This window comes from Corvus brachyrhynchos, unplaced genomic scaffold, assembly GCF_000691975.1.
Source record: "Corvus brachyrhynchos isolate BGI_N302 unplaced genomic scaffold, ASM69197v1 scaffold48, whole genome shotgun sequence".
Lineage (NCBI taxonomy): Eukaryota > Metazoa > Chordata > Aves > Passeriformes > Corvidae > Corvus > Corvus brachyrhynchos.
In genome coordinates, this window is record NW_008240027.1 from 6,554,268 (window position 1) to 6,663,411 (window position 109,144).

General features: G+C 38.8%; 1 protein-coding gene across 1 annotated transcript; it reads right to left on the bottom strand.

The window, feature by feature from the left end:
- Positions 1 to 12,313: 12,313 nt before the first annotated feature.
- ADGRL4 (adhesion G protein-coupled receptor L4) lies at positions 12,314 to 86,159 on the bottom strand. Its single transcript, XM_008640838.2, has 16 exons — positions 85,650 to 86,159; positions 84,080 to 84,229; positions 48,210 to 48,362; positions 42,087 to 42,242; positions 41,511 to 41,581; positions 39,683 to 39,850; positions 39,410 to 39,593; positions 37,046 to 37,162; positions 35,758 to 35,951; positions 34,329 to 34,496; positions 32,611 to 32,814; positions 31,389 to 31,609; positions 31,228 to 31,294; positions 16,212 to 16,303; positions 14,473 to 14,641; positions 12,314 to 14,029 (listed from the first exon to the last, which is right to left on the bottom strand). Exons 1-16 carry the CDS (start codon positions 85,768 to 85,770, stop codon positions 13,967 to 13,969), a joined length of 2,298 nt encoding a protein of 765 aa, XP_008639060.2. The 5' UTR covers positions 85,771 to 86,159; the 3' UTR covers positions 12,314 to 13,966.
- Positions 86,160 to 109,144: the final 22,985 nt, after the last annotated feature.

Below are 109,144 nucleotides of genomic sequence, written 5' to 3' on the forward strand. Positions count from 1 at the left end.
GGGCGGGGTGGGGGGGAGTGTACGCCACGCTGCCGGGGACAGCCCGAGGCGGGTGCGCCCTTCCCGGAGGGAGCGGAGGCTCACGGCTGAGCATATGCGGCATCACTGCAAACCCTCACGGAAGGGGAATTTAAAGCACGGTTATTATCCCCAGGAGGAAATGCCTGCATCGAGAGGGGAATATATATATGCATACTGTAACTCCTACTCGTGTTAATGGGAATTATGTGTGTAAATCCCCAAATTCCAGCATACAAAGATGAGAGCGTCCCCGTAAGGGTCTGAATTATGCATTTGAATTAAATCTGACTGTTGGGAAACTCATAGTGCTGTGGCTCTTACTATAAATTTATACTTAGTAGGACTGAGTTTCACCTGAAACAACAGAGCCTGAAGTGTTATTTGTTCCAGCACATTATTTTGTTAGATGTGATAATCAGCTCACAGCAGGACTGTGAGAGGCTACTCAGCTTGTTGACGATTCTGGGTGCCATCCAGCTTCAAGCAGCTTCTGAAGGCTTCAGAGGGGGATCCCAAACCTGGCTATTCAGGAAGATGTGGCCAGGGCATTGCTGACTGTCCACAGTCACTTCCCAGGACATCCCTTTTCCTGGGGGCAGAGTTATCTGTTCTGTTTGGGGTGCACTCCCACCCCAAAGCAAAGACTACAGGCGAGACTCGTCAGAGGTGCTGCTGTTCCCAGCCCCCTGAATGTTGCCAGGTGGATGAAATTTTTTTCTTATGAGTTAAGTGCCTAAAAAAGCAGTCTGAGGTGGAGGAGAAGCTTCAAATCAGTTCTCCTTGACTTACTGGGCTACTTTGTAGATTATTTCAGGAATTATGTGACCTAAGGGTATGACTTCCATTAGCATTACCTTCGAATTAGGAAGGTGCCTTTCACAGGAGCTTTTGTCCCACATTTATCATCTCGACCTCAGATCTGTTTTAATCCCAAGGTATCCCTTCTCTCAAGGCTGCACATTTTCCCTCAGGTCTGAAAGGAAGGAAATCCTGTCCTGACCCTCATGTGTCAGCAGCTGTATGTGGTGAGTAGCCATGGTGCCATAGGAGGGATGCCATGGAGTTGGGGGAGATCCTAACGGGGAAACATGTCTAAAGAAGCCATGTCCATGGCTTCAGCCTGCCCTATCTTACCTTCACCACCTTATTATATGACCCAGCACCTACAGGGAGGAGAACAGAGAAACACAGAGGACAGCTGTGGAGGGCCTGAGGCAGCAGTGCATGCATGGCAGGGAAGGGTCCCCTTTCCAGGGGTGTCCAGCTTACACACCTCAGGGATGCGATGGTGCTGGGTGACAGCATGAGCTCCAGGGCCACTGTGTACAGGCATGGCCACAACCGTGGTGTGAAACAACTGCCAAACAGCCCCTCAGCCCCTCTCATTCAGTCACATTTTCTCCTCTTTCCTTTCTCATTTTGTTCAGTGCTCAGACACTTCATTCCTCTCAGCTACCCCATGCGAGAGCAGCCATGCGTGCCCTCTAATCCTGTGCAGTCCCAAGGTTAGGCTGAAGCAGACCAGCACTTAATGCCATCCCAGATTTAAATACCAATCATAGAGACAGGGAATTGCTTTATTGTGAACGAATCCTTAATCTATCAAGTTATTTGGAACAGCAGAGTTAATTATTTTTAAACCTCATGCTCATACCTTAAGCCTGGGTGTGTCTCCAACAAATTCACTTTCAAATCTTGTAATGAAATAGAAGTATTGCCAGTCCTCATTAAAAACACCACAAAAGCCACAGCAGCAGTACTGTGTTCCTTGTAATGATTTGTTTTACTGATAGATCAAACAGCCTGTTGACAATGGTTGACTGCAACTGACAGCCTCTTCGAAAAAGATAAAGAAGTTGTACATTTTATTGATTATAAAGCAAATTGGGTTTTTGTCCCTTTAAATTTTTTATTGACTAAAATTGGAGAACTTAGGCCTTTGAAACTGCATCTTGCCATGACATTACAATGAATTATAATCCTATCCTATTCATGCTTCCTCAAAGGCCTGACCCGTTTGCCTGCCTTGCAAGCATGTTGTAAAATGCCCTGCATTTACATACATATCTTCAGGAGCTTTTTATTCAAGAACTGCGGCAGACTGGAGAAAGAGAAAGAGGCTGAACGGGCAAGAGTTCTTGAGATCCTGGAATTTTAAGAGTCTTGCAATATCTTGTCACAAGCTGCAAGCTCGAGGCAGACATTTTTGGATAAGGTTCTTAGTTTTTCATTACACAGGAGTTGAAATTTTTAATCCTTTCTGGCTCTGAAGATCTATGTTCCTGAACATCCTGGGGATGGAGCCCATATTGCTGAAATAAATCTGACACTTTCTAGATCAATTTTTAGGATCAGATCTTACAGAAGCTTTAGGCAAATCAAGATTTTTAAAGACCAACTGCCAATATGGGCAGTAAGACCACCAAATCTGCTCTCAACATTCTTCTTGCAACCCCAGGTATCTCCCTGCCTGAATCCAAGCTGTGCAGGCATGCATTTGCACAGAGAGGAGCAGGTAGATGGGGATGTGTGACTGAGTGACACTCAAGTCCCCTGCCTGGCACTGTTTGAGGGGGCAGGCCAGTGAACACCTCTGACCATGAGCACAGAGTGCCTCAAAAACATCATAGTGTCAACTTTACCCTTCTAGCAGAAAGAGAAAGGGAAGCAGAAGAATTGCTTGTCCCTTCCCTGACACATCTTTGTGGGTAAGAAAGCCAGAGCACCTTACTGTCAGTAAAGCTGCACAGATGAGAAAGCAGCAAGAAGGAGCCCTGACTCCTGGTCTCCAGTCTCAGGGCTATTTTTGTTCGGTTGCTCTTCCTGCTCTTTTCCTGCTCACTCGTAGCAGTGATAAATGAGGAGGTGGGGGTGGGGTGGGGGAAGTTTTGGAAGGAGCTGTCAGAGCACTGGCTTCCACCTACTGTCTCAGGCACTTCCAAAGGGAGAGACATTCGGGCCCCTCTTGGGCCCACGATTTCTTGCTTCAGCAGCTGACATTTGTCAGGAAAACATACCCCTACTGTGCTGAGTAGCAGCTCATGGGCAGGTTTCTGGCAAACACTCCCAAAAAGTCAGAGATGTAGATTTGAACCCTAACAGGAGCTGGAGCATATACTACCCGGACCCACTGCTCCCAGTTGCTAGGCACTTCAGGATAAGTGGATCAGTGTCACCATTGCAGCTGGCTATGAATATAAAAACAACCCTTTCTCTGTTATTATGCAACTGGATGTAGGTTACATCTCCCAGAAATGCTGGATCTAGCACACAATGCCAGCAATTGCCTTCCTGGTATTCACATTTGTGTTAAAAAGACAGACTAACCCTGTGCTCCTCTTTTTCTAAACTAGTTGGTATATATGAGAAAAAAATACAATGTATCAGATACCACACCACCCTGAAAAACATCACTCTGGACTGAGCATTTTATCCACATGACCCTTTCCATGTTCTCAGCCTCAACGTCTTTCAGTAAGGAGGAAAGAAAACACGCACACACAGAGTCCACAGCAAGTGACAAGGGGAAAGGGAAACTCAGTTTCTGGTTGCTTTAGGGTGGGCAACTTGTGAGCTGCTGCCCTCAAAGGGATGAGGCACCTCAAACCAATGCTAGAGGTCTGCAACCACCGTGGGACTTTGGCCTCTGATGGACATCTGCTCCTGTGTGAGGACCAGCTCCTAGATCTGCACGTCTGGTCTGTCAGCCTGGAAACCGGACCTGAAACCCAGCTTTCAAACTGACAGTATTTCCACCAATGGTGACCTGCTAATTACACCCACAGTTTGGTGCTTATGTACCTTATTTTACTTAAAAATTATTATCTGAAGTGGTTTAGTAGCTCCACCACAGATTTCAGTGGGGTGCTTGAGCTTAGGAGACTGGTTTGAAAATTTTGACCCAAATATATGGGTTATTACCAGGTAACATCCATTCACTCACAAAGAGGATCGGTTAAAAGCAGCTTGCAGTGCAACAGTTCATGCTATCTCTGTCCTACAGGGATGGAAAGTCCTTTGGTTTCCTGTTTGTTGATCGGGTGCTTTCTCCAGTGCTCAAGTCAGTCAAAGGAAGAAAAAAAAAATTAACAGAGCTTCATAGGAATATTGCATTCTTTCCCAGAGTGGAGGCAAAACAAACAGGAGTTTAAAGTAAACAATCTCTAGCAGCAGATCTTTTCCCCTTTTATTGCATGAATTACAATGCCCTTCAGCCAGCAGAAGGCAGAGAAAGTTCTGCCAGGAAAAAGAGTTATTTGAAAAAGTTTACTTTAAGCTTTTGTTTGCTTTGCTGCACACACACACACACACACAAAAAAAAAAAAAAAAGGAAAAAAGAAGAGAGAACCTTTCTTTCTTCTCTCACTTTAGTGCTAGGTAGAAAGAAAATGGATTTCTCTTTATCGACTGGTATGTGATTGGCAGAAGTAAAGGCAAGTTTCCTCGTGGTCATGCCTCTGTGCTCAACCATGACCTGGAAGAACATTGTGAGAGATAAAGCAGGACTGTCCTGTTCACCAAGGACATGCAGAGCAGTGGAAAAAACAAAATATGAGTGTCTCTGATCATTCACACACACACACACAACAAAAAAAAAAAAAAAAAAGGAAAAAAGAAGAGAGAACCTTTCTTTCTTCTCTCACTTTAGTGCTAGGTAGAAAGAAAATGGATTTCTCTTTATCGACTGGTATGTGATTGGCAGAAGTAAAGGCAAGTTTCCTCGTGGTCATGCCTCTGTGCTCAACCATGACCTGGAAGAACATTGTGAGAGATAAAGCAGGACTGTCCTGTTCACCAAGGACATGCAGAGCAGTGGAAAAAACAAAATATGAGTGTCTCTGATCATTGCACTGATATAAACAAGCACAAAGCTACCAAAGCCAAACAGCACAATTTTATTTTAATATAACTGCTCAATGAATCTTTTTCTTCTAAATCTCTGTTCCTTTTGTAATGAGGACTAAAATTGCAGTCTGTTTTCATTCTCACTCTTGTAAATCTGGAGTAACTGGAAAAGAGATAAAAAAGCTCTTTGTTGGCTAGGACAAAAATTCTGACTAAAAAGTAAAGTGTTCTCAAAACAAAAACCATCATATTTTGTGAAAAATGTTCCCATTTCTGATCAGTTCTAATGTTTTCGTTTGAAACAGACTTTTTGATCAGAAGTTAATAAAAGTGTGTTGTGAAATACTCAGAGCATTTTGTAAAATGTATAAGAAAAATAGGTGGTTTTGTTAAGACTTTATAATAGAATAAGAAAAAGAGGCAAAGATAAAAAGAGATTTCTAGCAATGTATAAGCAGAGGGGGATAAAGCTGAATAGCAGTCGGATTAGTGCAGCATGAGTTTGTTTTTAAAGTACATCCCTTTTCTACACTTCCACCCTCTCCTGTTTGCCCCACAACCCTGACCTTGTTCCTCCCCATTTCAAAAGAGCCGTCCCTTCTTATTTCCCTTCTGACCTGCATTCCTCACTGCTGGCTGTAATGTGGCGATAAAGCACCAGTAAACCCAGCCAGCTTGCCTAAGATCAGAAGATATGGAGGGTGATGTTAGCAAATTAACTGATTGGTATAAAACAAAGGCAGAAAAAAAAGCTGTCAGGAAGCTGAGAACTTTTGAACCCGTTTAAACAAATACGTGGCTGAGTAGCAGGCTTGTCTGTTACAGGAATAGCGTCTGCAAGAGTCCAGCCAGAACTTGGAAACTACAATCAGTTGCACCCTCAGAGAGCATCCCCTGGTAGGGGAACAAAGCTGTTTAAGAAAGGGGAGTTCCTGCCTGGCAAAAGACAGGACACAATGGGATGCTCCTTGCTGCCGTTTCTGGCCCTGGCAGACCTGTGCTCCAGACCCTCCACTCTGCAGCAGCTGCAAAGAGACAGCGAAGCCTCTTTGTGCACTCTCCTTGTGACTGTGTGTTCAAGGGCCCTGGGCTGGTAAAGAAAGCATGCTGTACTGAAAATAATTGCAGTTAAGACTTTGAGACACACAGAGACTCATTTATTTAGTACCATTACCTGGCTTTCCTGCTTCTCCACCAGCACTAAGAGGGTTAATACCTTCCTCCTCGGCTGGCCTCCAGAGATACTGCTCTCTGTGGCTCCAGCTGGCTTTCAGAAATCTCCAAAGTTTTGGTGTCCTCATTAGTGACAGATGTGGGAGTTACAATTTGAAATGTAGGGTCCCTGAAGTAAAGAATTATGAAATCCTAGGAACCCACAGAAGCACTCTTAACCGTGCCAGGGTACAGATCACAGAAAACACGCCCTCATGTAATGCTGAACACGAGGCTTTATTACCAACACTACTTTCCTTTCCCCCCTCCACTTTGTCACAGAGTTCCAGCGCAGCTTTTCCTGGGAGCCTCCCTCTTGGCTTTTGCAGCTCCCCCAGAGCCCCACAGCATGGTGCCTCACTGCTCGCTGGGAACAGGCCTGGCAGCACTGTCCCCTGAGCTGCATCCCACAGCTTCCCTCTGTCCTGATGGCACAGCCCCAGCCAGAGCCAGGCACTGATTCTTTCCTGGAATCAGCCCTCCTATTCCAGTACAATTATTACAACAGGCATCTAAAGTAACCTGAACCAGAACACATCTTAGCCACTGCTTTTGTCTTGAAAGTGGACAGAATTTTTCATCCTCTCCATGCAGCACACTTGAGAACCACCTCTGAAGCATGCCTTTGTTACAAACTCCCTTCTTCTTTTTCTGATATAGAAAGGGGAGACCTGAAACGTGGCTGCACTCCTGGATAGGACATTTGCTTTGTCAACCAGCCCATACCACTTGTATGCAGAACCTGACAGGTAAAGCCTCTGAGGTCAGCCTGCACTGGCACTATACAGGGCTTGGAGAAGAGATTATTGCTTCATTGTCATCACACACAGCTCTTCACCAGCATCTTTTGTGCATAGAAGAGACTTGTCACTTGTACCATCCTCCATTAGTATTGTGGCTACTTCAGGCCTCCTCTCAGACCAAAACCAATGCAAAACATAGGAATGTTTGTGAATAGGCTTGAAGTAGAGGGTATATAGTAAAGAGAATCTAACTTTTTGGTCATTCAAGTAGTTAAGATAACACTGACCACTTGAAAGGATAGCTTACTTTAAAACATGGTTTTATGTAACTATTGTACCCTGTGCATGACCAGAGAGCATGTTTCTGTCCATCCTTTCTGCACAGACATACAACGATCCAATGATGGATGCAGCCTAAGGTTGCCAGATCCAGAGGGATGCTACTCATTTGTAGCTCACAGAACACGTATTCCATGCACACAATGTCTTTCTGAAGAAAACAGTAGTTTTAAAGGAGAAAAAACAACTAAACAAGACCATTCACGCCGTGCAACAGTATAAGCAGATCTCACAGGCTCACATGGTCTCATGAAAGCCATGCAGAACCACAGGGTCTTTCCCTTTTTCTCTCTTACTGTAAACGTCTTCGTGATGTTCCTGCAAGATTATGCTGTCTGATTCAGTAATGTGTAATATTTTTAGTCTAGAAATGTTGCACACAAGTCATTCATTAAAAAGATTACATATAGGATATAGTTCAAAGTTTCTCCAAGAATCAGTTTTTTTTTTCACATTTTTAGCTTCAGAGAAGACATCCTTGCAAAATTACCATTTGATACTACTCTCATTTTCCCAATAATACACAACCTGTGTTGCCCCCAGACCCTGAGCCTCCTTTGAGTGCTAACACCTCCTCTCCCCCAGCACTATTCCCCTTTCCTTTTGGCAAATACAATTATTCATGGAGGGAACCGTGATGTTCTCTAAATGATAGCTCTCAACTATCAATTTTGCCCCAGAAATTATTCTTTCATCTTTTTTTCCTGGCTTTGAAAACCTTATATATTAGGGTTAGGATGCATTCATGCCTTTGTTTTGCTACTCACCAAATATCACTGTTTTTACCCTTGTTTTCCTATTGCAGCACTGATATCCCTTGCTCACTCCAAAACCAAATATCACACTCCAGCCTTCTCAGCTGTGCTGGTAGCTTAGACTGGAAGGCAACTGAAGGTCAGCTGTGGGTGCTGGGTGCATTCCAGAGGGAAGGTCTCTGGGTAGGCGTGTCCTCATCAGTACCTGCCAGGGGAGGATGGACACCTGGTCCTGCCCCATTCATTTGGACAGAGAGTGTATGCACCACTGCTTCTGAGAACAAGGCATCAAACCCCAGAGTCTTTAGGAGTTGTATTATAGGTATTAAGTGTCAATTGTGATGAAGACAAAGCAGAGCTGAGCATCAGAAGAGAGATTATCCTTCAGTAGGACAGGCCTTGTAATTTCAGTGAGGATATACTTGTCTTTTTTCTGCTTCAATGCGACCCACCTGCCAGAGAGGAGTACAAGCTGCCTCTCCCTTAGCTGGCATCTATATTAAATGTGTTACAGCTGCTACTCAACTCATTTAGGGCCTAACCCCTTGACAACAGAAGCCATGACTTGTGCACAGGATTTTGATGAGTCCTACCTGGGCATTTGCAATTGGTATTTCTGCAGCTCTCTTACACAGTGAGGAGCATATTTTCAGCTTAAGGAATGTGACCCAATCTTTCATCTTGAGCATAAATGAGCTCATACTAACACACCTAAGGTGGGTATTTGTAAGTGGAGGGAAAAAGCCCACATATATTAAGTGACAGACAAAATTAAAAATGGCTGAGGAGTGGTAAGAAAAACAACTTGAAGTTCACTAAAAAAAAAAAAAAAAGAAAAGGCTCATAAACATCATGGAATGAAAAACAGCTAAATAAATTCCACTACTGATAATGAGCAGGAAGCCCACTGCTTGGGATCGTGAGTTTATGCAAATCTGTTATTACTGCAAATTGGCATCCTAAGACCCTGATCATACAACACTTGCACATATGCTTAACTTTATGCACATGAGCAGCCTCATTAACGCCAAAGACTTAGTCGTGCATAAAACTGAGCAAATACATGAGTGTTTGTAAGACTGGGATTTAAACACAAGGGAGAGAAAACAAATTTACTGTATCATCAACAATTATTTCTGAAACCCAACAGAAGCCAAGGTGATGCCAGAAGTCTGCATAGTGCAGAAACATTCAAAGAGAGAGAGGAAAGGGATTTTGAAGATTGTTGCCTTTAACTCAATCCATTAGACTAAATAATGGTGGGCCAGGCATAGGAGGAAAATGTCCCTGCCCAGATTAAAATAGAACTGATTTTAACAAAGTAAACTGGATTGTCTCTTAAAAACATGGTTTTCAAACTTAGTTATTATAAAGAAGAACAGTTTATAATCAACTTGGATTCAGCAAAATTATTCAGCAGTGTCTCACAAAAGTCTTACAAAATTAATTTAAATGGCATTAGGTTTATGGGGATTCAGAGCTGACTGCAGCATTTATATAAATAGTTACAATAAATACAAAGGCTTACATTGGAGGGAGGTGCCTATTGCACTGCACTGAAGAATGATGGTCAGTCTTGGAGCTAGTTTTAATTAGAATATTTGGCAATGCTTCGGGAAACAGAGGAGCTCCCCTATGTTATGAAATTTGATGAAAATACAATTTTTCCTTGGGAATCCAGAAGAGTAAATACAATAAAATTTAAGTACTTACCAGCAAGACAAGAAAAAACCAAAAAGCTGTAAAACAACATCTGTAGAAGTAAAGCTTCTTCCAATTTTAAAGGGATAGTTCTGGAAAAGGAATTCTGGGAAAAGTGCAACCCTGCATTGGGAAGATGTAAAATAAGGCCTCTACAAAACGTAATTGTTATCATAAATAGAATCAGTCATAATTTATGTTTATGTTTCATCTTAATTTCAGTGTGCTTTTTAAGCATTTTTTTTTTGTTCCACTTGGAAAAAAAGAGTTCATTCTCAACAGTCAGTTTTACTGTTACTTTTTGTTGGGTATGGATTTTTTTTCATACTTTCTGTTCTTCTGACCCCGTAGGATTGCTGCTGTCAATATTGCTGTGTAGCAGTAAAGCTGATGGAATTATTGTACTTCATATGAGTCACATCTTGCAGCTTGTTTTGAAACAGCAGTTCCAGGGCCTCCAGGTTCCATGTGTGGCCATAGATCTGACTTCTGGCAACGTCTGGATATGTCAAGGGCTCTTGCCTCTCCTTAAGGTTGTTCAGGCAGGTTGTCATGGAAATACAGGGTTTAAAAACAGCAGTCCTGTCCTTCTGTGACTGCATCTCCGTGGACAGGCTGCCCACAGCAATGGCCGTGAGGGCTGAGCTGGCAGGGAGCCAGGCAACTTGTGAAAATGCTTCAGCACGTTTGCACTTGACAATTTGGTTGTGTTTAAATGGACTATCAATGCATTGATGATCAGCTGTTTTCAAGTCTGCATCCATCTTAAAGGCTTAATTTTATATAAAAATTGCATGGGGGGTGACTTTGGTGAGGTGGCATTGTCACTCCTGTAATCTCACAGCACAGCACTGAATGTATGAGAACAAAGGGAAGAGAGTGACACAGGCTGGAGCAGGTTGTTGGCCGGGCCCTCCTCCTACCACCTCTTTTCCCAGAGGAAAGAAAGTTTTAATTTTCTTCATGGGTTTTGACTTTTTTATCTCATCTCCACAGATTTCAAAGAAGGAGGTAGGGCTTCTCCTGGGATTAACTGGCACATTGCAAGAGTGTGATTATGAACTGGGCTTTAAGGAACTATTATGATAAAGATATAAAAAGTGATATTATTGATGAGAAAAGTGATGCTGTAGGTGTAGCAGCTGGAGGAATCAGCCCTGAAAATATTTGTTCTGCTTCACATAATCATGTGCAGAGTTGTTTTATATGTGTGGTCAACAAGGTGCACAAGTCTCCAAATTCCTGGCTTCAGAGCATCACCATGTTCTGAGTTGAAGGTCTGTGACAACGGGAGGCTAGAGAAAAGTCTGAGATAAATTTGCACTGTATTTATCTTGTTTTAAATGACTACCTGCTTCATTCCATAGGTAAACAGATGATCTGTTTATTAGCACAGCTTCAGCAGACTGAACCTCCCAAAGGCTATGGTGATAATATTGCAGTTTCTTTGAAATACAACTCTAATTCTTTGAGGGAATATTTATTTCAGAATAGATGAGTCTTTACCTTATTTGTTGTATTCTGAAGTACACCTTGAAATGCAACACTGAACACGTATTTCTGTTTGGTTTAATGGAAAAAATTTCTTCATCAGGCATTTACTTTCAGAGTGAAACCATAACATTTTGCTTTTTATCTCGCTGGTCAATCCCTGATGTTTTTACTTTTTTATTTTTCCTGTTGGCCCCACTGGACATGTCATATGCCTCCAAAAAGTGTGTAATCTTAAAAAGTGTTGAACAGAATTCTTAGTTTTCAAACCAGTCAGCTAGTTTATCTGATAATTAGATTACATTAATTTACTTTTGGAAAAACAGTTTGCATAGCACTTGAGTGCAAGTTTGCATAACAAAATTGTAACTAATGCCTGATTATTATTTTTCTGATTTGATACCATAGAGTCCTAGAACAATCAAGGATGGAAGGGATCTCAGAGGGTCATCTCATCCACCTTCCTGCTCAAGGCAGGGTCAGGTATGAGATCAGGTTGCTGAGAACTTTATCCAGTCTTAAAAACCTCCAAAGATTTTGACACAACCACACAAGATCTCTGGGCAACCTTTTCCAATACTTGACTGTCCTCATAGTGAAAAGGTTTTTCCTCACATCTTGCTGAAACCTCTCTTTTTCAATTTAAGTCCAATGTCTCTCCTCACTCTGCTGGGTTGGGGCTTGTGTAACTAAGGGCTGTGACAAATAAACGCTTTAATTTCTTGTCAGTACATCTGCATGCACTAGGAAGGACAATTGCAATATCCTTCAGGGTCTGAGGCAGGGAATCTAAAAAAAAATTTCTGCTCTTTATGTGCTGTTTTAAAAGATGAAAACTCATCCTTGCATGTAAGGAAAACAGAGTTTCAATGAAGATCTGACCCAGAGACAGTAGAGCAGTATTCCTATAAAAGATGTTCTTTCATTACAAAGACTATTGTAAGCTAAACATTTATGATATATTTTCTTTCCAAGGAAATTTTTTCAATCTCCCTGAGCATGCTGAAGTCATTATATAGTTACTAGAGATGCTTTGTCCAGATCAGCTTACTATAGGTTACAGTTCTGCAGGAGATTAAAAATGATGGGCTGGTAGATATCCTTCTAAAAATACTCTTTTAAGTAATATGTATCTGCATGTCCCAACCTTAGAACAAAATATACAACAGCAAAGGAAATACAGCAAATAATTGAGGGCAAATGATATGTAACAATGAGAACTTTTACCACTGTATTTATTTAAATGAATGGAAATGTCAAAATGTGGAAGCAAAGCACTCCAGTTTATTCACATATTTTACATTCAAAAGATCAGGAGATTTCTTTAGTATTTTTTTGAAAAATAGACTCCTCTTTTTTCAAAAAACTTGACAGAGCCATGGAATATACTTAATGAAGCCTGTCATTGCAGTGCATACAATGAAAACCTTGTGTACATGGAAAAAAGATAAAAACCAAAGTTGACCATTACTAAAACCAGATTTCCTGTAATATAAATAAAATTCAGAATAGTGCTTTATTTTAACAGACAACACAACAGTGGGATTTATTAACAACTACATATTTACAGTGTCTCACTGGTAAAAATACTGGGCTTCATCTGAGATCCTAGACACTTCCTGAGAAAGCAACATGGACAGGAGATTGCTCAGCACTTCACACAATTTAGGTGCTAAAAGGGTGAAATTAAAGCATACTTTTCAAATAAGTCAGATGCCATAGGTGGAATGGTTGATGCAATGTGTTTATGCTCTGCCAAACTTGCACCTCGATCCTCCCTTTGATTTCAGTAGTTCTGTACATACTCCTAAGGTTAAGTGCAGGATTATTTAAAACCCAGGAGCCTCAGAGGAAGACAACTGCTTGACTCAGTAGAGTCAAGAGTAGAGAAAACTGTTGTAATTGCAATTTTACACAATGTAGAGGCAAATTACCTTGAATTTAAATCTGTATCGTTCTGTGTGGGTGATTCCTATCATTTTAATTTGGTTTTACAAGGCCTGGATTCCAAGTATCTCTATGAAGTGACAAACCTGTGAAAGCATCTTCTTCCCACAGCCTCCAAAATCATAGTGCCAGTTAAGCAGATCTCAGTCTTTTTGGCAATTAAATAAAACAAGAACCAGATCTGTTTCAAAGTATTCACAAAATAATCTTTCAGTAATAAAATGACTGTCCCACCATTCTTGTATCAGATCTGACCTCAGCTCTTTAGATCTAAACAATTCTTTAGAAGTTATAAAAATAAAGGATTGATTAATATACAAATATATATTTCAGAGTGATAAGAGAATAATATTAAACAAATCCCTTTTTTAATCTACTTTAAATTAAAAGAAATGTTTTCAAAAGACTAGGCTGAAGCAGATCTTTATCTATTGACTCTTTAATGGAACCCATTCCCTGCAGATGGTCACATACAACTTAATGTAAGAAGTTCATTACTACAAAAGGATGGTGAACATGTTTCCACTAGCAAAGCACTTCATAAAATCTGCTGTGCCAGTTGGTTCTTGGTATCTTGCTTTCAAGAACTGCAGATATTTTTAATATTAGAAACAAAACCTCAGTCACAAAGTCTTGAGGTTCTTTAGAAATTTGCTGCTTTCCCTTGTCTTTATTAATATTTGTTTTGCAATGATCCAGTTTGTTTTGTATACTGTTTTTATACAGAATAAAATAGATGTTCTGCACAAATGCACATGTATGTACAAAACCAGTAATTCAGCTAAGAGATATGCCTGCTCACTGGGTCATTTCATACTTTCACAATACCATATTTTGCAGTATTATCCATAACAATAGCATGTAGGTTGCTTCCTTCTTCTGCTGAGATGCTTTTGGGTGTTTTCGTTCCCTTTATCTCAAGCAGCCGAAACAGCAAGGAACATTTTTGAACAATCTGTAATACTCCTCCTGAATCTGAAATAAAAAGATTGAATGTATTTATGAATTAGATTTATTGATAGATCTATATGTATTTGAATTCATTTTGTACTGCTCCCATCACTAGATGTTTTAAGGTGGGGCTGAATTTTTCTTTAGGACAGAACACTGAAGAAAGTATCATCCAAGGGTAGTGTGGGTGAATCTTGCTGCTAATTGAAAAGACTGGAAGGAAATTTTATTACACACATTGTATTATTTCATCAGGTTAATGACACTATAACCAGTTTTACAGTTAAAAAGCCCCATTTTTCCATGTTTCATGCCTCAGTTTCAAAACTGGAGGTAATATGTGAGAACACAAAAGCTGGAAAGTGGTTCTGCCACCACTGAAGGCAAAATCTCAATTTCAGGGCTGGGCACCTGACTGTGTAGGGACATGAGACTGAGTCATTTCCCACAAGAAGTAGGACACTTACCTTCCTAGACAATACACAAAGAAATATGAAGATGAACATCCCCTGGAAGGCATTGAAGATTGTAAAAAGATAGGCAGTAACCACGGATCCCTGGACCACATGGAGGACCCCGAAAATCCAGGTAGCTCCAAGGAGAAACAGGAGAGCAAGGGCACCTCGGGCACAGGATCTAGACAGGAAGAAAACGTTGTGACCAACATGCAGGCACATGCTATTCCCCTTTCTTCTCCACTTTGGGTGGTGAATGCTGCCTTGGAAAGTTTTTCAGAGCTGCAAAGGCCTGAGAAGTGCAAATGCAAGGACTGCTCTTCAGGGTGTGCTGTAGCACTTTAGCATGAACAAACTCACATAATCACTATGGAAGAGCAAAGGAGTAAAACTGGAGGGCCTTAAAACACTGGCTTCTTTAATCTTCAAATATGTTTTCTCTAGTGTACTGCAGCACCATATGATTTGATTTAAATCTACTGTTAGTGTAATTCCCCAAGGAAAAACATATGTCTGTTATGAAGCATTCCCCCAATTTTCCTCCTCCCCCTTATCTTCCTCAAAAAAATAACCCAGAAAAATGTTCAGTATGCTCTTAGGTCAGTGCATGTGCATGACATCAAAGGATTCCCAGGCTGCCTCTCAGGTTCACTGCAGAGGATGGTGCCAGTTGTAAAATCAGATTCTGTTAAAATTCTTTCTCTTAAAAAAACCCCAAGAAATTGTTTTTAGAGCACAAGTACTCTCAAATAGTTCCTGGGTCAGCATATTGATGCACTAAAATTGTAGGAACTGATGGGCTAAAATTTTTTTTCCAAGATGCTGTAGAGCACTGTACACAGGCTTGAGCAAATTACAGCATGTTGTCTTGGAAATGAAGCCACTGATTACTTTCTTATTCATTCTCAGCTCAGTCATTGCAGGACTTCCTTTGTACAGCAGAAATTTTTAGTACTGTTCCCCTGAAAATGAATAATTTTCAACTTCATTAGAAACAGGTCACCACATGAAGCTATGAAAGGTGAGGAATAAGGGAAAGTAATCAATCAAACAATTGCTAAATCCTGACTATAAATCTAGTTCAATGCATTGAAACTGCAGGAGTGTTCCTAAGCAACACAAACAGTAAGTTGTTTTCAATGTTCCCTGTAGTACACTTCAGCTTTTCCTGCACAAACGGTTTTCAAGGTCCCTATAAATCAGATTTAAAGAGAGTGAGTTGATGGAAAAATCATAGCAGCATGCAAAGTGAAATCCTGGAGAGAATCCGCTCCATTCCCCCAGTGCCACAGAAACACAACGTCCTACTGCAGGCTTTTCCCAAGCAACACGAATGCCTCCATCTCTTATCACTGAATTACTTGTTACTTCAAGGCAAATATTTTGGTCCCATTTCAGGAGTAAGTTTTGAAATCTGTTTTGGCTTGCATAGAGGCTGTGGAAAATACTTAAGAAAAAAGGACAATCTCTTCTTTAACTTTGCCGTCAGCCTTCACCCTCTGGTTGATATGGCCCACTTGTTTTCCTTGTACACCCCTCACACACACCCCAGCATACAAGGTATTGCTCAATGGGAATAATGATTGCAAAATTTATGTCTAAATATAGGTAAGGGTAATAACAGAAAAAAAAAAATCTTTATTTTTATACAAATCTCAGGAGATTAAACAGTTATTTTTGAATAGTCACTATCATCTCTGTTGGTATTTAAACCTACAGAAGGTAGAATTTGTATTGAATGGCAAACTTACCTTATATTTTCATAACAACTGACTTCTGGCTTTAACATTGCAGTGTGTCGAAATACTTTATAAATAATCACTCCAAAAGCCAACAAATTAACCTGAGGGGAGCAAAGGAAGGAACTTTTAGTTCAAACCACGATACTCTTGAATGCCAATAACTGTTAAACTTTTAAATGAAACAAGTCAGATAGAGTTTCTGGGTATCTGAAACTTACGGAATCCCGTGCCAGGAGGGGAAAGAACCCACCCTGTTCTGATTCACTTCTATTAAAAAATATGAGCCCTGAAATAAACACTGATCAAACAGGGATGTAACCCTACCTTATCTCAACAGTATCACTACCAACAGTCTGCAAATATTTATTTATTTTATCGGTAAATCTCTTCGATTTCCTGCTGGGATTATTTTTCCTACGTAGAGATGGAGGAACGGAAAGGAAAGGAATGAAAAGGAAAAGGAAAGGGAAAGGGAAAGAATTAAAAAAATGGAAAGGGAAATGGAGAAACTGCTGAAAAACCCTGTACCCTATGGGTTTTCTGTTGTACTGTATCATGTTGATCTTGAAACGTGTGTCTTTTGTTGCTGAATAACATTAATAACATCATTCGTTATGAGGACTTTGGGGTGTGAAGACTTTCAAGTGACACAAAAATCTTAGAGGCTTACACAAATAATTAAAAAAATCTAGCTTCTGTTGAAAGGCTCCTTGCTGCATATTCTCTCTTATATTTTATGGTTTTTCGTCACAGATGAATAATTTTGGTATTTTTTTCCTTGATTTTTGTAAAATGGCATTGCTTTATTTGAGTTTGAAACGAAGAAAAGTGACTAAAAGAAGCAGTTTTGCAAATGATGCTCAATTGTGGTTCTGATCCTCTCTTTGCTTGGCTAGGCTTCACTGATCTTTCATTTAAATTTATACTGCATTCCTTTAAAAATGTGGATGGTTGCTCTCTTACTTTGTAGCATTTAACATCAGAATCTATTTAAAATGTCAGTGAATGTACTAAATTTTAGCTCTGTGTCATTCAGGTACTGTTTGTAAACTTTTGGTTGCGATCCCTTGGTCAGTTCCTGTGGGCTTCCAGCTGTAGAATGAATAGAATTAATGCCTTCCCCAAGCTGTTTCTCCAGAAAGACTGTATGGTTTTTCCCCTGCTTCTTTTTATTTAAAAAAACCAAACCAAACACAAAATCCAAACCAAACTAAAACAAAAATCTCTGAAATGAAAACCAAAAGCTGTTGGAGCACAGCATCACTTGAAAAGGAATAATTTTCATTTGTTAACACTCATTAGGTATGTCCTTAGAACATTTTTGTTGTGTCAAGGGGGGAGTATCTGATATTAAAGCAGACTCTGCTTTAATTAGCTACATGCTCATAGTTTAATGAAGCATAATATATTTACAATTTGATAAGGACAGGAGATAGAGTTGATTAGCAGTTTAGGGAATTAGTCCTTCATTGAATACCTTGTACTAGTGCTGATCGTGAGAGCTATTCTGAAGCTCCTTATATTTAAAATTGTAATCTATGATATCTCCTAAACCAGCAATTTTTCAAAGTTAATTATAAGTCAGTCACCAGTTGTGGATAATTATATGCAGACTTACTTTTTATCTTATATTTGTTGGTGAGTAATATATCAAATAAGTTTGTGCACACACTTTAATCTGCATAACCCAGCTAATGTACTTATTAATTTGAAAAAGGTAGCGGGAAATGTGATCAAAGTACCGTGAGCATGGAGTGCACACTGCTACTTCTTCAGAAACTGCATTGGAGATGGCAGCACAAACCATGCAGCCAACCTTCCTCTGTGCCAGCCCCTCAGTAGGATTACTAATGTCAGTGAGCACCTTCCTATTGCCAGAAATAGGTTCTGTGAGAAGCTCTATGGGCCAACCCCCCCTTACTCACAATAACAGCTGCAGAACTGGCAAGGCTTTGCTGAGCAAGGATGGCGCGGGCAGCAGGCTCCATTTCTCCTTGTCCCAGTGGAGCTCCTTTACACAAATACTATTTGCACTGTCCGTTGCACAGGATAATAGGATTTGGCCTTCTGCATTAAAGTAATACCCATTAACTATGATCTTTTCATTCAGCAGCCCATTCTAATGGGAATAATCTGTATGTATCAGGGGAACGGGAGAGGTTAACACTGGCTTCTCAGAGTCAGCTGCCAGAACACAATTACTGTACAATATGTCTCAGGTAGCCTCACAGGAGGTAGTGTTACAGGGTAATGAGGGTGAACTTAACTTCTGAAACACCTGCTCATTTCCAAGATTTATAAAATCTTAAGTCAGTCTTTGCCCCATTTTGAAGCACTCCATTAATAAAAAAATTTCTATAGCGAAGCAGAAGTGCATAGTCTGGCTTTACATAATGCTTCAACCAAAGCTGGAAGCCTCTGGAACAGCATTTTGTCCTTTGAGGGGGATGAAATGGATAAAACCAAAGTATTAGTAACTATCCTGAGACATGGAAGTGAAGCAAAACTTGCAGGAAAACAACAGCATGAATTCATGGGTAAATCCCGGAGAAAAAAACAGCTAATGTAAACAACGTGTCAAGTGTGGCCTTTGGAGAAAAATGGTAATCCAAAAGGAATCCCAAAAGGTATCCTAAAATTGATGCATTCTGCTTCAACCTGATACTCTGCATGTTCTTTGCTATGAACATACCAATGGCCTCAACTATTTCTGGGAAACGGAAAGTAAAAAGTTCATGTTGGATGGCAGGCCTGAGTTAGGAACACTAATAAGTTGGATTTATTAGGACTAAAGAGGAAATAGAACTGATATCCCCAAAGAGCCATATGTGTTCCAGCAAATGATATGGGAAGTCAAATCACTTAAAATGCCTGGCCAAAGATACAAACATTTAAGACATTTGAATTTTTATCCAAAACTGAGTTTCAAATGAGCAGAAATGGAGGTGGTAGGCTGTAAAAGTAATCTAAAATATAGATGTACACAAGAAATCCTGGATCAAACAGAGGGGCTTCTGGATGAGAGACACTGAAACATCTAAAAAGTTTCAACAGCTACTTACAGCCAAATATTGTTTTATTCTTGCTTTAGTTGTAATCGTGTGTTTTCATTTTTGTAATTAAACCACGGTCTTAAGATCTTGTTGAATAAACCTTCAATGATATTATAATTAAGACTGCCTTAAGGTGACAGGCAAGGTGAATGAGAATGAAATGGCAAACATAAGGCATGCTGTCTCCGGAGAGGGAGCAAGCTGGAGCAGAGCAGGATGTGCAGGCAGCTGTGAAGCCGAGCTCAGGACAGGCTCTGCACAGGGCTGGGAAGGGCCAGCCTGGGGACGAGTTACCTGAATAATGAGCAGAGTTACACTGCAGCTTGGGGCAAACCCAGAGCGTGAAATGCTGTGGCATGGCCACAGTTTTATCAAGTGAATAACGATGTTACAGTGTGACACAGCAAGTTCTGGTGCCTTTGTTTTCAGTGCTATTACATGGTTGAGCAGTCAGAGAAACTGCTGCATGTCCTGAGAGGGGCTTCTCGGCAAGTCTAATAGACTAGAGGGGAATTGCATTGATTCCAAGCCCTGAACTGAATAATTTTTTGTATTTTATTTATTTAACAAACCACCCCAAACTGCTATTGGGCAAACAGTGCACTCAGTCCTCACCATTTTACAAAGGAAACCTCTGACTTTCTCCCCACCAGCCCAATTCTCTGAAGTGCTGAGCATCCTCAACCCTGCCTCCTCTGCAATTCAGTGGGAATCATGTTTCACTCATCATTGCTCAGGTGCACTACAGGACTAATTTTAATAATTAATCTATTCCTTTTTTTTTTTTTTTTTAAGTGGTTAATCAAAGTCAAGGACTGATACAGAAAAAGCCTCAACTAACAACATCTTCAGGGAATCAAGTCTCCTGAATCCCCACCAGCCCAATTCTCTGAAGTGCTGAGCATCCTCAACCCTGCCTCCTCTGCAATTCAGTGGGAATCATGTTTCACTCATCATTGCTCAGGTGCACTACAGGACTAATTTTAATAATTAATCTATTCCTTTTTTTTTTTTTTTTTAAGTGGTTAATCAAAGTCAAGGACTGATACAGAAAAAGCCTCCACTCACAACATCTTCAGGGAATCAAGTCTCCTTAAAGATATTTGTAAAAGTATTTTTAGCCTTCTTAAATTCTTGAAATGTTGTGGTATATTTATGAACAAATGAAAAACTTAAAATATATTTCTGTGAAATGGACATTGAATAAGAGCAATTATTAGGATGCCATGAAATCAGGACTCTGTAGATATGGGCAACTACATTTATGTAGCTGTATAACTCTGGATAATCTCTGAGGAGACACAAATCTGCATGAGCTGGGTTTTATTGTACACCCGAGATGGAGTTTAGAGAAAGGATGGTAAGTGTTTGGTACATCTCTCTCTGGGAGATCACATATGAAAAGGGTCAGAAGGATTTAAGGTTTTGGAGTGGCTTCTGGCCCCATTAAGCCAATATGCAGAACTCCAGTTAAATAGTAAAACTCCCACTGTCACCAGGATTGTCAAAGCTTTATCACTACACACCACAGAGAATGGCAATCCCAAGGGATTCACAGGCAACAGTGGACACTGGTGCAGGTTTTGCTCTGCAGATTAGCACTTAAGTGTGTCATGGATGCACACTGTAGTATAGAGCAGGACAGTGAAATTGCCCTGCAGATGTTTTGGGGATCTCCATGATACAGTTCCCATGTTCAGAATTGTGATGTTGGTGGGTTAGGTCCAGCAGGCACACAAGGAAGAGTTCAGAGCTATCTGGAGTGGTACAAGTCCTAGGACCAGATCTGACCCACAGCATTGCTCTTGATAATTTCCTCTTGTAGGAGAGAAAAAGTAATTGAGAATTCAAAGAAATTTCCTGGTGCTCTCCTAATCATCTTGTCAACAATAAGGAGGCTTTGCCAAAGGAATTAGCCTGGGGAGGTCTGTTCAACCAATCATATGTGTCTTAGAATAAGATGGGAAAAGCAGTGTGTGGAGTTAACCTACCTTCACCTACATCTTGGATGGCTCTGGAAATCTGTTTGCAGATTTGCATCCCCCCTTCTCTGTCCCTACTGCCATGGTTACCTGAACAGGTGCTTCTGCAAGGAAGGAAAGCTGGGCATGGGCAGAGCAAGACACTGCTGCTCTGGCTTCTACTCCTCCCAGGTCTGGGACTGCCCCAGCAGAGAGCACTGAGGAACAATCTCATCTATTGTCTAAGCAAATTACAAACTTCTCTGCTGATTGTTAACTGTATTTTGGAAAGTTAGTAATAATATAAAAATGAGCATATAGGTCCTAAAATCCTAAGTGCTCCAGGCTGCTGGAGTTCTGCTAATGGCACAATGCCTAGCAATTGCTATATTTAAAATAGGTCCTTAGTTCCAGTCTTAAAGGTGCGCATTTGACATACTGGAAGAGTAACATAGTGTTCTGCCCTCAAGTAAATATCATGTTAGTGCTTCACACTGCATGGAACTCCCTCTGTGTAGATACAGAATGATAGTTATTGTTAGTTGAACACTGAATAGGATGAACTACACAAAATTTAATAAAACTTGCAAATAAAAATATTTGCACTCAAATTGAAGAGCTGTAATTTCTTTCATAATTAATTACAATTAAATTGTAAGACACTGAGTGAAGTGATCTATCATCATTTTGCCCCATCAAGATAGCTGACAGCTGTCAAATTTGACAACTAAGACGTCTTTTTTCCTTCTCCTCCCGCCCTGCTTCCTTTTTTAAAGCAAGACAAAGAGCACTTGAAAGCTCAGAGGGGAATGGTGTGTCTTTCATGGCGGTAGCTCAGTTAGCACCTGGACTTCTGGTGAAATGAAATGGATCAGGACAGGGCATTCAAAAAAATTTTGTCTAATACTTTTTTTCTTGAAAAATGTCAGTTCATTAGCACTAAAAGACATTTACTGTTTTAGACTATGTTTTCACCAGGAAACGCTTCCTGACTAGGATAGCTTTTCTGAATAAAACCAGAAAGGACACTCCTGAACAATGAAAATCCCCGTGGACTGTGCATTTGTATAGGATGTTGGAGACATGGGGCACAGTTTTCTGTTTTCCTTAATATTCAGACTAGGCTATGACCCTTGGTTTCTCCAGGCTCTGAATTCTCTCCATTCCCTGCTACTGATGGATCTATTCCATGCCATATAAATAATTAAATATTCACTGGAGCAGAGAGACCTGGATTTCCCTCACCCCCCAGTTCCTCATCCAGGAATTATCTAAAGACAGTTTTGTTTTTTAAACACTGCTGTAATTGTTTAATACGAGACTGAGGTTTTGAGGCTATTTCCAATACACATTATTTATAGAATGAAAAAGGAATTGGTAATTTCATGTAGGATATCTTTGCGCAAAAGATACACCCCAGCCTTTCAAAAGTTATTAAAACATTTCAAATACCAGCCTTTAAAGGCTCTCTAGTGTTACAAAGAAGAGAAGGTATAAGAAAGAGGTAGCTAATTCTAAAGACTCAGACATACTAGTTCTGATTCAGTCTGAGCACTTTACATTCAAACTTCAAAAATGAAACCCCCAAATCATTCCCTTTTCCTTTCTTAGTCTCTGGCTCAATAATTGATGAAACCATCTATATGCTGATGTCAGATCTCACAAAAAAGAATGAGAAAATTTCTCCTGCTGCTCTCTTAGGCATATACTTGAATTTTTTACATATATCATATTGAATTTGGCTCTTTCAAAAAATGTCTGAAGTTCAGAGCAGCTGTATCTGTATCAGTCTGTACAATGACCCTCATTATGAGCGTTTGAATTAATGAGCTTGTGATGGTCTGAGTTCTGCCACAGAGAGCAATACATTTCTGTCTTTCTGGCTGGATGGCTAATGGCTGGGTAAAATGACAACATTCAGTGGGTCATCATTATTTCAGTCAGGGGAGAACGGAATTAAGCTATTAACAATACAACAGTTTAAGCTTCAAAATGAAAATGTATGCTATATTAATTGCATAAAATTGGACACAAGCTGGCAGTCAAACAGTCAGGGTTTGTCTCCTGACTGATTTATCTCATTACCATGTCCCCAGTGAATATATCTTCTTGAATGCTTTAAGTATACAACAGCAGTCTTATCTGGGAGTAGGAAATGGAACAAAAACCTTAATGAACCCCCTTTAGGCTGTATTTTTGGGAAATATTTTCCATTATTCAGGGGTAGAATCTTATAGTTCTAAGACTTTAATGATTTCCCTTGTTTTAAAAGTTAAAACACAGCCAAATGGGTTTATTTCAAATCCTGACTCAGGAAATAAAAAATGTTCACATAGGATTGCTTTTTATTTATGAATACTTCAAAGATTTCCTTTGCATACTTCAAGCTATAGATTTAGACTCAATTAAGTGTTTCCTTTATGTCACTTTATATCACTTAAAAGAAGATGTAAATAAATAAATAAATAAATAAATAAATAAATGAGGTTTCTATGCTTTTCATCAGGGTAAACAGCTTTGCAGACTTACGGATTCAATGTTTCTTACTGGATTGCAAAACTAAACACATTATTCACCCTCAGTTCTGCAGCCAAGGGCAGGAAGAATGAACCAGTTGATCTGCACCTGACCTCAGCCAGAATTATTAGCCCAATTAGATCCAGTGGTAGGACTGGGGTCTATTCTGCTTGCAGTGTGAATAATTACTAGGTTTACTCTTCTCCTTTTCCAAGAAGCTTTTGGGAAGGTGTGTTAGGAGTGACGTAAATCAGGCTGTTTAATGAACTGATTCAAGGTGCATCAAAAAGTTCAGACTACACCTTGCTCCTGTCCTATGGTTTCTTTGCATAGATGGAAACCTTTCTTAGGGTGCATCTGGAGCCTTATACAGGAGCCCTGCAGAAGGAGTTTTGCATGGCAAAGAGGAGTGACATAGTTGAGTATTATCTTTTAGCACAACTAGCTTCAGTGAATGGATGAGCTACCTGGAAGGAGAAAGTATCAGGAGCATGACTGAGATGTCAAGTCTGAGAACAAGCTGTATTTGCCATTTTGGAGGCGTGAATACTTGGCAGAAAGATATCCATACATTCCACAATTTGCCAAATCCTCTTGAGGATTTGGCTTTTTGCTTTTTCAGAAATATCCACAATTCTGCTGTGGACATGATCGCAAAATCCCATGGTGTGATTTATTCAAAACCACAAAAGCTTCTTTCAGTGACCAAGTGAGATTTCCAAGCAAAGTATTCCTGTGCTATTACTACTGTGAATTTAAATTCACCTCTCTAAATGGCTGTCAGGGATGAATCAAAAGGGCAGTAGAATAGTGGAAGAAAATCTGATTTGAGTGAGAAAATATGTCATGTGGATGAAGTCACTACGTAATTGCTAAGAAAGTCCAAAAGACATCATCAGTCCATGTTTACTGCCTAAAGCAAACCTATGTTGTCCTTTCAATGAACAATTTAGGGTAAGCATATATGTTTATAGTAAATGTGCTTGTAACAAGGAAGTGTACATAATCACCAAGAAGATATTAAACAATTAAATAACCCTAAAAATAAAAAACAAAACCCCCAACCTATTTCAGTCAGTTGTGTGGCTTTCCTGAAAAAACCATCCATAGAAACTGATTATACATGGATCCGTTAAAAGAATGGGCACTGTTTATCTTCCTAGAATTGAAGGAGGATGTGTGAGACATTAATCTGCACTGAGCTGTGGAACACCTCAGGAAATCTGCACAGCCAGCTGGCACATGCAGGTGTTCTCCCTCTTTCCCCTGACATCCACCTGTACTCCCTCACCTGCTGTTTCTGCTTGGTTCACTCTGGGTGACAGAGGACATGCTTGAGTTTCAAGTCTAATGTCCTTTCAGTGACTGAAAGGGAGAACTTAATATACTTTTTATTACAGAACTACTAAGTTGGTTTTTTTTAAAAAAACCCCACTTTTATTTGGAACATCCTTCAAGGACCCTTCAGCCTTATGTGATGAATTTGTTACTCTGCAATAACATAGGATCTAGCAATTTTCACGTTGTAGACTAATGGCCACACCCTCTTTTTTCAAAGTATTTCCAGAGACCTTAGAATTGGAGCTTTAATGGCAGAGAAAAGGAAGATAAAACCTTAATTCATGTGAAAGCTCTGGTCTTGCTGAGAAATTACATCCATTGAGTATGGCAATATGGAAGCTGTGGCTTGGAGATTTAAGCTGATCCTGTCCACTGAACAGGGCAAGTATTTTGTGACTCAGTTATTATTTAGCACAGCAGGTATTGTTGTTGCTGAACAGCACTGTGCTTTGAACTAATCTGTTTCAAGCAAAGTTGCAGACTCAGTCTTTAATGCTGCTATATAATTAATTCTCTCCACTTTATCCACTATGGCATAAGAAATGCCATGGAGACATCTTCAACTGAAGCCACAGAGGGGCTAATGAAAAGGGGACTATTACTCTTTAATAAAGAATAATAAAGGCATTTCTAGTCCCTGTAGGAATTTATTTCCACTAAAAAGGCAGACTGAGGAATAACAGTAGATGTAAAAATTGTTTAAAACAGCTATTTTCTGAAAAACATACAGTAGATGGTAGAGTATATCTTTCACATCTATCTAAGAAGCATAACTAAGCATTTGCTTAGTTATAAAAAACCCACAGAGCTTTTCAAAGCATAAATATTCACAAAAAAAAAAAAAGTGAGGTGGTGTTATGTTTTGTTGTGGTAGAAGTCAGAGGTCAAGCAATTTTTTGATAAAAATTCTTAGAATATCAAGAAATGTCAGGAATACTGAACATGCATTGAACATTTCACTGAAGAGCAGGGATAATAAAGTGAGGAACCCAAATAGGCAGTGGACTTGACACCAGTGTGATGTGACTCACCTCAGAGGGACTGCTTGTTCCTTTTTCTTTCTTTTTTTTTTTAATTTTTATTTTTAAATGGTAACAATGATCTGTCAGACCATGTTCTTTATCTTAGATTCTTTGAATTTTTTTTCTATAAGATGTTCAGTTTGAATAGCCTAGATGAAGTACATGAAATTTGTGTGTATATGAGAAAACAACAGAGTAATGGATTTGCCAAGAAATTTTTCTGCATTGATTGCAGCAGTATTACTAATCCTGAATCAACCTAAATGTACAGAACTGAATAAGTATTAGAGCTGTCCATTAAGATTTGATAAATGCACTACTCCATTAATTTTACCTTTTTTTGTTGAATAAATTATTTGACAAATAATGGTAAAATCCATCAAATAAATTATCTGATGAATGTATTTTTTAAGTAATCGACTAGCTCTAATGAATATGCAGGCAGTTCCTTAATGAAAAGCATTACTCTACTGTTAGCCTGCTTTCATCACTCATATGTCACTTTTTTGTATTTTGCAACTGCAATCTGTATATTTTATTCATTTACCCATTCATTTACACAAGAAAGGTTCAAAACAGTATGGTTAATCAATCACTGAAGTTCTTAGAATATTTTTGCTTTACAGTTGATTATCCATTACATTTTTTAAAAAAGGCTTGGATTTTCTGGGGACACCGCTCCCAAGAATTATTCTTGGCTTGTATGTTCCAAGTCAAGTGCACAAGAATGCTCTGAAAATTGCAGGGTTTGTGTTTAAGCCATTTTTATAGTTGTAAACACTACAATTACCAATTGTTTCAAGAAACTGGAACTTGAAGCCAAGCCAGAAACCTTCGATGTCCCTAAAAACATTCATTAGAAGAGTAAAACAAGGAATAGCATACAGGAGCTACCTTCTCACTGCATGGCACTGGGATGTTTGTATAAAAGACACAGAGAGGATTATCTGGATGATGTTCAATTTTGGAAATGTTCCAACGTCAAAGAGCAAGTCTGTATTTTGTTATTATGGAGGTGATCTCAACAAATGATACTGATAGATTTATACTGTCAAATGGCAAATTGCACCTATTAAAGTTACAACACGTCACACTTCTGAGTCCTGGTTCCTCACAGAGGTGTGCCAATTTATTGTGGCAGTGGCAGTAGGTACAACAGTCAAGTTTGCATGACTCTGTCGATACTGTAAAGGTACAAATCATGTTTTCATGGGTGACTTTGAACTTGCTGCACAAAGCTCAGCTGAATAGATTTGATGGGAGAACATTGTGGGAGACAGGTATATTAGAGGGGTTGGCTATAGCTGCACTTGGAGTAGCAGTGATTATTTTCCAAATTTTCCTTTTAATGTCTCGTACATTTTTATAACTACAGTGTTAATAGCCTTTGGCTAACCCTTCCAGACATCATTTCTACTCCCACTTGGATAACTAATATACAGCTGGCCCTCAAAATAGGTACAAGTGGAAGGACTTGTGCTGTGTCCACAGAATTTAAAAGGCGAAGTTTCCAAAAACACCAGGGATGCAGAATAAAGCCCTTACATAGGTCAGCTCCCACTCAAAAAGCTATGATGCCAGAGGTGGGGAAAGCCATGCTGAGATCCTCCTCAATGGGAAGGAGTTTGTTATTGACTGACATTACATGCTAATCAAAACTGCAGCCACATCACCCCCGCGGCAAATAGTCATTTCCATTCTGCACACTTATTACAGGGAGATTATTATTTTAAGACTGTATTACAATAGAAAAGAAAGCCTTCTAGGGCTTCTTTTTATTCTCTTCTCTCTCCCCCCCCCTCCCTTTCATACTTTTATCTCTGGGGTTTATATTTGTCTTTGCCTCAATCAGGCTTGGGTTGCGGTGTGTGTTAATGTTTGTCCCTTAAAGCTTGAGATAAACTCACTTTTCTATTAAAAAGTTTAAATACTAGTTATAAATAATTTCTCCATACTTGTATGCTTTGATCTAATCTACTGCATAGTTTTAGTTAAAATGGTTGTGGTTCTAAAGATTACAAATATTAGGAGGAAGAAATAAGTTGTAGAAATTATCTTCAGTTTGCAGCCTGCTTTTTAAAGGTTTAAAATGCTCTTTCTTGGCTAAGTCCATCTAAAGAGCTTCTGACCCACTTCTTTTCATGTACAGTCACCAATATAATAATAATAATAATAATTTTTAGATGGGATCAATAAGGCCATTGCTTTGCACTTAAGACTTCTAATAGAACCTTAATTTTAATAAGCAAACACCTTCAGAAGCAGTGTTTCTGCTTAGGCAATCAGAGGAGAACTTAATTTGTACTCCTGATAAACACTTGAGCTCCCTATGCTTCATTATTACTGCAGATTTACAGCCCAAGAGCACGTTTGAAACAATGTGCCCTGAGACAGATAACCCACTGGTACAGGAATGGTTCTGTTCTCATCATTTACATGCTGTCTCAAAGGCAGATTACAGTATAATCCAAACCACAAATCTTCTGGGCCCCCACTCACAGAAATGGAAAACACCATTGGGTACATGGGCATTTGTCATGACAATAACTTTAATGATTTTGTGCAAGAATTTTGTGGTGAGTAGCCCTCCAGAGAATTGCTATCCACACTCTCCAGACTATCTTTGAAAACCTGCAAATTCAATGCTATTTGTAGATGAAGCTCAGGATTAAAGGTAAACTTGAAGCTGCCAGATTTTTCAGCTTTCAGTATGAGGGTTGTAGTGCCCTATCTGGTTATTCCAGAACAAAAGTGACATTTCCTCGTCAGAGTCCTTAATTAGCATTTTTTCCCCTCTTTCTCTTTAATTAGCTGTGGGCAGAATGGAAATATTGGGAAAAGATTGGCTCCTGCAATTAAAAGGACTTCCTGGGTGGCACTACTTTGGAAAGAGTTTAATCTTTGTCATGTTGGAGCCCATGCACTGCTCTCAAGAGGAAGGTTGGACAATGGAAACAGAATTACCACCACCAATGTGCCTTCCACGGTGAAGACATCTGACACCAACTTCATCTTCTAGTGTCAGTGCCTATTTTCATAGGCTTTCCGTATTTCCCTTTATTATCTAGATAGAGCATAAGCAAATTACTTAGCTCCCTCCACCCTTAGAAAACCCTCTTGCAGTTCATGCTTCAGTTTGCTATCACTTCATCAAAGCAAGCTGTCCAAACCCTCAAAAAAACCCTGGAGCAGCTGAAGCACCTTGCTGACAGTGGGTTGTCTTTGCCCCCCGGTCTAGTGGAGCATGATTATGAAGAGACACTAAATAAAGGTATGTGAATACTGTGAAAACAAGTTAGCACAAAATATTCCTATAACACACAAAAAGTAGCTGAACAACCACGGGGTTCTTTGCTGTCCAGCTACAGGTCTTTGGCATGGCTTCACTTAGGCAAATGAGTGAGAGGAAAAGAAACTCGCTGGCTGCTCTCCTCATCCGTAGGAGGGCTGCCCTGGCACGCAGGCCTGGATCAACTTCTAGCACCTCCCTTTTTCCTTTTAATTTGCAGGGAATGATGGAAGATCTGGAATGCTCAAAGAATGTCTACAGGCCTCAGAGCCCAGCTTGCAGGATTTGCTTCTGCAGCCAGCCAGATTTACAGCAAAGCCACTGCAGACCTGCTCTGCCTCCGCGCTGTGTACCTGAGATCCCCATTAGGTACAGCTCAGCTGGAGCTGAAAACAAGGTCACAGATACCTACACTTGGAGCATTTTGTATGTTTTGATAATGAGATTTTCATGTGCTAACAGTGTAGAGATACACCACTGTGCATAAGTCTTTACTTGAAGGCAGATGAGGAACAGGTATGAGAGAAACAACAACAAAACCCCAGCTGTGCTGCCTCCATGAAAGAAAGAGATAAGGTCCAAAGAGGAAATAGGAAATTGTAAACTTATACCTAAGAATTGTAAGAATTTCCTAGTAAAGGATGATGTCTCCCCATGATTTTGTTCCATCTTGGTAACCTGTCAGACACCAGGGCTATCTGACCCCAGAAGCACTGCGTGAAGGGAGGTCATGGTGCTTTGCTTCTCAAAATCTGCGGTGCTCACAAGAAGGGTGAGATGGGAGGCATCACCTATCTGGCAGGTTGTTTCCAGCTGTACCCAATATGCAGCGGGATTTTGGGGTGGAATTTGACCAGAATTATACCTGATAGTTTATTAAGTTTTGAAATGGATAATGCCTTGAAATAAAACTGTTCCACTACCAAGTTTTATGTGTTACGATCTTCCACTTCTTTTTTACAAATCCTCACATCATTACCAAACAGCTTAAAAAGCAACACAGTTGTAACTGACTTGACCATAGATGTTGTGAGGCCTCACTATTGCACCTTCTCCTTCTGTTAGCTCCAGCTATCACTGTCAACACAGTCATACACAATAAAGCCCCATTACAGCTAGAATGGTTCCTTAAACTTTATAGCACTTGGAAATGCTCTTGAGACACCAAAACCATTTCGATTCAGCATTGAACATATAATACCTGCCAAATTTGTGGTTTGAAACCACTTCCAATAAGAATTAAAAAGGCCCTCTTCACAGCTGAAATAGGGCTATCAATACTTGACTTGTCTGCCCATGTGAAATAGCGGGTTCTTTTCTCTGACGTCGCAATTTAGTTTAAAATGGCTTTGATGATGACAGGGTACATGCGAATGATAAAACCACAAAGATGACAGTCTAATCTTACAAAGATGACCGATCACTGATAAGAGATTAAGTCACACAACATTTGAAAAACCAGATTATCTGTCTGCTAGGATGGTGTCTGTGTACACCTCCTGCTGAGCCATGCTGAGATGCCAGTGACATACAGAGATGCTTTGTAAAAACCAGAAATGCTTCACAGAATTTCTCAAACCATTGGGATAAAAGAAGGAGAGTAAGAAAAAACCCCTCTGATAGTATATTGAACTTTTTTTGTCAAACATTCATTTTTCAGACTAGTAAAGTATTTAGATGTACAGCATATAAATAATTTAGAGGTACTATAAAAAGGTCTAAATTAGTCGATTCTGCCCTATAATTAGCACTCACAGCTATGCTGGCAGTGGGTGGGTGATTATTAAACACCTTTTATTATTGGCTTTATGTACTACAATAAAAAATTAAAATTATACTTACAAGAATTATTAGACATGCTGGTCCTATAAAACTCCATATAAAGTTATTCTTAGTGCTGAGCCAACATCTGAAAATTAAACAGCAGAAAATGCCTTGAAATGTGCTTTTTCAATTACTGTCTCCTTCTGTACTATGATTTGGACACAGAAATAGTGACTTACACTTCTGTGGTGCCATAGTACTTGTATCCCAGTGCAGCAGAGATTCCAACGACCACGGCTGGGCTGACATAGCCAAAGACATAGAAATTCTTGTGCAAGAAACCCTTGTTGTAGATGACTCCCACAACTATAAGGTAGAGGTGAATACCTTCAATGCACATCCATGCAAAAGCAGCTAGAAGGAAATAATGGAGTAGTCCAGCAGTAATTGAACAGAAGAGCTAGAAATTCAAGCAGAGAAAGCAGTAGTCATAATTCTATTAATAGGCCTTCGTCTATATATATTATAATATAACAGTACATGCACAGCAACTGAGTGACTCTCAAGTGGTGATTCAGCCTAGCTGTAATGTTAGTTAACAGCACCCATTTGCACATTCATTCATTAGTGTTTTCTGTAGCAAATGGTAAAATAGACTACATTCAACTTTTAAAATTGGTGTGTGTCTTCCCAGAAAAACTGTATAAATGGTTTGACAAAGTTGGTCCTATTGTTATAGCTGAGTAGTCTACATGCTTGATCTACATTTTTATGTTTTTGATAACATTGTAATTAGGCATCATGAGGAATCATTTTTGAAATAGCTTTTGTTATACAAAGTGTTTGAAAAATGATATTTTTCAATCTGTCAGTACTGGAGTGCTACCTCAGGGAGAGCAGCTCATACTTTTTCAAGTGATTTTAAATCCTATTCAGCTATTATAGTAGGCTATTTTGATAATTTATGCATAATTTTATTTCCTAAAACTAATCTGAGATGCAAAATTTGCAAGCTTAGCTTTCTGAAAAGCAAAAGGGACAGGTGAAGACCTCACATACAGGAAGCAATGTAGTCCTGCAGCTAGCAGCTCAGCGTCTCAGATGTCAGCTTGAGATAGCAGCTCTGGCCTGGATTTTAGGGAAAACTGTTACCCTGGGAGCCACCAATGTGGCTTTGTACAGCTTCCTAAGGGATTTGAGAAGTGAAAATGCTAAACACATTGGGATCACAGTCTTGATAAAGGTGACAAATTTTAAATGAAACCCATGGAGCAAAGTCAATACACACCAGCTCAGACGAAGGCCCTGCTTCTTTAAACCATTTTGTATTTCCTCTAACTGTACTGGGAAGTCAGGGTCACTATTGTAGGTAGGATATGTGGGGAGTAGAACGAAGATCATATCTTACACTGCATATTTACTTTGCAATACAAAATCAAGACACAAGTGAAAGCTACCCACCTTATTATTGTTCATATTAATTCCAATCAGAAAAATAAGTTCCGCCAGGAAAAGGCTGCAGCAGAGGTTTTTGTGAATTGTTGTTCTAGTGCTTTGAATTTCACTGAAGAACCAGAATGTGAAAATGCACATGGAGAGGCAAATCAACGAAATAATTATTCCTAGCTGAGTGATTCTTGTAAGAATGCTATAATTTGTAACACCCTGGGGGAAAATTATAATATAGTATTTAAAAGAACAGCTTTGTACCTTCTCAAGAAAAACCTCATTCTATAATTCAGCTCTTTTCTTCTTTTAGACAAAATATTAATCAAAAATGTTTGTAGAGTTTCACTAGAAATGTACACTTTGGATAATCTAAAAAGTATTGGGTTTTTGTGAGACAGATATAATTCTAGGGGAAATTAGTAATAAACTCTATATATTCCTGCTCCTGCATTTTCTGATATGTCTTAACAAAACTTTTTATTAACATCAGTATCTCCTAATGAGATTTTCATAATCAGATTATTTTAGTGAATGACAAATACACTGGCAGTAGGACATATATTAATATGACATGAACATTTTCTAATATAAAAGGACTTATCACAGCAGTGACTTAGATAAGCAAAACTGAATAACTGTCTTACTGAATTTGCAACATGATCAAAACAAGACTCTGAAATAACAATCACTTCAAGCAAATGCTATTCCAGATATGTAACATGAACTTTCTTCAAAGAAACACAAGATATTTCAATACCGGATGTGAATATTTTCTGTGTAAGAATACAATTTCTTTTGCTGTTTGCTATTTGAACAAAGTAACTCTGAAATAGATGACTGTACATCAGCAAAAGGATAGTATTCAGCTGACCATAAAATGTATCTAAGTATTTTTTTACTAAATAAAGGATAAGACATTATTCATCTCCCAGCCTTTCTTTTCAAAATAACTATATAAGTACCTGCAAAGGTTTTAAATTTGAACTGAAGACTTAGGATGCTATTTAGCAACCAGGAAACAGCCTCTATCAGCGTGAAATTCACAGTGTGAGAGAACTGTCTCAATACAGTATATTCATGCTAATATTCTGCTTGCTGTCAGTTCTGATACCTTATAAAGCTGCCTCCTGAGGCAGGACCTGAGCTCCTGCAGATTCCCACTGAGACCCTGGAAATCTATGGGACTTCTTAATATAAGAAGGACATAAATTGAATGTCCATTCTCCCAATTTTGTGCTGGTCGTGAGTGTCCATGTTTAATAGTCATAAACTTCAGATTGATTATGCTGCTTCAAACTCTCCAGAGAGAATTTAAAGCAGATTTTTAGATGCCAAGGTTAGACAAATGGGTGGCAAAGTATTGTGAGACAGAAATTCAGGGCCATATGTTTACTGACCACCAATGAATGGCAGATAAATCCCACAGCAGTCTTAAAGTGAGATTTAAAATGAAAAGCAATGCTCCAAAAATAAGCACAACAGACTGTGTTTTTGGAACAAGATACTTTGCTGCATCACTGCTCTGTAATACTGCAGAAAGGACATAAGGAAATTCAAACACATATGGGAGGAATTTTGTTTGCTTTGTGCACAATAAATTGTGTGTTTGCTGAACAAAACCAGGACAACCTAAAGGAGGGTAATGCGTGTAGTTTGCACTAAAATAGGAACATAAGGAATGAAAACAGAAGAAAGTATCAGGTAAAACACTAAATTAAAATAGCACTTACAACAGAGCCACCTGAGGACATCAAAACAGCAAAATGAGTCAGATGATTACATTTGCATGAGATATGAGTGGAGTTGGAATGTGTCAGCTCACAGCCTTCTGTAGCCCAGTTGCCATTCATTGTGTCTGAGTAGTTCCAAAATGCACATTTAATGTCTTTATCTGCAGTCTGGAACAGAAACAAGATGTTTTACTGATGGCAAAAGGCAGGATATTTCCCATCAAGAGACCTTTCTTACGCTAGACTGCGCAATTCATTAAAAATTGCTTGTTATCTTTGGAAGGTTGAGAAATGAAAAACACATTCTGCAAGGCCTTTTCCAAGCAATTAAAACATGGCTGAGGATGGAAGCAATTTATCCACACAGCTAAAACCCCACCAAACATGTAGTCTAATCAGATTACTGAACCCTTTTGGCACTTGCAAAGATGTTGGAATTTTTACCTATTGAAAACATTGTTATATATACACTTGCACCTGCTGAACATGGAATAGATTCCAAGGTTACAGCCACATTGCTTATCCATTCCAAATGAGCAGTTCAAAAACTGAGACTTATTCTGTGCATTTTACAAAGCAATCTGGGATAAAGCCAAGGTCATATCACACCTGCTATATCACCTGCTACACAACAGTGAAGAGTAAGACTGTTAGTATTATTTAGTACAGTTAATGCTTACTAAATCTAGTCAAAGATTAAGTCTCCACTGTACTATAGGCTTTTTAAATATATCGAAATTTATATAAAGGTGATTTCTAACTCAGAAAGGAAGTAACAAATTTAAAAGCTATGTAACCCAGGTTAGAACCTTGTCCCATTGCTCACCTCTCTACAGAGCTGCTTTCTTGTTGTGTTTCTGATGATTCTTTGTGCCAAGTAAGGTGATTGTCTACATATGAGTGTAGCCAGCAAAAATCTGTATTTGCTGGAAGTAAACCTCAGTTTTAAATAAATGTGTTCAGATTTCAGAAATAACAAAGCTTCAAAACTATAGGTTCTGCTATTATCCCCTAATTCCAGGTCACCTTTTCACATTAACCTTGAAGCATTTCTTCTCTTCCCAGTATACATGCTTAACTGTCTGATAAACTTCCAGAAAAATCCCCACCTAAGTACAAAACAATCAAGATCCTGTAATATGCTCTGGTTCAGGCATCCACATTTTATCCACGCTACAACCCAGCAAAGATGGCATTATTGCCCTTGTTTTAGTCCCACAGCAATTTTCCTCTGTATCATATTTAGTATATTGCACTTAAGATGTCACATTTGAGATTAATCTTAATAGAGTAATAAATGGTAACCTCACATCAGCAAACAACAGAATTATGTCTTAGTTTATCATATGCTGCAGGTATGCTTACATCACATAAAATGATTAGCTAAGGTTTTGTTTTACTTGAAGTTGATAATAAAAAACCCCCTTACCTTGGCATACTTTAGGGTAAATGTTATTTTCTCAAGCTCATAGAGTGTAGGTGGATTTGAGCTAATTGCAACAGCTATAACTGCTGAGCTTACTGTCTGCCTCTGCTCTGAAGGATCTTTGGAGGAGCGGTTTTTGGGCGATGAAAGAAGAGAACCGATATTGCTGTACCGCAGAAAGACAACTGCAACAGTGCCTATCAATCAAACAGGCCATGGTTAGGAGTTTGGGGGTTTTTATGGGAGAACAAAATTGAAGACATTAAGGAAACAATAAACAATAGACATTATTGCTGCTATTGTATAAAATATGCAAAGCAGATGGAATCTTTGTGGAATACTTATAAAAAATGTTTTAGAGACAATGAAATATAGCTTTATTTAAAATAATGTAACTGGAATTAGAAATAAAAATGTGTGTTCGCACTGGCAATATTAATTAGATATTTACATATATATTTTTCCTAGAATAATATATGCTTGCTGCTGTTCTGCAACTGGTTACACACATGGTGTCAAGTCATAAAGTAAAATGTGTCAGACCTGAAGTAAATACTGGGCCTTTCTGAAGTACCTGGCTTGCTTTGATTTCCATTACAGCAGACCCAGGATGGAATACAAGTAGGGAAAAAGAAAAAGGTATTTTAGGATACAGTGCTGATCTTAAAAATGTAGTGACTTTCTCCCTGGTACCAAAATAAACCAAATTTTTAGATACTGATAGGTGGTGAGATACAGACTAGATGGAAGGTGAGGATTTAAAAAATCTTTTCCATGTTTATTAAATTATGTGGTTTAATTCCAGAGCTGTTTATACACATGTCTCTACTTAGTGATGACAGTAGTTTAAGTCCTTTCTGTAGCACTCTCAGGTACATTTGGGTCCTGGTTTTGGTACTAAAGATTTGGTACTAAAGATTTCATGTTCTTGCCCCAGTGAGCTACTCTCTGAATGGAAAAGATGTGCCAGTTTTTGAAGTAGCACAAAGGGTTGAAAGGGCCAGTCCAAAGTCATAAAGCAGACCTGTGTCTTAGAAAAGGATAAAGCTCAGGTCTGTGGTACCAATATCCAATGTGAAAACTCATTGGATACTCACTGTGCCGCCGGATATGTTACAAATATCAATCTTGGGACAATAAAGGGGAAAGGGTGATAAAATACCTTGATCCTTTGTAGTTAGCAGTGTGGAAATTCAGCCTTGATAAACTTCACATTTGGCTGTGTTCTAGTGGGTACAAGTCTATCCAAGGTGTTTATTAACCCACCTACTCTCCAACCTTTGTTTCTTACCATTTGGATGAGGTTCCCTTCTCTTCTTCGGAGAGATCTTTATGTAATCTCCCCCTGTGTATACATGAGGGTGGATGTGTTTCATGTGGTGTGAATCAAAAGCAAAAACCTTGAGTGCTGTAAAAGAAGAAAAATACTGTACAAATCGCAGCTCCATTATGGCCTACCACAATTTAGAATGGGGTTAATAAATGTGCTATTGGATTGCATAATTACTGTGAATTTTAAGACTCTACTATCAGGCAAACTATTTCAAGAAAGATGTCATTAATATAACATGTTTGTTTAAATGTCTATGTTTTGTTATTTTCATGCATACATTTTGCTTTCATACTTTCTACTCTTTCCATGAAAAATATAGTCTCTTATTTACCTTGCCTTAAATTAGGTACTGGGAAAAACAATGTAGTTTACTTTGGGAAGAGCTATTGCTTTATTAAAAATGTATTTCTGAAAGGGGCAACAAATCACAATTATAAAAAGAAAAGCATAAAATTCTCCACTGAATAGTAACATTTGATAAAAGCCAATTTTTGAAAAGTATATATTTTATGGTTATCTATCCACACTACCAAATATACATTGCACTATGAACTAATGATGTGTCTTGTCAAAAAGCAAACAAACAAGCATCACCCCTTAGGACAAAAACTACATTAGAGTCTATTGAGCTCTTTACTTGCTTCATTACGGTGCTGAGTTTCAATCACCCAGGATGGGAACAAAAATAAGTCAATCAGGCCTTTTAAAAAAAAACAAAACAAAACAAGAGTAAACAAATGTAAAACTTGACTGATGGAGGAATATCACTAAGCTAGACCATCTGCATTGCTTATAGCACAGCACACAAAAATAATATAAGCTATTCAATAGACCAGCTGTCAGAAAATATTTGTCAGGGCATAAGAAATAGTTTTCTTTGGCTAGAGTTCTGAAAAGCTCATAGTTCAAGAGCTTGCACCAAAAGAAGCAGTAGAGAGAGAGGGATGATGTTGTAGGTCTTGTCCCAAAATAGTTGTGTGTGGCACATGTGAGACCTGTGAAAAATTTATTCATGCTGAGAAACAATAACAAAAAATGTTAGTGTTTGGGTCCAATCTGGAAATGAGCTCGTACAGTTTACCATTTTAGAACAAAACCAAGGAATATAATCATTAACCTTTCAACATGGGAATTCCTCCCTGTTCTCTTTATCAGCTTTTTCTGTCACCTTGGTGACTGATATCTGCAGTTCCACTGGAGACTGCACCCAAATCCTCTCTTCTTGACTTTCATGGCCTCAGCTCTGTGGCCATAAGAGCCTCTGCTTTCAAGCAAGGGACGTATGAGGAGTGGGGCACAGGGGCTTTACAGCCAGCACCTGGCACTGCTCTGGACCTGCTGCAGACCCAGAGGTGTTCTGCAATAATGTAAGTGATCCTACAGAGTCTAGGTCATAGAACAAATCCCTCCCTACTTTTCCGTCACTCTGTCTAATTTACTTTAAGAAAGGTGGGGGAAGAACAGGAAGTTTGACCTGCCTTGAGACCACAGTAGGAATCTTTCACATCACGTCATCAAATGAAACAACAAGCCAGGGTGCAATACTGAAGGACTGTACTAAATCTAAAATAAGAAATCAGATCACATGCAGTTTGGGGACATTTAGAAAAAGAAAGATGAAAGGGTGGCCATTGACAAAGGAATCAGCCATGCTTTATTGGGATTTTCAAAAGTGGCTGATGTTAGCCTTACTCTACTCTCAGTGAAGGAATAGTAAAACTGTTATTACCACAGTAAAATCAGCAGGTATTAGTGGGAAGACACCAGGACACAGGGAGAAGGTAGGAGAGCAAAATGGGACAGCTGAGACTAACCAATTGTCCTCCTGGGGAATTCCTCTTAAAATGAGAAATTCCTGTTGAGTTAAAGCCACTCAAGACTGAATTCACTAGGAACAATTCTTATTCAAAGTTCATTTATAATAACTTCACTGAATCTAAAAGAGATAAAAAAAAATCTGTAGAGAGCAAGTCCATATTTTGTTTCACTGGTGTTTTTTATGCACATAAGATGAATAGGATAATTTTGTGCTTATAAAGTGAATCCAGATTGTGTGAGTATGGCCATAATGAGAGATTTAAAGAGAATCTGAAAACAAGTTCCCACAGACTTTCAATTTATTTTTGTGCTCTAGACTCAAGTGTTTAGTCTCTGAAAATTATGATACCTACACTGAAAGTCAGGTGTTAGTTATGAAAATCATACAAATTAACACCTGTGTCTTTCACATAACACCATTTCTAATCTTCATAATTGTGCTGAAAAATTCCTCAGTTTAATCCACATCTAAAGTATATCTTAGATTAATATTCTTTATCTTACCTATGTCACTTGCATTAGCATCCAGCTGGGTTGTCTTTTTGAAGCTCTGTGACATGACAAGTGTCGCCTGCTCTGCAGTGTGCAGCAGCTTAGTCAGGCTCTGCCTTTGGTTATCTACAGGTAAAGCTTCCCAGACTGTAATTTTGTCTTTTTGTAAAAAATTGTTCACAGTGTTGACCAAGACCTGTAAGTAAAAGCACGTGCTTGAGAAGAGTCATATGCTATCTTTGGAATAAGGATAAACACCACAACTCCAAGGCTTGATCCACTCACGTTAATGGTGGTGTTTTGAAGGGCTTCATTGTCAGAGTCACTCATGGCATTCCACGATGAATAGGACAGTGCTTCAACATATGAAACAACTTCTACAGGTAAAAGTGGCCCCAAAGTATTTTTATTAATTTCTTGCAACTTCTCCAGAGGTGTTTTTAAATGACTAATCTGAAAAATGCCAGAACTCATATCTTAATGAAACAAGTAAAGACATATTTCTGCAGGTGAAAATCAATCCAATACAAACCACTGATTTCTGCTAATTAACATACTGGTTTATAAGACACTTGTGCATAAACACCCCTACTCAATCAACTGGTTGACCTATAAAGTATTGATGTTAAACATGTCTAGTATAACCTTAACAAGCAACCATAATTAAAAGAAGTCATGTTTTATCATTATGCATTTTTAAAGCAGTTTTATTTATCCTGATGATCCAAAGTGAACTAGTAAATATTCCACAAAACTAATTAAGTTTCAGTGATATGATTATTCTGCTTCTGTATTAATCTATTGACTTCTCTTTTAAATTTTATCTGAAGAGGTGGGAACAGATGGGAAGTATTTGTATATTTTTAAGTTGTTTTTTCTCAAATGCAAATTATAAAGCATGTAGTTGAGTGAACTGTACTGCCTATTTCTCCTTCAGTGCTTCAGCTTATAAACTGCTAAATGCACTTACATAAAACAGCTAGTTTAAAAATATAGGCAGGAGAGGCTGACATGAAGATTGAGCTTCCACATTTCAGTCTCATGGCTGAATAAGAAAAGAATTCTTGCTTCACAATATTGAAATCTAATTAAGAAAACACCCAACATTTGATTTTGTATGATCTCTACTCTCTACTGTTGAACAGCTTTTATGGGGCTTACTTTGTCTTTGACTGCAACTGAATAGAACTGGAAAACAGGCTAAAAGTCTGACAGTTATTTACATGAAAGTATTTTGACTTTTTAATTTTAGTTTGAGTACATATTTAAAAAAATCTCACTCTAAGATTCTACTGTAACATTTGCACCTAAGTGTGATAAGCAGGTATTATATTTGATACAAGGTATTACATTGCAGGTAAACATAAAAAGTATGTTAACACAATGTATATATAACACTAGGTTAATAGGATTCTTTAAATTTTGATCTAGTAACAATCAAACTGCTTAATATCAGATGCAATCATATACAATTGCTTTTAATTTATTTATGCTTGTGCTTCATTTATCCTTTAAAATTAGACAATACCGTAGCTGTAGAATAATGAATAGTGCATTCATTAACATATTTGTAATTTTCTTCAGGAATCTCTGTTTCTGGTGAAAAGAAATGGAGTCCAGAGTATTTGTTTCTATAAATCCTGTATCACTTTACACACTCTCCTTTGAGGAGTAAATAAACCAGCGTACCAAGATGTTATGGCTCCGTTTTCTATTTAGTCACTTGTTGACATTACTTTTGTAAGCTATCTTACTGCCTTTCCTTCTGAACAAGCAAATAATTGCACATCAGTAAATGCAGCAGTGTGTAACTCCAGAAATTACAGAAACATCTGAGTGATTACCACACTTCTGAATTTTTCATGCATCATGACTCACTTTGCTGGAAAGAGAACACGTAGATTCCCAGCAAGTTATTATCATGATTAGAACATACAATCCAGTTCAAATAATTTGAAATTATTAAAATGACTTCTGTAAACATGCTTAAGTTCACTTGTATGCTTCAAGCCTTTGTTAAAAGCTGTTTAAGAACTATTATAATTGAAATAGCAGTTTCAAACAGAAACAATTAAAGGGTTTGAAAATTAATCTACAAACCAATGTTACTTACTCTGGCTAAAGTTCTATTAATATGTTCAGCTATACAGTCTCTGAATAACTCGCACTTGGCCTTTGGATTTTCTGTAGAAATAAAAAGGAAACTAATTCTACATTGCAGTTCAATCAATATTCAATATATACTAATAGCAAAATCTCTTGTCTAGGTCATTCTCCAAACCCCCAGCATTCTGAATTTATGCACATAAATCACAGCACACCATTGCCAAACTTCAAAGGCTTTATCTTGGTCAAGGTTATAGCATTGAATGAGCTGTTTTATTCAGGTGGAGAGTTTGGTCCCTTTTATGGGACTTCCACAGGTGGAGTAGAGACAGCTTGAATTTACAGAGAGGAGAACAGATCTGACAACTATGAGGGGGTAATCATTATTTCAAATGGATTTCATCACACTGTTTAACAAAAATATATTTACAAAATTATTCTATTCTCAGGAATTGTAGATGCCACAGCCTTGCCTCTTTTTCGTGTCTTGCTGATTATTCTAACTGAAGATAAATAGGCACTGGTGGGTTTCTCAGAAGATATATCTCTATAATAACACATAAACCTTTATAATATCATGTACCTTGGCAGGAAGTGCCATCATTTGGCTTAAACTGCAATTTTCCTGTGGATGGTTGATAACCTTCCTTACAGGAGCAGTTAAAGCCTCCATCCACGTTTTCACATTTTGCATGATCTCCACAGGCAAGAGTTCCTTCATTGCTGCACTCATCTACATCTGCAAATATCGTGAGAAATTGAATTTTTATTAAGTATTTACAGACTAACACCTTGCTGCTTTGTTGATAATAGCCCCACACACTACAAGCAGTTTCATAATAAAATTTCATATAATAAAAAAAAGCAAAAAATAGACCTGCAATCTTAATGGCAAAACCCCTGCCAATTATAATGCTTAGGGATTAGAAGGCTAAATCATAATTGATCATATTTTTATACCACCACTTTTATTACTATATAATACTACATTGCTTGTGTTTTAAAACCATATTAATTCTATCATAACAAAATGGTTGGCATGATGCAAATCATCTGAAATCTATTTTTCAGAGATTAGACTAAATAGATTTTCTCAGCTCAGGTAGAAAAAGAAAAAAACAACCTGCAGACTTGTCTTTTAAATTGCAGCTTTAAAAAAGATGCTGCAAAACTCACTCTGTCCATCTTGTTAATCTAAGAATTAAACTCTGTGCCCTTTAAAGTGCTTGGCATAACCTTTTTTTTTAAATCCACATTTAAATTACATTTGCCTAAAATGTCTTTTGTGCTTCTAAATAAATTGCCATTAGGTAGACAAGTTCAGTAACTGGGTGGGGCACAGTCCAAAAGTAAAACCAATGAGTTCCAGTAAGGGAATCCATGAATTGATTAATTTAGGAGAGCTGGGTACTAACTCCCTGGCTGAAGTACAGATTATTTTGCATTATTTGGTTGGCTAAGGATAAAGATCAAATAACTCAGTGGAGAAAGCAAACTGGGAAGTATACCAAATAATTCTGGAGAATGAAGTAATGGACTGTGAAGTGCTGGAAAGGAGAAAAAAGTGAACAGCTTTGGGACAGGCATATCTGAAAAATGAAGTGGTACATGAGCAGGTTTAAAGTAACAGCCTGAGAACCAACCTGAAGGAAAGGAAAGATGGCAGAGGGAATGGAGGAGAGAGGATGACAACTCCTGTCAAGAACTGGTATGATGCTTAATTTTGGAAAGAAATTGGTGGAAAAAAGAACAGTGATTAATTGATCAGTGGATGAGAAGAGCTATCTGAATTGATAGGAAGCCTCCTCTCAGCCAGATGGGTGTTAAGAACAAACAGAAAGCAGATATGGGGTGGCTGGAAATACACTATTAGCATATAGGAACTAGTTTTGCACTCTGCTTTTGATACAAGAATCTTGGTGCTTTTCAAAAAGGAGCACAAAAAGGATCAATAATGCCTGTGAAATAAGGTCATTATTAAAAAACGGAAAGCTATACTGCATGTATATAGATATATCGAGGGAACTCAAAAAAATACCTGAAGGATACCTGGGGGGCCATGTGTCTATTTGGACAGAGGTCTCCCTGGGATTCAAGGCTGAAGTCCCACCTCACTCATATATCTATTTTTCTCAATGAGCCATCAGCTCTGATAGGCTGTGTTTTAAGCCTGAGGTTCAAAAGCTCCCACAGAAAAGCTGTTCAGACTCCTACACAGACAGGAAGGAGATGTGGGGCTGGAGGTGCATTTGCCTTCCCCAGCACAACCACCGCTGTTCTGCAGGAAGAGCCACCAAGAAAGCAATGTGTTTGAATGGCTTGGTGCCAGCATGGAAGTTTAAAGCAGAAGGTTAAATTATGATTGTCTGCATTAGGGCAATAGTTTATTTCCATATTTAATGACCCAAATGTGTCTCTTTAAGGAACTGAGTTCTGCATTATCGGTATGTGTATGGTTTCTGTGACCTCAGTATTCATAGTCACGGAGCTAACCACCTTATACATGAACCAACCTGGCAAAAGGGAAGGAAAATAGTGTGATGTAGCGCTGCACACAGGATACCTCATAATTAAATGCTGTCATTTAAAGAAATAAGGCTAAAGTTCTTACTCTTGGCATTTAAATAACCTCTCACATCAGTAAATTATAAAGCTGTTTGAAACAAGTGGGTGTCTGTCAGTGCCTTGTTGTGTGACTCTGTATGAGAGACTTTGAATGAATTGAAGTGGCAAGGGTGAAAATCATGACAAAGCCAGTTTGTCTAACAAGAAAACACATCACCCTTAGACCAAAGATTTCTTTGGCCTTGTCAACTACATGGAAGACATGTACATCTGAACAAGCCATTCATCGTGTAATGGAGTGCTAAAACACCAGGAATTGACAACAGTCTTTGCCAAAACTTACAATAACCTATAAACAAAAAAAATAATATTTGAATGCTTTTCAGAATACTGTTACTAGGTATCAGGTTTCCATATGGTTTACTGATACAAGTATTTCAAAATTGTAATGCCATTTTTCTTATCATAGACTTTTAGATCAGTAAATCATTCCTTTGTTATTATTGGGCAGTCATGCAAATTCCTTTTGTAATTATATCAGATATTAAGCGTAATGGAGATTTTAATGAGAAGACAGGATTATCCAAAACAACAGCAGAAATTCAAGTATTTTGGCACATCTCTGGCAGCAGAACTGCTATTTAAAGTCTGATAGAGACACCCTGTTGAGTATATGCAAATAGATTTTCTGCAGTTGAGTTGTCCATATGGAATGAGTCCATATCACGCCTATTTAATTTACTGTTTCCAGAAGAAAAAAACAACTCCTGGATAACAAAATTAAAAGGCAATATGCCTGATCTTGCAAGGTACTAATCAGCTTCCTATCCCTTTTAAATCAATGAGATTTTCAGGGGCAGCCAACAGTTTGTGACAGTTGCAAGGATGCAGCTTTTAAGTTCCTGCTTTGAAATGCTGTGTGCAGTAGCTGTAGGCTTTTGTTTCTTTATATTTTGTAGCTATGCCTTTTTAACCAAATATGCAATTCTTGGACCACACTTGGACAACAGCTTGCTAGTGCTTTCAGCAATCCAATTTTAGTGGAGCTTTGGGGCGAGGTCCCAAACTCTCCTACTCGATGTGCTGTGGGAACAGGAGTGGGGTGCCAAGGCTTGTGTGAGCAGTCTTCACAGACAGCATTCCTGAGCAAAGGTTGAGGAACAGCAGCTTTTTAAACAGATGAGCATTTGCCATACCTCTGTAAAAAAATCTCTGGCCCTTCAGTAAATATTCAAAACAAATCCTGGAGCTGAACTTTGATGCTTTTATAAAAGGTGCGATCAGAAAAATAGTATGTACAACACCACTTAGGCTAGTGTGAAAATAGATTTATAACCTTTTATTTTATTTCTGTGCTTTGTCACTCCTCATTTACTGCAGCAGGCAAGGAAATTCCAATTAAATTAAAAGTACTGAGAACAGTTATTATGTTCAGTCTTGCCAATTACAGGATTGTACCTACATCGCTTTGATTCTTCACCAGCCAGTCAAGACAGCTTGATGTCTACATTATACCTTCTGCTTATTAGTAGCTTGCAAGTGATTGAAAAGTCCAATTGCAAAGGACTAGATGTTCCCTCCCCGTGTCTCCATACTGTGGAAGGCAGCAGCACACACAAAGTAGAAATGAAAAAGGCTATGAATGGCAAAGGTAAAAGAAAAGTTAGCAATGTGGCCCAACGCCAGATTCCATCCACTGTACAGCTCCCTTGTCACAGCAAAGGATGAGATGGAGAATGGGTGCCTTCCCAGTGCTCTCAGAAATACCTGAAGAGAACTAATAGCATGTTCCCAGAAAAGGCAGAGTGGCGTGGATGTCACTTTCATTTCACAGATGGCCATTTTCACGTTTTTACTCTGTTGACATGGGGTGAAAAAAGTAGGTTTATATTTCAGTTTTTTATCTGCAGCTGAACATTCAATAAAATGTGAAGTCTAGGGAAAAGTATGGCTTTTACACAAATCAAACAATAGATTTTAATAACTCGCTTTCAGGACAGCAGAAAAATGTCTTCAGAAATGTAACATTTCTGCATTCCTATTTTTTCTTCTCCATTTCCTTTATCCTTCTATTCTCCTCTTTTTCCCTTCCTTCCCTCCAGTTCCTTCTCTGTCTGCATGTTTCTTTGTCAGCTCTTCACCAATTCTACCTGATAACATGCGTGAAATACTTTTGACCCTCAACTCAAAACTCAGCATTCTGACTGGATTAAGGGTGAACCAACCTTTCTCAAAGCCATTGTCCCAAGCTTTCTTTTAATCTACTTCCTTGAGGAACATTATCACTTTTTACTTGGGAGCTTACTGTAGTTTCCAAAAAGAGAACATGCATGTATGTGCATGGACTTTGAAAGGGACTCTCACACACAGAGTTGTGTACCACACTTGCACTACTGGAAAATCCAGATAGGTTTGAGGGAATAAACAAAAAGGGTTCATAATGGCATACTCTCCAAAATTCAAACATTGTTTTTTTAAAGTTACTGCGATGTACATAGATACATATATTAAAAAGAAGGTTTAAGACTTTGCAGAATCTGAAAATATATTGTGGGGTCCTATAAACTTGTGTAGGATGGGTGCCTGGTAGTTCTGTCCTGTGATTTGTACTAAATAACTTGCACTGTATTTATGATGAAATGTTGGCATTTGCTTCAGCTGTCACCCTGAATACACAACTCTCAGCTGCTTTTGTGCAAGTCATATCTGCTACCCTCAGCAGCAGGTCCATTGGGTACAAAATACCCTATTATAGTTTCCCCGATGGATAAAGCCAAAAAATAATTGTGGATCAAAAGGTTGTCTTTAGGACTCACATCTTGGTAAAGTAATTGTTACACTTGTTTAATGAGAAAAGGTGCCCACAGGTAATTTTTTTATTTCAGTGTGAGTTTTGAAAGCTCTTGGCTCCTCCATGTGGATTTTCAAAAAGAAGTACTAAACTAAACCCTAGTAGAGGATAAAAAAAGATCAATATGCCCAGTAAAGAGGGAAAAAAAAGAGAAATTATCAAGCTAATGATAAGAAGTTAAAGTGACACAAAACCGGTCAGAGAAATAACTTTGAAGACAAACTTCTGAAGCTGAGGAAATATCATAACGTAAAAATCAAAACCTGGAGCAGAAATGGTGCGAATATTTACAGCTCAATGTGCTAACTGTCTCCATCCCAGCTAATTTAAGAATGATTCATAGCAGCTGGATAAAGCAGAGCACTTTTAGATGGATGTGAGCAATGGGCAAGAAATGTCGATTAGATCACTTTCTGGCTTAATATGCAACCACTCTGCTGATATTAAGAGCAGTAAGAAGAAAGGTTGTCAGCACTCACAGACTCACAGGAGATATACCTAGAATGAGACACAGTCAGCATAAAGGTGTAGAGGGCAATAGATTTATTTTTCATTTTCCCATTCCCTGAGGACTTTTGCAACATACAGAGAAAATTACCAGGAGTTTGAAAAAAAGAGAAATAGTTAAAGTTCTTCCATTCAGAGGAAATCCTAAAGGATTGCATGGTTGTTCAGAAATAACATTTTTCCAGAGAACTTTTCCTCCCCTGTAATCTTGAACATGTTCAGAAACAGAGGCTGATGAATGGCACAGGGGGTAGGAGAACCACTGATCTTGCTCATTGTTTTTGATAAGACTTGAAAAATTACCAAAATATCCCAACCAAGTTTCAAAACAAAAGATATTTGAAGTATACTAGGTCAAATGTAAAGAGAATTTTGTTGATCCAGATCTGACTGCAGACTATTTTGTCATTTTTTTTTGAGAATATCACCACCTTGCTCACAGATCAGTGAAACAGTGGCATAAGTGGGTGAATTGGTGATTTCCAATGTTGCCTTAAATATATATTTATTGTGTAAATCTGTGACATGTGGGTTTAAAGGTATTGCAAGCAGAGTCAAGGTTGAAGTGTTACTGAAAGCAATGGCAGCTGCTCTGTTGTCAGGGAGAAGTGTGGGCCTGAGCTGGAACATTAAGTAAGCTTATTCAGTCCAAATTGTAGGAATTTTATACCCAGACTCCAAACTTCACAATTATGAATGCATTTTGCTAGATTTCTATAATTAAGAGAAGCAATAGGAAAAGAGTGACAATGTAAAGATATCTGGCAGACAGTAATAACTTACCCACGCAGGAGGTTCCATCATTAGGAACAAAAATTTGTTGACCATTGCTGGGTTTGAAACCAGGCATACACGTACAGTAATAACTTCCCTCTGTGTTTGTGCAATTGGCATGCTCTCCACAAGGCTGAGTAGCATTTTCACACTCATTATCATCTGCCAAGACATAAATTATGGAGAAATATATTTACATTTGACGATTGAAGAAAACAGTATCGTATAAGCTTAATTTGGCTCTGATATTTCACTTGTATAAGTTTGGAATGCTGAGCTGGCACTCTTGGTGTTTGTCCATATAGTTTTCCCATTGCCAAGGATGTAATCAGGTGTTCAGCAGCACTCTGTCCTCGTCCTGTGTGAATCAACAAGTGAGAGAATCAGTGGGATACTGAAATGAATGGTTTAATTGGATATACACTTGGAATAAAGGATTGAGACAAACGCATGTTCTTGTTCTGCCATGGTTGTAATAAATAACAGATTTTTCCTATCCAAAAATCTACAGGTGGAAAGTCACTCTGAGGATGTGTCTGGGAATTCAGAATTATAAAAAACGGAGGTCAAAAGGATATAAAGACATCACCCCTTTCATTCTCTAACATCAAAGCAGAACCACTATAGCTAAATGCACATTTTTTATGGCCTGTTTTTAAAGACATAATGTGGTATTTCTCAGCATTACTGGGAAAAAAAATTTGCAAATTCATCCTAATGACTGGCCCGAGTTTTCAAGCATATTGTTTTTTCTTAGTTATCTCAAAGATCTTGACAAAGAGATGAGAAAGATTCATGTCTTGAGCCTTACTTTTCAGCAATTGCTCTGCAAGTCATCATTTTTGTACCTGGAAATTCACACAAACAATTTTGCAGGGCTAATCCCAGGCCTCCAATGATACGGTGAAAAGGAATGACATACACAAGTTTGAGACTATGTAATCTCTGCAGAGCCTCAGCATGTGCTGTCATTATGGGCATGGGGATCCAGCTGTCTTAATCAAAGGTCAAACAAAATCATAAGCTCGTGCTTTGAACTGCACAGTTGATGTCCTGCAATGACTCAATAAAACCATTTCCTCTTCAAAATCTTCAAGGTTTCTGTTGTTTATTAAATAATAAATTTCAGACCAAACTTGAAAAAAATTTCAAAAGCTTTCTTATCCAGGCACACTACTTATCAAACTGAGAGAAACTCACAACACTGATAAATCCATCTTTCCAATAGCCCATTTCTTTTAAAGTACCTCAAAACTTTGAAACAAAGAAATCAATGAAAGTCTCCCAAAGAAGGAGACTCTCTGAGTGGAATTCTCCATTTTCTGCATCATGAGAAAGGAAAAGAGTTAAAGACTTCCTGAAGTGTACTGGGATTTTGTTCCTGTTCTCAAGCAAAATGTACTCCTAACATGATGAATGACAGGAAAGAATTCTAACAGGGAGAGAAATAACAATTTATTGCAGAAGAGAAATGATTAAGGAGCATGACAGGGAGAAGAAATATGATTTCAGAAAAGACAGCCAAGGATGAGCTTTAGAAAGGTGCTCCTGCTTCCTGATGGCCAGTGTTCTCATAAGCTGTTTACAGAGATAGGGTGCAGATAAGGAAAGTGTCATGTAAGCTGGGGCAGTGACAAGATTAAAGTACAGCAAGAGCCATAAAGCCTTGTAGGAATACATTTCTGGAATATAACTGAGTCACAAGCCCCAGCATAACTCGAACAGGATATTTTTTTAGATTTAAATTCTGACATGATTTTGAATGTGACTCAGTTGACTCAAACATGCAAATATCAATTCAGAGCTGCATTTTTCCTCAGGGGAATTTGGGTCAACACTATAAAATGGATTATGCTCATTAAAACTAAAATTTATTGTAATTTAATGAGGAATCCAAGTATAAAAGCACTTTGCCAACTCACGTCAACAATATTTATTCTACAGCTTTGGTATTCATGAGAATACAGCAGAGAATGTGTATGCTTTGGATCTTAAAGAATGCCAAAGTAAAACCTAATTAGCCTAAGTGGAATTATGATAGGGAGGAAAAAGTGTGGTGTTGATCCAAGTTCAAAAGCATGAGAATATGAAAAATCTGGTTTGTCACGTAGCATCGCAGAGACCAGGTCCCAGAAAACTTAGCAAATCTTGATCACAAGGTCCACTTCTAATGTAATTTGTGTGTGTCTGACTCCTTTGTAACCCAAATTTGCTCCCAGACTCTAGCATTTAATGACAATGAAAAAAGAGTGGACTACCCTATTATAGTTGTAAAGTAAATTTGGTCTTGGGAAAATATTGCAGATTCTAGAAAAGAGTATGTGTTGACTTTGGAAAGCTCATGGGATAGTAGTCTTGGAAGATGAGAAGTAGAAGGTCACTGATGATGGCACGACTTGATTTAAAGCAGAGGAATAACAGAGCTAAGGAGTCTAAAGGCTACATGCAAGAACTTTGGGATTTTTTTTCTAGGAGTTCAGCTATAGTCCTTGATATCCAACAATATTACCTTTTTCAGGTGGTCCAAAGGATTTATAAACAATATTAAAATGACTCATACAGTGGTTATCAATAAATTCTCTACAATTATGCTAAAATAACTTCACTGGATTATTAGTGTTTTTCCTCAATATTTATGATGTCTGTAAGGGATTTAACGGTGACTATATGGCCTTAGTGAGCTTGCTTATTGAGGGATCTTTCAGATCATTAGAGAAAAATTTTGAACATTGAAAAGCAGCAGTAACTTACATTGGAAACACAAGAATGAATATTTTAAAGGGTTAAATTCATATGGAGTTTCTTTTCACTATTCCCATGGTCTAATGTAATACTGAGCAGACCATGCTGGGGGATAATTTACTGGACCACATCCTGCTTCCATTGAAATTAATGATGAAAAAGTTACTGACGTAAGTAGGCTATGGAAAACTACTAGGTTAATGAGAAAGGCAAGAGAAGAGGTTTGAAAAAAACAGAAAGGATTTTCATGTACAGTTTATCTAAATGTATTTTTTTACACAAAATATCCTACAAGATAAAAAATGATGGGAAAAATATTATCGAGTTCTCTGTGTAAACAACCTGAATTTTTTGTTCAGACAGCACTCCAATGAGAAGCCCAGGGGCTTAAAGTAATATTCCAAATTTTACATGATTTATAATATCATTGAATTTGTGATTTAAAGGATGTCAGGAAAAAAACAATGGGATTTATAGATGAAAAAATGTTGTTTTTTTAACAAAATTTTCTGCCTATGCAGAAAGGATACTTTAAATGACAGCACTCATATAATCCACCTGCTTTGTTGCTACCTAATTTAATTACAGCATGTGCGTTCAATGCTGCATAGATACTCAATGAACGCTGCAGGCACTATGTTGGGAATAAACATTTCTTTAAAGATTTTTTGTCTCTAGTAAATTATGAAAAATTTGGAGACTTTAGAGACAGGACTGGCCAAATGACAAGGTTAATTATCATGGCTAAATAGTAATGCTACATTCAAGACTCCTTGATACACAAGGCATTTCCTGAACAGCTTCACTATCTTGAGAAATACCAGTGGGCAGCAGGTTGTTTGGGATGGTAGGCTTGGTTGTTTTTTTTGGGTTGCCTTCCATTTTTGGTTAGTTATTTTTTACACAGCAGTTCTATGATTTGGTTTGCTCTAAAATCTCGTCATTACCAACCAAAATGTAAGGAAGGTTATAAATAATTTCCAAGGAAATTTGTGTTAAGTAACTCAAAGATATGTGGAGGATATAGGAATGTGTACCTGAATACTGGTAGGGTGTTTATATGGTACAGTATAATAAAATCCATTTTCCATTTTTACCTTAAAATTACAGCTAGCATGTATTTTACTGTACATAAATGTCATTATGGTTAGATAGAATCAACTAGAAGCCACATGTAATCATACCTCTACTAGTCTCTTGAGAATGTATTAAGGATTTTCAAAAGCAAAATAAAAGAAAAAAAGTGGAAAACATATACCCCAATAGAGCTCCATTTTGATTTGAGCTAATAATTTGAGCTTGATTTGAGATAATACTCTATTAAAACACTTGTGCTCATTAATATGAGTACATTTTTGTATAGAGAGAATTCAATTCTTTTAGAAACTTTAAAACACAACACAGACAGGAAGAATGATTTGTGGACTTTAGGGCCATGATGCAGTTGGAAGATAGAGGAATCTGATAAGACTATAGGGGGAAGAAAACCAACCTGGAACATTTCTTTTGTTGTATTCCGTATCCCTATTAAAGTGCAAGATTTACCAAGTCATTTATGGTATTTTAATAATGTGTGGTTATGAAATTATAACCTACAATTGGAAAAGAGCTACAAAATTACAAAATTTGTTATTTTTGTGACAAGCACTGGAAAGTTCTTTGAGTTATCAGTTTTGGATAGAAGATTTTTGTAATGCTGTTTGTGTATTTTACATGAAAAATGTCACAAGGAAAAGTCTTATGGTAGTGGATTTATCAAACAGCTATGAAAGACTTTCATTGCATTAATTTCATTGCATTTTCATGGCACATCTCCGTGATAGACTTTTGATATTATGATGACATATAATATGAAGAGCTAGTTTTGGGGTGTCATATTGATTCACAAACACACAGAAGTTTTTCTTGTTTTCCTTCTTTCAAATTTTGAAATAAATTGTTCCTCCCTTCACTTCAAGTAACAAACAAACGAGGTGGAAGTCCCCAAAGTTAAACAGAATGATTTGTGCACTTTCAGTCCTCCCCAATCCGTGCAAAATGAGATTTTTGTAGAAGTGAAGAGAATAGAAGAATTTTATTGAATTAAGGACTCCTAACCAGAGCTTGAATTTGATAACCTAAGTTTTCCCAAAAGCACACTGGAACAAGCATAGGCCCAATAGTGTGATTTTCATAGGTTTAATGAAGCCTGATGTTACTAAGGACTACAAGCATCTCTTACCCTACACTGTGTGTAATATATGCACATCCTATTTAGTGCATTCCCCGTATGAAATAAAGTTAATGCAATTAAAATATCAACAGTTAATTTTGCCCCAATCCATGCCTGTCTGTGGAAACCAAAGTTGGAGGCCTCTGGGGCATACCCATCTGTCAAGATGGACACTTTATTTCTCGGACAGAGCAGTCTTAGAGGTGGGGAGCAGTGGGTAGGAAGGAAATGCAGCCGGGGCGGCTGGGGAATACATTGATTCATTGCATCCAGCTGTTCTCTTCTGACAGTAGCCTCTTCTGCTAGAGCTGCTATGGAGCCCCTGGGGAAACGAAAACTACCCTTCCCTAGTGTAACCCTCATGGGAAAGCAGGGCTTGAAGTGCCTCACTTAACCCCTCAAAAGCAAGGAAATGAAAGGCTTCCTGTAAAACAAATTCCAGTGCTACTCACCCTGCTGTGCTTAGCTTGTCTGGAGGTCTCAGAGCAGTGGGTGATCTTACATACATTATTTCTGTGCTGCAGGACTGCATCTACTGCCATCAAAGCCTGAGCTAAGAACAGCGATACCATTAACAACCTTGCCTTTCCTTTCTTGTGATTTGTTTCTGTTAATGGCAATTTAACACAATTTGTTTATGATTCTCCAAAGATTCAGCATTCGAGCTTGGTCTAAATCAGCATGAAAGAGCAGATGCTTAGAATAACCACTCGACACTGTAGAAACTGGGCTGGAAATCTCATTTAAATATGAATTGCTTTCATAATGGGCCTGATTCATCTTTGTCCTACACCTGGGCAGGGAACCATGCAGTTGCTGCATAGGAAATCTTGCCACTGCAAACTCTGCTTTGTTAAAATTTCACATTTCCCTACCCTCTTCAAGAGCTTTTCACAATGCCTTCTCAGGCTGTTTTTGTAGCTTGGCAGGAATTTTTAACTGGTTTTAACTTGGTGGCTCTGCAATTAGCTGGTCTCCTATAAAGTCTTAGCACAGCATACAAATACTCTCACATTCTTCACAGGCTATCTGTATATGCAGAGATGATTTCAGATCAGCATTTCTTTCGTGTCTGGAGGAACTAAAGGGCCTCACAAAAGAAAAATTCTCTTGGTCTCAGTTTAAGGAACAGGACAGAACAGTCTAAAAGAAGAAGGAAAGGAAAGTTTTCTACATATTAAAGTCACCCTCAGGTTGAGTTTCAGAGAACTGAAAAGGTTTGGAGAGGTTAATATATTATCTAAACTGTTTCCCTCATCTCTTGCTGATATTTCCAGACATTATAAATTAAACATGAACAGCATTTATTATCGGGTAAGAGCCAGTGATGAAATTGTCATTTGTTTAGCCACACAGAATGTCCTGCCTTTTCAACACTTGTGAAATATCAGAAAAAGGAAATATATAATTTGTGATCACTCATATGTGAAGAACGGGGTTGTGGTGGGGTATATATCATTAAAGTTACTAGTCCTTGACTGGCAACGAACCATTTACCCAGAGAGGCATGTGCAAGAATTTGAGAATAAAAAGGAACAAGGTGCTTAAATTAGTGAAACAAAAGTAAAAGGGGAGAATAAATAATTGAAGGAGGGAAAAAAATATTGAGTGCTCTTGTCCCACCTTTTCCCCATCACTGCCTCCCCTGCACCTCTGGAGAACAGAGGTCTATGTGCAGTGCATCAACACCCCCCCACCACTGTCCCAGAAGAGATCTTATTGCTGCCTTGACCAACAGCAACTCAGCAAGAAAGCTTCAGTGCTGCAAGTGGAGAGCATCAGTTTGGGTGCTTAAACCAAAAATTAGTGATTTATTATTTGACTGACACCCCTTCCCTGACCAGGTCATGAGGGGAAGACCTGGGAGTGCTATGAAGATTCACCCTTTCTGCGGCAGGTAATCCTCAGAGCTGGTCAGGCAACCCCTGACTGTGGAGAGCAGAGTCCCAGGTGCCTGTCAGCATGTGGGTGTAGAGCCCAGCCCAAGTGGCAGTTCAGACACAACGGACGAGAAGCTTCCACTCACTTTTCAGGGTAGCAGACCATGACCTCCCTGTATCTGGAGCACTCCAGGATCCCCTTCTGCCTTTCTCCCAAGAACATGGCATTAATTTACCAGCTGAGCTGTTAAAATGCAAAGCTAAAGAAGGAGAGAGATTGTAGCAGAGTAATGTCAGAGATAGTACGGCAGGAAAAAACCCCAAAACAGGCTGAAGATGGTCTGTTGGAGTTCCAAGACTGCCTTTTGAGGTGAGAAGTTGTGACTAGGTGAATTATTTGGAAAATTAGCTAATAGATACTGAATAGGAGTGGATAAAAAATCATCCAAATTTCAGTACCAGTCACATGCAGCTCCTGGTTGGCTATACTGTGAACTCAAACAACGCAATGCTCCCATCTGACAGGATGTGAATGAGTGAGATGTCGCCATTCAAATCTAAACATTTTGGTCCCATGCAAGAGATTAGACAGAAGGAAAACAGCTTAGGAAACAGTCTGATTAAGGGGGAAGAAAGGCTTCCAGGCAACACTTTCCTAAATTTCAAAACAAGAAAAGGAAGATATTTATTCAGAAAACACAGCCAGGAAATGCATCAGCACTTTACATGTTATATATGAAATCCAGAGTGGGGCCATCATGGTATGGGTGAGCAAGATGTGGAGAAGGTGTAAGTGAGAGACAATGCAGCTTGACTGAGGTAGGGGAAAACCGAGCATTATCTGATGAGCTTTATCAAACTCACTACAAACATGCAGCAAAGGCTATGATAAGAAATGGTGCTGTTCTATGTCAGGGTATGGGCTTATCATCCTTCAGTCACACACAACTACATCCTGGGGTCTGGAATGTCATATGGAAGCGGCAGCACTGTGTTCCCTCTGTGCCAGGCAGCTGGGGCTGGAAGCAGAACCCAGATGCAACTGTGCTGCCCTGGGAGCCAGTGCAAAGCACAAAGGCAGTATCAAATATTTAATGTCAGTGACTCTGCAAGGCATGTGAGCTCATTGCACAGGTGGCACACAGTGATGGACAAAAATGAGTAAGTATGTGGAGCTCTGCAATGATTCATGAAATAACTGCTGAAGCACAGAGCTAGTTGTTAAAGGTACTTTTAATTGGAGCTGATGGGATTCCTTGACTGTCATTTGTTTGGGGTGGTTCATATTATATGTTTGGGAGCCAGAAGTTAAGACCCGGTTGCTGAATTCCTCCCTGGAGTGGGCAGACAGGTGTGTTTGAAGTGAAGGACAAGCTCAGGTTCGTATCTAATTCTGAAGCAGGCTTTCCCCTAGCTGACTTGCTCCATTGCTCCTTGTGGCAGGCTCAGAAGTACCAGGATTGTTTCTGCATTTATTTCCAAGTGAACATGCTCGTGTGTGTGAAAAGTCTGTTTCCATAAAAGAGCCTGACCTCAAACACATGAATGCCCAAGGAGTGACTCCCATTAACCTACACCTTTGCTGTTATAGGAGCAAAGGGGCAAAACCTGCCAAGAGCAGAAGTCAAGAATAAAGATCACGTTGCTCTTCCTTTCCTCACCCCACACTGATCTAATTACAGAACCCAACCTCAACATCCTGGCAGACACCCTGTGTCAAGCTTGCTGCTTCAGGATTAGACAGAATGCAATTGAGACATGTCATTAATTTCTTGGTTTTTCTCCTTCAAAAACAAGGAATTAACACAAGGTGAAATGCAGTTGAATGGGGATATGCTGGATTTGAACTGCTGGCAGCGTGCAGGTGTCAATGTTTTTCTGAACACTACTAGCAGAAGTGTTTTAGAAACTTCACTGTTATTAAATTACATGATTTCCAATCTAGCTTTCATTTTTGTTGCTAATTTGCTTGTTTTCACTGAAAATCATCCTTTAACTGAAGAGTAAAACAGCACATGCACAGTCAAAATATTTTTGCTCAAAGGAAAGTGAGCAGCACACAGCAGTCCCCTACTAAGAGGGATTTGCCAGCATATAGCTATGCCCCCTCTGTGGAACTAAATGGAAGCCCAGGTAGAAGTTCTGTTTCAGCACTGCAAATAAAACTGCATTAAAAGAACTAACAAACAAAACCAGAAATCCAACCAAACTCCAAACAAACTACAGCCAGACAATATCTGCATTGTAATTTCTTGCAGATTTCCCATTGCATTTTCCATTTCCTATAATGATGGCATAGAATCAGCACCACCCATGAAAGTCGATGTATCAGAATGTGCGAGTGCAGTCTTGATTACATTATCTTTCTTCAGTTCATATAAATAATATGTGTTTATTTATTCTGTGTACACATATATGTCCAATACTCCAGCAGCCACTGTATACTAGTATTAACAAAAATAAGTCTCAAAGTTGTTAAATTACCAATGCACCTGGTTCTTGTTATTTCCAACACTAATTTCTCAAAACTCTGTTACAGAACTTTCTGAAACACATAAACGGTATGACACAATTTTTTGCATGATACATCAGAACCATAAACACTCTTGTAGAGGACATAGCTCTCCAGTAGCTGCAAAGATGTTGTACATTACCATGCACCAAATCTTGTGATCTATCCGATCTGCACGCAACAGATGTTAAATGCATTTAAAGAAAGACAGTATAACCATATCAGGATTACTCTGTTCACATCTAAATCCCAAAAGCTACTAGATGGATGTCTCCTATGGACAGTTACACGAGGGTATCAGTCATAGGCAGAGATCACTCTAGCTTCCTCAACAATGGCCCATCTAACATCAAGTGAAACACAAAGCTGGAGGTTGGGGTGAACACGAATTCCTGCATCTCACATTTCCAGATTACCTTCCTGGTCCTGGGGAGATAAACTCTGTCAGTTTACATTTACCATTTTACCAACATTTTTGGAAGAGAAAAGAACTGAATTTTACTGAGAAGGTTTTTGTTAAATCCTAATTCGAGAACCGTAGCATGAAGACTTTATTTGGGCTACAAGGACAGCTAGACATGTAGAAAGAACAACTGGGCTCCTCGGTGTTCAGCTAAAAGTTCCTCTTTATGCTTTTGAATCTGCTGCTTAAAAACAGGTAGTACTTTATGAAGCCCAGGTGTCATTTGTGTTACATTATTTTCCAAAGGACAAATTCATTGCAGATAATTTCCTGTAACATATCTGAAACAGTATTAAAAACATTTCTTGCTTTTGAGATGTGTAGTATGTTCCATTTTGGATCTAAAAAGAAAAATACAATAAAAGATGTGGTAAAATTTCTTTGAGAGAAGTAATAGCTCAAATAACGTGGAAGGCCATAAAACAGTGACTACAGAAGCTATTTTTTTTTTTTTCCATTGTGGAACAGTGTTCATTGATTTCTGAAACCACAGGCTAATTATGCTCTGAGTGGACAAAGTACCTTAAGGAGTCTGGTCTGGGCATCAGAGACACAGAGATCACTATGTACTTTTGTCAAACCCAAGTTACAGTACTAAAGACAGAAATATCTCAATGAAATTTGATTGCCAGTACACTTCAGGAGGTTAGATGAGGTGACCTAATAATCCTGCCCTATGAGACACTTGAACCTATACTGCTCTAAGCTAATACTAAGGTTAAGTCATTAGAAGAAGATACCGCAATAGTAAAGAATGGATTTATTTATTTTATTTTTAAAGTAAAAAATTACATGTGAAATATCCATCTTCTACAGTGTCCCACACAGCTTTCATGTGGCTTGATGACTGTGCTTTTTATATTAGCCCTATTTGTGAGTTATCCCATTTAAATGTTCTGGAATTCAATAGCTTCACTTCTGGATAATAGACTAAATCACAAAAGGAAATAATTTCAATCTATAACAGAGAAAAGCCATTAATTGCTGGAAAACATCCAGTCTCCAAACCTGAAGATATCAAATATGGTCTGGCAAGGAGGAGACAATTAGGCTGAGGAATTCTACCCAGAGGGAAAACAAGCCAGCATTATTTCAGCTGGACTAAGGACTTCAACAATAACCACTGAAGTATTTCCAGCTACTGTAAATGCTGCAAGTATTTAACTCCATGGTGAAAACCTCTTAACTACTGACAGTGATATTCTCAGAGACTGACCCCAGGGGATCACTATAAAATCATACAGGTTTTGATGTTGTGTACTCCCCACTGCCCCCCCTTTTTTATCTTCTGATGTGAATTAAAGCTAAATGTAATGATGCAAGTGGAACGGGAGTTTATAAAACTCAGAAGTTAGGTCTGTGGTGCTGCTTGGCTCAGTTGAAAGGTTGCAGGTTTTTGGATGATTATAATAGTTTTACCATATATTAGCCAAATATCATCTTAGTGGAATTTGTTAATTTGAAAAGCATCTAACCCTCCTCCTTTCTGCAGCAACCTCTTCCAAAAACCAGACTAGTCTTAAGGCCAAATTTCCTCTTTCATCTCTCCCTCCTGAAACTTACAGCTTTGAAGTGATGGAACCCATAGTCTCCTCATGCCAAATAGTCTGGGTAGCTCTTTCTGGACCCTTTTTTCTGTAAAACTTTAGTTTCATGTCAAACAGCAGAATGAGTTTACCTACTCAGGTCTCTTAATGAATTTTGAGTGTGAGGGGAGTACATAGCATCCTAAATCAATCTAAAGCGGCTTCTCCCTTGCTGACTACACCAACAACCCTACTTTTCATTAGTTAATACATCCTAGGTTGAAATATTCTGTTTATTCATAATCACTGTTGTCTGCATAAATTTGTCATTTTCTAGTGAAGGTTTTTATTCTTAAAAACAGGGGTTAAGGACTTTGTTATCCCAAAGAAACAAAACACTTAGTAGGCAAAAATACAACGTTCCATTAAAAACATATCTAGTTTGGACAGAAGTAATACTTATACCATGGAATAAAGTTGAAATATGGCACAAGTCAGAGATAAAAACACTTGTAAGTTTGTCTGCCATAATACAACCTCCCACATAAAGTGTTGTTATGTGCATTTTGTGTCTGGGAATACAGACAGGCGGGAGGGTGTGAATGTGTTGTATAAATGCTGTGTATCTTTTGGCAACAGGAGATAAGCTGTATGCCACACTGAAGGGCTTCAAGAGCTCAGAGGTGTGTCCTACTGCAGGCAGTGATGCTACAGTAATGCCACTGTCTAGCCAGGTTAATTAGCCCCTGAAATCCAGTCTCTGTTAGCCACCCCATTGCAGCACAGCCACACCACTGCTCGCTGTCGCTTGACTTGGTTTATCCAGCACTGCACTCTGTCAGCACAGCAGACAGTCGGAGACAAAGTCCCAGTTACAAAGCACAGAGAAAACACTGCTGCCACTGAGTAAGGTGAGGGGTATAATTTACATACTAAGATGACACAAAAGGAGGATTGTCATAAGGTGCTGAATAAATGCATGTAGAACACAACAGATTTCCACAGACTGCCATGCTGAGGTTCCATCCGAGAGGGAGGCGCTGCAGAAACTTTCACTAGTATTGTTCATTGAGTATTATGCAGCTGCAAAGTTCTCAGTTGGAGAGGCTAAAAACTTGCTAGCCAAGAAAATCACTCAAAAATACAAAAAGAACCTTCCCTTTGCATATTGAAATAAACCCGTTAAAGTAAGTGCCTAAAACTAAGTTCAAGCAAAAATAATCAAGATAAATATTTCAATTACCGAATCGACTGAACTTGTGGAAGCATTGGGTAGATTTCTACAGCATGTTAAGTATTCCTGAAAATTGGGCCATCTATTAGAAATGTGGCACAGTGCTGCAAGCTGCAGTAAAGATGGTTACTTTGTTTTTAGTCCAGGAAAACTGTTATATAATCTATCAAATGTTTTATTCATCAAAAGAAGTCATTGCCTTTGGTCCTCTGCACCCGTATGTGAATGCACCAGCACAGGCAGTTCTATAGGATATCCTCAATTTTGCTCCAAAAGTCCTAGCACAGTCAAAGTACTGAAAATCCCAGTTTCAATTTGCTGGGAAAGGTTCTCGGTGCTTGGAATTTTTGCAAATTTTATGTTATTGTAAGCATTAAACATTTCACTTGGAGTAGGTTTATACCTCAAATCTAAATTCAGACTATGGACACAAAAAGCAGTTTTTAAAAAGACATTTATTTTCAAATGGTCAAGCTGTTATATAAGAAAATAATGTATTAGAGTTCAAATTCTTACACCAGCTGCCTTGGCTCCAGATCAGCCACTGTAAAGTTAACCTCCAGGACCTCTTCCAGAGACTCACTGAAAGATCTGGGATACAGAACAGCTGGAGCCAGGGAAAAGGGCATGCTGGGGATTGGACAGCATGCCATGCTTTGGGAAGGCTGATATTTTACAGAGGGCTGACTATTGTTCAGAGGAGTCCTAAAATCTAGGTAGGAATTTGAGTAAAGAAAGGGCATGCTTTTCCTCTTAACTGGTGACATCCATGTTACAGCTGCTAGAGACAACTGGCAGAGTCACGCTGTGAGTTAAGGCTCAGGCAAGAAGGAAAAACTGTTTTCTAAGCAGGCCCCACTTTTAGGCCGTTAAACTGCAAGATAACGATGGGTTTTTTGAGGAGCAACAAATTTCTTTAGAACTTCATTTGGTGCCTGTTTTAGCCAACGGCTGCTGTGTTGTGATATTTTATGTTTAAACGTACCCTACTCTGACAAGCCACCAAAGTCTTTAAAGTCTTCTCATCTTTATTGCAGACAGTACTTTGATCTCAATGCCAGAAAAGGTCAACATAAGAACTTCAGAATTAGACTTGTTTACATGCAACATAAAATACAAATAAATGAATGTGGCAAGGACATCTCAGGCAGATTAAATAAGGCACATTTTCCTAGTTCCACTCAAAATGTTTTTGTTTTTGCCAGCCATTGTGCAAGCAATGTCATCATCAAATCCAATGAAATTCACTTATTGAGGTGCTTTCCCCCTCAAAATGTTTCATCAATCATAGCCCAGAAGGGCTCTGTCATAGGATAATTGCAACTTGGCATACCAACAAAGAGCATCCCAAAGTCCTCAGCTTCCTTATCTATACAATAGACAGGGATGACAGCCATTTTATTAACTGAGATATTGTTACCCCCATCAGATAAAACAGCATGTTTTGTTGCTTTGATGTTTTCTGTCACCAGGGCAGAGCTGTCGTTTCCAACTGCATGTTTAGAGAATGGCTGTGGTAGCAGCTTATGTTCCCTCACAACACCCCTGCCCACAAACATCTCACAGAGTGAGCCAAGGGATGTACTAACGGCACTTTATCAGAAAGGAACGGGAAGAGCAAACAGAGTTTCTGCCACAGTAATTTCTAGCCAAGACATAATTGTGGAGTCATCTCATGTCTAAATAGTTTTCCTTGAGGAAGGAAAGATCACCAGAGAGTGAATTGCCTCTGAAAGCAGCCAGCTGAGAAGCCACCCAAAAATGATTTCAGCCATTCCACATACAGTATTATTAATCCACAGAATATTTAGTGAATTAAAATAACATTTGGGGTAACTGCTTACCTTTAATAATTTTTCACAATAACAACAATTATAGCACTCATAAATATGTATCTTGCTTCCACATGCTTGGTTAGATCATGCAGACTTTGAAGGCTAGCTAAAGAATCTGACATGCAGAGCAATATGCAAACCCATTTAATTTTCTATTTAAATTCTTCCTGAGAGAGTGGACTTTTCTTGAATTTTAAAATAGCCAGCCTGTTAACCAAACTCCGAAGGTGGAAAAGTCTGCTTGTCGACACCAGGCTTATCTCGCTGTACTATCACTTGGGCAAAAATTATATGAAGTGCTGTAGACATAATTTAATAATTCAACATTTTCCTACTGCTACTGAAGACTTCCCATCTATACTAAGCACAGGGAAGTGCTCTGGACTCTCCAGTGGACTGCATGACAAATACTGTCCACATCTTTTACGCCAGCAGGGCTCTAGTACACCGCTTTGTGATGGGGGATGTTGTTGGAATGATAAAAGGAACAGCAAAATTAAAAGTCATTAACCCACCGGGAAATCTCGTCTTTGGTGGCTACTCAGCAAGGGGTTGCCCCTGATAACAAAGAGCAAAGTAAGCAGGTGTAAACTGTTCTGGCAAACACCAGCATCTCTGTTGAGCTTCATAATTCCACACATGTCATGCGCCACTAGGGAGTCGAGGCATTTCCACTGATGCTCAGTCCAACAGCCCTGACATAATGACACCTCTCCCTGCTATGCCTCCACCTCCCCAACCTCCAGCCCCTAAGTAATTCCCAGATGCAAAAGGTACATTACTTCCTTCACACAGCAGTCGCCTTTCCATATTTTCAACCTCCATACATCCTCCTGAAGCCACCTCCACAACTGGAGGTTGTGAGCTGGTTGCGCCCTTGATTGTGTGACCTTAAGAGACTTACAGATTTCATTTTAATTTTTGACTTTCCTATAGACTGTGGGTGGAAGCCTGTGGAAGCCTGTGGAATCACTTAGCCTGCCTTTGTCTCAGTTCCCCACCTACAAAATCCTTTCATTTACCTTGTCTGTTTTGATTTAAACAAAACAAGCTCAAACCCTTAAAGGTCACATTTGCTTTGATAGCAATATGAACTCTTTTGGCACCTTGATCTTGTTTGGGTAAGCCTAAACCACATAATGAATCCTAAGAAATGAAACAAACTGAAACTTCCTTTCAAACACTGCTCTCCAGAATGTTTTTACTTTGAGCGAAGGATGGTACAAGATTAAGTTGCATAGTTAGAAATGTACCTTATTACCCCATTAAAAAGCAGAGCTAAAAAAGAAATTCTGTCATGGATTTGAGTGGCTGGGAGGTTTAACCTTGAATACCCTTTTGATATTGCAGAGAAGTTACATGTTGCCCATGCTTGTCTCTAAGCCCTGTACTGTTGTTTCCCTTGTTGAGCACTGGAGATGATCTGCAGACACAGAGGTGAGGTCCTCTAGCCCAGTCAACAGATGCCCTCCCTGTAGTAACCTTCTCAAGCAGATTAAACCCTACTCTAAAGAAAAGTTCCTTCTCCTATGGAAAAAAATGTTCTAATGTAGAATTCAAGGTCAAAATTGCAGACAAAAAGAGGGTTGTGATAGTCTGTTTTGAGCAGAATTTCTTGTTATTTTTATGCATCAATGGGCACCTCAAGGCCAAAGTGCTCAGTCTTTAGAAATGCCTCCAGTATATGAAATGAATACTTTTACAATAGTCAGTATTTTTTTTTTACTTAAAGCTTTAGCTCCTGAAATCACATTAATAACTCTAATACTTAAAAGTATCATCAGCTCCTGGCAACAGAAATTTTAATCTACGTAAAAGAAAGTCAAGTATTTTCATGGTTCCACTTTCCTGTTTTGTAGGATAATGCATACATGAGGTCTGATTCACAGATACATAACTTGGTTCTACAAAAAGGTTCTACAAATCCAGTGGTCCTACCATTTGTCTCATGAAATTTGGTTTTTCAATTTTGCAGACACACCCTGGGCATACCACCTATCAGGCCTCTTGAAAATTAATAAAATATTGAGTTAAATAATGCCTCCTTTTTTTGTTGATGCATTTTTGAAAGCCTCCTCAAAAGAATGTAACAAATTTTAAACTAACAATAAAGAAGGCAGAGACCAGAAAATAATCGAGCAAAAGTCAGTGGCAGGGAATCACTCATTTCATTATCCGTACATATTTCTTCAAACAGCTTCTGACACACTTCAAACTTGCAGCTCTGACTAACACCTACTAACAGGCTTAGCTCATGTCTGTCTACCTGCTTCACAGAGAAAATAACAGTCTAAGGGTCCCACCTTGCTGTCTGTATTTAAAAACATGGAAGCACTTACCCTTCCTGCTTTTTTTGTTCCTTTTGCTGCTGCTGCTGCTGCTCCCTGCCATGCTTTCTGCCTATACCCTGAAACAGACTGTCAGTGGAAATCTTAGTGCTGTTTCCACTTCCTTCTCATTTAATAACTAGTTCAGGAAAGAGGTAGTAGATTGGTATCTGGAATACTGGGGCTCAGGAAACTGCTCACCTGCAATTGAAATCTCGTGTGTGTCAGGTGTGATGAGTTCTGAGAAAAAAAATCAGAAACTTCCACAAATGAACTGCAACTGCCTGAGTCACAGCATGGCAATGAAAGGGGCTCTTAAATGAACAGAGTGCTACTTGGCCACTTATCAAGGATTATTCAATTATCTAATAATGAAACCTTTAGGTAATGAAATATTTTTTGAAAGGTGGAGGGAGAAAAACAACAACAAGGACTTTGCTCAAGCAGATGTAAAACTGACACATCTGCCTCCCTCGACACCACCAAATTGGCTCTTTCAATATGTTTCATTTGTTTTCCTGCCAATTGCTGATCTCTCGTCAATTTACTTTCAGTCTTGGAAGAAAATTAAATGGTTTGATGACATATTGGTATTTTATCTTTGAAATGCAAAATATATATTTCAATGATCTTAGAAATATTTCACTGCTTTGAAATCTGCAATTGTACAATGTTGGACTTGATCTCCATCTGGAACAAAAGAGTATAACTCCATCTAACTAAATGAAGCAAGGCAGTTTATCACAGCTGGTGATCTTGTCCATAGTTTTTTCATAGATTAACACAGAATATATTATATACTTATTTAGAAATATGCAGTGGGAAAGGTGGTGACACCCTATATGCTTTAGGCATGCTTGAAAATAACTATGCTAGATGATTGCCTAAAAATGCTTCCTAATAGCCTTAAATAGTCAAAATGAAATGACAGAACTGTGAAAAATGATGCCAGCATTAACTGCATCAGCCACCTGCTCCATATAGGTTATTAAAATGATGGAAACAGTATGTTGACTATTCCATATATGCAGGCTAAAACCCCCAGCAGGTCCAATGTTTCATAATACTAGTTGTAATTTACATGCCTATAATTTATACTATACTATAATTTATACAACATTTCTCAAAATGCTGGCTGGAAAAGACTGGCTACTGACTGGGGTACTCTAATTCCTTTCTCTGTGACTACTTCTTTAATCACAACTTGAAAAAATGATTTTGGCACCAAAAGAACTTTGACAAATGCCTGTGTTGTGCTTCTTGATATGCTCAGGACTGTCTTGACCCTGCCAACAATAAGGGGGGTCAGTCTTTATTTTGTAATGATGCCTCAGTTCCACTGGGAGCTCTTTGACAAGGGGTTGAGGTCCTATAAACACCTATGGGAGCTTGTGCTATGATCAACACAGCTGCAGTCACTTCTATTGAAACACAGGAAGAAGAAAAGAAGAGACATGTAGGTAGTGGCAATGTGCTCTTCAGTGACTGTGTTTTAGCATGAAGGAGTTTCAAGGCCGTCCTAAACAAACCTGCCCTCCCCTAGTCCTGAAAAACACCCCAATCACCCAGCTGCAGGCAGAATTTCACCCAATCCCTCCTGTTGACGCTACTTCAGTGCAAGAGCAGTTCAATCACCCTGAGCACAGGAGTGCATCTCTCCAGCTGGGCAGTTAATGTCTCCTGTGCCAGTCTTGATTTCACGTTCCTGCCCTAGGGATGCCTAATGTATTTTATCCAAGAATTGTTTAAAGTAAAATAATCTGTCATATAAATGAATGAATGGAAAGAGGCTCATTTTAGGAGCCACTGCCACTATGGCTGACCAATATAGATGAAAGTGCTTACATTTAGGCTTTCTTGACTCAAAACAGTGCCTTCCCTCTCTTTATGCTAAGTTTACCCATCTGTAAAGCAGACACATTACAGTTTACCTAACTCAGAGAAATGAGATAATACAACTTTGGCAAAAGAAAGGCTCCATCACATTGCTTTACTAGACATAAAAAGGTAATATGAATATATGATTTTAAATCAACATTAAGATAGTGTAGACTCTGGGACGTTTCTGATATTGCTTTGGCTGGATAACGTAATTCATTTTTTAACAGGTTTCTTGAAGTGTTTGATGTTCCACAGAGTCAGCCTGTGTTACAAGATGTACATAGCTAATCTGCTGAGAAAAGAAATCATAAACAACTCTTTATCCTGCATTATTTTATTCATGAGAGCATTTTTCCAATCAGTGCAATCCTGAAGTATGGATTGGATCTTGGGATCACATAGACATGCCAACACACCCCAAGTTAGTCTGCTTTACACATTCTTTATTTTGAGAGGAAGAAGGTGGTGCAAAATTTTAAAGGCTGCCATATCTGGTTTAAAACATCCTTATATATTTTTTTCTTTCTTCTTTTGTTTTTGCATATTTTCATAAGGAAAAAAATCTCATTAAACTACTACCCATACTTTCCTAAGTGAGTATTCTGAGCAGGGTATTAATGATATTAGCAGTTAGTTTCCAGAGTGGAAATAACAACATCTGCCTCTGATTGTCCCAGCACAGGAAGTATGACTTTTGGGAGCTCTCAGAACAGGCACCCAGCACTGCCAGAAACAGGAACCTCTTGAGCAAGATTATACTGCTTCTTTTTTTTTCCAGGAGCTGGAATGAAATTTTTGTAATATGCACAAAGTTGCCGCACAGTCCTTAAAAATCAGCCATCACATATTGTCAGTAGCATTGTTTTCACAGGATAATCCTTGTGATGTACAAAATGAAACCTGTTATCTCTTTGATGAATGCATTTTAAAGTCCAAGGATGAACATGGGTAAGTGACACAAAGAGAGTGAAGATTTGCAAGCAGTGACAAGAATTGACAGGAAGGAAAACTAGTGTCTTTTGAAGTGGCTTCTCAGAAGTCATCTCCCCCAAAAATTTAACTCTTCTTATCCACATTTGTGCAGTACATATAAATTAATACAAAAGCTTAATTAGCTACTATCTCTATAAATTATTTAAGAGAGGTAGAGCCCAAGGTCTTGCAGACATTGGCCAGAATGTTAGACTGTTAGACTGGATGCTGAGAGCTGTCTCCCATGACAGTCCTGGATACTAAGCCACTGTTAAATGTCTGTCTTGATGGAGATATATTTTGTATGTGCTTGAAACTGAACCATGTCACATATTTGGCAGGAAGTGTAATCCCTTCAGAAAGAGGATTTGATCCTCAGTGTGATCTTGCCATTCTCAGGCAGGAATAGCTCTTGGTAAAGCCAGTGCTAGGTCTGTCCATGTATTTCTGTTTTGAGTAAGGGACAAGCCCCAAACATGGGGCTATGAGAGCAAAACCTCCTGTCCCCACCAATCCACATGGCCTCGATGGCATGAGATGTCCTACAGATACAAACTGCACAATGCACACAAAGGATGCCTCCATCTGAATTCATGCAGAGAATTGCTGGATACTTTTCTAATTGTTTCCCAAATCCACAAGTGGCATGTGATGCAAACAGCAGCATCAGAAGAATCACTATGAAAGAGAGTAAGGCATGGCTCCTGGTTTGAACAGAATCAAACAAAAACACTGAATTAATGACAGCTTAGAGATCCTCCTTTAGAGCTGACAGGTCCAGAATTCCCCCATCAAGTTGATTCTCAGTTTTGAGACTCTCTTTGGCTTGCCCTTCTCCTTTCTTCTGTTCAGACCTCCCCCTGCTATCAGCTACACCATATCTTTCTGTCCTTTCCTTCTGACTGCATCTCCTAAATTGTAGCTAGTCTCATCTCTCTGCCTTTCCTCATTTTCAGGTGGCACTGCCCATATGAAATTACCATTGCTGAAGTATGAGTTGGGATTTACCACCCCCTTTGCCTGAAAACCTTAGCTGTGAACCTCAGCAATGGCTGAGAACATGACATATCTGGGATGTAGCATAGCATTTGATACAGTGGCTCACAAAATCTTATTAGAAAAATATCTTACAATGTCTTGGATAAGACTGCTGTCATGGGGATTGCAAACTGGCTGCAGGAATGTAAACAAAGGATAGTGGGTCATGACAAACTGCACTCCACTGAGCTGTGAAGGGGTATCCAGTTAGGGTTCCCCAGGAGCTCCTTTTAAGCCCAGTTTCATTTAACATATTTATTGATGCCCTGGAAAAAGAGATGACCATTCTGAGAATTAAATTCATGGGTGATACTAAATTACTAGATGCTTTTCATATCAATTAGGACAGAGTTATTCTATAGAGGGAAAGCAGAGAGGATGGGAACAGGAAGAGTCTGTGACCAGACTCACCTATACAAATATGTGAGGAGGGGTTTTATGTCCCAACTCATAATAATGGGAGGCCACTGACAGCCCAGCCAAAATCAGTTTGCCTCTGGTCTGTCAAAGGCTGAAGCAGAGAAATAACTAAAATCAGCTAGGAGGTAATTATTAATTATAATATTTCTCCCAAAGATCCCAGATATCTCATTTTCTAGTCTCAATAAATTTCAATGTTTGGGGTTTTCTAAGATTTTGTGTAGTTTCATACTACAAAGTGGCATGTAGCAATGTAATACAAAGCCATGTGTCTCATATCAATTTATAATGTCTCTTTTCTGGGGAGAAACCAGCGGTAAAAATCTCGCCATTTTCTTTTCATGACTTCTTTGAATGTACTATCAACATGATGAGAACAGAAGTAATAAAAATTGACAGAAGCAATAAGCCCTTTTAGGAATTTCACTCTCCACAAGCAAAACAATACACCTAAATGGAATCTGTCTAGAAATATAAAAGCAAAAATAAATTCTGCATGTGCCCAATAGGTCTTATGTTACAGAATCATAGAACCATCAGAGAATGGTTCGGATTTGAAGGGACCATAAGGATCTAGTTTGAACAGCTCAGCGATGAGCAGGGGTACCTTTCACTAGACCAGGCTCCTCATGAAAAATAAGGTTTTTTCCAAGCACTGTGCTCTGTGTGCTATGGAAACACCCATGAAAATATGCCACTGTCCTTATCTAGTTTAATGGCAATATGTGCAGAGTGCTTAACTACACCATACTTTTCCATAACAGATTGTGTCTTGCTCAGCACATATAGCTGGAGGAAGAAGGAGGAAGAAGGGCCATTCTGAGTGATGGCTTTTGTTTTCACTAGTTACAGATGATGAAGCCCTGCTGTCCTGGAATGGCTGAATACCTGCCTGCTCATGGCAGTGGTGAATGAAAGCCCTGTTTTTCTTTTCTTGTGTGCACAGCTTTTGCTGTACTTTTACTTTTCTGATTCTCTCCCCCACCCCACTGGGGAAAGCAAAGCAGCAGCTGTGTGGGGCTGAGTCACTGGCTGGAGTTAAACCATGACACACAAAAAGCCTTAACATGTCAGCTAAAACAAAGGTGTCCATTAAAGATTATGTTATTCCCTACTTTACTTCCTGACTGGTAACGACTGACATGGTAAACTGGAGCCAAATCAACCTAAGAAAGTGTATGTAACACACATGAAAGTCTCTTCAGATTGCGTTAAGTCATGACAGAAGATGATTTCAGCAGAGGAGTGAAAACCATGCCTGGCTCCAAGTACAAATCCTGAATGTTTGAAAATCTGATAAGAGATCATTTTAATCCACCTTTTGAAATATCTACTACTGCTAGTGGCTACTATTTTTTTCCTGTAAGTATTGCCAAAGAGACTACTTAGGAAGCAAGGTTAAAAATTTCCAGGAGGAGTTTAGTTGTAGTACTATCCAAGTAAATATAAATTTTTGATTTTGTACAATGCAATTACTTGTGTGACACAATGCACTAATGTGTGGATGCTTTATTTTTTAATGGAATGTTACACCTAAAAATTCTTAGGACTGGCAAGGGAAAAATCCCTGGGCCTAAATCTCATTTGGTGAAAGCTTGTGTAGTAACTTTGAATTTAGAGAAGGCCTTTCAAATATGATAAAAAGTTTTTTTAATGGGTCCTGTTATATTATAATTTTCTCTCGTCTCGAGAGTTTAACACATCTTTTCAGTGGAATATTTGCAGAGATTCTTCCTTGCTCCAAAGTTTCTACAGAAGTTAAACCCAAATTTGCCTAGAAAAGTTACGTTGAGCTAGTTTCTGGCAGCAATCCAGCAGCATCTTTACATCTGCACAGCATTGTGATTATCTCACAAATTCACAACACTTTAATTCTGAACCCTACTATTTTCCATAGAGGCAATATCTTCAGTGCTAGTCTGAATGCTCTGAATGTTAAGTGTCTGGCTCTGGCTGGATTCTCTACATTTTTTGTCTGTGAACACGTAGCACATGGCTCTTGATTACTACTTTTAAATTGATCTGTGTCTGCTATGAAAATATATTGCTTCATAAAAGTCTTTCAGGGTATCAGCTTCCAAATTAATGATTTTTCTCTCAAGCTCTGACTTTGAGAGCTTACAGTACAGAATCGTGCAGTCCAGCTACTTGAATCAAATTGAAATCCATCCATCTGCAATTCAGATCCAAATTCTTTCAGCGCTCTTGGCTCATCTCTAGGTAAAGAGCAGCTGCTGTCCTGTTAAAGTGACTGTAAATAATTCTAACTTCAACAGTGAAATTCACCCCGCTTCACTGGGGACCACTTATCCCCAGGATGCTCCTGGGTTTGGTCTTCAGCTGGTGGAGGCTGCATACTGGTGCTGCAGGGGTGCTGCTTTGCAGGGTCTGGCCCTGGCAGAGGCAGTGCCAGGAGATGTGGCAGCCCTGCAGGGCCGTGTGCTCTCCTGGGGACACAGGGATGTGGGGACATGATGCTGAGCCAGAAACCCTGATTTGTGCTAATTGCACAGGGTGCTCACACCCATACAACACAGGTGAGGAGGGGAAAAAGGGTTTCTTTCTCTTATTGTTTTGTCCTTTTTCATCCCCAATAAGCCTGTCACCATGTTTTTTAGGGGTTACATGTGTTCTGCAGCACAAACAGTGCCACACCAAAAAGAGGCTTGTTTACAGCAGAGAGTCAGTAAAGTGTTTAAAGGAAGAATTTTCCAGTAAAAAGAGATGGGCCCTAACTAAGAAGGAAGGTACTAGTTAAAGCAACTCTATCAGAATAGCAGATGAATCACAATGTGATATTGCACTATTTGAAAGGATGTTTTGAATGGAGCTGTCAGCAAGTATTTTAATAGCAAGTCTTCAATTTCTGCTTTATGGGGTTTTTAACCACCAAGAAGAAAACATAAGTAACAAGGAGGGATTTAGGAATTGTTTAGTGCTTGGCTGTTCAAAGAAAGAAAAGAAGCCTCCACATGTATTGCAGCTAATGAAAATTGCCATTATGGGGTTTTTTAGTCCATTTGTGAATGCTAAACACTGTAATAATGCAAAGTCCTTATGATTTTCTAAATCTTCTCAATAAGGAGGATATTATCTACTTATTTAATGACCCAATCTCTAATGGCAAGGAGCTGCTACCACCAGCAGCTCCAGCTCATTCACATAGCTCCTCTCCCTAATTAAAAGGTCTTTACAGTTAAAAATAAAGAAATAAATCAATCAAAAGCCCAAACTGCCATCAGATGATAGGAAAATAAAAGGCACTTCAGGGACAGATTTTCAATTGCTTGGCATCCACAGCTGGGAGTATTCTTTTGAAACAACCCAGTCCTCCTTTAGGCACCTCCGATAGAGCCAGACAGTTCAAAAGTGCTCAACATATATTTCTTTGGAAAATCCATCCCTAACTGTGGCTTTGTGTCCTACAGCCATTGTGACTAGCAAGACCCAAACGTAAGTCACCTACCTCCCTGCTGGAAGAATGTCATCAGCATCACCCCTTCTGCAGGAAGCTATAATAAAATACCTTACTGTACTCATCTGTGCTCTTGCCACTGCTTGCTGCTGCAAGAACACAGGCAGCAGGTCTATTTTTACCATGCTGCCAGTGAAAGCAGCAATAGCTGTGCTCTTGGATTTCTCTTGCAGCACTCGAAGCCAGATGTCCATATTGCGGCACAGACTCCTTACTAGCTTGAATATCAAGCTCAAAATGGAATGTTGCTGTCTGCATGGCATTCCTTGAGGGTAACATGCCATTGCCAGGCTAAATGTTTTCTTAATGGTCATCAGTCTAAGACCAAAACTTGAGTTTCAAGAGCAGTTTGGAGCTAATGAAGCTGCACTATCTTTCTCTGAGAACAGAGAATAAAGCCCAGAGGTTTTTTAGCACATCCCTCCACTCAAACAAGAAGCATTTGGTGGTATTAACATACTACCTGTTTATTCAAGAGGAAATACAAAAAGTTCAGTTAGCAGTTCTTTTTTTCTGCAGTCTACAGCTGTGTAAATATTATCCCAGTCTCTCCTTTGACATCCACTTAAATCTCAGGCCTAGTGTGCAAAATGATACCAATGGAGCTCAACACTTGTGTACCCCACTGCTGTGTCCTGACACACCTAGGACTAAATATTTGACTTCTGTGAGACCAGTGGTGTCATATAATACATCCCTGAAGTGACCTCATTTTCTAAAGACAGCTTTACTAAGAGTTTCCTAGGTCTTAACCATGGAGCTGAGTATGATGAAAGAGTTACGGAATCACCATACCAAGATTTGCATGACAACACTGAAAAAGAAGCCAAATTGTAGTTCTGCATTGTTTACAACTGTCACCCTGCACAGTTTCTATTTTGATCTGCTCAGATGAAAAGCTGTGTTAAGTTTTAGAAACTTCTCATCTCTGTTTTCAAGTCACTTTTGAAGGCTATTTGCCTTTCCCATTTTCTCTGTGGTAGCTAAGGAGACGAAAGTCTTTCTGTATGCGCCAGATATCCCTTACACAATGGGAGAGAAATACTGATATTTTTGTATTGCACAGTGGTCATATTTATGAATTGATGCATGCTTCATCATAGCTCTAAATAATGGAACACTTTGGATAGGAACAAAGGGCCTGAAACTGTTCGTCTGAGTACCTCCAGCTTCCTCTCCCTTCTGAACTCCTTACGGGCTGATTTCGGAAAGGTAGAGCTTCCTCAGGATCAATACTACCCATGAAAATGATTTATTCAAGAGAAAAAGTAAGGCAAAGCCTTCATCATAATACAATTTTCCACCTACTCCTTTCCCATCACCACAAGGAACAAATGCAGGACTCAGAGTTCCTATTTTGGCCTGCAGAGCTTAGCTGAACTTCTCTTTCAGTCCATGCCAATATCCTGAAGTTTCTCTGGCATGTCTTTAGGGCCTCTGATGTTACAGGGATCAGTGATGAAGACTGTCATGTGATGCATAGATTATTGCTGCCATAGCTCCCTGCCCCCCATGACACTCCCGATGCAAACTGTGAGACAAAGCTGTGTTACCCTCAGCCCTTTTGAGCTTTGGGGATACCCAAAACCCACTATAATGTTGGAGGGCAGTGAAGATTACTGTACCCTGTCCCAGCTGGGGACTGAACATGAGAAGACAGGACAATGGTTGTGGGAATGGACCCACAGCTCATCTGCACAGATGGGGCAGGAGAGAAGCAGTGGTCTCCTAGTGCAGGATGAACTCACCTTTTCTCTTAGTCTTCCACTGGTAAAATTCTGGGAATGAAACCTGCAATACCTCAGACTAATTTCACATTTTTTAAAATTGGGATTCAGACACTTTGCTGCAAATAAAATGTAAATATATAAACATGCAAGTCACCACCCAAGCTTATGCTCTCCCTCACTGTAACTTATGTAGATTGCTGCCTATGTGCATAGCTTTCATTACAAATAAAACATAAAAGCCGGTGCATATCCTGAAGAACTATTTTTCTTTATTGCAACAACATTACACGAAGCCTAGTAACATAAACAAAGATTAGACTTGGCTGTTCTGAACAAATAACCGTTTATTGTCAAGGCTTTTCAGGAGCTTTCATTTTCCCTTTTGAAAAACAAGGTCCTGTGCCAACCTAACAAATGTGTAACATTAAGTAGTAAGCAAAATAAAGGGACACCCTGCCAGACTAGTTTATAGACAACCTCAGTGTCACAGCTGTACATGTCCAAGCTAAGAGAGAAACCCAGTTAAATGAAGCAGACATATTAAAACTCCACCAGTGGAGTCCCTTGGGACATCGCTGCTGTTCCTTAACGCTGCAACCCGCCTTTTGAGCAGGAGGATACACAGGAGGAGCAGTCCGGGGGCAGAGCGGTCCCTGCTGCTGGAACAGCACACAGCAGAGCACAGCCAGAGAAGCTTTCCCCTGTTTCCCATCCTGGCACAGTGGCAAAGAGCACAGGACAGAGCTGTCTCAGCCCCAAAGGAGCAGCCAGGTTTGTGATGGGCAGGTGGAAGGAGAACCCCCTGCGCCTCAGTGTGTCTGCTCTGGCTGTGGTACCGCAGCTGGTGAGGCTCTGGCCTCTGGTGCTCCCTGAATGTTAATTCCACCAGAATTCTCCATTTTAAAGCAATTGTGAATCTCCTAAACCCAGCCAGAAGTAATCACACAACAAGCTATCCCTTAGACAATGAGCAGAGATTATTCAGCTTCCTTGTACCCCAGTGGAACTGCAGCTTCCTTCCTGCCTGCGATTGGGGCTGTGATTAACCGCACAGTTCAAGGTGAAAGAAGAATGTGGTTCCAGGCATGTATGGCTTTCTTTAACCTCAGCAAAACACAGTGCCAGATATTTCAATTAGTGTGTACCAAGGTCACAAAATCAATTTCTTATCACCAAAAAACACACATACTGTAAATTTCATTTTCAAGCCACAATCTCTAAATTAAATCTGTGTACCTAAAAAATATACAGTACAAAATTGAAGTCCTTCATCCCCCTCCTTCTCCTGCAGCCCAGCAGCATTTTCACAAACATCACCTGTCTTTGTGCTCTATATTTAGAGCACAATGTTTGGTTAGATTCTAATCTTCTTGGAGAACGTCATTATCTCTTTCTTTGGCAAATAGAGGCCCAAAGTGTCAATTACCTTCTTAAACTCTTTCATACACACAGGGCTGAGCTGGGTTTGATATTCTGTCTGCCAACAGCTCAGTCGGCAATTTTTCACAGTCATACACAGAAAAATTGTGCACCAGCATATCATCCTGGATAAATTACACATTTCAAATGTGGTTACATACAACTTCACCACTCCTGACCAGTATGTTCTGGCAGAAGAAAATAAAACCCAACAATTTAAAAAAAGGCAAAACCCCCAAAATCCTAAGTGGAACACTTTTCTGCAATTGAACTCTATGAGTTCAGCATAGAGTCAGAGAGAAAAAAGTTAAATGAGTGTACAAGATTAGTGGGATATTATACGTAAATCAGCATAGCTGTGCAGAAATGACATAATCTTTTATGTGTGTAATTCCTGATGATACATCCCTTCTTCTGTGGGTGACACTGACTTCATAGCCCCAAAGGCAGCTCAGAGCCTGATGGCTGCAGCAGCCCCTACCATGGGCAAGTCTGGATTGAGAAGTCTCAAGGAAATGGAATGCATGGAAGCAATTTCTTTACAATAAGTCCTGGTCTTTCCTTAGCAAAAGCTAATTTTGTCTATCCAACCACAGAATGAGTAAAACTGACAATTTTGAGATTGCCTTACATTTTTTTCATAGAAAAGTCTGCTTTTTATTCACATGCCTACCTATACACAGCTCCCTGTGTACATGGCCTTGTGTATTTAATACACATGTATGAGTAGACATGTTCAGGAAATACTTTTCATCCTTTTACTTCAAACCAGTAAGTGAGAAGAACATATTGTTACTGTTGGATCTCCTGGGACTACTTCAGATGTTAGAGACACAGGAAGGGAATCATATCTCTGGTAAACAGAGAGTAAGCAAACTCTGACATAATAAGTTTAAAGCTCCTTAAATGAATTTTCCCACATCCTCTAAACTTGTAACATATTGATTCCTAGTACATAAAGCAGGATGAAAGGAGTATTTTCTCAAGAAAGGAAATTAGCATTATTTGGCAAGGGTTAAAACACATTTTGAATTAAACAAGTAAGAAACCATCCAAGTGCAGATGATCAGTCTAAAAGTTTGGGTAAATTTTTGAGAGAGATAAATAACTTTTTTCTACCACATCATCTACACACATTTTAAAAACTCTTTTTAGATACTAACAGGACTAATTGAAAAGAGAGTCTGGATACGATTAAAGATATAACAAAAGGAAGTTTTGTTTCTTTCTGGTCCTTTCAAAAATGCATTACTGCATTTTAGTCATGCTCAAAGTACCATTTCAAGAAAATGTAAACAAAAGACATGAAAAAAATAGAGGGGTCTTTTTTTTTTTTTGGCTCCAATCTGTGGATGTAAAACTCTTTTTAGATACTAACAGGACTAATTGAAAAGAGAGTCTGGATACGATTAAAGATATAACAAAAGGAAGTTTTGTTTCTTTCTGGTCCTTTCAAAAATGCATTACTGCATTTTAGTCATGCTCAAAGTACCATTTCAAGAAAATGTAAACAAAAGACATGAAAAAAATAGAGGGGTCTTTTTTTTTTTTTTGGCTCCAATCTGTGGATGTAATGAGTCTATCTAAAAAGTCCCTGAAATGGACTTTGTCTAAGGTTTCTTAAAGTTAGTGTCAATCTTACAAATGGTTATTGTGGGCTGTGTCTTCAGCCCAGGTGAACTGTGTTTTCTGGCAGTAGGGAGAAGAGCTAACCCTCTGAAGATCCTCTCTCATTTGGGTGGGAAACAGGGAGGGATTTTTTTCATATGAGAGAGAAAACCGGATTTGACACTTTGGATGCAAAAAATGTTTTGAGTCAAAATGTCTTGGACTCAGCCATGTACAGAGGTAAGACAATTGGAGTGAGACAGCCTCCACCATGCCTTATTCAACAGGGTTGTATGACTGCAGACATCCTGCACTGCTTTCTTTCTGACTCATGTTCTCATGCATCACCAGGCACTGTTGTAACACATGCTCCCCTTTCAAAGGCCTGAACTACTCTCAAAAAAATTCAACTAAAATATAATTTAAATAGTAGCTATCAAAAGTAAATTCAAGGCTACAGAAGCTGTTTTGACTAATGCTATTAGCCAAGGGTATGGCTATTTTCAGGAACATAAACATAACTCCATCCTTTGTGGCTGGAAGGCAACCATACAGCAGCTGGTTAGTCCCCTGCAACCTACAGACATCACAGACATCAAGCCCTTCCCAAATTCCAAGAAAAGTGTGACATCTTGCACATGAAAAGGCAAAAGCCATACATAAAGCTGTAGGTCCCCAAATGGCCAGGAACCTGCTGAGTTAACATTAACACCAGCACTTTCCTAGGCAAGTGGACTGTCATGCACCAGCAAATCAAATCCTCCCAGTTAATTTGTCCAGAATTTCAATTCCATGATTTGCCTACAGTTTTAATCTGGAATGTGAAATTGAGATAACTCAGCTGGGTAACATCTCACAGCTCAGCAGTCAATCTCTGCACTTCAAGAGAAGTGAAAAAACATCCAGCTACATTATCACCAAAGAAGACATAAGGGAAGAAAACATTCTGTCCCCTGAAGAGGAACCCTGAGGCCACAGGCTTAGTTAAATATAATACCTAAATATGCAACAAACAGGGAGGTGCCTCCTAACAAATCTTGGGATAACCAAAATGCCAGACACCTAAACCTGCAGTAGGAATTCTGAATTCAAAGGTGACTCCTGCTCTTTCACACAGCCCACACTGTTTTTACCACGCTCCACCCTGAAACCATGTAAAAGCTCCAGCAGAATATAGAGGCAAAGCAGCAGAGATTAGGAGATGCAGGAGGAGAAGGGGAAAGGAAAAATGGTAAGGAGTATGTCAGAAGGGCTGGGAATTAGTGGTCATCTTTGGCCCCCTGTATAGCACATTCCAAGTTTTCCAAGCTGTCACACGCTGAGTTGAGCCCTGTTATTAGCATTTGGCTAAGGCATATCTTTCTCCTGCTGTGCTATGTTAGAGCAGCTGCAATTTGCCTTTTTATAGCTTGTGGTAACTGATAGCGGTGAAATAAATTTAGAAAGTGTGTGGATTGGATCTTCCATACCAGTGATTTCAGACTATTTGGTAAACACAGAAGTGACATCCAGTGATGTATGCCTGCTGGTAACAAAAAAAAAAAAAAAAAAATTCTCCTTTAGTGAACCAGTGCTTGAATTAGATAATTTTCTATTGAAGAGCACTTCTGGGTAGAATAAAATGATTATACACAGTGGCTTTACAGGGTCATTTTAATTTGAAAGCAAAAATCCCTCAAAACAATACACAAATTGGGTGCTGCAGGATGGTAACAGTGACACCAGTGAATCCAAACAAATTCAGTGACTGCAATAAAAGTCAATGGTGGGACTCAGCAATATCACATTAGAACAAGGAACTGAGGTCTTACAGGAAAACTCCTTTTTATAGCTGGCAAAAGCCAGAGAGTTGGTTGTCTGATCCTCCATAAAACAAGAAAATATGTTTGTGTTCAGATATTGAGCATGCTTTCAATTTGATTCAGCTGGATTTATACAAATTGCCCTGCGTTCTAACAGGGATTTTGTATTTTGATACAAAACACCACTTTTCACTGAGGTATTTTTTACCTCTGTACAATGATAAATCCTCCCACACTGCACTTCAGAAACAGAGCTACTGCCTTACTCCAACAGAAAGTTTCCCTGACAGCCTAAGACCCCGCTCAATATTTCTGGAAGAGCTGTAACTATTTTACAAGTAAGACTGATTAATCTTGCAGTGTAATTTGCAAGTGACATTTACAAGGGAATATTGTGTAGGGATATCTGGGAGGGATATTGTGTTCAGGCTTTTCCTGCTTGCCTGCCTACCCTCCTGGAACAAACAGCACTGCTTCATTTTCCTTCCGTATTTTACAAAGTTAAAGTAAACACTGTGATCACACTGTTTACTTTAATTTCCTGCAGTGTGCCAGCAAAGCAGCAAATTGGCAGTCAGCAATCAAGAAGCAGCCAGCATTGAAACAGCAGAGCTGCTTAGGAAAGCATCACTGATGCCAACTCATTTTCCCCTTTGTTTTAAAAATAAAATATTGGCTTCTATGAAGTTTTACTTCTACCCCTATCTTTTCTAAAGGATCTGAAATTTTGTTTGTTTCCTTTAATTTTCTTTTGGAAGAAAGCTGGAATTATGAACAACACCTAATTTATATGTCCAACTCTTTTTATATAAAGAAATGCATTTACAACTATGGCAAATATATTCTATTTATCTGTAAAAAATCTGTGGCATTTTTGCATAAGAGGAAGTTAACTTGTCTATAAATCAGTTGTTTCTGGGTATATCTTTATTTTTTATGCCAAGAGCTTTAGCCCATGTTACTTCAATTAGGTGTGTGGTATTGTCAAGCTAAAGCCTCATGCATTACGTACAGAATACACATCTGCCCAAGAACAGTCCTAAAAAGCAAATAGATGTGCTATCAGAGGTCATTCTCTCTCATCTAATACTACATAAAGCAAGGAATATAAATACAAAAGAAAATGTAAAAAGACTGGGATAGTATTTTGTACCTCAGAGGTGTAAAGCTTGACAAGGTGACTCATTTATGGCTTTCTGGAAGATCCTATACAGAGGGAATTTATTGCTATGTAGGCTATAATTCCAATATATAAAAGAGGCCAGATACCACAATCAGTTATTCTCCTGACTATGTGCATTCCTGCACATATTCTTGCTGAAGACAATGAGATTATGAAGAGGATTAGCTTTTTGTTAGAGTGGCCAAAGTATGCCTTCAGAAAGTCCAAAACATGACCTAATTTAAAGTGGTTGAAATCTTGTGGGAAAGATTGTAAGAGGATAATTATTTTAAAAGCCATGACTTTGACACCAGGAAATTAAATTCATATCTATGTGTTTTTATCTATACACAGCAAATCCAATAATCTTGAGCTCTCTGCAGTCACTTAGCCAGCTGGCAAAGGGAGCAAAGTCAAAACTAACAAACCCCATTCCTAAGGTATGTTGACATCAGTGATTCATGATTCATCAATAATGGTGCTAGGAAATAAATGTAAGAGGGCATTATTGCCTTTTGCAGCACAGAAAACCTAAGGGAAAATGTCTAAGTGTGTCACATTGAAAAGACAGGGCTAGCAAAGAAATAACTTTTACAAGTATTTAAGAGGTGTTACAAGCAAGTGAAAATAGAGAAACAAATGTAAACCTTTCAAAAACTGTAAGAATGTAGCTATAAATAAAAATGAAGAGTTTCTCAGCTATGAAAGTTTAAGAGGACTAACCTGAAAACTAACACTTTCTGTTCAACACGTTTATAAGGAGAAAGAATTTGAATTGCTTGTTTCAGAATAAAGTCTCAAAACAATGACTGTTCTGCTTTAATTGTCTACCAGGATAAGCACAATGAAGAAGCTGGATCTAAGTTATGCAAAATTACTAATGTTTTTGGCAGCAATTATGACTCTGACAACCCAGCTAAATAACTAAAAGGGCAAATATGTAAACACAATGCACTATATAGGCTCTTTAGAAAATGCCTGTATTAGCACATAATTGATGATCTCCTTTGAAGGTGACTGCACTATCATTGTAAAAGCCCAAGATTATTAACTGAATAAAAATGGGTAGCTATCTCTAGAACAGCAGATACACCTGCTGCTTTCGCCACACAGAACAGCAAGATCTCATACATCATTAAACAACTGAGGCTTTGCTTTACGTTTTCACAGCTTTAAACTATTTATGATAGGGTGTAGCCTATATTTCTAATCCTTTATAGAACCTACCCAATTAAAATTCTGGTTACTTTTTTATGCCATTAGAGGACTACTGCACAATATTAATAATGCACCGTGTTACATGCTGCCCTAGAGAAACATTGTCTCTCTTTCAGGGCCAGCAGCCACACAGTTCTGATATAAACTTTGCTGCTTTGCTGGAGGGTAAGTGACTTTTGTGGCTGTTGAGGTATTTTACCAGAGAAAATGTTGGTCTCCTGACATGAGGCTTGCTTCAAACCATTGCCACTTAACTGCAAAGCGCCACAAATACATCTAGTATCTTGTTTGCCTGGACTGACACTGGAAATTTTATTTCAAAGACTGAGTTTTCAAACACTGGGTATAATTCTTAATAAAAAATTAATGGATTAACAAGATTTGTGAATGCATATTTCACTGCACTGAATTTTCTTTAAGTGCTCAATAAATGTTTTTATGAAATTTGAATGTAGATTTCTGTAAGAAAATACAGATAAAAGAGAAAGTAAGAAAAGGTACTGTATGAGGAAAAAAAAGCATGGAAGGTAAGATAAATCTGTGCTCACAAATTTGGATTTAATAACATTATAATGGGTACATATATAATGGAGGGATTTAAGAACATCAGTCATGGCAGTGAGAAAACCAGGTATATTTACTGCAAATTTCATTGATGATTCATGATCAAAGACCTTCTAGACCAGTACAGACAATATAGTGGGTGCCAGATGATACTAGGTAAGTAAATGCTAGTTTGATTTATTCCAGGTAGTATTGCTAAAATTGACTTGGTTTTCTTCTTTCTCTGCATTATTCACAAATGTAGGCCCTTGACTCTGCAAACATGATGTGCACTTATCGTTCAAATCAGCTGACTTTTTCATGGTGCTAAAACTGAACTAGTGCAAGAGCAAAACCAGTGTTGTGAAGGCCATTTCTTAATTTCTTTTGAACAGCTTGATAGACAAATAATGATTAACCTATCAGGGCAAAGATAACACTAAATTCAAGAAATATGTTTAGAAACTACATCAAACTTGATGCAAATAAGAAACTGACAGAACAATGTTTGTTCAGACTTTAGAAGGGAAGGCAAAGGGCAAATAATAATGCTGCCTACACTATCTAATGGGAGGTCACGAGGGCTTATGGAGGAGATGAAGCTAAGCTATTATTAGAAATGTGGTAAGTGCACATGGGAAGGAACATTTACAAGCTGCAAACAAAAAACCTCAACCAGACATCAGAAAAAATGTTTTCACAATTATGGTGGTCAGAAACTGAAACAATGGCCCAGAGATGTGCAGGTTTCATCCTTGGAGATACTCAAAACTCAGCTGGCCAAAGCTCTAAGACACCTGCTCTAAGTTTAATCTGCTCTGAGAGGGGAGCTGGATGAGATGACCTCCAGAAGTCTCTTCCAAAATAAATTATTCTATGATTTTTTGATTTATTTTTTATTATTTTAGCTATCTATACTTCTGTTTAAACATTACCAGCTCATAAAAGGGTAGACATGTTTCTTAGAAAAATGCCTTTGCATTTCTAAATTTTCCTAAACATACTTCCAAGCACAGCACGGCAAATGAGCTATAAAAATCCAAAATACCTGTGGGCTGCTTTCCTATACTCATACCAAACCAAAATGTTCCTGCTAAGCAGTAACTGCTAAATTTCCCAAAATGCTTGAAACACAAAAACTGACCTGGTAGATGGTTGCTACTCATAACTACTTCTCAGGGTACTGAAAACTGACAAGATTCATATGAATTTCAGCCTATCTGCAGCTGGACATAACCATACCTAACAGTGAAAATAAGTATTAGAGACATTCATAGTAGAAGAAAACTCAAAAATGAAGGTAGGAAAAACATCCTTTTCTTTGGATGAAAGATAGAGTCATCCAAAAGCAGATCCCTTAATAGGATTTCTGGCATATTTCTCTTGCAAGAAGCTGTAGTAGAAAAATCAACACTGGCATGTCTCTGCGGCATACACACCTCCTTGGTTTTCTAGAGCAGTCCAGGAGCTGTTATTTGATGGTGATCAGCTGCTGGGAAGAGTGGCCAAGTGCTGTGTGTGTGGGGCAGGGAGCTGAGGGCTGTGCAGTAGCCACCACAACAGCCGTAAGCTTCAGAAATCCTGAGTCACAGGGGAAATTGCTGAAGGTAAATCAGCAAAGATGCATTATCAACTCTCATGGAAAAGGAAAGCTGGAAAACAGGTCATACACAACTGAGATGCATAGCATGCTGTATCAAAACACTAGGCTGAGAGTAAATGGGACAATTTCTCAGAAAATGGTAACATTTTTGTCTTTGAAAGCATGTTAGTGTACAACACTGTTGTGACATAAAGTTTAATCCTTGAACTAGTGGGCTCTTGAGTAAGTTTTCCAAGCGAGCATATAACACAAAAACATATAGGTAAAATCTGTTTACCTTTACACACTGTTATGCCATTTCCTGTGTATCCTTGGGAACAATAGCAGCCTGTTGTCCCACCCTGAACTTCACACCTGGCGTCTTTGTGGCACGTCATGTTGCAGCTTGGAGAAGTGCAGCCATAGTCCAGCAGACTGGAAATCAGAACTGGAACAATGGAAAATCAGACTTATTTTCATTGTCTAAAAACTTTATTCTGAGCTCTGAGCCAAAGGTTTCCACAAAATGGGTGTATTCCAGTAAACTTAACATCACAGACTCAGCTGTACTGCATGATAGGGAAGAGCCACCAGCTACAGGGGTTTCTGTGGTAAAACACCAGACACCGTAGATAAAGAACTCTAGTGTGTTCTTAACCAGTATAAAATTGGTAAACAGCTTAGAAGTTACTCAGTGATCTAGGGGAAACATTTGGATGGCTTTCAAAGCTCTCTAGTAGTTTCCAGTAAAGCACAAGCATTTATTTGCACTCTGAATTATGTATTGAGCATAATCCAAGCTGCCCTACACCTCCGAGGGAAAAATACCAAAGAGGGTTCCCCATAGCAGACTTTTTATTTTTATAAACGCTCCCATACTTCTGTAGCTAACACATAGGCATGGTCTGGTAGATCAAGATGAAATATCACATATTTACAGCATTATGACAGCGCAGTTCAAAAGTTATTTATGGTGTGCCAAATTATTTAAATTTAATCTCTTAAAATAGCATAACTACTTTCCCATTGTATGAATGTATATGGTTTTCAATACAAAGAAAAAAAGGAATCTCTTATTTTGAGAAAGCTTACAGATCACCGTACTATCACACACACCCAACAGATAAGATATGAGGCATTTAACTCAGAAGGGAAAGTAAGTTTTTTACTTTGTAGTTTATAAATTTTTAGCAGAACGTAGTGAAAGTTGCAGAACACAGAGATCCTACAGAATGCTATCTTCCCCTGCAGTTCTGCTTTTCCCTACCTAAATGTTATTCTGGATATTTGCTAGCCTAATGTTACAGTTTCATAGCCTCATGAAATCTCACTGAGATGCTGTTTTCTTGGACAAATTAAGACTTCATGAAAAATTCAAAAGACTGAAAATTACAGACAATTTTAAAATAATTATACATAATCCAAGTCAACTTAGTGGTCAACAAATTTCACATTTTCTCTATGTTTCTGAGAAGAGAGATCTTCTTCCACAGGGATTAAAACAGAAACCTGTGGGATTCTGTTGTCATTTTACTGTTTTCAGCATGTGAAATCCGAAAATTTCCCAAGCAGATGGAGAGAGATAAGGAAAAAAAACCCAAAACCAAATGCACAGAAACCCACAAAGTTCCTGTCTTTTTCAGTACAAAAGCCACAGTGAGATAGACAGGTGTTTTGGGGTTTGGCTGTGGGATGGTACTAACCATACAATTACCAAATCCAGTAGCAGAACTGATCAAAGCTACAGGGACTTCCAGTCCTGTGTATCCAGCAGCTTTCAACCATCCCCGATATAATAATTTCTCCTTGCCAGATCCCACTCCATTCTCACCTGCCACACGCTCCCCAGAGACAGAGATTTCACCTACCTAGGAATGGAAGCAGTTTCATTGGTGATGCTGTTGCTGTGCCGTGCCTGGTGCAGAGCCCCTGTGTCCCAGAAAAACCTTCCCGCTTTAAAATATCTGACCGTGTGCAAAATACGCACATATGCCTATCAGGAAAGTGGTGTCCTGGTGCAGGGGCAGCCCTGACACTGGCCTTCGTCCCAAGCCTCACGCTTCCAAAAGTTCCTGAGGCTCGCAGGTAGGACAGGAAGGGTCAGGAGAGGCTGAGGACCTGGTCTTCTGGCAAATGGGAAAACAATGAGAAAGTAAAAGGGAAGCAAGAGGCTGCGTCTTGCAGAGGATATCAGAGGATTCAGGGGTGAGGAGGTTAGAGGAGCATGGAGCTGTTTGGGAAGTGGCTGGGGCAGGGGGAGGGTGCAGCTGGAAGGGGTGACTGCAGCCTGCTGGCAGTACAGGAGCAGCAGCAGCAGAATGGAGCAGGTGGAGCAGATGAGGGAGGGTGAGGAGGAGGTGGAGGAGAATAGTAACTTGCTCAGTGTTTATGAGCTCAGAGGTAACGGTCTAAGTATATGTTAGCCCTGAGACTCTTTGTTTGGAATCAGTCTTGGCTAACTTCTGTTGCTCTTACTGCTGTCTTCAGTTTTGAGATGGATCTTTACTACAGTCAAGCAATGTTGCTTTAAGGTTAATGGAATGTGAGGGAGGTACAGGAAATCTCTGAACTCGGCTTTGTGAGGAAAACAAAGACATAGACAGGGAGGAAAGAGGCAGGAAACTCGGGAACTGAAGGAGACCAAATTTCTATGAGTTCATGGGTTGCGTAATAGGACATATTCAATATAGCCTTTGGCATGTCTTTGTGCTTGACATGAGAGCAGTTTTGTTCTCATTAAGACATCCTAATGACACTTCAGCATGTACTTATATCATGCTTGATATGGCAATATTTTCTCTAATCTTGCCATGGACAATGTGCCTACAGCCTTTTCCCAGCTTCCTGGAGGTGATGACTCTCATGTTGAAGCATTGTAAAACAAACAATGAAATGTGCCTGTCCTTATAGATGCAAGCTGAGGGACATGCACAAACAGCCATGCTGCTGGGAGAGTGGAGAATCCCTCTAAGGTAAGTAAAACACATGAGGCTGTGGAATGTCACTGTGACAAAACATATCATGTCTGACTAAAAAGTTTTGAGGCTGGGATTTTGGTGATGGGAAAGCGTCAGTCTGCTCTTGGGAATTATCTCTAGATGTGGCAACATTTTTTTGTAAACTTTTTAGTATCTATTTGCTCACCACCATTTTCCAGCCTCATGATCACTGCTGGCTGAAGTTCAGTGGGTTAATCTACTCAAGCCAGGGAGGTGTGAGGCATGTAGAAATAGCACGTAGGTGTCTGGTTGGCACAAAGTACCTCTGGAGCACCTTGGCAAAGAGAGAGGAAGCTCCAGGAACCGGATGTTAATTTCTGATGAACTGCAGAATAATGAACAAAGGGTCCAGGTGTAGGAAGACCTTTTTCCCTTCTGTTTGACTTTGTGATGGGGGGAGAACTTAAAGGGTAAGAGAGGAAGGGACCAGGAATCTGTTTGTTTTGTTACGTTTTCCCGTAATCTAATGCATGGAGACACAGAGGAACAGAAAATCAGCTGACCTAAGGACAACTTTGATCTGCACGTCCTGCCCTTGTGCTGGCATGTGCTGTACTGTAAGCTCAGCTGGTGTGTACTAACTTACAGATCCTGCTGCTAAACTTCAGTGGACTAATAGGGGCTGAAAACCTATAATGCAGAAAATATGTCATTGTTCCATGTCTTTTTACTCCCCAAAATCAAGATAAAAGATGATGAGACTGACAGCTGGTCTGGGGGTCTCACAGAGTCAGACCCGAAACCAGTCAGAATTTACCTGTGAGAATGTTACAGTGACATTTTGCAGCTTCAGTGAAACCCACAGAGGAAGCCAAGATAATCAACAAGAGAAGATGTTCTTGACACAAGGGGAGGATGTTCTTGTTATGGGACATTAAGAGTGCACAAGGAAGAACTTGTGGATAATATGTAGCAACTATACTTTTGCTTGCAGAGCTGATTGTTTTACTGCTTGAGTGGCCATTGTTTCTTAGACATCCTTGTCATTGTTTGCTAAGCAGCCAATCTCAATTAGGCCACAGTCATTGTGAAGAGGTATAGGAGTAGAGAAAATAAAAAATCTTTCTACCTCTCTTGACTATGGATTACAACTAGCGTGTGCTTTTATGTCCGCCTCGACAAAAGCCACAAAAAGATTTTAACATTAAGCAAGAAAGCAAGAAGTTACAACCTAAGATTCAGGTCTTAAGAGCAGGAAACATATTTTTTAAACGTCAGAGATATATATTTCAAATTTGTCTAAACATCAGCTTTCTGCGAGGGGTGTCCAGATAGGCTGGTTGGAGAGCAATTTCGCAACCTCAGTGAAAGTAAATTTATCGTAACAACTTTAATTCCTTTTCTGATTCAAGGCCTAAGGACACAGAAAAAATTGTGCATGACTCAGAAAGAAACAGCATAATCTTACTATTGGAAGACAAATGCCTCCTTTTCTTTTTTTAGAAAAGCACTCAATAACACCTTTTCACTAGTCATTGATTCAAACTTATAAAGGGGTCTATGCCAATCACATCAAGATATTTTCCATCTGGAATGGTGTTGTTGAACTGCTCACTGCACTCACAGGTATAATGGATGACATGGAAGGCAGTGCACAGGTCTAATTGGCAAGTGGTTTACTCTGTGACTGGCAATGGGTGAGGAGGGAGCACATAAGGAAGAAAGATGTGGAAGAACAGAGCAAGGACAGGAGAAGGTAGGCTAGGTGAAGAGCAACTCTGGGTGATAAGAGCAGCTTCGATCAGATTTAGAAGGCAATAGGGAGACAGTGAAGAAGAGGGATTTAGGAATATCTTAATGAGATCTCAATACTGGGAGCAGTGGATTACTTTTGCATTACACTACTTTAAAAACTGGCTAATGTGAGTGTCATTTAGAGGCTGAAGACAGCAAGGTCGCAATAGGAATGGATGTGAAGAAGGATGGACTTGACAAAGATTTTATGGGGAGAATGAAGAGGAACGAAGAGATTTCTGAAACATTTTGGAGATTAAACCAGGAGGATTTACTGATAATATCTATTGGCATACAGGGATGGGAGTTAAACAAGTGGAGATGAGCAGGTGAACACATGAAAAAGCAGACACTTTCAAATTTGTGCTGTCAAAAATTTCAAAAAATGCTGAGAAAAAAATATTGAGGTGTCACAAAACTGAAGTATTGATGGGTGCCCGTCTTTATAGGCAGGGAGGAGGGATATGCACAAATGTGCATATTCCTGAGAGAGTGGAGAATATGTCTAAACTAAGTAAAATGGGGACCAGGATGTGGAATGTCAGTACTGCAGAATCCCTCATTAACAAACAGTAAAAATAAATAGTTTGTGGAAATATTTCAAAAGGCAGTCTTTCCATTCTTATATATGGAGAGCAAAGCCCCAGTTCTATACTTAAATGTGCTGCTCATTTTATAAATGAGCTAATTTATCTTTGCAAGACTGAGTTAAGAAGGCGTAAGTAAATGGATATAAGTAAATGAATAACACAGGTTAACATGCTTGACTTCAAACCCCACATTTCTGATTATTGATCACTGTGATTACAACATCTTATGTGTGACTGTAGAATTCTCAAGTTTGTTTTTTTGCTGGTGACCTGATAGGAAGACATCAGCCTGCTTTTATAAATTATTGGATATTTTCCAAGCTTTGCATCATGAAAAAACATATTTATTCATTTTTTAAAGGTAATTGGGATGTTGATTGTGCAAACAATGTTATGAAACTAATATGCACAGCTGATGGCTTCCTAGAGCTCAGTCTTAGGTAGCTTTCAAAAGATAAATATAGATAAATACAGAGCACTGCTTTCATTCCAGAAACTGCCTATAGTGCCAACAAAGGAGCAAAAACTGAACAGTACTAGTATTGGGAGTGTTTTCTTAAATGAGCAGAAGCATGATCTACTGTATTAAAGATATTGATTAGTTTGATGTGATCAAATTTGGACTGCTAGCTGAATACACAAGAAAGAATCTCACCAAATTTGCAGTTTGCCGTAGGTTGCTGGCCCCACTTTCAGACCACAACAGGTCATCCTAAAGGAGATGGTGAGAGGGTGTATCAGATTGAGACATCCTGAATGCTCCAGATAGGGTTTATACATCTTCAGCCTCCTTGGTGGTGTGTTCTGTGTATTTTCAGCACCCTCAAATGCCAGTATCTCACCCATCACAGTGTGCTGTGGTATAATCCACCCTGTATGTGCAGAACAGCCAAAAGCATGTGCATGCACACACATATTTATCTCTATCACATAAGCACGTACATGTATCAGTTACTGAATTGGGATAATAAATATTTAATGCCAATAATAAAATTATGATCATGATCTTTCAGTCTTTGCTTTTTTTTTGACAAATGACTGTTCTCTTCAGTCATCAAGTTTTCTGCCAAAAGAAAACTATGATGTAAAACAGACAGAAGATGCACAAATGCATTGGATAAAGCTTTTCCTCTCATGCTTGCTGTGTTTTTTTTATATCAAATTTATTTATTGGTTTCAAATCAAGTCCTATCACTTCAAGAATTTAGATGGTCTTTATAATACTTCAGAAATGTTTCATTTATCCTTGTCACGAGAACAATTATAGGGTTTTTTCTTCTAGTCACTTAAATCTGGATACAATTGAAAATGTACTTAAATGTCAGAGCAAAATAATGAATTTCCATTATTGGTTAAAATTATTTTCAAATAAAAAAAATCCATGGAAAGTATTTGTCAAACACAGACTAGTCAATCACAGGGCAGCCTATCTCAGAGGACTCCAGCTCAAAAGTAGTGTCAGCATCTGTTTTATAACTGTCTCACCTCACCTTCCTGTCTGAGTGCTTTACAAATCCTTATCATTTTATGTGCAAACATCATATTCCATCTGAGCATACAGGGCTGAATAGATCTCTTGGGATGATGTAACTCTAGGCAATTCTGAAGCAATAAACACACAAACTCACATAAACATATGCATGCACACATCCTCCTAAATCTGCGTAGCTAGGTCCATCTGAAGGAAATGGCACATTTCAGTGCTCAGAGCCAGTTCCTTTCTTCTTTTTGTTTCACCTTGGATGAAGTCATGAAATAAGGGAATTTAAAGTGAATACATTGTTTCTGAAAGCCAGATTAACTGCCCTGAAATTGGGCTCTGTTTCTGCATCTGCTAAAATACAGCAGAGATATACACATTGAGTATAAAGATCCCCACAGCTAAAATGGATAAAGTAATTCAGTTTCCATGTCTGTTTGTGTTCTCCTGGTCATGCTACAGTGAAATTGTAACAATAGTCACATCTCTGCAGGAGGGGTAGAGTGAACTCCATGAATAATTACACCAATGAAATGCCAGACTACCAGTTTCTTTTAACAAACTCATTTTATACCAGAGCATCAGAAGTGAAGGGCTCTTACAGGGATAACATCTTAACCAGCAGGAAACCAGACTGGGTCCTACAGGCCCACAATTACATCTTTGTGTTTTTCACATTGGAGAAGAGTTCTGATACTTCTCGTTTGCCTACCACAGAGTCCTAGACTGGCAGTCCCTGTCCTGATCTGTCCAGGTGTTTACCCTCAAAACACTACAGTCAATCTCCCAGCAGAGCAATATCCCACAAAAGACACATTGAATTTTTTCTCTTCATGTAACACTCTGAAAAATGTTTAAATTATGACACGGGTTTGGGTCCTTACCAATTAACCTCCATGTCTATTGAAGAATGACTAGAGTCTAAAAGAGGATATCAGGATTTGGTCCTGCACTTCCCAGGAACCTTGGTGTGCCTTGGGGTTGTATCTTGCAGAAATGAGGGTCAAAGGGACCGGAGGAGGAGGTGTGGCCAGCTAGATCTGGCCACAGGGATGGACAGGACTGTGGTCAAAATGAGGTATTCTCAATACTGGAAAGAAGATGCTCTTTTCCATCCTCTCAGTCCCTCACAGTTACAGATGTCCTGGATAACAGCTCATAAAATTTCTGGCACTCTGCTGCTGTCATGTTCTGCCTCACTTCTCCCAGTCCTGCCAAGGCCAGGACCCTCTTCCCCCTGCCCTCTTTCCTTCCTTACCACTTTACTCCAGCTGCATCCCTTCATCCTTTCTCCCAGTGACTCCTCAAGAATTTGTGCATTTCCTATCTGAGAACCCTTGCAGAAGGAAAAATGCTTGAGGACCATGACAGGAGATGAAATAATACTCAGAAGAGGAAAATAATGAATGATCATTTAGGACTGAGAGTGAAAAGTTCATCCTATGAGCTGCCAAGAGTGCTTTAAGTCAAACCCAAACATCTGCATTACAAACAACAATCATATAATCACTGACTTTTTGCATTACCCCTTCCTAGGCAGAAAGTACTCTGTGGTGCATGGGCCAATAAAACAATTATTCTGTAACAGTCCTTCTCTGTGATATCATCTCCTTCCTTGAAGCCTTCAGGAACATGGGAATTTGCTGGGAAGTTGTAATGTTTGGAGAAAAGTTGGCTGTAGCACACAGAGTGTAAGTGAAGCCTCTCCATTCAATGACAGCATAGATAATGCTTTGAGAGAGATCATGAACAGGAGGAACAGGTCCTCAGGCAACCCTGCTTTTCTGCCTTACCAGTCACTTGGTTAGGTATGTTCTTCATGTGAACTGACTCCAGAAAGGGCTTTCTCTGGACCCCAGTACTCACAGCAGAGAGTTAGTAACAGCAATGGAAAAGTTCAGACTTTTTTGTTTGAGCCAGTGGCTTAGAGCCATGTTCTCCCTCACTCATGGTACAAGGTCACATTTCTCTGGTGTTGGGGCACTGATGGCTGAGCACTGGCAAGTCCTGTTGAAGCAGTTTAAAATTAAAGCCTGAAGTATGCTGAAATGGTTAACACCTTAATATAAGCCTAATAACTCATTGCTAAACCTCTCTGTCTGTTCTCTCGTGCTAGGCATTGGATCGTGGCATGTCTTGAAGAAACTCAAAATAGGCCCCTCACAGAATCGCGTATTTTGAGCACACTGGTGCTCTTGATGCTCTCTTGACTTTGAAAGTAAACTTGCAAGTTTAACTTGCATCCTTCAGACCCTTTCTCACATGTGCCTGCCATTTCATCTGGAGTTGTTTGTCTCTGTCCTTTCAGAGTTGCCTTTTAGCTTAAATTGATGTAATTTCCTCCCCAAAATGAGAAATTAATTATAAATAAATAATTATAAATAATCATAGCCATTATTATTTTTTTCTTAGCTTGGAATTCTTCATACACATCTAGAGGTCACTATTTCTATTTTACATGAGCCCTGCTCATGGCTGCAGTAAGACTGAAGAGATATTTCTGATCTGGACTTACCCTCCCCCCCGGGCTTACAGCACTTTTCCTTCCTCACTGCTGCTGGATTGTGCATCCATCCTAACCCAGAGGTTAGAGCTAATTCAGACCCCATCAATACATATAAGTAGTTTAAATGATTTCTTACAGTGCTCATTATCTTGTACCTGTCTGCAGTGAACTTCATCTGGTATCTTGTTAGTCAGTCACTCAGGTTTTACTAGCTCCTCCTGAAATTCCTTACTTTGCTCCTTGGTTTATATTAACTTAGATAATTGTGTATTGTCAGCAAATTTCAGCACCTTGTTATTCATTCAATTTCCCATATCATTAAATATGACTGGTGAGCAAATAGCGGAGGAAATTATTAATGAATATTCATTTGAAGTTAAAAGCAAATTCCATTTCCACAGCATTCGTGACTAGCCCTTGTTCACTTTTTGCAAACAACTGAGTGCTAAAGCTTTACTAGTGTGAATGCATACAGAAGATTCACATTTTATTCCCATATGCAAATAACCCCTCCAAAAATCTCCACCTGCATATTTCTAGACAAAACTCATGTTTCAGGAGTAGAGGAGATATCTCTGGAGAGGGGACAGAATCCCAGAAGCTAAGAGTATATTTTGAAAGACCTATCCCTTTCTCATGAAGAGACAATCTGACACAAGGCAAATGAGGAGAGAACTGCATTTCTGACACATCCCCTCCAACATCTGCACTGGCATTCACCCAACTACAAGCAAAGACCTGCAGACCCGACCAGCCTTCTGTTGCCATCTGCATGGGCTCCTGACCATATTTTCAGCTAGTTCGGCTTATGGATTGGCTATTCCATGCATCCTGGCATCCTGGTCCAGTCCTGTCTGGTAGGGCATCATGGACTCGCTGCCAGCATTGGTCCTGCCTGGCCATGGTCAGCTGAGCCACGGGCAGGCTGGCGGGCATGGGCCCTGCTCTGCTCTGCAGCTGCACACCCAGACAAAGCTTTGGGCAGGTCACCACCTCGTGGGTCCCTGGCCACCTTCACCATTTCAAGAAGCAAGAGCCTCCCTCACCCGTACAGCAGAGGTTGCACTGCTTGCATCAAGCACAGCTCCTTTTTAAACATTACCCTGTGCATTTCTGAAACAACATAATGAGATGTTATCATAAATCAAGACCATAAAACAATGAGCTATTTTTATAATAGCAGTTAAGAACCCATCCAGTCTGTTAGAAATTCTGTTATGGGTTGCACAGCAGCACTAACCTAGATCAAGGTTATCTTTGGAATCCATGTAGATGCTAAAAAGAGAGAAACAGAAGCAAGGCTTGTGAATGAGGCAGGGAATCTACAGTACTGTGACACAGTGCATGAGAAATGTTGTAGCCAAGTGGTTAAATTGATTTTTCTGCCAAATGCCAAGAGGAGGTAGAATGGAGGTATCTGGTGAGCAGTTTAATTTGATTGCCCCCATCCTTTATTCCTTATTCTTTTAAAATGGTATCAATACTCTGTTAAATGTACATATAAGGAAAAGAGCCTCTTCAGTAAATTCAAATCCATGTTCCACATTTAGCTTCATGTGAACACAGTGTCACACACACACACTCACAGTGGACAATTTGGCCTTTTGGGTGATTAGCCTAAACTGTTTGAAGGTCTGCTCCACACATTAGTATAATGACAAAACCAGGATGGAATAGTTTGCAGTACTTAAAGAGCAAGAAATATGTGTTTGTCTTAGTCATATGCAGTTCTGTGTGTGAACACCCAGGTGTGGCAGGCATTTCCTGAATAAACTCCTGCCTGCAAGCTAAATTTAGTGGAAATTTTGCTCATGCATGGCTATAGGAGTTGTTCTTTAAAAGAACTGGAATACGATAAGTCTATTCATGAACTGCTTTCACCAGTACACTGAAGTCTTTGCTTACTAAATCAGATGTTTTCAGATTAAATATTTAAAATATTTTCAAAACACACTGCTGCTGTATGTATGTGGCACAGTCAGTGCTGATTCCACCATATGATACAGCTTTTTTCATAAGATTGCAGGAAAGGAGACGTGCAGATAGTCATATGCAACTTCCTTCACAGAAATGCCTGTATTTAAAGTGGAAAAAGAAAGGAAATTAAAATGAGATTCCATTGTTTAGATGAGAAAGTGCAAAGGTTCATGACTAAATTAATGTAATTGTGACTTTGACCTTCAGCCAAAGCATTTAAGAGCTTTCCAGTAATGACATCATAATTACTTGGTGCCTATGCTTTAGTTTGCAGTTTAATTTCTTAAAGAATAAACCAACTATAGATTTATGCTACATGCATTATATAGTAGATATGTTATAACCCTTACACTCGTCACAGTTGCTTTAATTAGTTCAAATGATGATATGCTGGACTTCAGCTCACAAAGCCCTTCCCTACAGCCTCAAAGCCATGATCCTAGAAACATCTGGTTGCATAAATAGATGACCGTGAGAAGTTTCAGTGTGTTTCAGAGAGCTACAGGGTTGTGGAAGATGAACATATACATTTGCTATTCTATATTTCACATTGTTTGTCAATCTTCATTTTAAAAAATTCTCCCCTAGGTATCTTGAACTATCTTTTATTTCAGTATTTTTGAAGCCTCCCTATCAAGAAGAGGGTTTCCTTGGAGATTTTGAGATTTTGAGTTCACTGAAGTCAAGGGAACTATGCTGCTTTATGCAAGCTGGGGATTTAGTCTGATAGTCTCATCTTAGTGAATACAGAGCAGAAAGCATTTATCCAAACGTACGAAAGCCACATGAATAAGTTTGAACAATTCTGTTGTATCCCATCTGTATTTACAGTGCAATTTAGCAGAATGAAATTAATTTTTCTTCCCTGATTATGTTTTCTGCAGACACTGGAAAGGTTGATGAGTACAATATAGTTTAAAATGATGTGCCTTGTTCATGCTTTTTTCTTTATGTTCCATTACTGTAGGATTTGAGTGGAACCATATGATTATAGTCTTAGGCTGTCATGCAAATGGACTAATTTTGTTCCATTTCCCATTCCCCTCACTGTCCTTGTCAATGCAATGGATAAATCTTGCTCTGTGTTCCGTTCCTCATAGACTAGCAAGCCTGTCATCAGAGTGGATTAATCTACTGCCTGTGTTATCACAAAATTCTCTGTCCTAACAATGACTTATCACTGAATTTAAAGCTTGATATACTTTATACTCGATCTGTAGACTTAGTCTTGCAACAAAAATTGTAATGAGAGCTAAAAATGGTACAAAAATAATCCACTCTTATCACAGTCTTTGAATTGTAATTTCATGGATTTCCTTGAATACAGTATTTTACTGAACAATACCAAGAGAGAACATGATAGAATAACGTACTTGAAATTTCAATTTTAAATGTCACCTAAAATAAGCTTCCAAATCGTTTAATTAAGTGACCACAGCTGTATTAGAGGTTATTATCAGCACAATCGCTGTGCAAGCAGTTCCTTAGATAAAAGCCAGGGTGTGGACAAACTATTACTCAATGGCATATAAAAACACCACTAAAAACAATTATAATGGTGGGACTTAAACCTAGAATAATATCAATTTTAGAGTTACTTCTTCTACATATAATCCTTTAATTCCCCCCTTCATGCTTGACTATTGCATGGTTTTTAAACTGACATGTGGTTGTTATGCATGCTTGTAATTTATTCTTTTCTCAGGGTTCTCACAATGATCTACACTGTAAGAAAAAAATGTTTTAAGCATATATTTAAAATATATATTTATCTGTGTGTTCAAGACACTAGATGAAATAACAATTTTTTGTTATTTCTTGCCCTCTGGTGTAAGGTATAGAAGGCCAAAAGAAACTGATTTAAGCTACTCTACATAAAAATAATGCCTTCTAAACTTTAAGCTATCTTGGTATTTTTTTAGCATGTTGGGTTTGCCTACATGGGAATTTTAGAACGAGGCAAAGAAGTCAGTGCTAGACTATGTTAAATGGAAGTGGGGCTTCCACTCCAGTTCCTAGAGCTGATTTACAGAAATTACCAAGTTAACCATTTCATTTACAGATTCTGTTTTTTTGACTTCATAGTTGGCAATTTTGGCTAGGAACCCAGTGCAAACTTTCGCATGTCAGCTTTGTGATTTTTCTCACCGTGCTTTATGAGATGCCTCCTACAACTGGCAGTAGGCCTGAGACTGACTGTGTTAAACTGCCATGATGCTTTTCCCATAACTCAGCTGTGTTTTGCCAGCTCCATTTCTAAACTGCCATGAGAGCAGCCTGGAAGACACACTGCTCACTTACAGCAGTCTTTAATATAAACAAGATAATGTCTTGTACTGGCACTCATGCAGTCAGATGGATTTGGCTTTGTAGCTTTGGAGAAGCAACATTGTGATTTCAGAAGGAAGAACTCTGGAGGATGAACTAAAAAGCAATGCGCAGTTTGTTGTGTTTTTGGTAGTTTTGGGTTTGGGTTTGTTTGTTTGTGTTTTTGTTTTTGCTTTTGTTTTTTGTCTTTTGTTTTTTTATTTTTTCTTTGGAGGCCTCTCTCTGCAAGTACCTTCAGAAACTGCAACGTTGCTGCTTTCCTTGGCAAGCTGTCAATGTCTGGTAAGATGAATTCCTGGGAGGAAAAGCATCGCTGAAGAATTTTATGCTGGAGAAGGTGATGATCCCACTAAGCTGTTTGTTGCTCATTAGAAGGTACAGAATATCCACATGAAAACCTTTATCTCCTTATAGCTTAAATACCCTTCTTGCCTAAAATACTGAAAAAGGAAAAGCTTGAAAAGCAGCAGCAACAACTGGGGAACGTACTGGGTATCATGGATGTCCCTTACAGACATTAAGGACATTTGCCTAGGTCTGTAATATGTTGTGCTGCCCCTGGGTGAGAAATGACTTCCTCAGAAATGGAGGAAGACCTGGACAATGCACAACACCTGTCTTGAAATGAGTATGCTAAAACAGACTCTCTGTTTTGCCATGAGCTGTCCTTTGTGACACCCACTCCTACACATCTCACTTTGCACCCTCAGTATAAAGAATGTTTTAAAATTACTACAATTTCTCAAGAAGTGCTCCTACTTCAAACACTAGCCCATCAATGCAGAGTTTCAGCCCCAGTGCTCTCTCTCTGCACTATAGCACTGATTCACAGCTCAGTCTTGGAAGTGAAATTCCAGCCCTGACATTTACAAACATCACAACACAGACACAGAAATGATGTGCATGAAGAGCTCTCACTTGTCTGCAAGGTCATATAGCTTATGATCACTGTGGAAAGTTTCCTCCTGGTCAGATCTCAGCATTTATGTAGAAAGGATGCTTTTCTCTCATTATGGTATCTTGGGAATTGGTCACCTTTTCTTGGGTTCCTGTTTGGCTACAACAATTTTTGAGAAACTTTCCAGCATGTTGGTAAGCACACTGGAAGTGTACAGTGATAGAACACCTTGCCAAAGTGCTCTCTGTTTTCCAAGAAAACAGGAAGGTGTTGGAGCACTGACTGAGGCTTGGTCCTATCTTGTCTTCAGTCACTACCACAGAATATTTTTCCTTTGACTTGGCACATGGACTAGGAGCAGGAATTACCATCTCAGTTTTATTTACTCCAACAACATCTTGTAGACATTTGCTTTTGTGACACCCTTCCAGATGGGACTGAACAAGCATCTATTTGAGTCCCAGAGCTCTCCAGATGTCCAGATGGAAGACTAGAGTGCACAGCAATCAGTGAGTAATTGGGTAAGTGATAGACCTGCTGCAAAGCAGCATTACCTCAGTCTTAAGGAGGATTAATTACAAGAGACCTATGATGCCAATTAATTCTCTTTAAAAAGTTGTGTGTAGATTCAAGGCACTTTAAGTCAAAGAAGCTGTAGCTAATTCAACATAATATGCCTACATAAATAAGCAAGTGTTGAAAGATATTAAGCACATTATATAGCACACTAGCAAAAGTACCTGAGTTATTTTTTTTTGTAAACGTGTTCTGGAAACAGTAATAAACTGATCCCCCTGTCACCAGAGGTGGTCTTTCTAAAGCATAGTGTAACCTCTAGTTTTGTCTCACACACAGCACCCAGTGCTGAATACTGAACATGAAGTTTGATCCCAAAGTACTGATAAAATACAGCTGATTTCTCAGCTTAGGCTGACAAGATTTGTTCATGCTTAAAAAAATAATGCCTCAAGTGACAAGCCCTCAAGATTTCAAAGGAACCCTAAGAGAGTTTTGTTCAATCAGAAGGTAACAGAGATGCTCTGTCTGACACATCGCTGCAGTCTCAATGGGATAAGATAGACACCAGGGAGGGGAAAATACTACTGATCAGGTTAACGTGAAAACTTCTTGCAAGCACTAATTGGAATGCAAATCTTTGTACCATAAAAAACCTGAGCTATGAATAGAGCATTGGAGTTTAATTGATTAAATCTGTCAGTTTCTAAAAAAGCCAGAGAAACATGCTCTGATATACTTGACTCTCAACAGTTTTATTAATAGCTATACGGTGCCCCAGCTTCCTTAGAGGTGCAGGTATAACACACTGTATATTTTTACACTTGAGCAGATTTCCTGTGACTCACAAGGTGAGCAGGAACGTGCCTGTCCGTGGGGCGCTGGCACTGCCGGCACAGCTGAGCTGCCGAGGCTGCAGAGCTGGGCAGCAGCAGCACTGGGGCTGACAGTCAATACCAGCGACATGTAGAGGTCTGCCATTGCTCTATGAAAGAAATTACAATAAATTGTAATAAACACAGGCTGTAAAATACCAGGAAATTAGAGAAGGAATAAGAAAAAAAATGCCACTCCCTTAGGCTAATTGCTGTTTTAATTTCATCGCCATTTTCCCAAATTTCTGCTCTAAGAAGCTAACAGATTTATAAATCCTGCACTGAGAGGTGTGCTCCCCTTTTGATGAGTATGACAGAATGTATGGGTGTATGTGTGTGAGGAGAGTGTCGGCCCCTCTGCTTATCAGTATGCTCAAGCTTAATGTGCCAACTTCCCCCACAGCTGCTTTCTCATTATAACTCAAGTAGGTTAGTTTCAAAATTATATATCCAGTAAGTCACCCTACAGATATTCACTGTCACCCTATGAATCCTCTGTCTTATTTCCTCAATGTGCATTCTATTTTTCTGAAATCCTGGACCAAAATTTATCAGAACATAAATTGGAACTTTGCAAAATTACTGTAGTTAACTGAGGGTTTTTATATTCCTTACCTATCCAAGGGAAAGTATAAAACCCTGCAGTGAAATGTCATTAAAAATTATGGTATAAATTAAAGCTGAACTAGAATGCTTTTGTTAATCTTCCCTCCTATACCCAAACTTAAAAAAACCCCCAAAAAACAAAAACTTCATGGTCCTACAGTCCAACATAACAATACTCAGGTGTACATCATGACACATGGTATCACACTGTTTCATTAATAAGATAGCTATATGGCTCGTGTTTTATTGCTGGAATAATATTTAATAGATCTTGCATTTTGCATTGCATACCTGATCTCACATTATGGCTCATATATTTATTCTTTAAAGAAGAGAATATGAAAAGAGGAAATAAAAAAGTTAAATCAATAGGCTTATGTTTCTACTCTGTGTAGAACCATTTGAACCTTTTCTGATTTTCCAGCAATTCCAAAAAGCCCAAAACAATTCCAAACCACCCGAGTCAGAATGAGAAAGCATGAACTACCTGAAAACATAAGATAGCAGTTTAAAAATTAAAATGGTAAAGAAAAAAATCTTCAAGTAGAAAATCCTTTCAATTTGGAATACTGGAATATCAAGATATTGAATCAGAGCAAAGCACTTTAACTTCTATTTCAGTTTTTATTTAAATTTCCATCAATCTCTTCTTGACCCTAACAATTCAGAGAAATTGAAATGGAGCCAAGGAAAAATTCATTGCCACCCAATCAGTGTTTTCCAACAAAATTTGACCTGCCCCTAGCTTTCTCCTGATACTTGGCAAGGAGATTAATTTATTTATGAATTTTTCAACTTTAGTTTTTATGTTTTTCTATACAAAAAAAGCAACCACAACTGGTCAAGAAGTTCCAGCACAAATATATTAGACAGCTCATGCAGAGATAACTTGCTGCTATTAATCCTGCTGGCTAATAACAGAATAAATTTACCCTGCACAGAGTCCTCCTTCTAAGGTATGAACAGTCAAGTTTGGATATATTAAATAAAAAGTGAGTGACTTGCTACAATGCAGGTGCATTGAGGCTTTGTGGGTGTGGGGTGGGTGTGGGCAGCATCACAGGGAGGAGAGCCTGAAGCCATGGTGGGGCTGTGGCACCTGAGAGGGATGATGTGGGGAAGGCTCCAGCCAATGTTTCTGCAGAGCAACTGCAGCAACATGAAATTTGGAATGGCCGCACCCAAGAGCCCATCACTGACCTCACCCAAACAAACCCTGTGGGGTCAGGGAAAAGGAGTCCCCTGGAGGGCAGCAAACCTGGCTGCCACCTGTCCTTGCAGGGCAATGCATGCTTGGTGCAGACAGACAGACCAGACGCAGGACATGTGAACCACTCCTCCCCGTGCAGAGGAAATGGGCCTGAAACTTGTAGAGTGTGGCTTTGTTCAAAATGTCATAGCAGCCAGTTTCAGGGTTCAGGGCATTTCAGTGGAGGAGCAGAGATCACAAATCATGCCCTTTAATTAACACTGTACAATATGTTTCCTATACAGGCTGACATAACTGTCTATATTTCAAGTGGTAGTTTTATACAGCAATGGTTGGAAATGAGCAGATTTACTGCAAATACCACCATAAATAAACTTTCCTGAACCAACATCGGTAACACAAACAAATGATTATGTCTGTTGTCTGAAACGCAGCAAAAAGCAAAATTGTGGCAGGTGTGACACCTGATAGCTAAATTGAAATTTATAGAATGCATATGGCAGAACTTCATTTTTCTTTTTCATTTAGTGATCAAAAACTAGATGACAGACAGTGTAAAATGAAAACAGATGAAATGAATTTCCGAATTGATCCTGCCAAGTTTCATTTTCTCCACAAGTTCTTGGAAAGCCCAGAACCTATTCCCATGTGCACAGCCAGAATTTGCAGATTCTGCGCTTTACCTCTTCATCCTGCCATCTGACAGTTTGCCAAGTCCTGTGTGCTGCAGAATGATTGTGAAGAGAGGTCTGTTTATTATGGTACCGAGATCTTTCTGTCAGACTTGATAGCCTAATTTTTGTATGGAGTATAAATAAAATATAATAATATATAAATATATATGTACACATGCGCACATTAATTATAAAAGTTTTCAAAGTCACAGTCATTATAATGCTTTCTCTGATAAAAGTAGAAAGACTGGATAATAAAGTGTAATGGAAACTTGATATCAGTTTTTAAATGTGGGCTGAGGTAAAAGGTGAACATAAGCAACAGATCCTTTTACTCGTCCGATATGAAACAAGATTCTCTGTGGAATAAGTTTCAGACAGGCATGGAGAATTTATTTTTAATCAGCTTTAAAATACAGTCTATAATAAGTGTGCCCTTAGGCAGTTATAGTGTGCATGCCATCATAAAAAGAAGAAAAAAAAATAGAAAAAGCTTACAATGAGGCTTAAGAAAAATGGTCAACTGGATGCTAGGTTTTTTAATCTATGGTTGTCTTTGCCCCTGCTGAGGATTCCTATATCATCTTTTCATCAGGAGAGTTTGGCAAAGCCACTCAGCGGGTGCTGTATGTTGGGAGCCACAAAAATCAATACAGGGAATATGAAGGCAATTTTTAAAAGCTAATGTGTGAAACATTAAAAATCCATGCAGTACAAACCATGTATAATCTTACCAACTCCCTGGCTCAAACAGATCAAACAGCAGAAATTGGGGTATATTGCACACTAAAGTGAAATAACCTTTAAGGCTGAAGATTGATTCTTTTGGGAAAGTTTTTACAATATGGTATATTAAGCACTTTGGATAGAAATAACATGCCTTCTCATGACAGGGATATACACTTGTGAAAGAAAACAACTGGACAGTGATGTTATGAGCTAAGGGAAAGGATTCAAGCTTACACGGGAAAAGCTCAAAATTTATGCCTTTTCATAAGAAAATTGTTGGATAGTTTTCATTTCAGAGTGTAACATCATTAAATTAAAGCTTTTAATTAAGACACATTAGTTACAAATTTATTTAATGTTTTCTTGGAGAGAGCATATGTCATATAGAACTAAAATTATTTTGGATAAAGCTTTATAAACCTCTTAAGCATCTGATGAGGTCCAGTGCTAGAAAAAAAAAAATGCCTTTGGCAGAGCTTTCATGCACTGAAGATATCCCACTAAAATCAAAATGATTGTTCTGGGGAAAAAATTGTGCAAAACACCAAAGCATGCTACAGTCTATCCCAAAGATATGAGAGGTGGGGGGTGTTTCTGTCTTGGCTGGGTAGCTGGAAACATGAAGAACAGAGAGATGAGGGGACATGCCAAGGTTATGTACAAAGTCTTTGTCAAGGCAGGATCTAAATATACATCTTGAGAGTCCTAGAGGGCACAATATTGTCTCATTTTGAATCGAAGTACTCTTTCTAATTCAGTGCAATCTTCCAAAACAATTATAGCCTACAGCATATGCACAATATCCTTGAAAAAATTAACATGTGTTTTGTATAAAATTCCCAGCACAATTATCCTCCTAGCACACTAGTATGAAATCAAGAATAAATAAAGAGGTAGGTAAAAAGAAACATCAATACAGAGAAAACACTGAAAAATAGAAAATCTTCACCAAACCCCAAACAGAGAATTAAAACAGCCGTTCTTGCTCTCAACCCTACCAAATTGTCCCTGTACTGGCTGACCAGATTAAAAGGGCAAAGGAATCAAAATGTGAGCCTAATTGGAACTTGTCTCGGTTTCTGTGCAAATACATACACAATGTCTCCAAAGAGATGTACTTTGCAACTTTGCCAAAGGAATAATATATTTCATGGCTCCTTTCTTAATTATTTCATTTAGACCTATGGAAGTCCCTTGTTAAAACTTTTGCTGAGATGTAAAGTCACACTTTTTATTATTTAAAATTTTTGTATTGTAGATTTTGTATTTGAAGAATTTCAACTGAAACATTAAAAAGCTTCTCCTTCAGAACAGAAGAGTATTAAGTACAGAACAGATTTGCATAAGACTTCTTAGAGAGAGAGCATGATTAAAAATGCCCCCACAACACCTAAAATACCTGCTAGCAGTCAAGAACTGAAGGAGGAAAATGACATGCTTCAAAATATGATGAACTCCTGTGCTCTAATATTAAAGAAAAAAGAACAGAATTTTCAAAAATGTTCAGGGGAAAGAAAAACAAAAGACTGGGTAAGATTTTTGGATAACAGAGAAGGAGAAACTATCACCAAAGACTTAGGCATGGCAAAACTACTGTGTAAACACTTCTCTTCACACTTACAATAGGAATTAATCAGAAGCAAAGAAGTATTGGATGCAAAATCGAAGAAAACAAAGGAAAAAGATAAAACTGATCTTCAGGGAAGGGAATGTAAACATATATTTAAGTTAACCAAAGGAGATTTCAGGATCTGAAGGGGTTTGCTACTTGGGGACAAGCAACTAGCAGAGACGATAGCAGGGGGTAGATCAGGCTCCACCACCCAAAAGTGAAACAAAATGTAGCTCTTGAGTTTAAACAGAGAGGAAATAATGAGTGACCGGGACACGTAAACTTTTAACCTGGCTTTTGTTCCAGGTGAAGAACTTGAAAGGATCACAGAGGAATTAATTTATGAGAACTGATGGAGTGGAAAGCATCTCAGCAGAATCAGCTTGTGTTTGCTGAACTCAGGCTAACATTACCAATCGACTTTTTCCACATACTGAATTGAGCAAAAAAGAATGAGGTAAAATTAATCTGGACTGCAGCAAGATGTTTTGATCTAGTTGCAATCAGAAGAGCCACTGAGATAATGGAGATGAATTTCTGGCTCAAGATGATGATATGGTGGATAGTGATTAGTTTTCAGATAGAGTATTATCAGGTGGAGTCATGGTTCAGCTCAGCCAGCAACGTACTACATAATCTCTAGTGATTTTAAAGCAGTGATTAATTTGGTCTTGGTCAAATCTATTGCTGGAATTGGGAGCAGCAATAAATATTTCCTTAGAGTTACTGTTTTATACATTAAAAGCATCTGAGAGGGACCCTGGGTATTGATGGAGCAGCAGTTATGAACTCTTATGTCAAGGAATGGAAGAGATGGTGAGTCACAGTTTATAAAACAATTTTTTAAGTGTTACTTAGAAAATGATTACAAATATAGTGATGGGGAAAAGCAGTGAATAAAGAAGGGAAAGAATACACATGAAATGGCCATTGAAAAGCCAGTTTCCTCCTAGGATCAGTACAGAAGGACATAAGCTATGCTTCTTGCATAGTAATGTGTTCTCAGCTTGAGCTGAGTACAAAACACCACCAAGCAGAAGCGCTTGCAGTTCCTCACTGCTTCCAGGAGTGTGACAGACTGTGTGTGGTACTGAGCAGAGAATTCAGGTCAGCAGCATTCCCAATTCAGAAAGAAGCTTCAAAGCAATTCTAAATGGCCTCAATTACATTTAGAATACCACAAAATATGCATTCTATGTCCAGTAGATTTTTTGTGAATGACATCACATGGGAGAAGTGGTTCATGAAATGGAAATTTAACATGAAATGCAGATTTCCCTAGTCCAGATGCCATTGAGCCTCCTTCTCCACAACAGTCTTACAAAGGCTCCACTTTGCATGCCAGCAGCACCATTCCACACAGCCCTATTCTTTGTCCTCCACTTTATTGCCCAGGCTAGGATTTAGAGAAGAGGAAAGTACATTACTACTTGGAGATTGAAATAATTAATTTGCAGTTGGGTAGGGGGAAGGTTCAACAGCCCTGGCATATTTAGTGCTGCACTGAGACTTAGCTGCTTCTCCACAGGTAGGGAACAGCCTCTGGACTATTTGTCTTTCTATTTCCCACTCTACTCACATTTCAGGTGTTCAGGATACTTGTAGAAGAATGGATAACAGCTCGAGAGACACTGATCACCTTATGAACACTCTGTATCAGCCCTACTTTCTTACCACTGGATTGGTTTCATGGGGGAAGAAAGATTTCAAACCCAGAAATGCTGGCAGTAGCAGTTATGCTGATTTGCGTCAGTATGCTCATTCAGAAATCAGTCATTTCAGTTCCAGTCCAGATCTGCTGGAACTGGAATAATAATCTTTGTTGTTCAATGTTTTCTTGATTTTTCCTTTATATATACAAAATTTTGTATTCCCACACCTCTAGCAGGATGTGTTTTTACTTTTTCCTGAGTCCACTTCCTGGCAGGAAACTGCATCAGCCTCTCTGTGTTTAGTGTAGAAAAGAGATTAAAGAGTCAAGACAGTGACTTTGGACAATATCTTGCCATTATTTATCTCACAGAGTTTTCTTCTCAACAGTAGGTACTGTTTCCAGAGTATTTTTCCCTGCTTTTTTAGTGTCTATTTGCCAGGAAAATGAAGAAAAATACTAATATTTTTTTTGGAGTGTCGACATCCTGACAACAAAAGAGAAAGAAACCAAGTTGGCTTTATTTTAGTAAATTAACCATATGCCTTATATCAGTGGGAGATGTGCCCCATTGAGAGGAAATAATAGTCCCTGATTTTATGGACATCTATGCCAGGCTATGGGCTTGGCTTCTGATCTGCACACAGAACATTTATCGATGCTCACAGGTTTGTTGGAATTATTCCTCTATGCTTATGCTGACAGACACCAAAGTAGATGGGAAAAAGAAGAAATATTGGTTTAGCCTTACTTCCACAAAAGGGATCTATATCATAGCATACCATAATGTAAATGCAATAATGTAATAGAAACACAATATTACAAGATCATGGTTCAAACACGGTGGAGTTCACATTTCTTGATACAGTTTAAAGACAAACATCTCCTTTTCCTACCCATTGGAACAGAGCACAAAGACCCAGAAACATTTGTGCACAGGTTTAACTCCTACTGCTAACAGTAATCAAACCTTTCCACTCATCACATATTTAAAGTTGAGTATAAGACCTAAGAACTCACAAGGCCAGAAATATGAGTCAGGGTTTACATGGAGAGAATTGAGGTCCAGAGGGATGCAGTTGCCAGGCAGTGACTATATATCAGAAGAAAAATTGATTTCAGACCTCTGAGATCCAACTAAATTACAAGAGCACATTTCCTCTATTTAATCATTAGATAAAAAGTGAGATTGAAGAAAAACTTCAATTTGTTTGAAAATGTTTTTCCTTCCATTTTGGGGCCAGATTTCAAAAACAGTACCTTTATCAAATTCAGAAAGGTAAGTGCCCATGGAAAGTGCCAGTGGAAGACTGTGATTTCCCATTTGCTTTTTGATGTTTTTTTTCTCCCCTAACAAGAATTCCTAAAATAATCTAAAATATCTGTTGTTTACATCTGAAGAAGACACCAGTTTAAAATATGCATACCTGTTCTAGTGAGTTGAAAGCACAATATAACTATGATTTTATTACCATATCTTTTGTTCTCTGGGTTTCTGTTTCAACAGTTTGATCAAAATTAATGTGGTCTCTCTACCCAATGGCATTTATTTTGGTTATAAGATTAGAAATGTAAATTTGCAATAAAAGAAGAAAATAGGAAGCTGTTTTTAATGAATATTTTACACATGACTAATTAACAGAATCCCCTACAGGAATTTGGAAGTAATAAGGAATTGACTGAAAATAAATTAAAAATTAATAAAGGGGTCTCCAAACAACTTTGTTTATGAGCATTACCAGTTGCATTCTTAGTTATGAATATTTCAAACTGCTTTACTATTCAGGATGTTTTATTCTTGGAGTGTTCATAATTTTAGAGGTGATTAGACAAAAAAAAGAAGAACAACACAAAACAAAATGTCTTGAAATGATAGAGCCTACCTGGGGAAAATTTGCTAATGCACAAACAATGGCTTAATATCCATTGTTTTTGTCTAATAATTACTGTGGTATGATGTTCCTCTTAATCCTCATTTTCTAAATGGAGGGAACAAAAATGATCACTGATTCATTGAGAAAAATGAAAAACTTTTCCCAGACATTTTCTTAAGACAAGAGCTGCAGTCACACAGCTGTGCACAGTCACTAATGGTTGTTAGCTGAGCCTGGAGAGGGCTTTGCCCTGGGAAAACCATTGCAGCACTCGGAGCTGGTCCAGCAGCAGGGTGTGCATGGGGCTGCAGCACCCAAGCTGGGGGGTGAGGCAGTTGTGTTTGAGACCTGTGCAAAGGTACTCTGCTAATGGCAGAAAGAATGATGACCACCCAGCTATTTTGTTCCCATTTTCTCTGCTAAATCTATACATTAAAGTGCATTGTGAGACAATGGTACAAAAAATATATCTTTATATGTTTACAGTGTATCTTCATTTATATCAGTATAACAGAAATATTACCTGGGGAGGGAGGAGGGGAGGGACAAACACATGAATGCCATGTGTTCTCATGTACCTAATGTAATGCTTTAGTTAGGTTAAAAGTCTTCGAAGTAAAAGTGATTTGAATTCTCTGGCATTGTCTTTGATACAAAAACTAATATAAAAAAATTCCACAGAGAACTTAAGAGAAAGCATCCAACACCTTTAGCTGAGGAAGGTCAGAACACAAATCTGAAGAACAGAAAAAAAAGGAAGTAAATGACCGCTTCAAAATAAATAAATAGATCCCCTTCACTGTTAAATGATCTGAGATGATCTAATCAATCTAGGTATCCTAATACCAAAGACAAATTACAGCAAAACTAGAATAAAACAACAAACACTGACTGAGGGTTTCTGTTTCACTTATTTGTTTGTTTGTTTTTAAATTTAAAACTAAAATGAAACCATGGCAGGTTTACTCAGCTGGTCATTTTCTTCTCTCTGAATTTTAAGGACTAAAGCCTTTTCTTGGGTCATATGCTATCACCAAGAACAGAGTTCCAAAACTGTGACACAGTGGATTTTAATTTTTTTTTAAAGCAGTGGTGCTTCCTGCT

Excerpts from the sequence above, each read along its gene's own strand:
- ADGRL4 (XM_008640838.2), bottom strand. The coding sequence starts at position 85,770 with ATGTGCGTATTTTGCACACGGTCAGATATTTTAAAGCGGGAAGGTTTT. Across the intron at positions 84,230-85,649 it reads GAAACTGCTTCCATTCCTAG|TTCTGATTTCCAGTCTGCTG; the intron begins GTAGGTGAAATC and ends CCATTGTTCCAG. Across the intron at positions 42,243-48,209 it reads TGATGGAACCTCCTGCGTGG|ATGTAGATGAGTGCAGCAAT; the intron begins GTAAGTTATTAC and ends CGATATTTGCAG.